The 107,930-nt window shown below is 38.4% G+C and overlaps 18 protein-coding genes across 18 annotated transcripts; 1 reads left to right on the top strand and 17 right to left on the bottom strand.

Annotated features, from left to right (window-relative positions):
- Positions 1-520: 520 nt before the first annotated feature.
- Positions 521-2,065, bottom strand: LOC134005819 (uncharacterized). Its single transcript, XM_062444827.1, has 5 exons — positions 2,008-2,065; positions 1,170-1,880; positions 917-1,039; positions 778-821; positions 521-637 (listed from the first exon to the last, which is right to left on the bottom strand). Exons 1-5 carry the CDS (start codon positions 2,063-2,065, stop codon positions 521-523), a joined length of 1,053 nt encoding a protein of 350 aa, XP_062300811.1.
- A 3,227-nt stretch (positions 2,066-5,292) lies between these two features.
- LOC134005820 (uncharacterized) lies at positions 5,293-6,772 on the bottom strand. The gene is made up of 4 exons (XM_062444828.1): positions 6,715-6,772; positions 5,914-6,624; positions 5,663-5,793; positions 5,293-5,412 (listed from the first exon to the last, which is right to left on the bottom strand). The coding sequence occupies exons 1-4, from the start codon at positions 6,770-6,772 to the stop codon at positions 5,293-5,295; spliced, it is 1,020 nt and encodes a 339-aa protein (XP_062300812.1).
- Positions 6,773-10,151: 3,379 nt separating this feature from the next.
- On the bottom strand, positions 10,152-11,670 carry LOC134005837 (uncharacterized). Its single transcript, XM_062444843.1, has 5 exons — positions 11,616-11,670; positions 10,776-11,486; positions 10,536-10,655; positions 10,410-10,453; positions 10,152-10,268 (listed from the first exon to the last, which is right to left on the bottom strand). The coding sequence occupies exons 1-5, from the start codon at positions 11,668-11,670 to the stop codon at positions 10,152-10,154; spliced, it is 1,047 nt and encodes a 348-aa protein (XP_062300827.1).
- A 4,603-nt stretch (positions 11,671-16,273) lies between these two features.
- LOC134005821 (uncharacterized) lies at positions 16,274-17,957 on the bottom strand. Its single transcript, XM_062444829.1, has 5 exons — positions 17,749-17,957; positions 16,861-17,571; positions 16,620-16,739; positions 16,495-16,538; positions 16,274-16,390 (listed from the first exon to the last, which is right to left on the bottom strand). The coding sequence occupies exons 1-5, from the start codon at positions 17,801-17,803 to the stop codon at positions 16,274-16,276; spliced, it is 1,047 nt and encodes a 348-aa protein (XP_062300813.1). The 5' UTR covers positions 17,804-17,957.
- A 4,486-nt stretch (positions 17,958-22,443) lies between these two features.
- Positions 22,444-23,915, bottom strand: LOC134005791 (uncharacterized). Its single transcript, XM_062444786.1, has 5 exons — positions 23,861-23,915; positions 23,032-23,742; positions 22,824-22,943; positions 22,701-22,744; positions 22,444-22,560 (listed from the first exon to the last, which is right to left on the bottom strand). The coding sequence occupies exons 1-5, from the start codon at positions 23,913-23,915 to the stop codon at positions 22,444-22,446; spliced, it is 1,047 nt and encodes a 348-aa protein (XP_062300770.1).
- Positions 23,916-27,363: 3,448 nt separating this feature from the next.
- Positions 27,364-28,908, bottom strand: LOC134005864 (uncharacterized). The gene is made up of 5 exons (XM_062444885.1): positions 28,854-28,908; positions 28,007-28,717; positions 27,756-27,878; positions 27,610-27,653; positions 27,364-27,480 (listed from the first exon to the last, which is right to left on the bottom strand). The coding sequence occupies exons 1-5, from the start codon at positions 28,906-28,908 to the stop codon at positions 27,364-27,366; spliced, it is 1,050 nt and encodes a 349-aa protein (XP_062300869.1).
- A 3,731-nt stretch (positions 28,909-32,639) lies between these two features.
- On the bottom strand, positions 32,640-33,812 carry LOC134006243 (uncharacterized). The gene is made up of 3 exons (XM_062445331.1): positions 33,755-33,812; positions 32,947-33,657; positions 32,640-32,818 (listed from the first exon to the last, which is right to left on the bottom strand). Exons 1-3 carry the CDS (start codon positions 33,810-33,812, stop codon positions 32,640-32,642), a joined length of 948 nt encoding a protein of 315 aa, XP_062301315.1.
- Positions 33,813-38,339: 4,527 nt separating this feature from the next.
- Positions 38,340-39,872, bottom strand: LOC134006081 (uncharacterized). The gene is made up of 5 exons (XM_062445144.1): positions 39,818-39,872; positions 38,978-39,688; positions 38,730-38,849; positions 38,592-38,635; positions 38,340-38,456 (listed from the first exon to the last, which is right to left on the bottom strand). Exons 1-5 carry the CDS (start codon positions 39,870-39,872, stop codon positions 38,340-38,342), a joined length of 1,047 nt encoding a protein of 348 aa, XP_062301128.1.
- A 4,656-nt stretch (positions 39,873-44,528) lies between these two features.
- Positions 44,529-46,008, bottom strand: LOC134006080 (uncharacterized). The gene is made up of 5 exons (XM_062445143.1): positions 45,954-46,008; positions 45,114-45,824; positions 44,860-44,985; positions 44,739-44,779; positions 44,529-44,645 (listed from the first exon to the last, which is right to left on the bottom strand). Exons 1-5 carry the CDS (start codon positions 46,006-46,008, stop codon positions 44,529-44,531), a joined length of 1,050 nt encoding a protein of 349 aa, XP_062301127.1.
- A 3,443-nt stretch (positions 46,009-49,451) lies between these two features.
- On the bottom strand, positions 49,452-51,038 carry LOC134005849 (uncharacterized). The gene is made up of 4 exons (XM_062444855.1): positions 50,981-51,038; positions 50,117-50,827; positions 49,849-49,988; positions 49,452-49,609 (listed from the first exon to the last, which is right to left on the bottom strand). Exons 1-4 carry the CDS (start codon positions 51,036-51,038, stop codon positions 49,490-49,492), a joined length of 1,029 nt encoding a protein of 342 aa, XP_062300839.1. The 3' UTR covers positions 49,452-49,489.
- Positions 51,039-55,243: 4,205 nt separating this feature from the next.
- LOC134006242 (uncharacterized) lies at positions 55,244-56,745 on the bottom strand. Its single transcript, XM_062445330.1, has 5 exons — positions 56,688-56,745; positions 55,838-56,548; positions 55,589-55,714; positions 55,467-55,507; positions 55,244-55,366 (listed from the first exon to the last, which is right to left on the bottom strand). Exons 1-5 carry the CDS (start codon positions 56,743-56,745, stop codon positions 55,244-55,246), a joined length of 1,059 nt encoding a protein of 352 aa, XP_062301314.1.
- A 2,956-nt stretch (positions 56,746-59,701) lies between these two features.
- Positions 59,702-61,674, bottom strand: LOC134006077 (uncharacterized). The gene is made up of 5 exons (XM_062445139.1): positions 61,620-61,674; positions 60,831-61,526; positions 60,608-60,736; positions 60,486-60,526; positions 59,702-60,010 (listed from the first exon to the last, which is right to left on the bottom strand). The coding sequence occupies exons 1-5, from the start codon at positions 61,672-61,674 to the stop codon at positions 59,894-59,896; spliced, it is 1,038 nt and encodes a 345-aa protein (XP_062301123.1). The 3' UTR covers positions 59,702-59,893.
- Positions 61,675-64,575: 2,901 nt separating this feature from the next.
- On the bottom strand, positions 64,576-66,386 carry LOC134006241 (M1-specific T cell receptor beta chain-like). The gene is made up of 5 exons (XM_062445329.1): positions 66,332-66,386; positions 65,523-66,215; positions 65,306-65,428; positions 64,844-64,881; positions 64,576-64,695 (listed from the first exon to the last, which is right to left on the bottom strand). Exons 1-5 carry the CDS (start codon positions 66,384-66,386, stop codon positions 64,576-64,578), a joined length of 1,029 nt encoding a protein of 342 aa, XP_062301313.1.
- A 1,720-nt stretch (positions 66,387-68,106) lies between these two features.
- On the bottom strand, positions 68,107-70,053 carry LOC134005770 (uncharacterized). Its single transcript, XM_062444760.1, has 5 exons — positions 69,995-70,053; positions 69,153-69,851; positions 68,909-69,034; positions 68,623-68,666; positions 68,107-68,223 (listed from the first exon to the last, which is right to left on the bottom strand). Exons 1-5 carry the CDS (start codon positions 70,047-70,049, stop codon positions 68,107-68,109), a joined length of 1,041 nt encoding a protein of 346 aa, XP_062300744.1. The 5' UTR covers positions 70,050-70,053.
- Positions 70,054-74,316: 4,263 nt separating this feature from the next.
- On the bottom strand, positions 74,317-76,465 carry LOC134005895 (uncharacterized). The gene is made up of 5 exons (XM_062444923.1): positions 76,401-76,465; positions 75,616-76,314; positions 75,372-75,497; positions 74,912-74,955; positions 74,317-74,498 (listed from the first exon to the last, which is right to left on the bottom strand). Exons 1-5 carry the CDS (start codon positions 76,453-76,455, stop codon positions 74,382-74,384), a joined length of 1,041 nt encoding a protein of 346 aa, XP_062300907.1. The 5' UTR covers positions 76,456-76,465; the 3' UTR covers positions 74,317-74,381.
- Positions 76,466-78,520: 2,055 nt separating this feature from the next.
- Positions 78,521-80,289, bottom strand: LOC134006040 (uncharacterized). The gene is made up of 5 exons (XM_062445105.1): positions 80,235-80,289; positions 79,410-80,105; positions 79,165-79,290; positions 78,861-78,904; positions 78,521-78,640 (listed from the first exon to the last, which is right to left on the bottom strand). The coding sequence occupies exons 1-5, from the start codon at positions 80,287-80,289 to the stop codon at positions 78,521-78,523; spliced, it is 1,041 nt and encodes a 346-aa protein (XP_062301089.1).
- Positions 80,290-81,874: 1,585 nt separating this feature from the next.
- Positions 81,875-83,318, bottom strand: LOC134006218 (uncharacterized). The gene is made up of 5 exons (XM_062445307.1): positions 83,276-83,318; positions 82,465-83,166; positions 82,218-82,349; positions 82,095-82,138; positions 81,875-82,000 (listed from the first exon to the last, which is right to left on the bottom strand). The coding sequence occupies exons 1-5, from the start codon at positions 83,316-83,318 to the stop codon at positions 81,875-81,877; spliced, it is 1,047 nt and encodes a 348-aa protein (XP_062301291.1).
- A 20,584-nt stretch (positions 83,319-103,902) lies between these two features.
- On the top strand, positions 103,903-105,048 carry LOC134006240 (prostaglandin D2 receptor 2-like). Its single transcript, XM_062445328.1, has one exon. The coding sequence runs from the start codon at positions 103,903-103,905 to the stop codon at positions 105,046-105,048; it is 1,146 nt and encodes a 381-aa protein (XP_062301312.1).
- The last annotated feature ends 2,882 nt before the right edge of the window (positions 105,049-107,930 follow it).

The raw sequence follows: 107,930 nt of genomic DNA, 5'->3' as shown, positions 1-107,930 counted from the left end.
CCAGCAGCACTTGTATGATGAAGCTGCAGTAAATGTGACATGGGACTGTACTCACACCCACACATAATATCTAAATGTCAAAGTTTCTCATGATCGATTATTATTTATTATTTCATTATTTATGATAAAAAAAATCTATGTATAAAAGTACTTATATAGATAAAACCATTACATGTAAAATATTCAGGTGGAAGTCAAAGCCATGAGTCAGTTGTTTAGCATCAATTAAACAGATTTTATACAGTAGACTTAGTTTGATCTAAAGGGGATTTATTCAAATGTACAGTTTTTTTTGTACTAAACTTCTGTGGAATTTTTCTTAAAACCACAAAGATAAAAGTCACACAGAGGTGTTTTTTCTAAATGTGCACATGAACTAACCTCACCTTAAAAATAGATTTTCTTCTTTGACTGCAGACCACAAGGTGTTTATCTCAAGTACAACTTCTAAAACTACATTGAAAAACAAAAAGAAAGACAAAATCTTACTTAATAAGCATAAATGTAACATGTAATTCTACTACTTTACACTGGAGTACACACATTCATTGTTGGAGTTGTTCTTCACTCTTCTTGATCTGTTGGGCAGCTTCACACTTAAAGCAGCATAATGCAGGTTGTCTGCATCGTGGTGACCCTGCTAACAAAATATGTAAAAGTTGATAATAATATGGGTCCTGACAAACATCAAAATATTGTCCAAAAACTCCCCAATATCAACTGGTTATATAAAAACTGTCATGAAATATTAATTCCACTGTTAAAAGTAAGTTTTACCTCGCCATTTGTCACAGAAGGAGCTGAAAATGTAGCTTGAGACTCTGGTTGTGAAAAGAGAAAAATCAATTTTATTCAATATCCATAATCAAAGAATAGAAACTTAGATATTACAGTTATAACAAATATAAACAGTTACCTGCAGTTTGAAAGCTGTTTCTTTTCATCTTGTACATTGAGAAAGCCAGTAAAACACTGAGGATGGTGGTGAACGCCAAAGCTCCACTCAAGAAATACACCAAGACAAGAGAGTCTACCTCATCTGCAGAAGGTCAGATTTAATGAGATATTACACAACTCTAAGATTTACCTCTATTTTGAAGTTAAGTTCACTTAGTTCACTTATTCATGTCTTTATCAGATGTAAAACCGTCTGGTAGAAAGTTACTTACTGCAAACATCCAGCTTGGTCCCGTCTCCAAACCGTATGTGTCCACATGAGGCAACAGCACAGTAGTAGGTCCCAGCATGAGAAAGATTCAGACTCTTCATCGGGAAGTTGTAGACACAGGTGTGTGTTTGTGTGTTGGTTTTCCTCTCACACTGATCATTCCTGCCTCCATGTGTGTAAATGAGTCCTGGATGAGATTCTTCAGAGTTTTTGAACCAGTAAACACTGTGTTTTCCATCATCACAGGTCCCAGTGTGTACTGTACAGTTCAGAGTCACAGAACCTCCTGACTGGATGCTCTCAGATGCCGACTGATGCACCAAAGCTTGGATGTTCAAACCTGAGCCCTTTACATTAAGAGTAATGACCTCCAAAAAGTGTAAAATGTTTAAATAAGAACTAACACAGTAGTAAGTAGCTGAGTCTGAAATCTGCAAATCTGTGATTGTCAAGTGATTTTTACCGTTTCCAGTGTCCAGTGTTAAGCGTGGATTGTTCTTGAATTCATTATAAAAAGTGTAATTTTTTTCAAACTCATAGAAGGTGGAGATGAGCCTTGGTTTCTGTCCCAGATTTTGCTTATACCAGTAAAGCTTTCCCACAATATCACGTTCATCAGAACATCGCAGAGATACGTTGTCACCAACATTAATTGATATAAAACCACTGTCGTGTTGAACAGATGAGGAAGATTTCAGAGCAGTTGTCTGAGCTGAAGTGAAATGAAAAATAAAGCAATTTGTTAACTTCATATGATAGAATTAATTCATTTCCATTTGTATGAGGAGTAACCACACACTCTTAAAGATATACGTTTTAGTCACAAAATCACAACTCACCTGTTTTGCCCAAAAACAGACATGAGAGATAAAGAACAAACACTGGAGATGTCATCATGTTCAACTTGCTGTGGGAAATGAGAACAGCACTGATCTTTTCCTCACTCTTTAGAGACCAGACTGCATTTGATTGGCCAACCTGAAGTCATACTGTATATGGGTTTGCCCTTGATGTTTTTGCGACAAAGGTTTCAAAAGCTGTAGAACATGCGTGGTGCAGTGTACACAGTCTGTGAAACTTAAATTTGTTGTGCGCTTTAGTTAAAAAATATTATGTTTTGATTGACAAAAATGTTCATATGAACTTACATTTTATACCAAGATGAAACAAAAAGATGAAAAATAACGGTTAAGACAAATCATGGTGTTTATTTTATAGGCCTGGGACAATATATTAATCTCCCAATTCAATACTATCATGACACTTGGGTGCAGATTTGATTGAGAATCAATTCTCTATTAAATGAACAGAAAAGAGGGCACTATAGTAGACTTTGTGCCAAACCAGTCAATGGTGTCCTTAGTCCACTGAAATACAATATGACATATAACTGGTAATTAAGATAAATGGTTCAAAGTATTTTTATTTTAAAACATCTATAGCATTATTTAATGAATTCATTCAGTTGTAAGCATTTTACAGTCTCATCCTGCCTGCATTAGAATAACAAACTGAGCAGGAGGACTGTTAGCTCCAGGGAAAGATATCGATGCACAGCACGCTCAAAATTAATTCAAGATTCAAAATTCAAAAAAAGGCTGTGAGTGAAAGACAAACACAATACGAACATTTAGTTAAATACCAAGCTTTGATTATTAGTGAGTTAATGTTCTGAACATCTTGACCTTGTTGTGACAGTGTGCGACCCACTTTAACTCTGCTACCTGACATCTGAGCTTCAATTACAATCTACAGTCAGCAGCGCTCGTGTGTGTGTGTGTGTGTGTGTGTGTGTGTGTGTGTGTGTATGTGTGTGTGTGTGTGTGCGCTGTGTGAGAATCTCCCTGGGTGTAAGGTAGCAGGGAAAATGTGGAATGGAGTTTCATTGATTTGGGCTTTTTCTCAATGAGCAAGCAGAATAGATTTGATAATGAAGCACTGACACAGCGCTCTGAAAACAGCGCTGAGTGGATAGACTGATGTACGGATTATTGACATGGTAAAAGGACAGAAAAATTGACACGGACAGAATACGCAGAGAATGAGTTTTTTCCATCCGTGTTAATATTTTTGGAATGGAATATTTTGGTTTTACCAACCGTGTTGACTTTGTTGCAAACTCTGCCATATAGCATTTTTCTGGTAATATTCAGATAGTTTTGCTGTTACTCAACAATATTTTTCTTAACCTCTTCCACTAGAACCGCCGATTCCATGGGATCAGATTGCATTTTGCGCTTGCAGGCTTTCTGCTTGTCCAAACTCTCCGTGGCGGAGACCATTAAGACATGCAAAACCCTCATTTAAATACTGCTGTCTTCACCCTGCTGCACATTTTGTCATTTACGCAGTTATTCTTAACCAGCAAAATGCACTCGAACCAAACATGCAATCTTTTGGACTGCACTCGAAATTTAGCACTCTTTATTTGGGATCTAAGTAAATCAGGCCCTTTTTATGCATTATAGTGACCTCTCAGTCCACTATAATGCAGGATACAGATTCAAGCGATATCCTTGTGAGAGTGCAAACATCCTTACATCCGGCTAAAAACCACAAATTGTTTTTCTTTTTCCTTCTACGGTATGTATTATCATAGTAAAAAAAGTGCTAAAATGTGTAACTACTGTATTTAATGAAAGCTTTTCCCCTGTTACACCTGCTCTACTTTTATTGCATGATGCAAGCAGTTCTGTAGTAGGACAAAGCAACCGCTGTCCTCTGTCAGCACTTAACTGGATGTGTTCAGTCACAGATGTAGCTCAGTATACAGTCAATGCAGTAATGTGCAGTGGGTCAGAGTTATACACATAAAGCACCAATGTTAACCCCGTTAAATGCAGTTTTGCAAGAGTCCTTGTCTATAAAGCTCTAAAACAATGCTGACAAGTACAAAGCTAGCGTGAGTCATAGGAGTTATAGTGACAACATTTACAGGAAATATAATCAAAAACTAACACCTCTCTTTATTTTCAGTTGTAACTTTTTAAACAGTGGCTACAAAAAATACTCTTGTATCAGAAAGTAAATCTACTACCTGTTGTCTTGACCCTGTCCCCAGTAAAACATTATTTTAAAGTTTTAACTGTGTTTTTAGCTGCATCAGAGATATACAAAACACATTAACACATAACCCTAACCCTGTCAGAGCACAGAAACAGCTCTCATTGAAGTTGTCAGTAACATCAGAATTAACGCTGGTGACAATCTTGTGGATTGCCTTGAGAACTGGGCTGGGCTTTCTGGAACTGTCTTGAAGTGATGCTGATTTTATCTCTCAGGAATAAAACATTGTATCACTATTGTAGACCATGTATCAGGAGTATATGATTTGCCCTTCCTTGTTGCTCAGGGAAGCTGTCTTGGTCTTTTCCTTTTATTCACTGTACATGCTTCCTCTAGCATCTAACATCCGAAAATGTAGACTGAATTTGACAGTTATGCAGATGACATGCAGGTGTACATTTCACTCGAGCCTAATAATGACATTGCCCTGAGCTTCCTGACTGTTTGGATGGAATCAGTTAAAAATTAGATGAGTAATAACTTCTTAAAACTAAATGAAGATAAAAAATGAAATACTATTAATTGATCCCCAAGTTAAGAGAAATTAAGTTTCTTGCAAATGTCAGAATCTGGCTCCCAAGAGTAAATCAGAGTTAAACGTTCCATAATCAACGTGTATTATTTATTATTTGATCATTAATAACATAACATGTATGTATAGAAGCACTTACAATCTAAGACAAAGCCAGTAAATCACTTGTGTAGCATCAATTAATCTTGGCTTATACAATGCAAATGCTAGTTTGATCTAAAATGTATTAAAATGCCTTAAAAATTGTCTCAGTATATGAAATACAGTGTTTTTCATGCTATGAGAAAATCTACTTAAAACCACAAATATAAAAAACAAAACAAAGAGATGTTGTTAAATGTACTCATTAACTAATTTCACCTAAAACGAGATCTATCATTCAACTGTAGAACAAAAAAAAATATATGAAAAGATATGTATTTCAAGATCAAATCTACATTATACATACAATATATGTTATATACTGTGAAAATCAAAAAGAAAAAAGTGTTTTAATTAAGAAGCATAAATGTAACATGTAATTCTACTACTTTACACTGGAGTACACACATTCATTGTTGGAGTTGTTCTTCGCTCTTCTTGATCTGTTGGGCAGCTTCACACTTAAAGCGGCATATTGCATGTTGTCTGTGTCTTGGTGACCCTGCTAACAACATATGTAAAAGTTAATATGGATCTTGACAAATATCAAAACAATATTCAAAAAACTCCCCAATAATGAAGAGTTGCGTAATAAAATGTTTAAATATTAATTCAACCATTGAAAATAAGTTTTACCTCGTCAATTGTTGCACACGGATCTGAAAATGTTGCTTCAGATGCTATTGTGAAAACAGAGAAAACAATTTTTTCAAAATTCATATTAATTGAATATATAGCAGTTATAATAGATATACATATTTACCTGTAGATTGAAAGCTGGTTCTTTTCATCTTGTACATTGAGAAAGCCAGTAAAACACTGAGGATGGTGGTGAACGCCAAAGCTCCACTCAAGAAATACAACAAGACAAGAGAGTCTACCTCATCTGCAGAGAGTCAGATTTAATGAGATATTTCACAACTCTCTTGTCCCTTTTTTATATTAAGTTCAATTAGCAAGTAATCATGTCTTTATTAAATGAAATATCTGGTAGAAAGTTACTTACTGCAGACATCCAGCTTGGTCCCATTTCCAAACAGTATGTGTCCACATGAGGCGACAGCACAGTAGTAGGTCCCAGCATGAGAAAGATTCAGACTCTTCATCGGCAAGTTGTAAACACAGGTGTGTGTTTGTGTGTTGGTGTTCCTCTTACACTGATCATTCCTTCCTCCATGTGTGTAAATGAGTCCTGAATGAGATTCTTCAGAGTTTTTGAACCAGTAAACACTGTGTTCTCCATCATCACAGGTCCCAGTGTGTACTGTACAGTTCAGAGTCACAGAGCCTCCTGGCTGGATGCTCTCAGATGCCGACTGATGCACCAAAGCTTGGATGTTCAAACCTGAACTCTTTACACTGACTATAGCTAGGTTTGCTATTTCTAATGTCAATGAATTACCAACTGCACAGTAGTAAGTAGCTGAGTCTGAAATCTGCAAATTTGTGATCGTCAAGTGATTTTTACTCTTTCCGGTGTCCAGTGTGAAACGTGGATTGTTCTTGAATTCATGATGAAAAGTGTATTTTATTTCATACTCATAGAAGGTGGAGATGAGCCTGGGTTTCTGTCCCAGAGTTTGCTTATACCAGTCAAATCTCACTGCAAAATCACCTTTATAGTAACATTGCAAAGTTACACTGTCACCAACATTAGCTGATATAAAACCACTGTCTTGATGAACAGATGAGGAGAATTCCAGATCAGTCACCTGGGCTGAAGTGAAATAAGAGACAAAGCAAATGTATAGTTAATTGAATGTGATAGAATTCAGCGTAATCAATAAATATATGAATAGCAACTCACCCATTGTCTCCACGAACAGACATGTGAGATAGAGAACAAGCACTGGAGATTTCATCATGTTGAACTTGCCGTGTGAAATGAGAACAACACTGATCGTTTCTTCACTCTTCAGAAACAAGACTGCATTTGATTGGCCAACCTGAATTCATATGTGTGTCCTACTTACTACATGACCACATGTTATCTATGTATTGAGTAAGCATAACACTGTTCCTGAACATATATGTTTCCTTTTTGTGTTTGTTCGATGCTTTGAACATCATAGTGAATTCCATTCACCTACATTTCACTGAACTGACAGTAGAAGTCTTTTCCTTTGGAACTGCAGGCTTTTCATCATTCAGAGTGGTTATAATATGTTTTTCTTGATGAGGACACCGTTATATCTTACTAAAAACCACAAATAGTTTTTCTTTTTCTTTCGACATACATTGATTAGCCAAAACTAACTAACCCACTAACAGGTCAAGTGAATAACAGTAATTATTTTGTCATAATCTATTTTTACCTGAAATTTAAATTTTCTGTTTTCATTATAAGTTTTCGTTCACATTTTCATTTTTTAATCATGAATATACAGGACAAGCATATAGATTATAAATGTATTTATTCATGGAGAGGAAAGATTAACACTGACTGTGTCATTTTTCATGTCACCACCACACGAAGCAGATACATTTCCCCCCCACCCCCTCAGTGACAGTGGAGACCACTAAAACTCAGTTGACATTGTGCCTGGGAATGGAAATATGAACAATGCGATGTTACTAAATTATACAGTAATGATTAAAATATGCACAAAAAACTTAAAAGACTAACTTGTTGAGCAACTCTGGCCTTTTAACCCACCTCAACACTCGCTCCATCACTTCCCAGCCCAACAACCAGAGCCACAGCTACACCACGACCTGAAAACACATTTTATTTTTGCTGTGATGTATTCTTCAGTGTCAGAGTGTATTACATGATTTCCAATGAACACAGCTTCAGGCTCCCCTCTCTGCTTAATTGTCAGGTATCTGATCAGCATTTTCTCAACTGTGATATTAGTAGTTTCATCTACTATTACCGCGATGTATCTGCTGTTGGCAATGCGGTCATCTACAGTGCTGGTTATTGTCATTGCTATCACCTCTTCCATCTGACTGACAGTGTTGTGGTGGGTGCACAGTATATGTGTGCACTGTTCAGGTTTGGACACCCTGCAGACTGTAAGAGGTTTATTCGGTTAGAATATAGGTGACTGGGGTGTTTGTATTTGCCTTATGCAACACAACCTTAAGCTGTGTTTTTGATGCCTTGTTATAGGCGGCCTGTGGTTTTTTCCACCTGCTTTACCATTGCCATGCTTTGGTTGACCACCTGTGAAGCTTCAATGTAGCTGTGTGTTCATTCAGTGCTGATTTCTGCATCATCATGCACCTCAGACGAATCTGATACTCAGATGTCACAGAACAGTTTGCCACCTGACTTCCTTGCTGCCACTTGCTTGCCTCTAACATTAGCTGCCACTGGCTGACAAACAACATCAGCCGTTTGTCCTTCATCCTCCACCACATCAGTCCTTCTTTTTTCATCTCTTTTATCAACAAAATCACAACTATTTGGCAATTGAATAAACTTTTGACACGTAGCTTTCGTGAAATTTTCGAAATTGTATGTAGCAATGTCGAAACCAATCTATACAAAAAGTTCATGCATGTGAAACCAATGATAAAACAATGGTAGATTATAGCTAATTAATACACCCACTCAACACCAACTGTGGACAGGGGTGTGAATCACTTAGAGATACAATATATCCCATCAGTGTAAAGGCCTTTTAGTTTTTTTCCATTATTGCTAAAAAAAAATTCTGCCAATGAGGGAAAATATTCAGTTATTGCAACCTCTGGTGGGAAGTGAAGAGGAGTCCATCTGGTCAGATCCCTCAGAAGTTCTACTGTGCATCACAATTTGCTGTGTATGGTGCTGCATAGCCGCAGACCAGTCAGAGTTCCCACACTGACCCCTGTCCACTGCTGAAAGCAACTACAATGGGCATGTGAGCATTAGAATCAATCAATCAATCAATCAATCTTTATTTGTATAGCGCCAAATCACAACAAAGTTATCTCAAGGCACTTTACACATAGAGCAGGTTCTAAACCGTACTCTTCAGGTTTTAATTATAAAGAGACCCAACATTCCCACATGAGCAAGCATTTAGCGACAATGGCAAGAAAAAACTCCCTTTTAACAGGAAGAAACCTCAGGCAGAACCAGGCTCAAAGTGGGCGGCCATCTGCCTCGACCGGTTGGGGTAGAGGGGAGAGAGAGGAAGAATAGGAGAGAGAGAGAGTAGCACATTGAAAATAAACATTGAAGCTAGAAGGTCCGGGACTGGAATCTGTCATCCGGACGTCTACAGGCCCAGATTGCCTGTGAGATGAGAAAGCACAGACAACTCCGGGGAAGAAGTGTAGGTTACTGAATGCATTAATAGCACATGAATGTTATTGGATATAGATGGATGGATAGAGAGAGAGAGAGGAGGAGAGAGGAGCTCAGTGCATCATGGAGGTAGGAGTCCCCCGGCAGTCTAAGCCTATAGCAGCATAAACTAGGAGCTTGCTAACTATAAGCTTTATCAAAAAGGAAAGTTTTAAGCCTACTCTTAAAAGTAGAGAGGGTGTCTGCCCTCCGGACCGAATCTGGGAGATGGTTCCACAGGAGAGGAGCCTGAAAACTGAAGGCTCTGCCTCCCATTCTACTTTTAGAGATACTAGGTACCACAAGTAGGCCTGCGTTCTGGGAGCGCAGTGTTCTGGTAGGTACATAAGGTACTATAAGCTCTTTAAGGTATGATGGAGCCTGACCAGTAAGAGCTTTAAAAGTTAGAGAGATAGAGAGTTAGAACTGAACCATGGAGCAATGGAAGAAGGAGGCCTGGTCTGATGAATCACATTTTATTTTACATCATGTACATAATACTACAAGGTAATGAACTCACACCCACACATAATATCTCAAGGTCAAAGTGTTACATAATAAACATATATTATTTATTACTTGATCATGAATTATATAAAATGTACGCATGAAAGCACTTATATCGTTACAACATATTATAGGTAAAATATTAACTTGCAAGACAAAGCCAAGAGTCACTTGTGTAGCATCAATTAATTGAGCGGATTAGATTTATTCACATATATTAAAAATTGTCTCAGCATGTTAAATACATGTTTTTTGTACAATAATAAAATTCTGCTAAAGACCACAAAGACAAAAGCAACAAAGAGATGTTTGTTAAATGTGCACATGAACTAAACACCATGTAAAAAGAGATCTTATATTATAATTGCAGACCATAACGATATAGAAAAGATATTTATCTCAAGATCAAAACTACATTATGCTTTGAAAATAAAAAATAAATGTAACATGTCATTCTACTACTTTACACTAGAGTACACACATTCATTGTTGGAGTTGTTCTTCACTCTTCTTGTTCTGTTGGGCAGCTTCACACTTAAAGCAGCATAATGCAGGTTGTCTGCGTCTTGGTGACCCTGCTAACAAAATATGCAAAAAGTTGATAATAGTATGGATCTTGACAAACATCAAAATAATGTCCAAAAACTCCCCAATAATCAACAGTTGTGCAAAAAATGTATTTAAATATTAATTCAACCATTAAAAGTAAGTTTTACCTCGCCATTTGTCACAGAGAGAGCAGAAAGTGTTGCTTCAGAGTCTGGTTGTGAAAACAGAGAAAGTTTTATTGTATTCAAAAATCCATGCTCAGTTATTATAAACCGTCGGATATAAACCGTTACCTGTAGATTGGCTGTTTCTCTTAATCTTGTACATTGAGAAAGCCAGTAAAACACTGAGGATGGTGGTGAACGCCAAAGCTCCACTCAAGAAATACACCAAGACAAGAGAGTCTACCTCATCTGTAGAGAGTCACATATGATGAGGTATTACACAACTCTCTTGTCCTTTTTTTATGTTAAGTTCAATTAGCAAGTAATCATGTCTTTATCAGATGAAATATCTGTTAGAAAGTTACTTACTGCAAACATCCAGCTTGGTCCCGTCTCCAAACAGTATCTGTCCACATGAGGCGACAGCACAGTAGTAGGTCCCAGCATGAGAAAGATTCAGACTCTTCATCGGCAAGTTGTAGACACAGGTTTGTGCTTGTATGTTGGTGTTCCTCTCACACTGATCATTCCTGCCTCCATGTGTGTAAATGAGTCCTGGATGAGATTCTTCAGAGTTTTTGAACCAGTAAACACTGTGTTCTCCATCATCACAGGTCCCAGTGTGTACTGTACAGTACAGAGTCACAGAGCCTCCTGGCTGGATGCTCTCAGATGCCGACTGATTCACGAAAGCTCGGATTTTCACACCTGAACCCTTTACATTGACAGTAGTGACCTCCAAAAATTCTAATGTTTTATAATAAGAATTAACACAGTAGTAAGTAGCTGAGTCTGAAATCTGCAAATGTGTGATCGCTAAGTGATTTTTACTGTTTCCAGTGTCCAGTGTGAAGCGCGGATTGTTCTTGAATTCATTATAAAAAGTGTTATTCTTGTCATACTCATAGAAGAAGGAGATGAGCATTGGTTTCTCTCCCAGAGTTTGCTTATACCAATAAAGTTTTCCAGCATCATCACCTTTAACAGAACATCGTAAAATTACACTGTCACCAACATTAGCTGATACAAAACCACTGTCTTGATGAACAGATGAGGAGAATTTCAGATCAGTCAGATGAGCTGAAATGAAATAAGAGACAAAGTAAATGTATAGTAAATAGAATGTGATAGAATTCAGTTTAATCAGTAAATATTTGAAAAGCAACTACTCCAGTAGATAAAAGTTAGAATCACCTAAATGGAACTCACCCATTCTCCCCACAAACAGGCATGTGAGATAGAGAACAAACACTGGAGATGTCATCGTGTTCAACTTGCTGTGTCAAATGAGAGCAGGACTGATCTTTTCTTCACTCTTTAGAGACAAGACTGCATTTGATTGGCCAGCCTGAAGTCATACTGCATGTTCTACTAAGGAAACATGAACCCATGTTATCTGCGATCTATGAATTTACAAATACGTTTTTTTTCTTGACTATATTCACATGATGACAGAAATATATATTTTTTTTAAACAAAAAAAACAACTAACAGGTATCTTGGCATTGAACTTAAAATCACAAAAAAATACATATCCAGCACAAACATGTAGGACAACACAGTTGACAGGTTTGAATATGTTTTAAACACTTGTTGAAGTAAACTAGAAACACAGCATGGTACAGATCAGCTGCTAAATGTAGTTGTTACTCGATGAGGACAACAGATGCATATGTTTACAGGATATCATTTTTATAAAACATACTAATAGTTATGTACTTTGTTTTAAATTATCTAACTGGATTGTCCCAAGTAAGCAGAACACTGTTTCTGAACAGAGATATTTCTGTTTTTTTCTAATGTGTTTTTTTGATGCTTTGAACTTCATAATCAATTCCATTAACCTCCATTTCACTTGACTCGCAGAAGAAGATTTTTCTTTTCCTTTGGAACTGCAGACTTTTCATCTTTCAGAGTTGATATAATAAGTTTGGCTTGATAAGGACACCCTTATAGTATATCCTACTAAAAAACACATTGTTTTTTAATTTCTCTTTCGACATACATTGATTACCCGGAACATTAAAACCACTAACAGGTTAAGTGAATAGAATTAATTATCTTGTTAAAATCGCACCTATCAAGCTTTGGGATATATTAGGCAGTGAACAGTCGGTTCTTAAAGTTGATGTTTCTGAAGCAGGAAAAATGAGCATGTGTAAGGATCTGAGTGACTTTGACTAGGGCCAAATTGTAATGGCCAGATATCTAGGACAAAGTATCTCTAAAACAGCAGGCCTTGTGGGGTCTTGTCAGCATGCAGTGGTCAGTACTTACCAAAAGTGGTCCAAAGAAGGACAACTGATGAACTGACAACAGGGTCATGGGCACCCAAGGCTTACTGATACATGTGGGAAGCAGTAGTTGCGTTAGATTTAATCATTGTCCGTCATTTTGACCGACATGGTTGTAAAAATTCTGTCATATTGTATTATTTCTCGTCATTTCAATTTTCATGTTTTAATGATAATTAAAGCTGCAAGCACTGATGACTGGGCCCTCGCTCCCCCGCCCTGAAGCAGCAAAATTTGACGTAACGCATCTTCAAGGTCTTGAGATGACACAGTGTGAATATGAAGTCGGTCTGATTAAATCTGTAGGAGGAATTCATTCAAGTATGTGGTGTGGAAATGGTATCAAACAGCGCAAAAATGGCAAATTTGATTCATAAATGGCCAACTTCCTGTTGGAGTGAGGGTATGAGTCCAAGAGACTTTTTTGTGCGTCTTTAGATGATACATGTATATACCAAATTTCATACATCTACGTCAATCTGGAGGGGGGGGCTCAATTTTCTGAATCTTCTATGGGGCGCAGTGGCGCCATTTGGCCAGCAGTTCCTGTTTAATGACGAATCATCAAAATTCCTCACATCGCCACGAAGCAACCAAACCAGTAATCAAAAAGATTTTGATAGCTTTTCATCTCCAATGTCTTAAGATGTTTCTGAGTGAAATTTAAGTCGGTCAGATTAAATCTCTAGGAGGATTTTGTTCAAATAAGATGCGTGGAAAATGCCAAAATCGCAAATACGATTCAAAATGGCCGACTTCCTGTTGGAGTTATGGTATGGGTCCAGAGACTTTTTTGTGCGTCTTTACATGACACATATGTGTACCAAATTTCGTTTGACTATGTCAATCTGAGTCAAGGAGCTCAATTTTTATTTTATTGTCTAGGGGGTGCTATTGTATCCAGTAGGTGGCGCTATGGAGCTGACACAGTATTGATGCATAGACATGTTCAGGGCAGGACCCTCTACATGCTTGACCAATTTTGTGTAGATCGGACGATGTCTGTAGGAGTTATAAGGACTTCCTGCTTTATGGCGAAGGATGGAATGGCGAAGGAAATTGTGGGTGCCGCCATGTCCAAACCGAATCCCTAATCAGAAAGTTTTTGATAACTTTTCATCTCCAATGTCTCAAGATATTTCTGAGTGAATTTGAAGTCGGAAGGATTAAACCTCAAGGACAAGTTTGTTAAAGTACGAGGCGTGGAAACCGCGAAAATCGCACATATTTGTCAAAATGGTCGACTTCCTGTTGGAGTGACGTCATGGGTCTCCCAGACTTTTTTATGCGTCCTGACATGTTACATATATATACTTAATTTTGTTCATGTACGTGAATCTTTCACATTTTTATATTCGTTAGGGGCCGCTATTGAGCCATTTTGGTGAATCATAAAATATAAAACATTTTTGCCGGGTCTGATATGTGTGTACATTTTCGTGAGTTTTGGGGGACGTTTAGGCTGTCAAAAATGCGTTTGTTTTGACAGACGAATAATAATAATCCCTACAGGTACAATAGGGCCTTCGCACTGTTTAGTGCTCGGGGCCTAATAAAATAAAACATTTAATAGCTTTTGTTTTTGTTCACATTTTCATTTTTAATCATGAATTCACTGGACAAGCATATATATTATACTTTTATTTATTCATGGAGATGAAAAATTGAAAGAGACACTGACTGTGTCACTTTTCATGTCAACACCACACGAAGCAGATGAATTACTTTTTTCCTCAGTGACAGTGGAGACCACTAAAACTCAGTTGACATTGTGCCTGGGAAGGGAAATGTGAACAATGCGATGTTACTAAATTATAAAGAAACTATTAAAATATGGATAAAACACTTGAGAAAATTAACTTATTGAGCAACTCTGGCCTTTTAACCCACCTTAACACTCGCTCCATCACTTCCAAGCCCAACAACCAGAGCCACAGCTACACCACGACCTGTAAAACACGTTTTATTTTTGCTGTGATGTATTATGCAGTCTCAGAGTGTATTACATGATTTCCAATTACTGTAACAGTTTCAGGCTCCCCTCTCTGCTCATGTGTCAGGCATGTGATCAGCATTTTCTCAACTGTGATATTAGTAGTTTAATTTACTATTACCCCGATGTATCTGCTGTTGGCAATGTGGCCATCTACACCGCTGGTTATTGTCATTGCTATCACCTCATTCTTCTGACTGACAGTGTTGTGGTGGGTGTACAGTATATGTGTGCACTGTTCAGGTTTTGACACCCTGCAGACTGTAAAAGGTTTATTAGGTTAGGATATAGGTGACTGGGGTGTATTTGCCATATGCAACACAACCTTAAGCTGTGTTTTTGATGCCTTGTTATAGGCACCGGTTTCTCCACCTGCTTTACCATTGCCATGCTTTGGTTGACCACCTGTGAAGCTTCAATGTAGCTGTGTGATCATTCAGTGCGGATTTCTGCATCATCATGCACCCTTACACAAATCTGTTAGCCTACTCAGATGTCACAGAACATTTTGCCATCTGACTCCCTTGCTGCATTAGCTGTTTGTCCTACATCCTCCACCACATCAGTCCTTATTTTTTCATCTCTTTTATCAACAAAATCACAACTATTTGGCCATTGAAGAAACTTTTGACACGTAGCTTTCGTGACATTTTTGAAAATGTATGTAGCACTGTCTAAACCAATCTAGGCAAAAAGGTCAGGCATGTGAAACCAAAGCCCACGCCCACTAACCACTAACTGTGGACAGGGGTGTGAATCACTTAAAGATACAACATATACCCTCAGTCTAAAGGTCTTTAGATTTTTCAATCACTGCTAAAAGAATTCTGAAAATGATGGAAAGTATTCGGTTAATGCAATCTCTGGTGGAAAGTGAAGACGAGCCCATCTGGTCAGATCCCTCAGAAGTACTGTTGCACAAAAAGTTCATTCTGTCTATGATAGAGAGGTTTCAGAACACACTGTGCATCACAATGTGCGGTGTATGGGGCTGCATAGCCCCAGACCAGTCAGAGTTCCCACACTGACCCCTGTCCACTGCTGAAAGCAACTACAATGGACATGTGTGCATCAGAGCTGAACACATAATACTACAAGGTACTGAACTCACACCCACACATAATATCTCAAGGTCAAAGTGTTACATAATAAACATATATTATTTATTACTTGATCATGAATTATATAAAATGTACGTATGAAAGCACTTATATCGTTACAAAATATTACATGTAAAATATTAAAGTCCAAGACAAAGCCAGGAGTCACTTGTGTAGCATCAATTAATTGAGCGGATTAGATTTATTCACATATATTAAAAATTGTCTCAGCATGTTAAATACATGTTTTTTGTACAATAATAAAATTCTGCTAAAGACCACAAAGACAAAAGCAACAAAGAGATGTTTGTTAAATGTGCACATGAACTAAACACCATGTAAAAAGAGATCTTATATTATAATTGCAGACCACAACGATATAGAAAAGATATTTATCTCAAGATCAAAACTACATTATGCTTTGAAAATAAAAAATAAAACAAATCTAACTTAAAAGCAGAAATTTAACATGTAATTCTACTACTTTACACTGGAGTACACACATTCATTGTTGGAGTTGTTCTTCACTCTTCTTGATCTGTTGGGCAGCTTCACACTTAAAGCAGCATAATGCAGGTTGTCTGTGTCTTGGTGACCCTGCTAACAAAATATGCAATAATATAATAATAAATTCACAATCATAAATAGTTGTACAAAAAATGTGTTTAGATATTAATTTAACCATTAAAAGTACGTTTTACCTCGCCATTTGTCACAGAGAGAGCTGAAAGTGTTGCTTCAGAGTCTGGTTGTGAAAACAAAGAAAGTTTTATTGCATTTAAAATCCATGCTCAGTGAATATAAACTGTCAGATATAAACCGTAACCTGTAGATTGGCTGTTTCTCTTCATCTTGTACATTGAGAAAGCCAGTAAAACACTGAGGATGGTGGTGAACGCCAAAGCTCCACTCAAGAAATACACCAAGACAAGAGAGTCTACCTCATCTGCAGAGAGTCACATATAATGAGGTATTACACAACCCTCAGATTTATCTCTATTTTGATTCAATTAGCCAATAGTTATGTCTTTATCAGCTGTAACAACGTCTGCTATAAAATTACTTACTGCCAACATCCAGCTTGATCCCGTTTCCAAACAGTATCTGTCCACATGAGGCGACAGCACAGTAGTAGGTCCCAGCATGAGAAAGATTCAGACTCTTCATCGGTAAGTTGTAGACACAGGTGTGTGTTTGTGTGTTGGTGTTCCTCTCACACTGATCATTCCTGCCTCCATGTGTGTAAATGAGTCCTGGATGAGATTCTTCAGAGTTTTTGAACCAGTAAACACTGTGTTCTCCATCATCACAGGTCCCAGTGTGTACTGTACAGTTCAGAGTCACAGAGCCTCCTGGCTGGATGCTCTCAGATGCCGACTGATGCACCAAAGTTTGGATGTTCAAACCTGAACCCTTTACACTGACAATTATTCCCTCCTTAAATTCTAAATTATATGTATAGCTACTTGCACAGTAGTAAGTAGCTGAGTCTGAAATACGTAAATCTGAGATCACCAAGTGATTTTTACCATTTTCAGTATCCAATGCAAAGCGTGAATTGTCCTTGAATTCATCATGAAAAGTGGTACTTTTTTTTAACTTATAGAAGTTGGAGATTTGCCTTAGTTTCTGTCCTAGAGTTTGTTTATACCAGTAAAGTGCTGCAACAAGATCACCTTCATAGAAACATTGCAAAGTTACGCTGTCACCAACATTAGCTGATATAAAACCACTGTCTTGATGAACAGATGAGGAGGATTTCAGATCAGTCAGATGAGCTGAAATGAAAGAATAGACAATGCAAATTTATAGTTAATTAATTGCAATATAACTCAGTCAGTCGCCTGAGCTTAAGTGAAATAAGAGACAAAGCAAATGTATAGTTATTAGGATCTGATAGAATTCTGTGTAGTCAGTAACAGATAAAAGTTTGGAATCACAAACATGCAACTCACCCATTTTCCCCACGAACAGACATGTGAGATAGAGAACAAGCACTGGAGATGTCATCGTGTTCAACTTGCCGTGTCAAATGAGAACAGCACTGATCTTTTCTTCACACTTAAGAGACAAGACTGCATTTGATTGGCCAGCCTGAAGTCATACTGCATGTTCAACTAAGGAAACGTGACCACATGTTATCAGTGATCTATAACTTTGCTTAGAAGTTTGTTTCTTGTCTATATTCACATGATTACAGAAATATTAAAAAAAAACAGCTCTCCATCTTGGCAGTATATTTAAAATTTTTTAAAAATTACATATCCAGTATATACGTGTCAGAGCACAGTGGACAGGTTTGAATATTTGTGAAATGCCTGTTGAAGGGCATTCGAAACACAGCATGGAGCAGATTTGTTGCTAAACTTAGTTGTAACTTCATGAGGACAACAGATACACATCTTTACTGTAAATAACAGTTATAGAACCCACATAGAAATAGCTATATGCCTCGTTTTAAATGATCTAACTAGATTATCCAATGTAAGCAGAAAAGTGTTTCTGAACAGAGATGTTTCTGTTTTTCTAATGTGTTTGTTTGATGCTTTAAACTTCATTATGAATTCCCTTCACCTGCATTTTACTAGACTGGCATATGACTTGTTTTCTTTTGGAACTACAGGCTTTTCATTTTTCAGAGTTGATATAATAAGTATATTTTTCTTTCGACATACATTGATTAACCAAAACATTAAAGACACAGTCAGGTGAAATGAATAATATCAATTATCTCATTCAACTCGCACCTATCAAGGTTTGGGATATATAAGGCAGTGAACAGTCAGTTCTTGGAGTTTAGGTGTTGGAAGCAGGAAAAATGGGCAATTATAAGGATCTGAGTGACTTTGATAAGGGCCACATTATGATGGCTAGATAACTGGGTCGGAGCATGGGTCTTGTCAATATGCAGTGGTCAGTACCTACCAAAAGTAGTTCAAGGGAGGACAACTGGTGAACTAACAAGGTCATGGCCACCCATAATTTTTGCTCTGAAGGCTGAACCTGCAATCTGCTGCCACACTGGAGACTGGAATTACCAGCACCACTTCAGCAAGTTTGGGAACATTTCTGCCGGGGAAGTGACCAGAAGTCATCAAGACTCTCTGAACATGAGATTCCCTGATCCTGCAAGCATTCCCTTCACTAGGAGGTAATCCTGCAGCATGTGTTCCTTCTTCTCTAGTGGCACAGCTGCACCCACCCATAGTGGTCACAGACATACTGCAAAGCATCCAGCCCATGCTCTTCAATGTGCTGTCAGCACCCAGGTAGCAAGATGCATTGAGTGTACTTTCGAGGTCAGTGTTGAGGTCCAAATGCTCCCAAGGTAATCTTATTCTAATCAATTTGGTTACCTCTGCAATGTACTCTGTGCACAAAACTTCTAATACCCTCACCTAACAGGCAGTCTCTCACAGTTTCCTCTTCCTCCAACTCCAATTCCAGAGCAACCCACTTGGCAGGTATACCCTAAACTTCCCTTTCCAGTGATAGCAGGGGCGGACTGGGACAAAAAATCGGCCCTGGCATTTTGGACCAGACCGGCCCACTACATTCGATAACGCACACCTTTTCGGTCTTTTGAATGTGTATACCAACTGTGCAACTCCAGAGGTGTTCTCAAGTAATTTTTTGCAAGTCCAAGTCAAGTTTCAAGTCTCTCGCCAACACTAAATCAAATTCAAATTCTGACCTTAGGGATGGGAATGTCAAGAACAAGCGAAAAACACACAGACAGACTAACTCCTTTCTAGATGTGGGAGATGTGTAACGTTACTCGTTTTCACATGGGTTAAGTTAATAGAAAAATCATGTTCTTTTACAACCATACTGTATTTAGTGTCAAATCGCTTTTGGAAAGTCCGCCATATTTTCGCCAGCCAACGTTGGCTAGTAACGTTAATAGTACCAACGTTTACCTAGCAGACAAAGCCGTAGCCAGGATTTTTCAAATACCGAGGTCAAAAAGAAAACCACAACTTATATATCAGGTTGTAGAAATCCATGATGTATTTATTTCGCTTTCTTGCTGTGCATTTCTCAGTCATGCTCACTCTTGTGGTGCAGTTCTTTCTTATCACTTCCAATTTTGCAACTTAAATCAACTCCTATTTCAGTATTCTACAACTTCCATGGTTGTATATTTAAAAATGATAACTGAAATATATTATTTTCTTTGTTTGTTCTTAAAATGTGGAATGGAGCACGGCCTGCTGGGAGAAAAGGGTTCGTCCAGTGAATGAACAGTTTGCAAAATCGGGTCATGTCCAATTCACAAATGTAGACAACATATTTCTGGCGATTTTCAAGTCGCAGTTCACATCTACTGTAGTGAATATTTTTTCTGGAAGGGTTAGAAACCAGTTAAATTGGAAACCAGTTGGGACATAACACTGGGGCCGGTGAAAAAATTCCCGGTGGACTTCAAGGCCTCACTCCGCTGCTGGCTTTATAGCCGACTACTTTCGTTTTGACATGGCAGCGGTATCTGCAAGTGCGTGTCACGTGACGGTCCGTTGATGCAAGGATAATTGTCTCCTCAGCAATTTTCACTTAACAACAAAACAAAACTTCATGAAAAAAATACAGAGGACATGACCTCGGTGTCCTCAATGGTAGCTACGGCCAAAACATAGTCGGTGGTTGTTTTAGGCTCAACATGTTGTTACCCTCCATTTCATTTTGCAGTTCATTTAATTGGTGTGTTAGAAGGGGGGATTTCTTGCTGTATGTGTATATTTTATTAATAGATGTGACCTGCATTTATTTCACATACAGCCTTGGAGGCATCACAGGCAGCCAGTGCTGGTCTATGCACACCTCAGTGAATGTTTATGAAGTAGGGACAGTTAGCTGTAAGTAAGCTAGTTGTTCTCAACTATAATAATAGTAGTTTCATCTACTATTACCCTGACATATCTACTTTTGGAGATGCGGTCATCTACAGTGCTGGTTATCGTCATTGCTATCACCTCCTTCATCTGACTGACAGTGTCATGATGTGTTCAGGTTTGAACACCCGGCAGACTGAAAGAGGTTTGTTAGATCAGGATATAGGTGACTGGGGTATTTGTGTTTGCCATATGTAACACAACCTTAAGCTTTGTTTTTAATGCATGCTATAAGTAGAGTTTCTCCACATGCTTTACCATTGCCATGTTTTGGTTGACCACCTGTGAAGCTGCAGTTTTTCTATGGCTACTTTTGTGATCATTCAGTGCTGATTTCTGCATCGTCAGGCACCTGCGGACACATCTGTTACTCAGATGTCAAAGAACTTTTTGCTACCTTCCCTCTCACTGAACCCAGGACTCCCTCCTTACTTCCTTGCTGCCACTTGCTTGCCCGTAACATTAGCTGCAGCTGGCTGATAAACATCATCAGTTATTTGTCCTTCATCCTCCACCACATCAGTCCTTCTTTTTTCACCTCTTTTATCAACAACATCACAACTATTTGGCCTTTTGAAGAAACTTTTGACACTCAGCTTTCTTGACATTTTTGCAATTCTGTGTAGCAATGACTAAAGCCACCTAGACAAAGAGATCCAGCAAGGGAGACCAAAACTGAGACAATACTAATTAATAGCTAATTAATATGCCCACTTACCACCAACTGGACAGGAGTGTGAATTACTTAAAGTTACAATGGATCACCCTCAGTGTAACAGCCTTTAGATTTTTCTGTCACTGCTAAAAAAAATTCAGTCAATGATGGAAAATATTCAGTTAACGCGACCTCTGATAGGAAATGACGACTAGCCCATCTGGTCAAATCCCTCATAAGAACTACTGTTGCACAAATTGCTGAAAAAGTTCATGCTGTCTATGATAGACAGGTGTCAAACTGAAACATGGAGCAATGGAAGAAAGAGGCCTGGTCTGATGATTCACATTTTATTTATTTGGACAGCTACGTCTGTGTGCATCATTTGTGATGCTCTGAGCATGGCATTCATGTGGATGTTACTTTAACTTGTACCACATGCCGAAACATTATTGCAGACCAAGTACACCCTGTCATGACAACAGTATTCCCTGATGGCAGTACTGTGTATATTTAAACTGACTTGATCACATGTTTTTTTCTGATTAACATGATAACACCAGCAGAGATTTTATGATGAAGCTGCAGTCAACGCTGCCAGGTACTGAACTCACACCGACTCATAATATCTCAAGGTCAAAGTGTACCATAATAAATATATATTATTAATTATTTGATCATTAATTATATAATATATATATAAACACTTATATGGTAACAAAACATTACATGTAAAATAATCAAGTCCATGACAAAGCCCATGAGTTACTTGTGCAGCATCAATTCATTTGGGTTAATGCAATACAAACACCAGTACAAATTAGATTTATTCAGATATATTAGAAATTCTTTGAGTACATTAAATACATGATTTTTGGTGCTATGAAAAATTCTGCTTAAAACCACAAAGACAAAAGCAACAAAGAGACATTTGCTAAATGAGCACATTAACTAATCGTGAGATTAGTAAAAGAGATCTTATCATTTGACTGCAGAACACAAGAAAGCTATAAAAAGATGCTTTTACTCAAGATCAACATTATACTTTGAAAATCCAAATGAAAGAATCTTTTAAAAAAGTAGAAATGTAACATGTAATTCTACTACTTTACACTGGAGTACACACATTCATTGTTGGAGTTGTTCTTCGCTCTTCTTGTTCTGTTGGGCAGCTTCACACTTAAAGCAGCATAATGCAGGTTGTCTGTGTCTTGTTGACCCTGCTAACAAAATATGTAAAAGTTGATAATAATATGGATCTTGACAAACATCAAGACAATGTCCAAAATATACCTGATAATAACTAGTTGAGTAAAAAATGTATTTAAATATTAATTCAACCATTAAAATTACATTTTACCTCGCCATTTGTCGCAGAGGGAGCTGAAAATGTTGCTTGAGACTCTGGTTGTGAAAACAGAGAAAGTAATTTTATTTAAAATCCATATTCAGTGAATACAAGCTGTCAGATATAAAAAGTTACCTGTAGATTGGCTTTTTCTCTTCATCTTGTACATTGAGAAAGCCAGTAAAACACTGAGGATGATGGTGAACGCCAAAGCTCCACTCAAGAAATACACCAAGACAAGAGAGTCTACCTCATCTGTAGAGACAGATATAATGAGATACAACACAGCTCTCTAATTTGTCTCTTTTTTGAAGTTAAATCTGTCTGGTAAAAAATTACTTACTGGCAACGTCCAACTTGGTCCCGTCTCCAAACAGTATCTGTCCACATGAGGCGACAGCACAGTAGTAGGTCCCAGTATGAGAAAGATTCAGACTCTTCATCGGCAAGTTGTAGACACAGGTGTGTGTTTGTGTGTTGTTGTTCATCTCACACTGATCACTTCTGCCTCCATGTGTGTAAATGAGTCCTGGATGAGATTCTTCAGAGTTTTTGAACCAGTAAACACTGTGTTCTCCATCATCACAGGTCCCAGTGTGTACTGTACAGTTCAGAGTCACAGAGCCTTCTGGCTGGATGCTCTCAGATGCCGACTGATGGACCAAAGCTTGGATATTCAAACCTGAACCCTTTACACTGACAATCATTCCCTCCTCAAATTCTAAATTATATGTATAGCTACTTGCGCAGTAGTAAGTACCTGAGTCTGAAATGCGTAAATCTGAGATCACCAAGTGATTTTTACCATTTTCAGTATCCAATGCAAAGCGTGAATTGTCGTTGAATTCATCATGAAAAGTGCCACTTTTTTCATACTTATAAAAGGTTGAGATTAGCTTTAGTTTCTGTCCTAGAGTTTGTTTATACCAGTAAAGTCTTGCAACAAGATCTCCTTCATAGAAACATTGCAGAGTTGTCTCTTCACCAACATTAACTGATATAAAACCACTGTCTTGATGAACAGATGAGGAGGATTTCGGGTCAGTTGCCTGAGCTAAAGTGAAATAAGAGACAAAGCAGATAGAATCTGATAGAATTCTGTGTAATCAGTAAATATTTGAAAAGCAACTACTCTAACAGATAATAGTTGGAATCACAAACATGCAACTCACCCATTTTCCCCATGAACAGACATGTGAGATAGAGAACAAGCACTTGAGATGTCATCGTGTTCAACTTGCTGTGTCAAATGAGAACAGGACTGATATTTTTTTCACACTTAAAAGACAAGACTGCATTTGATTGGCCAGCCTGAAGTCATACTGCACATTATACTAAGGAAACATGACCACATGTTGTCTGTGATCTATAACTTTGCCTAGAAGTTTGTTTCTTGACTATATTCACATGATTACAGAAATATTAAAAAAAACAAAAGTTCACCATCTTGGCATTAAATTTAAAATCACCAAAAAATTAATATGCAGTACAACTATGTAGGTGAACGTAGTGGACAGGTTTGAATATTTGTTAAACACTTGTTGAAGTACATTCAAAACACAGCATGGTACAGATGAGGACAACAGATACAAACAGTTATAGAACCCACATAGAAATAACTATATGCCTTGTTTTAAATGATCTAACTATGGATTGACCTGAGTAAACAGAACACTGTTTCTGAACAGGGGTGTTTCTGTTTTTCTAATGTGTTTGTTTAATGCTTTTAACAGCATAATCATTTCCATTCACTTCCAATTTACTGAAGAATTAGAATTCATGTAATTGGTTTGGCTTGATTAGGACACCCTTATGTCCTGCTAAAAAAGTTATTTTTATTTTTCTTCGACACATAGATTAACCAAAACATTAAAAACACAGACAGGTGAAGTGAATAACTTGAATTATCTTGTTAAAATGGCAACTAACAAGGGTTAGGATATATTAGGCAGTGAACAGTCAGTTCTTGAAGTTGAAGCAGAAAAATTGGGCAAATGTAAGGATCTGAGTAACTTTGACAAGGGCCAAATTATGATGGCTAGATAGGCAGTGACAGTGGAGGCCACTAAAATTCTGCGGCCATTGTGCCTGAACAGGGAAATATGAATAAAGTAATATTACAAAAATGAACTGAATGAAACTATACTGACTTTCTGTAGCGGAGCCTGAACTCAAACCTTCCTCCTGGTCTGCATGGATGTAAACTGGGTGCTCACTGGGTGCGTAATCAAACTAATTGAGACTGCTGCAGAGTCAATTTTCACCAGATTTTGCGTCTGCCTCAGACAGATGACTTGTCATGACTGCCTGCCACACTGGAGACTGGAATTACCGTTACCACTTCAGGTAAAGTTTTGAAGTCAGGGAACATTTCTTCCAGGGAAGTGATCAGAAGTCTGCAGGACTCTCTGAACATGGGATTTCCTGATCCTGCAACCACTCACTTAACTGGGAGGTAATCCTGCAGCATGTGTTCTTTTTCACCAGTGGCATAGCTGCACCATTCTGTGACCTGTAGTGGTCACATTCGCGCTCTTAAGCATCCAGCCCATAGCTCCTCAATGCACTGTCATGACACAGATAGGGAGATGCATTGAGTACACCGTCGAGGTCAGCCATAAGACCCACATGCTCTGAAGGGAATTATTTTCTGATAGATTTGGTTACCTCCGTGATGTACTCTGTGCTGTCCTCAAAACTGAAAATCTCTGCATGTGTGCCTGCATAAGCACAATGCCACAGTACTTGCTGTCTTGTAAAACCTCATTGAATTTAGTTTCTGTTTCACCTGGCTCATTCATCAAGTCCTCTAGGCTAGCAAGGTTCATATTCATGACAGGTTGGATGTAGGAGATGTCATCTTCCTCTTTTTGGAACTGGAAGTTCACGCAATTCACTACGGCCAAGACTTCATTGAAAGGCAGGGTTAAGGCAGGGAATGTGTATGTTTGGAGGTGCCTTCTAATACCCTTAGCTTGCCCTTAGCTACCAGGCAGTCTCTTGCAGCTTCCTCTGCCTCCAACTCCAACACCATAGCAACCCTGTTGTCACGTATGTCCTTAACTTCCCTCTCCAGTGACAGCCAACAAGTAGCCGGTGGTCGTTTTAGGTTCAACAGGTTGTGTTCCTCCATTTCGTTTTGGAGTTAATTTAATGTGTGTGTTAGAAGGGGGGAATTCTTGGTGTATGCATATATTTTATTAATCGTGGTGACACATGCACTTATTTCATTAACAGCCTTGGAGGCATCGCGGGCAGCAAGTGCAGTTCTGTGCACACCACAGTGAATTTTTATCATTCTGATTCAACTGTTTTACAACTCCGACCTTTTAACCCATCATCACACTTCATCACTTCCCAGCCCAACTACCAGAGCCACAGCTACACCACAGCCTGATAACACATCATTTATTTTTACTGTGATGTATTCTGCAGTGTCAGAGTGTATTACATGATTTCCAATGAACACACTTTCAGGTTCCCCTCTCTGCTCATGTGTCAGGTACTGTATGTGATCAGCATGTTCTCAACTGTGATATTAGTAGTTTCATCTACTATTACCCTGATGTATCTGCTGTTGGTGATGCTGTCATCCACAGTGCTGGTTATGGTCATTATTATCGCCTCCTTCATCTGACTGTCGTGGTGGGTGTACACGTGTGCAGTGTTAAGGTTTGGACACCAAGCATACTGAAAGAGGTTTATTAGGTTAGGATATAGGTGACTGGGGTGTTTGTATTTGCCTTATGCAACACAACTTTAAGTTTTGTTTTTGATACCTTGTTATAGGAAGCCTGTGATTACTCCACATGCTTTACCATTGCCATGCTTTGATTGACCACCTTTGAAGCTTCGATGTGGCTATGGCTGCTTTTGTGATCATTCAGTGCTGATTTCTGATTCGTCACGCACTCTCAGACAAATCTGTTACTCATATTAGCTTTTCTGCAGATGTCACATTTTTTCGCCTAGAACATGTTGCCACCTTTCCTCCATCACATTTTCTTTTACACCATGTGGACAGCCAGGTGTGTGTGCATGTTGTGATGCTCTGAGCATGACATTCATGTGGATTTTACTTTGACATGTACCACATGTTTAATATATTTAATTATGGTTTATTATTGCAGACCAAGTACACCCTAGCATCACAACAGTATTCCCTGATGGCAGTACTGCACTTAACTTGGTGGACATGTTTTTTTTTTCTGATTTACATGAATGTAATGCTATAAGGTACTGAACTAACACCCACACTTAATATCTGAAGGTCAAAGTGTTCAATAATAGACATATATCAAGTATTATTTGATCATTAATGAGATAAAATGTATGTTAAAACTAAATATTACATGTAAAAAAAATCAAGTTCAAGACAAAGCCAATGATACTATACATGAACTAGTTCAAATTAAATGTATTCACATATATTAAAATGTGTGTCTTTATACATGTTTTATACAAAACCACAAAGACAAAAGCAACAAAGCAACATTTGATAACTGCACATTAACTAACCTTATCTAAAAAGAGATCTTATTTCTGGACTGTATACTACAAAGAAGATATACACAGATCTTTATCTCAAGTACAACTTCTAAAACTACATTATACTTTGAAATCAAAAAGGAAAAAAAATCGTACTTAAAAAGCATAAATGTAACATGTAATTCTACTACTTTACACTGGAGTACACACATTCATTGTTGGAGTTGTTCTTCGCTCTTCTTGATCTGTTGGGCAGCTTCACACTTAAAGCAGCATAATGCAGGTTGTCTGCGTCTCGGTGACCCTGCTAACAAAATATGTAAAAGTTGATAACAATATAGACATCAATATAATGTCCAAAAAACTCCAATAAAAGATGGTTGTGTAAAAACATGATTTAAATACTAATTCAACCCTTAAAATTAAGTTTTACCTCGTTATTTATCTCAGAGGGAGCTGAACATGTTGCTTGAGACTCTGGTTGTGAAAACAGAGGTAGTCATTTTTTCAAAATTCATCTTCATTGAATAGAAACTTATTATATAACATATACAATTTACAGCAGATATAAACATTTACCTGTAGAATGGAAGCTGTTTCTCTTCATTTTGTACAGTGAGAAAGCCAGTAAAACACTGAGGATGGTGCTGAACGCCAAAGCTCCACTCAAGAAATACACCAAGACAAGAGAGTTTACCTCATCTGCAGAGAGTCACATATAATGAGATATTACACAACTCTTAGATTTATCTCTATTTTGATGTTAAGTTCAATCAGGGAGTAATCATGTCTTTATCAGATGAAACAACCTCTGACAGAAAGTTACTTACTGCCAACTTCCAACTGGGTCCCGTTTCCAAACAGTATGTGTCCACATGAGGCGACAACACAGTAGTAGGTTCCAGCATGAGAAAGATTCAGACTCTTCATCGGCAAGTTGTAGACACAGGTGTTTGTTTGTGTGTCAGTGTTCCTCTTACACTGATCATTCCTGCCTCCATGTGTGTAAATGAGTCCTGGATGAGATTCTTCAGAGTTTTTGAACCAGTAAACACTGTGTTCTCCATCATCACAGGTCCCAGTGTGTACTGTACAGTTCAGAGTCACAGAGCCTCCTGGCTGGATGCTCTCAGATGCCGATTGATTGACCAAAGCTTGGATGTTCACACCTGAACCCTTTACATTGAGAGTAATGACCTCCAAAAATACTAAAGTTTTGAAATAAGAACTAACACAGTAGTAAGTAGCTGAGTCTGAAATCTGCAAATGTGTGATTGTCAAGTGATTTTTACTGTTTCCAGAGTCCAGTGTGAAGCGTGAATTGTTCTTGAATTCATTATAAAAAGTGCAATTTATGTCATACTTATAGAAGAAGGAGATGAGCATTGGTTTCTGTCCCAGAGTTTGCTTATACCAGTAAAGCTCTGCCACAATATTACGTGTGTCAGAACATTGCAAAGTTACTCTGCCACCAACATTAGCTGATATAAAACCACTGTCTTGATGAACAGATGAGGAGGATTTCAGATCAGTCAGCTGAGCTAAAGTGAAATGAGAGACGATGTATAGTTAAAATGTATAGTTAATTGAAAGAGAAACAATTCAGGGTAGTCAGTACATTCTTGAAAAGCAACTACTCTCACAGATAAAAGTTAGAATCACAAATATGCAACTCACCCATTTTCCACACGAACAGACATATGAGATAGAGAACAAACACTGGAGATGTCATCGTGTTCAACTTGCTGTGTGAAATGAAAACAGCACTGATCTTTTCTTCACACTTAAGAGACAAGACTGCATTTGATTGGCCAGCCTGAAGTCATACTACATGTTCTACTAAGGAAACATGACCACATGTTATCTGCGATCCATGACTTTGCTTATGAGTTTTTTTCTTGACTATATTCACATAATGACAGAAATATTTTAAAAAAGTAACAGCTCCCCATCTTGGCAGTATATTTAAAACACACACAGTTTTTTTTGTGTTTTTTTTTCTTTGGAGCTGCAGGCTGTGCATCTTTCAGAGTTGATATAATACGTTTGGCTTAATAAAGCTACTGACAGGTGAAATGAATAACTTTGATTATATTGTTAAAGTCACAACTATCAAGGGATGGGATATATTAGGTAGCAATTGAACAGTGAGTTCTTGAAGTTGATGTGTTGTAAGCAGGAAAAAATGGGCAATATAAGGATCTGAACTTTGACAAGGGCCAAATTGTGATGGCTATATAATTGGGTCAAGATATCCCCAAAACAGCAGATCTTGTGGGTCTTCTTTGAATGCAGGGATCAGTACCTATCAAAAGTGGTCGAATGACAGACAACTGGTGAACTGACAACAGGGTCATGAGCACCCAAGGCTCACTGATATGCGTGGGAAGCAGTTGTTGCGTCTGCTGGTTGTTTTAGGCTCAACAGGTTGAGTTCCTTCATTTCAATTGTACGTAGCAATGACTAAAGCCACCTAAACAAAGAGGTCATTCATGTGAGACCAAAGATGAGACAATACTGGATTATAGCTAATTAAAACGCCCACTCACCAACAACCTGACAGATGTGTGAATCACATAAAGTTAAAAGAGATCACCCTCAGTTTAATCTGTTAAAATCACAGATGTCTTTTAGATATTTCCATCACTGCTAAAACAATTCAGTCAATGACCTACGGTGAGGCAGGTCCTTGTGACCACTCGTGACAATATTACTTTTACCCAAACAGTAACACTGAAAACTAAAAGAGCTTCAGATTGTTGGAAGACACCTTTATGTGACTAGGGTTGGGTACCTTTCACATTTGAACGAATACTGGTATCGGTACCTGGTGTTTGATATTGGTACTCCACGGTACTTCATTTTCGGTACTTTACTCTAAACCCAAAATTCTTACTTAAAAGTTTTTAGCCTATATATTTTGAACATCTTAAAAAAGTATGAAAATAGACTATGATTATCAAACACAATTATACACAGAACAATGTGTAGTGAAATGTTAGTGGTACCTGTCCAGCAAAGATAAAGATATATTTAACACAAACAAAAAAATGTAAACAAAAGAATAAAGATATAATAAATATAAAGGGTGCAAGAAAATGTGACAAAAATTAATAAAGTGTAAATATGAGATATTTATAAAGTAAATATATAAAACATGTGCAAAATATATATAAAATATATTGACTTGGTTCATTTAGCCTTTATTAACCATATTTTTCCTAAACATACTTATTAATGTGTTGCTGTTGTTAGCCATGTTTTCCCCCAATGCATCTGTGTAGTTTTAGCACTATTGTAGAGTTACAAATGGTGACACCATGACTGGGCTTAGTAGGTACAATGATGGTCATGAGATTTCTGGACTACCACCACTGGTGGCTACTTGAGAAATTGCACCCATAAGCACAGAATAAAAACACTGACACTTTGCTTTGTAGTCCCAGAACAACTATATTTTAGCCTGGGTATACCCATGCTCTTATTCCAGCGAGATTCTACTTCGCTCAGAAAGTTAGCATGGCCAGCAAGACAACATTTTCGCCTGAGATAGGGAACCAATCACAGAACGGGGAGGTGGGCTCAAGGCGATGTCGACCGTAGAGCGACTCTGTTTTACATCCAGCATGGCAGCCACAGAGGTGCAGCAACCGTTCGAAGTAGCAGTAGATTGTGTGCTAAATAAATTGGAAAGCAAGTTCACTTTGAAAATAGAAAACAAAAACTTGCGCTACATGATTTTCCCTTCATAAAAAGGATGTTGTCACGCTGCTCCCTACAGGCTCTGAATACGTCATCGTCTATCGTTGATATGATTGGCTGTAAGTTTGTCCAGTAGCGTACAGACGCATTTGATCGACATTCGTTGATCCCGCCTCAAATACGAGGAAATGACCGGCTCCTCGTCAGACCCTACCTCAACCTCACATGAGTTTGAAGGTCTGGTGTTAGCCAGGCTAACTATATCTGGATTGAACACACACATACATATCGTCTCATGGTTAAAGCCTTCCAAATGTAAATGTTTATTTGATCATTAACATAAAATGTACACATAATACAAAAACATCAACATGCCAAACTAATAAATCCAATGCAGATTAAACAAACAAGTCCAATACAATTTTGATCCTAAAAACCCACAAATACATTCTGCAGTATAGATCAAACCATTTACTGGTTAAGACACATAAATCATTATATTTAAAGAGTATGTAATAAAAATAAAACACAGTTTATTTGCAAGAAACAAAGTTATACAGATGAATATCACACTAATACTCCAATACTCCTAAAATTGCCAAAGCAAAACAAGATATCTAAGAAGCTATAAAGAAAACATATATCTTTCAAATTTACAACCAAATCCATGTTACACCTCCAAAGAGACACTACAATTTAATGTCTTCTACACAAAGTAAAAATGAAACATGTCCAGTTTAGGGCTGCAACAACGAATCGATAAAATCTATAAAAAACGATTATTAAAAGTGTTGGCAACGAATTTCATTATCGATTCGTTGTGTTGCGCGATTACTGCATTACTCGCCAAGTCGCAGAGCCGGTATCGGCAAAAGCGGCGATATCAATGATATAATGTCACTGTGTGGATCATTAACCTTGTTGCAGTGTGCTCCCTGGTTATAGTTAGTGAACTATCAGCTTCTACCTGCTCAGATCTCACAGTCAGCAGCAGGAGATGAGGAGAGCAGCACATAGTTTGTATGGTAGTCTAATGATGGTAAAAGTAAAACTGGTAATTACAAAAATAAACCACAATTTATACTGTAAATATATAGTTTCATTTTTTCGGGGTTGTGTGTGAAATCATTAAGAATAATATAAAACCAGTCTGTATCCCATCAAGATGAACTGGTTTAGACTTTATTCTTGGTTGACACTGCTGGAGGGTAATTTTGATTTATAAGTGTTCTCTATTTGTGTGACATAGGTTTTTTATTACCAATTTGTTATAGTTTGCGATAAGTAATATAACTGAACCGCCGTTATTTTGTTAAAGCTATCAGACATTAACATTTAGTTGTTTTGTTTAAATTATTATTTATAATTTAATATTACTTTAACAACTCAGGGACGTCCCAGCAGCAACATGTTGTTTGAGCACTTTTTTGCAATGTCAATTTGAAATAATGTTTTGTTTTTGAATGAAGGGGTGGAAATTAAAAAAATATTTTTTTATCCGATTCATCGATTATTATTATAATTGATTATCAAAATAATCGTTAGTTGCAGCCCTAGTCCATGTCTACTGCTTTACGCTGTAGTACACACATTCACTCCAGATTTGGTCCTTCTGTCTATATCAGTATATATATCAAGATATTATTCTAAAACAATGTCAAAAATCAATATATTAAAAAGGATTCACCTTTTCACCTGTGGAGAGAGTTGAATTTCTCGCTTGAGACTCTGATTGTAAAAAACAAAAAAATGTTATTACACTCAATAGCTGCAGTATGTTCGGTGAATACATGCTGTCAGATATAAACAGCTACCTGTTAATCGGCCACTGCTGCTTTTGTTCATCTTGTACATTGAGAAAGCCAGTAAAACACTGAGGATGGTGGTGAACACCAAAGCTCCACTCAAGAAATACACCAAGACAAGAGAGTCTACCTCATCTGTAGAGAGTCACATATAATGAGATATTACACAACTCTCAGATTTATCTCTATTTTGATGTTAAGTTCAATTAGCCAATAATTATGTCTTTATCAGATGTAACAACGTCTGCTATAAAATTACTTACTGCCAACATCCAGCTTGGTCCCGTTTCCAAACAGTATGTGTCCACATGAGGCGACAGCACAGTAGTAGGTCCCAGCATGAGAAAGATTCAGACTCTTCATCGGCAAGTTGTAGACACAGGTGTGTGTTTGTGTGTTGGTGTTCCTCTCACACTGATTAGTTCTGCCTCCATGTGTGTAAATGAGTCCTGCATGAGATTCTTCAGAGTTTTTGAACCAGTAAACACTGTGTTCTCCATCATCACAGGTCCCAGTGTGTACTGTACAGTTCAGAGTCACAGAGCCTCCTGGCTGGATGCTCTCAGATGCCGACTGATGCACCAAAGTTTGGATGTTCAAACCCGAACCCTTTACATTGACAATTATTCCCTCCTTAAATTCTAAATTATATGTATAGCTACTTGCACAGTAGTAAGTAGCTGAGTCTGAAATACGTAAATCTGAGATCACCAAGTGATTTTTACCATTTTCAGTATCCAATGCAAAGCGTGAATTGTCCTTGAATTCATCATGAAAAGTGGTACTTTTTTTTAACTTATAGAAGTTGGAGATTTGCCTTAGTTTCTGTCCTAGAGTTTGTTTATACCAGTAAAGTGCTGCAACAAGATCACCTTCATAGAAACATTGCAAAGTTACGCTGTCACCAACATTAGCTGATATAAAACCACTGTCTTGATGAACAGATGAGGAGGATTTCAGATCAGTCATCTGAGCTGAAGTGAAATGAGAGACAAAGTATAGTTAAATTTTATAGTTAATTTGAAGTGAGAGAATTCAGTGTAATCAGTAAATATTTGAAAAGAGACTCACCCATTTTCCCCACAAACAGACATGTGAGATAGAGAACAAACACTGGAGATGTCATCATGTTCAACTTGCCGTGTGAAATGAGAACAGCACTGATCATATCTTCACACTTAAGAGACAAGACCGCATCTGATTGGCCAACCTGAAGTCATACTATGTGTTGTACTAAGGAAACATGACCACATGTTAACTGCGATCTATAACTTCCCAGATAAGTTTGTTTATTGACTACATTCACATGATGACAGAACTGTTTTAAAAAAAACGTACCGCTCCCCATCTTGGCATTACATTTAAAATAACTAAAAATGACAGTACAGAACACAGTGGACAGGTCTGAATATGTCATAATCCTGTCGAAGTACCATAGAAACACAGAATGCTACAGATCCGTTGCTATATCTAGTTGTAACTCAATGAGGACAATAGCTATACACATTTATACTATAACTTTTGTAAAACCTACATACAAATAGATACATGTTTTGTTTTAAATGATCTAACTGTGGATTTTCCTGAGTAAGCAGAACACTGTTCATGAACAGAGATGTTTCTGTTTTTTTAAATGTGTGTGTTTGATGGTTTAAACATCATAATGAATTCCATTCACGTTCATTTTACTGGACTGCTAGTAGAAGTTGTTTGTTTTTCCTTTGGAACTGCAGACTTTTCATCTTTCAGAGTTGATATACTGTAATAAGTTTGGCTTGATAAGAACACCCTTATATCCTACTAAAAACACAAATTGTTTTTATTTGTCTTTCAACATACATCGATTATCCAAAACATAAAACCACTGACAAGTGAAGTGCATAACATTAATTATCTTGTTAAAGTGGCACCTAGCAAGGGTTGGGATAGGCAGTCAACAGTCAGTTCTTGAAGTGGATTTTTTGGAAGCAGGGTAAATGGGCACGTGTAAAGATCTGAGTGACTTTGACAAGGGCCAAATTATGATGGCTAGATAACTGTGTCAGAGCATCTCTCACAGCAGGTCATGTGGGGTCTTGTCAGTATGCTACGGTCAGTACCTACCAAAAGTGGTTCAAGGGAGGACAACTGGTGAACTAACAGGGTCATGGGCACCCATAATTTTGTTCTTGGTGCTGAACCTGCACTCTGCTACCACACTGGAGACTGGAATTACCAGAACCACTTCAGCCAGAGTTCTGAAGTTGGAGAACATTTTTCCCTGTGAAGTGATCAGAAGTCATCAAGACTCTCTAAACGTGGGATTTCCCGATCCTGCAAGCACTCACTTCACTGGGAGGTAAACCTGGAGCATGCACTCCTTCTGCACCAGTGGAGCAGCTGCATCCTTTGTGACCCATAGTGGTCACAGACGCACTGCAAAGCACCAAGCCCATACTCTTCAATGTGCTGTCAGCACCCAGGTAGCAAGATACATTGAATAACCTGTTGAGGTCAGCGATGAGGCCCATGTGCTCTGAAGGTAATATTTTTCTTATAGATTTGGTTACCTCCATGATGTCCTCTATGCACAAAACTTAAAAGCTCTGAGCATCTACCTGCATGAGTGTAATGCTACCTCAATTGCGGTCTTGTAAAACCTACGGTCAGTCTCTCACAACTTCCTCTTCCTCCAACTCCAATACCAGAGCAACCCAGTTGGCATTAGGGATGTCAGGATTAACGGGTTTTACGATTAACCGCAATTATAGATGACGTGGGAAGATAACCGCAAGAATTTCATAAATTACGGTATCTCGTGATGTTGGAGAAGCGGAAAATCTGTCGCGAGTTGCAACGCTAGTCACATCCTGTGTGTGTGTATGTGCGTGTGTGGCCTGTGGTCAAACTGTGTACTCAGCTTACCTGGAGTGTTACTCAATTATATCCACCAAACAAACGCACCAAGTCGGCAGTGCGGGACCATTACGGGTATTTAAAAAAACATCACCGGAAGGTTGTCGCTAAAGGCTCCAACGCGTCCAACATGTGTCAACATCTTCGGGATAATCATCCATCTTTGTGTCCCCAAATCAAGGTAAAAACTAAATTAGTGAAATTTACTAAACTGGCCCAAAACTGCGTAACTCCTCCAGAGCAATTAAAGTCACCTGAGTTCACAGAGAGTTCACAGAGACACACGGAGGATGTGGGGAGAGGAGGAGGAGGAGGGGCTCTCTCTCTCGGGTCCCCTCTCTCTACCTTTCCACTAAAAATGCTTTTTTGGCATGAACAATATTGCTAAAGCCAAATGCAATTGTATGAATAAATATTAATTTAACAGTTGAACATAGAGTACATCACCATCAGTGATAGGCTGTCCAGTTAGTTTTTAAACTGTAGGCCTAATGTTTGGCTACTTAAAAATAAGTTATAATGGTTTACATTTTAGTGTAATAGTTATTTAGCTATATTAAGATTAAGAAGGGTGGTTTTTCTAGGCTCAACAGTTTGTGTTCCTCCATTTTGTTTTGGAGTTCATTAAATAGGTGAGTTAGAATGGGGGAATTCGTGCTGTATGTGTGGATGTTATTAATACAGGTGACATATGCAGCCAGTGTCATTCTGTGCACACCACAGTGAATGTTTATGAAGTAGAGACAGTCATTCTGACGCAGCTGTTTTGCAACTCCGACCTTTTAACCCACCATCACACTCCATCACTTCCTAGCCCAACTACCAGAGCCACAGCTACAACACAGCCTGATAATACCTTTTATCTTTGCTTGATGCATTCTGCAGTGTCAGCTCCTCTCTCTGCTTAATTGTCAGGTATGTGAACAGCATTTTCTCAATTGTGATATTAGTAACTTCATCTACTATTACCCTGATGTATCTGCTGTTGGTGATGCTGTCACCCACATTGCTGGTTATGGTCATTACTATCGCCTCCTTCATCTGACTGACACTGTCGTGGTGGGTGTACTGTTAAGGTTTGGACACCCAGCAGACTGTAAGAGGTTTGTTAGATCAGGATATAGGTGACTGGGGTTTTTGTATTTGCCATATGCAACACAACCTTAAGCTGTGTTTGCCTCACTATAAGCAGAGTTTCTCCACATTCTTTACCATTGCCATGTTTTGTTTGCCCACCAGTGAAGCTGCAATGTGTCTATGGCTACTTTTATGACTATTCAGTGCTGATTTCTGCGTTGTCAGGCACCCTCAGACACATCTGTTACATTAACTGTCACAGAACTTTTGCCAACTTCCCTCCCGCTGAACCCAGAACTCCCTCCTGACTTCCTTGCTGCCACTTGCTTGCCCATAACATTAGCTGCAACTGGCTGATAAACAGCATTTGTTGTTTGTCCTTCATTTTCCACCTCATCAGTCCTTCTTTTTTCACCTCTTATATCAACGACATCACAACTATTTGGCCATTTGAAGAAACTTTTGACACTCAGCTTTCTTGACATTTTTGCATTGTATGAAGCAATGACTAAAGCCACCTAGACAAAGAAGTCATTCATTTGAAACCAAAGACGAGACAAAACTAGTTGACAACTAATTAATATGCCCACTCACCACCAACTGGACAGGGGTGTGAATCACTTAAAGCTGCAACAGGTCACCCTCAGTGTAAAGGCCTTTAGATTATTCCATCACTGCTAAATAAATTCAGTCAATGACGGAAATGTTTCGGTTAATGCAACCTCTGGTGGTAGGTGAAGACTAGCCCGTCTGGTCAGATCCCTCAGAAGAGCTACTGTTACACAATATGCTTAAAAAGTTAATGCGGACTATGACAGACAGGTTTCGGAACACACTGTGCATCACAGTTCGTTGCACATGGGGCTGCATAGCCACAGACCAGTCAGAACTGAACCATGGAGCAATGGAAGAAGGAGGCCTGGTCTGATGAATCACATTTTATTTTACATCATGTGGACAGTCATTTGTGATGCACTGAGCATGACATTCATGTGGATATTACTTTGACATGTACCTCATGCCTAAACATTATTGCAGGTCAAGTACACCCTGTCATGACAACAGTCACGATGCCCTGATGGCAGTACTGTCAATATTGCACCTGATTTGGTCACATGCGCTTTCTGATTAACATGATAACACCAGCAGAGCTCGTATGATGAAGCTGCAGTTAATGCTGCCAGCTACTGAACTCACACCCACACATATAATCACAAGGTCAAAGTGTTCCATAATAAACATATCTAATTTATTATTTGATCATTAATGATATAAAATGTATGTTAAAAAAGCCCACTTATATAGTTACAAAATATTACATGTAAAATAATCAAGTCCAAGACAAAGCCCATGAGTCACTTGTGTGCATCAATTCATTTGAGTCGATACAATACATGTACTGGTTCAAATTAAATGTATTCACATATATTAAAAATTGTTTCAGTATATTAAATACATTTTTTTTGCAATATAAGAAGAAATTCTACGATAAGAAACGACAAAGACAAAAGCAACACAGAGACATTTGCTAAATGTGCACATGAACTAACCTAATCTTTTGACTGCAGAACACAACATAGATATAAAAAGATGTTTATCTCAAGATCAACTTCTAAATATTAATTTTGTTTTGAAAATCAAAACAAATCTTTCTTAAAAACCAGAAATGCAACATTTCATTCTACTACTTTACACTGGAGTACACACATTCATCCTTGGAGTTGTTCTTCGCTCTTCTTGTTCTGTTGGGCAGCTTCACACTTAAAGCAGCATAATGCAGGTTGTCTGCATCTTGGTGACCCTGCTAACAACATATGTAAAAGTTGATAATAATATGGATCCTGACAAACATGAAACAATCAGTTGGGAAAGTCCTCAATAATACAGTCTTCAATATTTATTTTAATACTAATTCAACTATTAAAATCAGTTTTACCTCGCCATTTGTCACAGAGGGAGTTGAACATGTTGCTTGAGACTCTGGTTGTGAAAACAGAGAAAGTAATTTTATTCAAAATCCATATTCATTGAATGGAAACTTATATATAACAGGTGTAAAATATATAAATATTACCTTTAGTTTGGCCTTTTCTCTTCATCTTGTACATTGAGAAAGCCAGTAAAACACTGAGGATGGTGGTGAACGCCAAAGCTCCACTCAAGAAATACACCAAGACAAGAGAGTCTACCTCATCTGTAGAGAGTCATATTTAATGAGATATTACACAACTCTCAGATTTATCTATATTTGGATGTTAAATTCAATTAGACAGTAATCATGTCTTTATCAGATGAAACAATATCTGGTAGAAATTTACTTACCACCAACATCCAGCTTGGTCCCGTCTCCAAACCGTATGTGTCCACATGAGGCGACAGCACAGTAGTAGGTCCCAGCATGAGAAAGATTCAGACTCTTCATCGGCAACTTATAGACACAGGTGTGTGTTTGTGTGTTGGTGTTCCTCTTACACTGATCATTCCTGCCTCCATGTGTGTAAATGAGTCCTGGATGAGATTCTTCAGAGTATTTGAACCAGTAAACACTGTGTTCTCCATCATCACAGGTCCCAGTGTGTACTGTACAGTTCAGAGTCACAGAGCCTCCTGGCTGGATGCTCTCAGATACCGACTGATGCACCAAAGCTTGGATGTTTAAACCTGAAGTCTTTACATCAAGAGTAGTGACCTCCAGAAATGTTAAGGTGTTAAAATAACAACTAACACAGTAGTAAGTAGCTGAGTCGGAAATGTACACATTTTTAATTGTCAAGTGATTTTTACCATGTCCAGTGTCCAGTGTGAAGCGCAGATTGTTCTTGAATTCATTATAAAAAGTCTCATTTTTCCCAAACTCATAGAAAGTGGAGATGAGCATTGGTTTCTGTCCCAGAGTTTGCTTATACCAGTAAAGCTTCCCAGCATCATCACGTTTGTCAGAACATTGCAGAATTATGTTGTCACCAACATTAGCTGATATAAAACCACTGTCTTGATGAACAGATGAGGAGAATTTCAGATCAGTCACCTGAGCTGAAATTAAGTAAGAGACAAAGCAAATGTATAGTTAAATGAATGTGATAGAATTCAATGTTATCAGTAAATATTTGAAAAGCAACCACTCTCTCAGATAAAAGTTGGAATCACAAACATGCAACTCACCCATTTTCCCCAAGAACAGACATGTGAGATAGAGAACAAACACTGGAGATGTCATCGTGTTCAACTTGCTGTGTGAAATGAGAAGAGCACTGAAATTTTCTTCACTCTTCAGAGACAAGACTGCATTTGATTGGCCAGCCTGAAGTCATACTGCATGTTCAACTAAGGAAACATGACCACATGTTAACTGCGATCTATAACTTTCCATACTTGCATAGCACGTCTGTTTCTTGACTATATTCACATCTAAAATCTAACTGCTCCCCATCTTGGCATTACATTAAAGATCACAACAAATTCAATATCCGGTACAAACGTGGCAGAACACAGTGGGCAGGTTTGAATATGTTTTAAACACTTGTTGCAGTACACTAGAAACACAGCATGGTACAGATTAGTTGTTAGATGTAGTTCAAAATTCATGAGGACAACAGATACACATTTTACAGTATAACACTTTCAAAAACCCAAATACAAATAGCTACAAACTATATTTTAAATGATCTAACTATATTGTCCCATGTAAGCACTACTATTTAACAGATGTTTCTGTTTTTCTAATGTGTTTGTTTGATGCTTTGAGTGTCTCAGTGAATTCTATTCACCTCCATTTTACTGGACTGCTAAAAGAAGTTATTCTTTTCCTTTCAGAGTTGATATAATAAGTTTGGCATAATAAGGAAACCCTTATATCCTACTAAAAAACACAAGTTGTTTTTCTTTTTCTTTTGATGTTGATGTATTGGAAGCAAGAAAAATGGGCCAGTGTAAGGATCTGAGTATCTTTGATAAGGGCCAAATTATGATGGCTAGATGACTGGGCAGTGGAGGCCACTAAAACTCCATTGTGCCTGAACAGGGAAATATGAACAATGTAATATCACAAAATTATACAATTATGATAAAAAAAATTATCTGAAATTATCCTGACTTTCTGTAGCATAGCATGAACTCAAACCTTCCTTCTGTTCTGCATGGATGTAAACTGGGTGCTCACTTGTGCGTCATCAAACTAATTAAGGCAGACTGCAGAGGCAATTTTCACCAGTCTTTGCTTCGGACAGAGGACTTCTCATGACCGTTTTAATTTTGTTCTGAAGGCTGAACCTGCACTCTGCTGCCAAACTGGGGACTGGAATTAGCAGTGGTACAGCTGCACCCTCTGTGACCACTGCAAAGCATCCAGCTCATCGTTCCTCAATGCGCTATCAGCACCCGGATAATGAGATGCATTGAGAATGCTGTTGAGGTCAGCGATGAGGCCCACATGCTCAGAAGAGAATCTTTTTCTGATAGATTTGGTTAGCTCTTCTGTGATGTACTCTATGCACAACTGAAAAGGTCTTCATGCTTGCGTGCATGAGCGTAATGCCACAGTAGTTGCTGTATTGTAAAACCTCAACCTGGCCCTTTCATCATGTACTCAAGACTAGCAAGATTCATGTTAATGGCAAGTTGGATTGAACATGAGGTTCATGTGGTTCACCACCACCATGACATCAGTCAGCAGGTGAGTTAAGGCAGGGAATGAGTATGTTTGGAGGTGCTTTCTAGTACTCTTAGCTACCAGGCAGTGTCTGGCAGCTTCCTCTTCCTCCAACACCAACACCAGAGCAACCCCGTTGGCATATATGCCTTTAACTTCTGGCTTCAGTGACAGCCAGCATGTAGCCAGTGGTTGTTTTAGGGTCAACAGGTAATGTTCCTCCATTTCACTTTGGAGTTCTTTTATTTGGTGTGTTAAGTCTTTCAAAATAAAACAACCCGTGCAGCCTCCTGATCGTATTTCAGCAACAAACACGATTAAAACAGACAGATAAAGACACTATTTATCTACGTAGCCTACTGGCACATGGTATAAACACAAAAATCAAAGAAAATTACCAAATCAACTAAATTTTAGCAAGTTGACAAAATCAGGCCGTTTAGTTGTGCTGCTACTACAGTAATTACGGTAGCCTAAAGGCACTCATTCAGATTTGATTGGGCTGCCGCAATTACTGTATTAACAGTGCAACTTCATTTTAAAAGCCAGATATCTCTCCCAGAGCATGCTCCACTCTGCTGCGGTGACGCGCCTGGTGTGAGTTGACACAGGGCAGAGGACGGAGCAAAACCGTGGCGCAGCCGTTTTCGCGCCACTAATGGACCCGGTCGAAATCTCAGGTTAGACTGGGGGAATTCTTGGTGTATGTGTGTATGTTATTAATAGTGGTGACATATGCACTTATTTCACACACAGCCTTGGAGGCATCACAGGCAGCCAGTGTTGTTCTGTCCACAGTCATTCTAATGCGGCTGTTGTGCTGGCCTTTTAAGCCACCATCACATTCTCTTCATCACTTCCCAGCGCAACTGCCAGAGCCGTAGCTACACCACGACCTGATAACACATCTATTATTTTTACTGAGATGCTTTCTGCAGTGTCAGAGGGTATTACATGATTTCCAATGAACACAGTCTCAAGCTCCCCTCTCTGCTCATGTGTCAGGTATGTGATCAGCATTTCCTCAACTGTGATATTAGAAGTTTCATCTACTATTACCCCGATGTATCTGCTGTCGGTGATGAAGTCATTCATAGTGCTGGTTATGGTCATTGCTATCCCCTCCTTCATCTGACTGAAAGTGTTGTGATGGGTGGCAGTTGGGCTCTAACTTGGGATCATATGAAGTCAGTGCAGAGGTCTCACTCCCCACGTACTTCTGTGTGGTGCATTTCAGCGTGAGAAATGCCATGTGTGGCGTGAGACCGTGAGAACTGGCCTAAATGCGTGAGTCCCATGGCCATTGCGTGAGACTTGATATACCCCTGATATATATATATATATATATATATATATATATATATATATATATATGTAATGTATTAATGCTTTGGTTGACTATCATGAAGCTTCTATGCATCTATGGCTACTTTTGTGATCATTCACTTCTCATTTCTGCATCGACATGCGCTCTCTGTTACTCATGTTAGCTTTACTGCAGATGTCGCAAAACATTTTGCCACCTTCCCTCCCACTGAACTCAGGACTCCCTCCTGACTTCCTTGCTGCCACTTGCTTGCCTGTAACATTGTTTTGTCTGTTGTTTGTCCTTCATCCTCCACCACATGGCTTCCCTTTTTTTCAACATGATGACAACTATTTGGTCATTTGAAGAAACTTTAAACACTCAGCTTTCGTGACATTTTTGCAATGGTACGTAGCAATGACTAAAGCCACATAGACAAAGAGATCATGCAAGTGAGACAAAAGATGAGACAATAGTAGATAATAGAATAGAATACAATAGAAATACTGTCATGTCCTGCATGAAAATTGTCTTTGGTCTCACTGGTAAGAATAGTATATAAAACACATAGAGTACATAAATTAAACACATTCATTCCATTACACATAGACATATGTCCGCAAGATGGACACAGCACATCTCATGTACCCCCTCCTTCCTAGCCCCCACACATATCAGGTATAAAGCAGAAAGCACCAATTCCTGCCCATTTTTAGTCCTCTTGGCTACACCTCCCTTTAATAGCTAATGAATATGCCCACATGCCCCCAACCAGACAGGTGGTGTGAATTACTTAAAGTTACAATAGATTACCCTCACTTTAGTCTGTCAAAATCACAGATGGCTTTTAGACCTTTCCTTCACTGCTAAAAAAATTCAGTCAATGATCTACTGGAAGGCAGGTATTCACACACACACTCTTGCCAATATTAGTTTAACCCAAAAACTTAAAAGAGCTTCAGATCATTGGAAGAAACCTTCTTGTGACACTTTACTTTGTAGTCCCAGAACAAATGACTATATCTGGTCATGAGCTTTGGGTAGTGACCGAAAGAACGAGATCGCGGGTACAAGCGGCCAAAATGAGCTTCCTCCGTAGGGTGGCTGGGCTCTCCCTTAGAGATAGGGTGAGAAGCTCGGTCATCCGGGAGGAGCTCGGAGTAGACCCGCTGCTCCTCCGCGTTGAGAAGAGCCAGTTGAGGTGGCTCGGGCATCTAGTTAGGATGGGCACATCCCACCGGTAGGAGACCCCGGGGAAGACCCAGGACACGCTGGAGAGACTATGTCTCTCGGCTGGCCTGGGAACGCCTCGGGATCCCCCGGGAAGAGCTGGACGAAGTGGCTGGGGAGAGGGAAGTCTGGGTTTCCCTGCTAAGGCTGCTGCCCCCGCGACCCAACCCCGGATAAGCGGAAGAAGATGGATGGATGGATGGATGGATTGAACACACACCCACACTCACATATTGTCTCATGGTTAAAGTTTTCCAAATTTAAATGTGTATTTGATCATTAACACAAAATGTACACATAATACAAAAACAGATACATGCCAAATTAATAAATCAAATGCAGATTAAACAAAAAAGTCCAATACAATCTTGATCCTGAAAACCCACAAATACATTTTACAGTATAGATTAAACCATTTACTGGCTAAAACACAACAATCATTATATTCAGAGATTATGTAAAGAAGTAACACACTGTTTATCTGCAAGAAAAAAGTTGTACAGATATTCTGCTTCAGTTCACAGGGAGAAAAACAAAAAAAAAGCAATACTCAAAAAATACTAAAATTACCAAAGCGTTGCAAGACATTTAAGTAGCTATTAAAAAAAACATATTTCTTTCAAATTCCTCCAAAGCGAGACTACAATATAATGTCTTCTGCACACATTTCAAATGAAACATGTCCAGTTCTACTGCTTTACACTGTAGTACACACATTCACTCCAGATTTGGTCCTTCTGTCTTCGTCTGTTGGTCAGGTTCTCACTTGAAGCGCAATGATACAGGTTGTCTGTGTCGTTGTAACCCTGGTAACAACATACATATCAGTACATTACGATATTATTCTAAAACAATGTCAATTGTCAAATGTCAATATCAATATATTAAAAAGGATTCACCTTTGCACCTGTAGAGGGAGTGGAATTTCTCGCTTGAGACTCTGATTGTGAAACACAAAATTTTTTATTACACTCAAAAGCCATGTTCGGTGAATACATGATGTCAGATATACACAGTTACCTGTAAATCGGCCACTGTTGCTCTTGTTCATCTTGTACATTGAGAAAGCCAGTAAAACACTGAGGATGGTGGTGAACACCAAAGCTCCACTCAAGAAATACACCAAGACAAGAGAGTCTACCTCATCTACAGAGAGTCACATATAATGAGATATTATACAACTGTCAGATTTATCTCTATTTTGAAGTTGAGTTAAATTAGAGAGTAATCATGTCTTTATCGGATGAAACAATATCTGGTAGAAAGTTACTTACCACCAACATCCAGCTTGGTCCCGTCTCCAAACCGTATGTGTCCACATGAGGCGACAGCACAGTAGTAGGTCCCAGCATGAGAAAGATTCAGACTCTTCATCGGCAACTTATAGACACAGGTTTGTGTTTGTGTGTTGGTGTTCCTCTTACACTGATCATTCCTGCCTCCATGTGTGTAAATGAGTCCTGGATGAGATTCTTCAGAGTTTTTGAACCAGTAAACACTGTGTTCTCCATCATCACAGGTCCCAGTGTGTACTGTACAGTTCAGAGTCACAGAACCTCCTGGCTGGATGCTCTCAGATACCGACTGATGCACCAAAGCTTGGATGTTTAAACCTGAAGTCTTTACATCAAGAGTAGTGACCTCCAAATATTTTAAGGTGTTAAAATAACAACTAACACAGTAGTAAGTAGCTGAGTCTGAAATGTTCACATTTTTAATCGTCAAGTGATTTTTACCATGTCCAGTGTCCAGTGTGAAGCGCAGATTGTTCTTGAATTCTTTATAAAAAGTGTCATTTTTCTCAAACTGATAGAAAGTGGAGATGAGCCTCGGTTTCTGTCCCAGACTTTGCTTATACCAGTAAAGCTTCCCAGCATCATCACGTTTGTCAGAACATTGCAGAATTATGTTGTCACCAACATTAGCTGATATAAAACCACTGTCTTGATGAACAGATGAGGATAATTTCAGATCAGTCACCTGAGCTGAAATGAAATAAGAGACAAAGCAAATGTGTAGTTAAATGAATGTGATAGAATTCAATGTTATTAGTAAATATTTGAAAAGCAACTACTCTAACAGATAAAAGTTGGAATCACAAATATGCAACTCACCCATTTTCCCCACAAACAGACATGTGAGATAGAGAACAAACACTGGAGATGTCATCGTGTTCAACTTGCTGTGTCAAATGAGAACAGTACTGATATTTTCTTCACACTTCAGAGACAAGACTGCATTTGATTGGCCAGCCTGAAGTCATACTACATGTTCAACTAAGGAAACATGACCACATGTTAACTGCGATCTATAACTTTCCATACTTGCATAGCAAGTTTGTTTCTTGACTTTATTCACATGACGACATAAATATTAAAAATCTAACTGCTCCCCATCTTGGCATTACATTAAAAATAACAAAAAATTAAATATCCAGTACAAACGTGGCAGAACACAGTTTACAGGTTTGAATATGTTTGTTGCAGAAACACAGCATAGTACAGATTAGTTGCTAGATGTAGTTCAAAATTCATACAGATACACCTTTTACTGTATATAACTTTCAAAAATCCACATACAAATAGCTACAAGCTGTATTTTAAATGATATAACTAGATTGTCCCATGTACGCACTGTTATTTAACAGATGTTTCTGTTTTTCTAATGTGTGTGTTTGATGCTTTGAGTGTTACAGTGAATTCTATTCACCTCCATTTTACTGGACTGGTAAAATAAGTTATTCTTTTCTTCTTTTTGACCTGCAGGCTTTTTATCTTTCAGAGTTGATATAATAAGTTTGACTTGATAAGGAAACCCTTATATCCTACAAAAAAATACAACTTCTTTATCTTTTTCTCTTGACATACATTGATTAGCCAGAACATAAAATCACTGACAAGTGAAGTGAGTAACATTCATTATCTCATTAAAATGGCACCTATCAAGGGTTGGGATATATTAGGCAGTGAACAGTCAGTTCTTGAAGTTGATGTATTGGAAGCAGGAAAAATGGGCCAGTGTAAGGATCTGAGTGACTTTGATAAGGGCCAGTGGCTAGATAACTGGGCAGTGGAGGCCAATAAAACTCTGCGGCCATTGTGCCTGAACAGGAAAATATGAACAGCGTAATATTAGATAATTATACAATCATGATTAAAATATGAACAAACCACTTTAAAAAATAACTGAATTAAACTATACTGACTTTCTGTAGCCTTGCCTGAGCTCAAACTTTCCTCCTGGTCTGCATGGATGTAAACTGGGTGCTCACTTGTGCATCATCAAACTAATTTGAGAGAGACTGGAAAAGGCAGACTGCTGCAGAGACAATTTTCTCCAGTCTTTGCTTCGGACAAGGGAGACAAGGGTGAACCTGCACTCTGCTGCCACACTGGAGACTGGAATTACCAGCACCACTTCCGCCAAAGTTTTGATGTCAGAAAACATTTCTCCCGGTGTAGTGACCAGACTTTTGCAAGACTGTTTGAATGTGGGATTTCCTGATCCTGCAACCACTCACTTCACTGGGAGGTAATCCTGTAGCATGCGCTTTTTCTGCACCAGTGGTACAGCTGCACCCTCTGTGACCTGTAGTGGTCACAGACACACTGGAAAAACATCCAGCTCATAGCTCTTCAATCAGCACCCGGATAGTAAGATGCATTGAGAATGCTGTCGAGGTCAGCGATGAGGCCCACATGCTCAGAAGGAAATCTTTTTCTGATAGATTTGGTTAGCTCTGTGATGTACTCTGTGCACAAAACTGAAAAGCTCTGTGCATCTGACTGCATTAGTGTCATGCCACAGTACTTGATGTCTTGTAAAACTTAATTGAATTTTGTCTCTACCTCACCTAGCCCATTCATCAAGTCTTCTAGGCTAGCAAGGGGTCATGTTCTCAACAGATTGGATGGTGGAAAGGTTATCATCTTATTTTGGAACATGAGGTTCACGTGGTTACCATGGCCAAGACATCAGTCAGCAGGTGAGTTAATGCAGTGAATGTGTATGTTTGGAGGTACTTTCTAATACCGCCAGCTAACAGGCAGCGTCTTGCAGTTTCCTCTTCCTCCAACGCCAACACCAGAGCAACCAAGTTGCCCAACCAAGTTATCACTTCCTCCATCTGACTGACAGTGTTGTGGTGGGTGTACATGTATGCAGTGTTCAGGTTTTGACACCTGGCAGACTGTAAGAGGTTTCTTAGGTTAGGATATTGGTGTTTGCGTTTGCCATATGTAACACAACCTCAAGATGTGTTTTTTAAACCTCATCATAGGCAGCCTTGCGATTTCTCCACATGCTTTACCATCGCTATGCTTTGGTTGAACACCTGTGAAGGTTTAATGTGCCTATGGCTACTTTTGTGATGATTCAGTGCTGATTTCTGCATCGTCGTGCACCCTCGGACAAGATGCTGCAGAACATTTTGCCACCTTCCCTCCCACTGAACCCAGGACTATGTCCTGACTTCCTTACTGCCACTTGCTTGCTTGTAACATTAGCTTCCGCTGGCTGATAAACTTTATCAGTTGTTTGTCCTTCATCCTCCACCACAGTCCCTCTTTTTTCACCTGTTTTATCAACATCACAACTATTTGGTCATTTGAAGGAATGAAACTCACCACTAACTGGACAGGGTTGTGAATTACTTAAAGTTACAATAGTGTAACTTAGTGTAACAGCTTTTGAATTTTTTCGTCACTGCTGAAAAAATTCAGTCAGTGATGGAAAAATATACCTCTGGTGGGAAGGGAAGACTAGCCCATCTGGTCCAATCCCTCAGAGAAGCTACTGTCACACAAATTGCTCAGGTTCATGTCGGCTATGATAGACAGATGTCAGAACACACAGTGAATAACAGCTTGCGGCATATGGGGCTGCATAGCCACAGACTAGTCAAGATGGCACTTACTGACCTGTCCACTGCTGAAAGCACCTACAATGGGCATGTGAGCATCAGAACTGAACCATGGAGCAATGGAAGAAGGACGCCTGGTCTGATTAATAAGTTTTATTTTACAGCATGTGGACAGCCAGGTGTGTGTGTGCATTGTTTTTGATGCACCTAGCATGGCAGTCATGTGGATGCTACTTTAACATGTACCACATGCCTAAACATTATTGCAGACCAAGTACATCCTGTCATGACAACAGTATTTCCTGATGGCAGTACTGTGAATATTGTACCTGACTTGGTCACATGCTTTGTTCTGATTAACACGATAACACCAGCAGAGATCATATGATGAAGTTAATGCTGCCAGGTACTGAACTCACACCCACACATAATATCTCAAGATCAAAGTTTTCCTTAATAAACATATATTATTTATAATTTGATCATTAATGATATAAAATGTATGTATAAAAACACTTATGTAGTTACAAAATATTACATGTAAAATAATCAAGTCCAAGACAAAACCCACCATTTGTGTGCATCAATTCATTTGAGGTGATACAATATATGTACTAGTTAAAATTAAATGTATTCACATATATTAGAAATTATATTAAAAGTGCACATGAACTAACCTCACGTAAAGAGATCATATATTTTTACTTCAGAACACAACGAAAAGAAATAAAGATTTTTATCTCAAGATCAACTTTTACTTAAAAAGCAGAAATGTAACATGTAATTCTACTACTTTACACTGGAGTACACACATTCATTGTTGGAGTTGTTCTTCACTCTTCTTGATCTGTTGGGCAGCTTCACACTTAAAGCAGCATAATGCAGGTTGTCTGCATCTTGGTGACCCTGCTAACAAAATATGTAAAAGTTGATAATAATATGGATTCTGACAAACATCAAAACAATGTCCAAAAACTCCTAAATAATAGATGGTTGTGTAAAAGATTTATTTAAATACTAATTCAACCATTAAAATTAAGTTTTACCTCGCCATTTATCTCCAAGGGAGCTGAACATGTTGCTTGAGACCCTGGTTGTGAAACAGAAAAATGAATTATTTTCAAAATCCATGTCCAGTGAATACAAGCTGTCAGATATAAACTGTTACCTGTGGATTGGCCATTTCTCTTTGTCTTGTACATTGAGAAAGCCAGTAAAACACTGAGGATGGTGGTGAACGCCAAAGCTCCACTCAAGAAATACACCAAGACAAGAGAGTCTACCTCATCTGCAGAGAGTCACATATAATGAGATATTACAATGCTTTCACATTTATCTTTATCTTGAGGTTAAGTTCAATCAGCGAGTAATCATGTATTTATCAGATGAAACAACGTCTGTTAGAAAGTTACTTACTGCAAACGTCCAGCTTGGTCCCGTCTCCAAACCGTATGTGCCCACATGAGGCGACAGCACAGTAGTAGGTCCCAGCATGAGAAAGATTCAGACTCTTCATCGGCAAGTTGTAGACACAGGTGTGTGTTTGTGTGTTGATGTTCCTCTTACACTGATCATTCCTGCCTCCATGTGTGTAAATGAGTCCTAGATGAGATTCTTCAGAGTTTTTGAACCAGTAAACACTGTGTTCTCCATCATCACAGGTCCCAGTGTGTACTGTACAGTTCAGAGTCACAGAGCCTCCTGGCTGGATGCTCTCAGATGCCGACTGATGGACCAAAGCTTGGATGTTCAAACCTGAACCCTTTACATTGACAATAATGTTCTCTGAAAATATTAACTTGTATAAATAGTATCTAACACAGTAGTAAGTAGCTGAGTCTGAAATCTGCAAAACAGAGATTGTCAAGTGATTATTTCCATTTTCAGTCTCCAGTGTGAAGCGTCGATTGTTCTTGAATTCATCATAAAATGTGCTATTTGTGTCAAAAGTATTCAAAGTGGAGATGAGCCTTGGTTTCTGTGCCAGCGTTTGCTTATACCAGTAAACCCTTGTTGCAGCATAATCTTCACGGGAACATAGTAAAGTTACACTATCGCCAACATTAGCTGATATAAAACCACTGTCTTCACCAGCAGATGAGGTGAATTTCAAAGCAGTTGTCTGAGCTGAAATGAAATGAGACATTAAGCATTTTTTTGTGAACTTACTTTGGTAGAAGTCAGTGTAATCAGTAAATTCAAGATATTACAATAATTTGTACGAGAAGTAATAATTACATTATTAAATATGAAAGTTGGAGGCATAATAACAAAACTCACCCATTTCGTCCAAAAAAAGACATGTGAGATAGAGAGCAAACACTAGAGATGTCATCATGTTCAACTTGCTGTGTGAAATGAAAACAGGACTGATCTTTTCTTCACTCTTCAGAAACAAGACTGCATTTGATTGGCCAGCCTGGAGTCATACTGTACTGCGTGTCCTACTAAGGAAACATGACCACATGTTAAGTGCGAACTATAATGTGAAGTTTGTTACTTGACTGTATTCACATGATGATATAAACATGTAAAATCCTCCCCATCATGGCATTTAATTTAAAATGACTAGAAATTAAATATTCAGCACAAACATGTGACAGAACACAATGTACAGGCTTGAATCTTTGTTAAATAAGTGTTAAGTAGTACTGTTTTTCCCATTAATGTGTCTTGGCTCTGCTGATCCTCTTACATCATTCCAAATTAACATGATTTTTTGTATGAATTACTTAAAATATTTGAGTATGACCAAAAGTAAACACAGACACTAGCTAGCTGTTGCAGCATTATGGTAAACTGCATAGGGAAGTACTTCTGCAGGAGCTTGCTGGCTAACTGAAACACCCTACATATTCATCCAAACACGTCAGTTTGTGTACATGTATGAAGCTGACTTTCACCGCGGTTAGACTGTAAAAAAAATGTGGAAAAACTAAATCCAAGGACATTTGCATGAACTATTATGGGGACAGTTATGAGTCGTTTCACTTTCATTGGCCAACTGTAGCCAGCGCTTTCCTAGTCTGCAACCACTCAAAGAACTCTACAAAACATGCCAACCTGGCCCAGAGAGGACATAAAACAGGAAAAACAAAGAATATAAGCAGAAAGGCACTAGGGTCATCAAGAAAGTGAAGAAGAATGTACAAGAATGTACATGAAATTCGATAAAAAACCATTTAGTTCATTTTTGCATATCAGTGTCCACGCTTATCAAATAATTTGTAAAATACTAAACATATAGTATGTTATCAATCCTATATCGCTATAATTAAAATTTTGTAGAATGTCTGACACACAGTGGTTAGTGGTTAGTGAGCAGTTTCTCTCATGGCTCCCCAGGTCTTGGGGCTTGTTTTTGGCACCAACTCTCAAGCTCTCTGTATGCTATGCCTACTTTCTGATGGTAGCTGCAGCCTCACTGTCACTCCCTCTCTCTCTCTCTCTCTCTCTCTCTCTCTCTCTCTCTCTCTCTCTCTCTCTCTCTCTCTCTCTCTCTCTCTCTCTCTCTCTCTCTCTCTCTCTCTCTCTCTCTCTCTCTCTCTCTCTCTCTCTCTCTCCCTCCCTCTCCCTCTCTCTCTCTCTTGACTGCACACTCACTATGCTTTGAGCATTAAAGGTGCTACGCTACCAAGAGTTTCACAGGCTGATGCACATTTTGGAACAACGTTGCAGAGTCTCCCAAAAGCTTCCAAATGAATGAATATTTGGTGATACTTTTGGTGTAAAACAATATATATATGTAGATTCGACCTTGCAGGGGTTCTCATTGTCCTGGTAGCCTGCCAGGCCCGTACAATTATAAGGGAGACACTGCAGTGTGTTTTTTATTTTGTTTTGTTTTTTTGCAACTTGGAAACTTGCAAGCATGAACCATTTTATTTCATCTACTATGTCACTATCTCTCCAGCATGAACAGACACTGAGCCATCCATAGCCATAGATGTAAACAAACCAGTGTGCAAGTGGTCCTGGATGTCGCTCCCTATTACTATTGGTGCGTTTGAGTGTTTTAGTACATTCAAGTATGGACTTCTAAATGTATTGAGTATTTTGAGTTTTCTGGTACCAGGTGTACCAGTGGTATAGTGATTTCTCAGGCCAGTATAATGCAGGTCACTCTAACCAGTGTGTGTGTGTGTCAAATGGCAGTAAATACATTTGTTTCATTATCCTCCGAAAAATATTATGTATGCTAAATACAGCTGGTACTTTATTACATCAGTGATAATTGTGTTGATGTTACATGTGTGTGATTTTCACAGTTAATAAAGGAAATACAGACTCAAATTAACAAATTAAGGAGAGACCTGGAGAAAATACAGTCCTTGACTCTAGTATATGAACAGGCAGCCAGTCTGTACAGTGTCAGTGGCATCAGTATAGTTGAGTCTATTATACTTGTTGGGTTTTTTTGTAACCTGGGAGGAAAATGTGTCACTGGTTACCTTCACTACTATACTCTATACTCACGTGAGTATGTATGCAGTGAGTGCTGCTGTGCACTCAGATGAAGCAGAATATACAGTCGTAGTAGCATGGTGCGTGTTGCATCAGTGTTACTCACACAAAGCACCAATACAGTATATACCCTGATATATGTTGTTTTGCGTGAGGCCTTGTGTCCCTGAATCCCTATGATGACGCTGGTGAGTGCAAAGTTAGTATGTCTCATTGAGTCACAATGACAATGACATTTATGGGAAATACACTCAAACACAAACACTTCTCTGGATTTTCAATAGTAACTAATCAAACAGTGGCTACATGCTAGATGAACAGTAGGACATAGTACACAGTGGGAAACGACAACACAATGATAATCTGGTTGTTTAATAGCAACTGACTTAGTAACAAATCTACTAGATCTGGATTTCAAATGAAGTCACTGAGTGAAACAGGGGTCATTACATTTCCATTCTTCATATATTACACCTGACTTGGACATTTGTAAATTCGAGTATTGAAGATTAGTATAAAAATCGTCCTGTGACAATGTAAGTGATGGGGTCCAAAATCCAGAGTCTTCCTTCTGAACACAAATGTAGTTAAAAGTTTATCTGAAGCGAATATGAAGCTTCAGCCGTCCAAATTAGTCACATCAAGTGGATATCTTACAATAAACTTTTAAATGCATTTTTGCACAAAATGACTGTCTGGACACACTGTGGATTTTGGCTCCCATCACTTAAATTGAAAGTGCATTAGAAGGGGATCTTCTGTAGCCACGATGAACAGGAAGAGTGATTACAGTGAGGAAAAGTATCTTTCACTGTTCATATGGGCACCGGACTGTTGTTTTAGTACAGACTTGAGAAAGTATGAACCTTTCCTTTAAACTACAGCGGGAGATTCAGATTAGACAATACATCCTTGGCCTTATTATTTTCTGTGGTCTCTTGTGTTAATGCTGAGACCTTTCGTACTATAGACACACAGTACATCATGCACTAAAACTACTACTGTTCTTACTACTGGACCTAATGGTGTGCACCTTTGTGACTATTCATGTAGTTCATGTATGTAGGTCAGCAAAGGAGAGAGCAAATTATGCACACACAAAAAAAGACTACTTCTATTTTATTTTAAATGCCTTTTCTGGCATAGAAGACTAGAGGATTACAGGAGAGAGAGAGGGGGGGGTGTGACATGCAGAAAGGTCCGCCGGCTGGGACTCGAATCGGGGTCCGCTGCGTATATGGCATGCGCTCTTAACCACTCGACTACCTGCGCGCTTAGACTACTTCTATTGGACATGGACATGACTGATATAATATTTCAGCAACAGATTATCTTCCTCAGATAAAAATTAAGAATTGAACAAACCTTTATTTGATATACGATTATGAAACTTCATGCAATTATCTGCCAACCGGATAAATGAGCCATCTATGAGTAGACATTTTCACCAAGATTAGAGAGATTTGGCCACTATTATAACCGTCTTCATTTGATTGATTACACCTGGATGTGGTGAGCGAACACCATGTAAAATAGAGGAAGTGAGAAAAAAAAGTGTTTCTGTATTTTTTTTCTTTTTTCCTTTACTTACTTTCTTACCCTCGCTACTCAAGTAATTTATTTAGTAGAAATGTCATAAGATTAGCACTCTATCTTGTCTCCATCTGTGATCAAATGCAATTTATTTATTCATCTTTTAATTACGGCCATATCCCCCATTTCTAGCTGAAGTGGCCAGATCGCTCGTACTGTGCTGAGGTCAGGCTTTCTGTGATACAACTGGGGACAGCAGCCATTCATGCATAATGAAGCCAGAGGTATTGAATACTCACACACACCTATACTGTCTTACTGTCAAAGTAAGGTTTATTTTCTGCATTGATTACACCAAACTCACAAACATTATTTGGCTAAAAACTGACCAAAAAAAAGACAAAGACAAAAATATATATTTCCATTGTGATCCTCCAACAAGACATAACCAATAAAAAGAGTAGAGGGTCTGTGGCTGCATTACACTGAAGCACTAATAAAATATAATTTTACTAATAAAGTACAAATGAAGCATCGACATTTACGCTAATTGTACTGCTTTACGCTGGAGTACACACATTCACTCAAGGTTTGGTCCTGTCTTCTTCGTCTGTTTGCCCCGTTTACACTTAAAGCAGCATAATGGAGGTTGTCTGCATCTGGGTAACCCTGGTGACAACATATATAAAGGTATATCACAATGGGGTACTGTAACAAGAAAATTCATTGTTTGTACTATTAAAAGTTCAGCTAAAGAGATAATATTCACCTCTGCATTTGTGGAGGGAGCTGAAAATCTTGCTTGACACTCTGGTTGTGAAACAGAAAAGGTTATTTTACTCCAAAGCCAATTTCAGTGAATTCAAACTGTCAATTAACAGTATCAATTACCTGTACATTGGCAGTTGTTTGTTTTGCCTATCTTAAATGCCAAGATTGCGAGTATAACACACAGGATGATGGTGACTGCCAACGCTCCAGTCAAGAAATACACCAAGACAAAATAGACCACATCATCTGCAAATCAAGACATTAGGAGAAATTGTACTTTTCTACTTTTTGAAATGTTCACTTTTGTCTTCTGTCTTCATGTAAAAATGTGTTTACTGTCACTATTATCAGATGAAAAGAGGTACTTACGCTCAACGTCCAGCTTGGTCCCATTTCCAAACAGTATCTGTCCACATGAGGCAACAGCACAGTAGTAGGTCACAGCATGAGAAAGATTCAGACTCTTCATTGGCAAATTGTAGACACAGGTGTTTGTCTGTGTGCTGGTGTTCCTCTCACACTGATCATTCCTGCCTCCATGTGTGTAAATGAGTCCTGGATGAGATTCTTCAGAGTTTCTAAACCAGTAAACACTGTATTCTCCATCGTCACAGGTCCCAGCGTGTACAGACACACATTTCAGAGTCACAGAGTCTCCTGGCTGGATGCTCTCAGACATCGACTGATGAACCCAAGTTTGGGTGTTCAAACCTGAACCCTTTACATTGACAATAGTTCCCTTTGCAAATTCTAACACCAATGAATAACCACTTGCGCAGTAGTAAGTAGCTGAGTCGGAAATTTGTAAATCTGAGATCATTAAATGATTCCTACCGATGTTAGTTTCTAACGTGAAGCGTGGATCGTTCTTGAATTCATCATAAAAAGATCCATTTTTATCAAACTTAGAGGTGATAGAGATGGACCTTGGCTTCTGTCCCAGTGTTTGCTTATACCAATAATACCTGGCAGCATCACTGCTAAAGAAACATTTCAAACTCAGGTTTTCACCAACAGTAGCTGATATAAAGCCACTCTCCTGACGGACAGTTGTGGACTGCATCAAATTAGCCATCTGAGCTGAAGTGAAATTAGAGACAAAGCAAATACACAATTAATTTAATGTGACATAAATGAAATCATAATCAGAAAAATACAAGTTCTTCCATTAGGACTGACTACATGAAAACAAAACTGCTTTTATAAAAACGCAACTCACCTATTTTTCCCATGAACAAACATGTCAGACAGAAAGCAAACGCTGGAGATGTCACCATGTTGAAATTGTTGTGTTGAATGAACAGGACCGCTATACATTCTCCACTCTTTAGAGACAAGATTGTGTTTGATTGGCCAACCAGGAAACACAGATCATCACATGCTCACTTCCACCTATGGTGTGATATTTTGTTCCTTAAGAAGTAAACACATGGGGAGAAGTGTCTGTAGCACACAGACTCCTCACAGTGCTTTTACCTCTGCTTTTCTCAATAGAATGATCATCACCATGTAATTTGTGGTACATAGATATTTTAGGTTTATAAGAACATAAATACTCCTAATTCCTATCATTTTAAGCAGTTTATCCATGGTTGAGAACTGTTTGACCATTCCCAAGATACACAAAAAAGGCTTTGCATTCTCTGGATGACTTTTTCCTGTAAATTCTAGCAAAGATCAGTTTTTTCTGTTCCTCAGTGATAAGGCTTCATATTCTTTTGTGCCTTTTGATGTCTTGTGTTAGAAATGCACATGATGCCGAAAGCATCGGAAAACTACATTTTAAAACTTAACTGTAATGTATTTTGCACTCACAATGTGATGCATATTCATAACCAACCACAGACCTCAGAAATAGCATTTTTCACTGGGATTCAGCTTTATCTTTTCTTCCTTTTATGGAAAACAGTAATAACTGTCACATTTGATTGTATTGCGTGTCAAAACGACAACCAGTATTATTATTATATCATATTATGTTCCTTGTTGTAGTTTTTGTCATAACTAGAATTATAAAAAGTTTCAGTATTAGACATTGTACTATAATCAAATAAGACCTCCACTGTTTTTGGATGTTTAAATGGTCTTTATCTTGATGAGTATCAATTCAAAAGTGCATACACCTCTACATCCTGCTGAAAACCACAAACGCAGCTGCAATGAACAATATAGAATGCAAAAAAGCATGACGGTCAAGGTTGACAGGTCTCAGTGTAGTGACTGCCTCATATCTGTGTTCACACCAGGAACAAAACTAAAATGATACTAAACTAGGGTAACTAAATTTATCATATTCTTTTATAAAAGAATGACGCTTTGTTCTTTGTTATTCCAATAACATGCTTAGACAACTTGGACCTGATGAGTTAGCTATTTTCATAAAATTGCCTTGTGTGTTTTGTCAGGAAAAGTGATGATTTTATGGAAATCCTCTTGTTTGCTGCATTTTAGACTAGAGTCAGTTTATTACTGTATGTTAAGTCCAGCAATACTAAAGGCTGTCTTATTAGCATCATGTTAGCTGGCAGCCTAGTCAACCGCACCATGAAGAGTCAGATGGTTGAAGATGGGTGAAGAGTCCACCAGTTTTAATTTAATTAGTATTTTCAATTTTAAAAAATCTGAAAATTAAAAAAGAAACACAAACAAATACACACACACACACACACACACACACACACACACACACACACACACACACACACACACACACACACACACACACACACACACACACACACACACACACACACACACACACACACACAAATATCCCCAAAAAAAGTTTTTACACTTGGCTGAGGTGGAAGACTCAATCCCATAGGCAGTAAACAAAGAATGGTTATAGCTACTGTGACATCACCAATTGGTTTGTAGACTTGCATTCTGAAGCCTTGAGTTTGGCATTTTGACCTTCGCCATCTTTGTTTTTTGGAACCAGAAATGAGAAGTGACCATATTTGGATGAGGTTGTGGAGCTGGGGTGGAGGTCCAAATGCTCCAACTACAGCACTTCACACATTGCTGTGGTAGCAACTTGCCGATCACAAGGCAGGCTTGTCAATTTTACTCTCAATGGGACCATAATTTACAAAATGAATATCATACTGTATTGAAGAAGACCATAAACTCATTAAACTGTTTAATGAGGTAATAAATCAAGTGAGAAGTAGGGTTTTCATCTCATAGACTTCTATACAATGTGACTCCTTCATGGAGCCAGTGGAGTCACCCCCTGCTCCCCACTTGTAATAAATCAGGTTTAAGGCACTTCTGCATTGGCTTCACTTTTCAGATTCGGAGCTTGCCACTTGATCAAGGACCAGGAAAACGGTTACATACACAAGATAGAGTGTGTAAATAAGCAGCTTTAATGTTAGGTTTTTATTAGATTAAAAGATTAAGAGTTTTCCCTAATGTATTCCACTTTTTGTTTGGAATGCTCAATTCCTGCCCACTGCAGTCCTTGTCACTGTTACTTGTGTTGGTTTCAACAGGGTGAGGACAGTCATGTGCATCTTTTGATAAACATTGGTTTTCAGCTGCTTCTTTTGACCTGTCATTAAGGAGTTGGTGCACAGACAATGACACAATCCCTCACTGGCTTCCCACCTGCAAAAATACCTAAAGATGAACTAAAGTAGAGGTACTGCTACCCGTATTGAGTCCATATGTCGGAATCAGTCTCTACATTACAGAGGTTGCCTGATGCATTCTGATCTTACCATGCTCAGTGGCATCTTGGTAACCACACAGTATTACCACATTGGTTATGTGGTAACCTTCCTGCCATTTTAGCTTTCTGGCATGGCAGTGCAATATTTAAAGATGATATTTATGGTTTTTATACTGTACAGACACAAACTTCTCAATGTCAAAGTGTAACATGATTGTAATAAATTATTAGCTCATTAATGGAACCAAAAACACAAACACAGTACTGAATTTAGCACAGCATTTTATTTACATTGTGGCCCTCCGCTTGTGAACTTGGTATCTTATACATTCTGGTTTGATTATTAAAAAAAAATGTATGATCTACTAAACAGTCTAAGGATTATAAATGCATAATGTATTTGCTTTGGAAGAAAACAAAGTAAGACTGGGAATACATCCTGTTTGAAATCACAGAGACACAAAAAAGAAACCAGAGAGTCCTCAATATACATATAACTCCTAGCAAAGTTACAGAGGTTGGTAAAATTAAGTGGTGTGTCATGTTTTCTGATACAAAATGATAACAAAATGTGGCCGTATACCCGTGTACCACTTGAAAACCCAAAGAGTCACACATTAGAAGTATTTGAAATCATGTAGACCAAACTGTTCATATTTTAAGAAGATCTAAATTACTTCTTAAAGAAGATGTTAACAAAATGACATCTTACACAAAATCAGATTACAATTGAAACCTGTACAGTTCTACTACCTCACACTGGAGTACACACATTGACTCGTGGTGTCGTCCCGCTGTCTTTTAGGTCGGTTGACCTTGTGTTCCCGTAAAGCAGCGTAATGGAGGTTGTCTGCATCTTGATAACCCTGGTAAAGTAAAATAGTATTGAATGACAAAACAGTACATGACACAAATTATTCTGAATTTACCTAATTGTCTCATGGTAATTCAAAAGTAATGTTAATTTTTTTGTCAACTATTTCTTTATTTAGTCTATTTCTCATTTCACGTTCTCTCTCACATACACACACACAAATATTTGCATTTGGATATTTGGATTTAGGGGGAAAACAGTCTATAGTATTCTGTTTCCTCTTTTTTGTCAATGAAAATAAAGAGTGATTTTAGTAAAGTTTTTATTTTTAAAATACATTTTAGACTCATCTTTTTTCGTCAACTATATCACACATTGATATAGTCGCAGTTAGTATTTAGTAACATTAGAACCTCATTGTCTCACCTTAATAATGTAAAAAAGGTCATTAACAAACATATTTCATCATAGTTTTGGTTAACAATATTAACTGTACCCAGCAGTTTGTTGAAAAAGGTCATATTCACCTCTGCATTTGATGGAGTGGAGGCTGCAATCCTTTCAGACTCTGTTGTGAAACAAAGAAAAAGCTTTTTAGCTTTAAAGCCATAATCACTGAAGACAAGCTGTCAATAACAGTACTAGTTACCTCTACACTGGCAGCTGTTTTTCTTGTTCATCATGCACACTGAGAAAGTCAATACAAGAACCAGGATGGTGGTGAACGCCAAAGCTCCACTCAAGATATTCACAAGAGAGTCATAAGAGCCCACCTTATCTGTACAGAGACATATTGCAACACAGAACCCATTAGTTTTCATTAAGAGTTCAATTGGGGAGTAATCATAATAACTGGACAAAATGATACTCACCCCTTGATTTGGTCCTGTCTCCAAACAATATCTCTCCACATGAGGCGACAGCACAGTCCATCCCAGCATGAGAAGAATTCAGACTTGGCAAGTTGTAGACACAGGTGTCTGTTTGTATGCTGGTGTTCCTCTTACACTGATCATTCCTGCCTCCATGTGTGTAAATTAGTCCTGGATGAGATTCTTCAGAGTTTTCGAACCAGTAAACACTGTGTTCTCCATCATCACAGGTCCCAGTGTGTAATGCACAGTCCAGAGCCCCAGAGCCTCCCTGCTGGTTTTTCTCAGATGCCAAATGATGGACTAAAGCTTGGATGTTCGAATCTGAGCCTTGTACGATGAGAGTAGTGCCCTCCGCAAATTCAAACTTGAATGAATGGCAACTGATGCAGTAATAAGTACCAGAGTCTGAAATACGTAATTTCGAGATTGTCAGGTGGTTCTTACCCTGATTAGTTTCCAATGTGAATCGTGGATCATTTTTGAACTCATCACTAAAAGTGCCTTTTTTATCATGTTTATAGAAGGTTGAGATGAGCCGTGGTTTCTGTCCCAGAGTTTGCTTATACCAGTAAAACATAGCTGCAACATCACCTTTATAGAAACATCTCAAAGTCACATTGGCACCAACATTAGCTGATAAAAATCCACTCTCTTGGTGTATAGATAAGGACAATTTAAGATTATTTGTGAGAGCTAAAAAGGAAAGAGACAGAGAACACTGCAATTAATACAATGATAAAAGTTAACTGTAATGATTGCAAGAAAATGCAAAATTGCAAAACTTACCTTTCCTCCCCAAGAACAGACACGTCAGATATAAAGCAAACTTCAGAGATGTCATCGTGATCAAAATATCTTGTTGAATGTAGAGGACCTCTATATGTTCTCTACTCTTATAGAGAGGACGATGTTTGATTGGCTAACAAGAAATGACACTGCATGTCCTATTTTGGAAACACTGAACACAGGTTCAGCGCCTCCTCCATTGTCAGATTGTTGGTTCTCCAGACAAGACACATGGAGAGAGATACCAGAACCGCAATAAAGGAATAAATAATAACTTGCTGAAAAAGTACAGTGGAATCCATTTATTTTCAAGTAGAGTTCACTAGTCTCTCACCTTCATTGGCCGGCATGAGCAGCAGTGAAAGTGTGAAAAGGTGTTTAGAGAAGACTTTGAGAGACAAACACAATAACAAAGACAAAGAAGCAGGATGTACAATCACACATCTCCTCTCAGGTAGAATTGAGTACAGAAAACTGAAATGTGGTGGATTTAAAGACTTAGTAGTTGAAATATTTGAAGAAGTACCAATTGCTCTTATGGTCCTGTATGATTGATAACTACACTGACCCCTGCAAACACATCTTAACACTGCTGAGCTAGACACAAGTGCAAACATTGAACCCCAAATTACACTGTGTGAGGTATGATGATTTATATTATGTATCGAAAAAGGATTGTGTGACAGTATAATTTTTTTTCTGTAAAAGTAGCTCCACTTTTTTTTTGTTTTGGGAATGATTAGAATTTGTGGAGTTCAGTATATTATCTGCCAATCCACCATCACTCCCCCTTGTAATATACAACATATTACTTCAATGTAAAATTTAAACCTGACTAAAACAAATCACCTGTTTTATGAGTAGTAACATTTCTCACACTGTATTCAACATTTATTCAACAGTGTGTTTTTTGAAAGTTATCACTGTCTGTCAAAAGGTCAATCTTCAGTGTGGGACTTTGGCTCAGGAGGGAGAGCAGGTTGTCCATTATTCGGAATTAGCGGTTCAATTCCCGTGTCCTCCAGTCCACATGTCGATGTGTCCTTGGGCAAGATATTTCACCCCAAATTGCTCCCGATATCTGGACCAATTGTGTATGAATGTGTATGTGAATGTTAACTTCCCCTTGATGAGGCGTTTGGCGCCCTGCGTGGCAGCCCCTCCCATCAGTGTATGAATGTTTATGTATGGGTGAATGTAACTTGTAGTGTAAAAGCGCTTTGAGCGGCCACTAGACTAGAAAAGCGATATAAGTACAAACCATTTACAGTCCATCTTCCTGTAATATGCTACCACTTAAGTTTCCACCAATGGAAAACCATTCACTAGTTTGCTAGACACCAACTTCACAACCAGAGTGATAAAGGTGAATGCTGAGAATTTGCTAGATTTAAAGACGCGACTTACACTAATGTTAGTTAGTTAGAAGATGGCATTACTGGATCTTAATAAGGTTTCAGTGACTGTCTAATAATACACAGTGATGTCTTTACTTTTATTTGATTGATCTGGTTTGATTGATTCTTGTTAAATGAAAAAATAAAATAGCATTTGCAATTGCCTACAATGGCCCCCATCCAGTAGTTGTACCTTCTTTGGTGAGGTGTTTCACATTAAAGGGCTATTAAAGGGACAATTAGCTGATTTTCAATCATATTCCGTTTATCCGTCACAGGTGTGGCATGTCTATAATATCCATAGTTGTCACCCACATTGTCTGCCGTGTGGACTGAGAGTTTTCATTAGGTGTTGTTGCCCAAGGCAGCTCATGTAGTGCCAGTGTGTGGGACAACATTTGGCTTGAAGCTTTGCTTAAAGAAAGAAAGACTCATTGCTGACAGGAAGAAGAAGGCGTTGTGATGCTTTAACCAAGCCCAGCAGTGGCTTTTACATATGATGACATCATTCTCTCAGCTGCTTTTTCCACACATACATACAGTGGCCATTGTTCAGTTGATGCAACAGTACATGTGATGGCAGAAATATGGGCTTTCTCTAGAAGGACATAATAAGAAGCTTATGTTAACTGCAAAGTCTTAAGAGCTTTTGATAAAACAGTTACACAGCACTCTAAATGATATTGACAAAAACCAAGAGCATATACAGTATATTAATGTAGAGCTGTTAGGTGTACATGTCTAGCTACTAGTTTATCATTTATAGTATTAATTTCAAATCGTGTCTCAGCTTATGGTTGCTGATTTGTTAATATAATCTACAAAAGTAGTTGGGCATTATAGTTAGACCGTGTGGCTGCTTTGCATGAAAACACTGAAGACTTCCTGTTTGAAACTACTAAGACAAAGAGACCAGAGTATATAGAGAGTGAACGTCTTGACTGCCGACCACACGCTAGAAGAAGAAAAAAAAGATCCACTAGTCTCTGGGTTTGTGATGTACAATAAACATATTTGACATGACACTTGGGTAAGACTGTTTATCTATAATACTAAGGGTAAACTCTCACCAACTGACAGACAAATGGGAAAATACATGTTGGTAGGTGTTGTTGCCATCTTGCTATGAGAAAACCCAACGTGCTGTTTCTGAGCCTGCAACTGTACGTGGAATGAGTCACATCCGCATCTGACAAGCTTGAATTTTGACTTTCTGACTTTGTCCCTCTGGCCAATAACATTTCAGCACAGGATATGTGAGAAAGCTAACTACCGTAGTGTGGCAGAGTTCTGCTTTTGAATGAGCATGAAACCGCAGATGTGGACCGGATAACGTTCAAGTTCACTGTCTCAGACGTTCCGCTTTCACTAACTTATTCTCACTCACTGTCTTTCTCTTACTCACTTTTAAAAGAAACCTTCAGCTTCAAAAATGACCAAATGTTTATTTGCATGTCAAGTCAGGGGAAAGACAGACAGAGAGGTATCATATCCGAAAAATACATTATAGATTGACAGGCAAACTGAGAGAGCCATTTCTTCTGTGAGTGAAGTCAGGTTCACTGCTTTACTGTGGAGTACACACATTCAGTCTGGGTATTGTCCCTCTGTCTTATTGACCTGCCGACGTTGTTCTCTCTGAATGCAGCGTAATGGAGTTCATCTGCATCTGTGTAACTCTGAAAATAAAGTATAAAACAGTTAATCGCCACAATAGTATACATCCTGTGTCTTATTGTGTATTACTTTAGGGTGATTGTACTGAATTGTGTCCATTCCCTGTACAGTATTGTTGTGGTAGTAGTGCAACTCTTTAAGAACACCCACCTCTGGATCTGGAGTCGAGGCTGCTGGCGATCTTTCTTCTAGTTGTGAAAAAGAAAGAACAAATGTCTTCAAAATTCAGTAAGCTGGTGGCGTTGGGAAGACAAATTTAAAGATTTTCAAGCCTTTGGATTTTATTATTGATATACTTAACGGGAAATGAACCGTTGCACAGTGTGACATATTGTAGAGATAAATAAATACAGATCTAAACTAAAACTATTTCTTACACTGGCACCAATTAACAGCCTCTTTAGTTAATATTCTTAGCTGGTTCAGTTTTCCAGGAATTGATTCATTGAAACATACTGATGAAGTTGATAAACCATGAAAATATATTCCTACGGTACGTAGAAGTAAACACCATTGGTTGACTTGTTATTCAGCTTCCAATAGCTGTGCCTCCAATATTTAGTACATGAATACAATGAAACTATCAAAAGTAATAAATAACAGTTGGCCCACCTTTACACTGGCAGCAGTTTCTGTTCATTGTATATGCTGCATATGCCAGGAGAACAATCAGGATGGTGGTGAGTCCCAAAGCTCCAATCAAGAAGTATACCAAGACAAATGAGTCCACTTCATCTACTGATTTAGCTGATAGGAGACATTACAGTTTTAGGAATATTGAGTAGCTAGAAATTATAACCACATATGAAACAACCGGAAAGTTACTTACAGCCAACGTCCAATTTGGTCCTTTTCCCAAACAGTATCTGTCCACATGAGACGACAGCACATTCAGTCCCAGCATGAGAAAGATTGAGACTCTTCATCGGCAAGTTGTAGACACAGGTGTGTGTTTGAATGTTGGTGTTCCTCTCACACTGATCATTCCTGCCTTCACGTGTGTAAATGAGTCCTGAATGAGATTCTTCAGAGTTTTTGAACCAGTAAACACTGTGTTCTCCATCATCACAGGTCCCATTGTGTACCACACAGTTCACAGAGCCTTTCGGCTGGATGCTCTCAGACGCCAACTGATGGACTAAAGCTTGGATGTTCAAACCTGAACCCTTTACACTTACAATAATTTCCTCCTCAAATTCTAAATTAAATGAATAGCTGCTTGCACAGTAATAAGTCGCTGAGTCTGAAATATGTAAATTAGAGATTGTCAAGTGATTGTTACCATCTTTTGTGTCCAGTGTGAAACGATAATTGTTGAATTCATCATGAAAGGTGCCACTTTTATGTTTATACAAGGTAGATACAAGCCTTGGTTCCTGCCCTAGAATTTGCTTGTACCAGTAAAACATCACTGCTTCACCTTCAGAGAAACACTGCAAAGTCACGCTTTGACCAACATTAGCTGAATAAAAAGTATTTTGTTGATGCACATACTTTGGTGATTCCAGATTACTCATCTGGGCTGAAAAGAAAAGAGATCCAGAAAGTGCACATTTAATTCCGTGATAAAAGTAAATCATAGTGATTGTGCAAATAAATTTGAATTATATCAAAAACACTTAAAAATAAACAACTTACCTGAAGTCCCCCCAAAAAAACAAGTCAGGTACAAAGCAATCGTTAGAGTTGTCATCGTGTTCAAGATGCTGCGTTGAAAGGATTGAATCTCAGTATGTTCTCTACTCTTCAGAGAGAGGACTCTATTTGATTGGCTAGTGAGAAGTAACACCTAATGTCCACATGTGGAAACAGTGAACACATTTAAAGTGCTGCCTTGAATGCAATGCATTAAGAAAGACCTGTGAGATCAAACAAGGCTTTGGAGAGACGTTCCCCTCATCTGATTTCTGCTCTTTTATTCCATACATGCAGTCAGGCTCTGTAATGTCCGGTTGGTGTGAATGTGTGGAGTGGCTCTTAGAAAATTCACTCATCATACTTTGGTACTTGCACTGTGTTCTGTAATTGATTAGTTTATACTTAAATATATAATTTGGATACTTTAAGATTATGTAACATTTCAAATATATCCTGAATACCACATGATATCTTCAGTCTTATTTATTAAAAATCAATGAATATTTGTGATCACCACACGATCACCCACAAATCAGTTGCAGCTATTAAAGGAGCATTTGTCAGATTTGCAACCCTTTGTCAGTGCCAAAGGTTGGTGTGTTTGTGTACCCTAACATTATGTTCATATTATGTCAACAAAGTTCATGTATTATGATCAGTGTTGTTTGTTCTTGTGGTTATTGGTAACAGTAGTTTGTTATGTTTACTGCTTTACCTCCATGGCCACAGTTTGATTGTTATGAGAGTGAATGTAATACCTGTGTGTTTGCACAACTCACGCAGGTACAAACACCTGATGTACAGAGTAACTCGTTGTCATTTTATTGGTTTTTGGCTTTTGAACCCTGTTTCAGCTCTCTAATATGACACAATCTGAAAAGTGGTACCAGAGCATCTAATTGTTACAACTCAATGTAGTAGTTTGATTGCTAAAATCAATGTCTTCTGATCTGCTTGGAATAGTCTGGGCATTAGAGTTATAATGTGGGCGGCTGTGCATGAAAACACTGCAGACTTCCTGCTTGAACCCACAAAGACAAAGAAAGCAGAGGGTCCTACTGAAGTTCATGAAGAACAGAGTCTATTGAGAGTAAATCTTTCGACTGCCGACCACACACAGGCTAAAAAAAGAACCTCACATCTCTGGGTTTGTGATGTGCAATCTGTACATTTACTGTAAACAACTTGTGAGGAATAACAGGCAGTGTTGAAAGTTGTTGAAATATATATTTTGCAGCCCTGCTGTTAGAGGGCCGGATCTGGTGTTTTTGAGTGTACTGCCATGCCTGGAATGAGCCTCATCTGTACTGGACATGCAGGATGTTTGCAAAAACAAGCTCAGTGTTTCCTTCTAACTGTTTCTCTCATATGATGAGGGCTTTTCTTTGCAAAATGATGTGACATCATGCCTTTAGCAGTGCAGCACTTAGAGATGGAAACAAACAGCATGGGACTGACATTGCTTTATTCATTTCCCAGGCTTGCAAACTCTCTCTCTCTCTCTCTCTCTCTCTCTCTCTCTCTCTCTCTTATGTCTGACCCCACAAGTACCACAAAGATGTGCTGTTTGTGGTCATGTGTTTGTACATTGTTAACTGTAGGTACAGTGAGAGTGGAAATATAACACCTTTGACAAAACAGATCACCTCAAACAAGCCCTCAACTGTAACTGAAAGAAAGCCTTTATTTAGTTACATTATATTAAGTTCATAGGGTTAAAATTTAAAACTTCCACTCCGACAAACACAAAGTAAAAATAAAACATGTCCAGTCTACTATCTCACACTGGAGTACACACATTCAGTCCTGGTGTCATCCCTCTGTCTTCGTGGTTTGCTGACCTTGCTTTCCTTTAAAGCAGCATAATGGAGGTTATCTGCGTCTTGGTAGCCCTGGTAGAAAAATATATAAAACAGCCAATTAACACATTCGTTTATCTCTCATTATCAGTGCAGAAAAGCACGTAAGGCAGTGTACAGCAACGTCTGTACACTGTCATGCAAATCAATATAAACTTCCTGAAAAGAAAACTTCCTTTATGAAGCTTATAATGCAAATCAGTACAAAAGCACCAAATGCATTCTTCCACATTTACCATTGGAGTCCGTCTTACAATCTGCAATCAACCTTCACAAAGGTATGTAGCATTTACCACACCATTTTCAATTGGTTAACACATGTTGCTCTTTCTGTATTGTATTTTATATCCCCTGTGCTCTGTTTTCATTCAGTTTAACATGTTACATGAACATTGGAGCACTGAAAAACACAACACTTTAACATATACATACTTCTGCATTTGGAGCCGAGGCAGCTGATGATCTTGCGTGCGAGTCTTCTCATGAAAAAAACAGAAAACAAAATCATTTTTCAAAACTCTTTTTAACATAGTTTGATCATTTAAACTAAAAGTAATGAACCCATTCTTCTGATTTATCTATCACTAACATTTAACAAGCAGGAAACTGTAGGACGAAGCAGCACTTAAAGATAAAGGAAGATTTGAGTTTCCGTATTAAATTTACATCCATTTATTTAGCATATCATTTTTATTTCAGGAAATGCAGTTTAGCCTACCTGTGCATTGGCAGCTCTTTGTCTTCAACATTGTATATACTGTGTAAGCCAGGGAAACAACCAGGATGGTGGTGAACACCAAAGCTCCGCTCAAGATATACACCAAGACAAGAGAGTCTTCCTCATCTGCAGATACAAACATAAGGAGGTATCACAGAGTTTTCTTTCCTTCTTTATCATTTTATGATTATAAAGTACCTGACTATTTAACAAACGTGGCCACCTTTGCTATGAAGTTACTCACGCTTAAACTCCAATGTGGTCCCATTTCCAAACAGTATCTGTCCACATGAGGCGACAGCACAGTAGTAGGTCCCAGTATGAGAAAGATTCAGACTCTTCATCAGCAAATTGTAGACACAGGTGTTTGTATGTGTGCTGGTGTTCGTTTCACACTGATAATTTCCGCCTCCATGTGTGTAAATGAGTCCTGGATGAGATTCTTCAGAGTTTTTGAACCAGTAAACACTGTGTTCTCCTTCATCACAGGTCCCAGTGTGTACTGTACAGTTCAGAGTCACAGAGCCTCCTGGCTGGATGCTCGCAGATGCCGACTGATGCACCAAAGCTTGGATGTTCACATCTGAATGCTTTACATTTAAAATAATACTCTCTAAATATTCAAACACATATGAATAGCCACCTACGCAGTAGTAAGTAGCTGAATCTGAACTTTGCACATTTGAGATATTCAAGTGATATATACCAGAGCTAGTTTCCAGTGCTAAGCGTGGATCGTTCTTGAATTCATCCTGAAAGTTGCCAATTTTGTTAAGCTTATAGAATTTAGACATCAGTTTTGGCTTCTGTCCCAGAGTTTGTTTAAACCAGTAAAACATCACTGTAGCACCATCTTCATAGAAACATTCCAAAGTCACTTCTGTACCAACATCAGCTGATACAAAGCGTAAAGATGATGATGGCTTCAGAGCTGTAATGTGAGCTGAAGAGAAATTGGAGACCAAGCACATACAAAGTTAACTTTACTCCATAACACAGAGCATATTGAACACTAACATAATGTAAAACAGAATAAGTAAAAATATTCATATATAAAGGAAACAAGACATAAAAGAAGCTACTTACCCATTCTTCCCAAGAGCAGACATGTCACATACAAAGCAAAAATTGGAGAAGTCATTTTCTTGTAATCACCGAGATCATTGGAGAGAATCTCTGCACGTCCTCTACCTTTCAGAAACAAGGCTCTGTGTGATTGACCAATCAGGAAAGACTGCTGAAATAACATTGATCGCAAGTTCAGTGCCCCCTACAGTGTTAATATATGGTTTAGAAAAGGACTGGTTCCAAGAGGGCAGAGTAGTTCATTCAGTTTTTACAGTGGTTTATATATCAGCTAAATTATGTTATGTTACAAAAGCAGTAATGGAAAGGTTGAAAATCAGATTTAAAATTGACCTTTGACCTTTTGCTTATAATATTCTTTCATATGGACATTTATAGTATAGATGAAGTTATACTTATTTGTGATGTACTATAAGAAATGTAATACATAAAAAATCATTGAAAATGCCAATGTTTGGTTGTGTGAACAGTAAAACGGCGTATTCTGTGTATTAGTAATGGGACAGTGTGCCTTGCTATAGTGTTCTGCTGTAACTCTCACTTGAGACTATAAGATGGTGTGAGATTATGTTATCAGTGCCAAAGGTTGGTGTGTTGGTGTACTATAACATTATGTTTATGTTCATTATGTCAACAAAGTAAATACAGTGTTGTTTCTTGTGGTTATTAGTAACAGTAGTTTCGTTATGTGGGGATGTTTATTGCTTTACCTGCTCCTACCCAAGCACACATGGCACAGTCATGGCCACCGTTTGATTGTTATGAGAGTGAATGTAATACTTGTGTGTTTGCAAAGCTCTGGCAGGTACAAATACCTGATGTACAAAGTTAGTAGTTACCATTTCATTGGTTTTGGACTTTTAAATCCTGTTTTAGCTCCCTAATATGACACAATATGAAAAGTGGTACCAGAGCATCTAATTGTTACAACTCAATGTAGTAGTTTGATTGCTAAAATCATGTCTTCTGATCTGCTTGAAATAGTCAGGGAATTAGAGTTATACTGTGGGCGGCTGTGCATGAAAACACTGTAAACTTCCTGCTTGGAACCACAAAGACAAAGAAAGCAGAGAGTCCTACTGAAGTTCATGAAGACCAGAGTTTATTGAGAGTGAATCTTTCGACTACCAACCACAGACAGGCTAAAAAAAGAACCTCACATCTCTGGGTTTGTGATGTGCAATCTGCACATTTACTGTAAACAACTTGTGGCCAACAACAGGCAGTGTCAGTGTCAGATTTTACTCAGAATATACACGTTGAAAAGGCATTGTTGCCACCCTGCTGTTAGAGAGCTGGCTCTGGTGTTTCTGAGCGTACTACTACACCTGGAAGGAGCTCCTTTGTGGCAGACATGCAGGATGTTTGCAAAAACAAGCTCAGTGTTTCCTTCTGACTCTGAAATAGTGTTTTCATCACACAATGATGGTTTTTCTATGAGATATCATGCCTTTAGAAGTGCAGCACTCATAAATTGAAAAAGACAGCACAGCACAGGACTGACATCGCTTTAATATTCATTCCGGGCTTGCAAACTCATTCACTCTCTCTCTCTCTCTCTCTCTCTCTCTCTCTCTCTCTCTCTCTCTCTCTCTCTCTCTCTCTCTCTCTCTCTCTCTCTCTCTCTCTCTCTCTCTCTCTCTCTCTCTCTCTCTCTCTCTCTCCCCCCCTCTCTCTCTCTCTCCCCCCTCTCTCTCTCTCTCTCTCTCGTCTCTGACCCCACAAACACTGGAGATGTGTTGTGTGTGGTTGTGTGTTTGTACATTGTTAACTGCAGGTATAGTGAAAATGAAAATATAGCACCTTTGACAAAACAGTAACTGAAAAAAAGCCTTTATTTAGTTACATTATATTCAGTTCATTCAGTGGAAATCTATAACTTCTACTTCTACAGACACAAAGCACAAATGAAACATGTCCAGCTCTACTGTCTCACACTGAAATACACACATTCAGTCCAGGTGTCATCCCTCTGTCTTCTTGATCTGACCTTGCTCTCCCGTAAAGTAGCATAATGGATGTTATCTGCGTCTTGGTAGCCCTGGTAGACAAAAATATAAAACAACTAATTACCTTATTAGTGTATGACTCATTATTGATACAGACACACATTGGAGAAAAAGCATCAGCAACCTCTATACTCTGTCATGCAAATATATACACTTCCTAAATAATGAACTTCCTTTGTGAAGCTTAAATCCAAATCAGTACAACTACAACAACACAATTATTCAATCAATCACATCATTACCATTCCGGACCATTTCACAATCTACAGTCAACCTTCACAAAGGTATGTAGCGTTTACCATAGTATTTTTAGTCCGTCAACAAATGATGCTCTTTTTGTATTGTATTTCATATCCCCTGGGCTTGGTTTTCATTTTGTAAAATATGCTACAATGACATTAGAGCACTGAAAAACACAACACTTTAACATATACATACCTCTCCATTTGGAGCCGAGGCAGCTGATGATCTTGATTGTGAATCTTGTCATGAAAAGAACAAAAGAAGCCTGTTTTAAACTCACATCATTTTTTTGACTAGGAATTTGAAGCCAAAACTTGAAATAAAAATATATATTGTGAATTGCCATTTGTTGTGCATGTTCTTCAGTGTACAAATGAGCATGTTAAAACATAAATCTTTGCTATGTCCAAATGACTGCCCTTCAATATCAAATATATGTTACTCACCCTACCAAATATAAGAAATTGCAGTTTAGCCTACCTGTGCAATGGCAGCTGTTTGTCTTCAACATTGTATATACTGTGTAAGCCAAGAAGACAACCAGGATGATGGTGAATGCCAAAGCTCCACTCAAGATATACACCAAGACAAGATTTCTCATCTGCAGATACAAAGATTAAGAGATATTGCAAAGTTGTTTTGTTTGTGCATTATGTTTGATTGTAAAGTACCTCCACTATTTAACAAATATGGCCACCTATGCTACGCAGTTACTCACGCTTAAACTCCAATGTGGTCCCCTTTCCAAACACTATCTGTCCACATGAGGCGACAGCACAGTAGTAGGTCCCAGTAAACACTGTGTTCTCCATCATCACAGGTCCAAGTGTGTACTGTACAGTTCAGAGTAGGGATGGGCATTCGAAGACATTTCGGCAACTTTGGAAACTCTTATGGCAGTTAAACTGGATGTTCAATGGTTAAACTTAAAGATATGCGGTGCTCTAAAGCAGCAGAGCCTGCAGATGCGAGCCGGCGCTCTTAAACACAATCGACCCTCTTTTGTTCCAAAATTTAAAAAAACTAAAAGCAATCATATTAACAATGAATTACTTAACAAAGCCTTATAAAAAATAACTAGTAACTCACATTCAGGCTACGTTGGTGATGGACGCCTAACAGTAAATAAAGTAACTTCAGCACCAGCCTACTGATTTTTGTTGATAAAGATAAGCATGTTAACATAACTGACCTAACTTGGCCAGCCTGGGGAACCTTATTCCATTCACTTTCCACCAGTCTGTAGGGGTGCAATCCAGGGGTGGGGGAGTCTCCCTCAGAAAGTTCTGAAGTTCTGTTTCGATGCCAGTCTTGCATTGAGTTGAGTATTGCTCCCCAAGGAGTAGTGCCATAACAGAGACCTGGGTGGCCGCAGCTCCAGTGTTTGTGCTCCCCTACCCAAGCACACATGGCACAATCATGGCCACCATTTGATTGTTATGAGAGTGAATGTAAGGCCTGTGTGTTTGCACAGCTCTGGCAGGTATAAATACCAGATGTACAGAGTTACTAGTTACCATTTCCTTGGTTTTGGACTTTTAAACCCTGTTTTAGCTCCCTAATCTGACACAATATGAAACATGTACCAGAGCTTCTAATCGTTACAATTTAATATATTAGTTTGATTGCTATAATCATGTCTTCTGATCTGCTTGAAATAGAAATGGAATTAGACTTATACTGTCGGCGGCTATGCATGAAAACACTGCAGACTTCCTGTTTAAAACCACAAAGATAAAGAAAGCAGAGGGTCCAATACGTTCATGAAGACCACAGTGTATTGAAAGCAAATCTTTCGACTGCAGACCACACACAGTCTAAAACCAGATCCTTACATTTCTGGGTTTGTAATGTACAATCTTCACATTTATGTAAACAACTAGTGATGAACAACCGGCAGTGTCAGTGGCAGATTGTACTCAGAATATACATGTTGAAAGGTATTGTTGGAGCCCTGCAGGTATAGTGACAGTGGAAATATAGCACCTTTGACACGACAGATCACATCAAACAACCCCTCAACTGTAACTGAAAGAAAGCCTTTATTTAGTTACATTATATTCAGTTCATTCAGATGAGATCTATAACTTCTACTTCTACAGACACAAAGTAAAAAGGGAGCATAACCAGCTCTACTATCTCACACTAGAGTACACACATTCAGTCCAGGTGTCATCCCTCTGTCTTTTTGATCTGCTGACTTTGCTCTCCCGTAAAGCAGCATAATGGAGGTTATCTGCGTCTTGGTAGCCCTGGTAGAAAAATATATAAAACAGCTAATTACCGTATTAGTGTATGACTATGACTCATTATTGATACAGATGAGCATTGACGAAAAAGCATCAGCAACCTCTGTACTCTGTCATGCAAATCAATAAACACTTCCTGAAAAAATAACTTCCTTTATGAAGTTTATAATCCAAATCAGTACAACAACAACACCAAAATCATTCAATCAATCATAATTACCATTCCAGACCATTTTACAATGTACAATCAACCTTAACAAGGGTATGTAGCGTTTACCATACTATTTTTAATTGGTTAACAAATGTTGCTCTTTTTGTATTGTATTTCATATCCCCTGGGCTTGGTTTTCATTTTGTAAAATATGCTACAATGACATTAGAGCACTGAAAAACACAACACTTTAACATATACATACCTCTCCATTTGGAGCCGAGGCAGCTGATGATCTTGCTTGCGAGTCTTCTCATGAAAAGTACAAAAGAAGCCTGTTTCAGAACTCGTTTTAAACTTAGTTTTATCGTTAAAGTAATGACCACATTCTTCTGATTTATCTATCACTGAAATTTGACAAACAGGAAACAGAAGGAAGGAAGGAAGGAAGTAGTGCTTAAGATATAAAGCCAGATTTAAACTCACATCAATTTTTTAAACTAGGAATTTGAAGCCTAAATGCACATTTAATGCAACAATGATGACGTTTCCAGCTGAAACATGAAATAAAAATATATAGTATATTCCCATGGTATGTGCATGTTCTTCAATGTACAAATGAGCATGTTAAAATATGAATCTTTGCTAAGTCCACATTACTGCCCTTCAATATCATGTATATTTTTCTCACTCTACCAATTACAAGGAATTGCAGTTTAGCCTACCTGTGCATTGGCAGCTCTTTGTCTTCAACATTTTATATACTGTGTAAGCCAAGAAGACAACCAGGATGGTGGTGAACACCAAAGCTCCGCTCAAGATATACACCAAGACAAGAGAGTCTTCCTCATCTGCACATACAAACATAAGGAGATATCACAGAGTTTCCCTTCTTTCTTCATCACATTTGATTATAAAGTACCTGCACTATTTAACAAATGTGGCCACCTTTGCTACAAAGTTACTTACGCTTTGGCTCCAACGTGGTCCCGTTTCCAAACAGTATCTGTCCACATGAGGCGACAGCACAGTAGTAGGTCCCAGTATGAGAAAGATTCAGACTCTTCATCGGTAAGTTGTAGACACATGTTTTTGTATGTGTGTAGGTGTTCCTCTCACACTGATAATTCCCACCTCCATGTGTGTAAATGAGTCCTGGATGAGATTCTTCAGAGTTTTTGAACCAGTACACACTGTGTTCTCCATCATCACAGGTCCCAGTGTGTACTGTACAGTTCAGAGTCACAGAGCCTCCTGGCTGGATGCTCTCAGATGCCGACTGATGGACTTTAGCTCTGATGTTCAAACCTGAACCCTTTACACTCACAATAATACTCTCTAAAAAATCATACACGTATGAATAACCACTTATGCAGTAGTAAGTAGCTGAGTCTGAATTTTTTGCACCTGAAATTTTCAAGTGATTTTTACCAAGGCTAGTTTCCAGTGTTAAGTGTGTATCATTCTTAAATTCACCCTGAAGATTGCCATTTTTGTCATGCTTATAGAATTTAGACATCAGCTTTGGTTGTAGTCCCAGAGTTTGTTTATACCAGTAAAACATCACTGCAGCATTATCTTCAAAGAAACATTCCAAAGTCACATTTTCACCACCATTAGCTGATACAAAGTGTGAAGATGATGATGGCTTCATAGCTGTAGTGTGAGCTGAAAGGAAAATGCAGATCAATGGAGACAAAAAAATTAAAAATATTTACATATAAAGGAAACAAAACATAAAAGATATGGCTTACCCGTTCTCCCCAAGAGCAGGCATGTCACATACAAAGCAAAAATTGGAGAAGTCATTTTCTTGTAATCACCGAGATCATTGGAGAGAATCTCTGCACATCCTCTACTTTTCAGAAACAAGGCTGTGTGTGATCGACCAATCAGGAAAGACTCTGTTTAAGTAACATTGATCGCATGTTCAGTGCCCCCTACAGTGTTAATGTATGGTTTAAAGAAGGACTTGATCCAAGAGGACAGAGTTGTTTTTTGATCTGCTCTATAGATGAAGGAGACTTCTTACTTTTAGCCTAGTTCGTGCAGTCTCAACATAAGACTAAGACAACGCAAAACTAGTTGTGACTGGAATGTGAAGAGCAGGGACAAGATAGACAACTGACCATAAACACCCTTCCTCTTGCTCCCTGTTTGGTATTAGCAGACCTGCTGTTTCTTACTGATATCATAGAGCACGCATATAATGTGTCAAATTTAAACTTAATCCCTATCAGAGCGTTTTTATTTATTGGTTAGAATCTGTTATGTTACAAAAGACACATTTTAGCAATAATGGATAATATTTAAAATTGACCTTTGACCTCCTGTTTATAATATTCTTCCATATAGTCATTCATAGTGATTATATAGATAAGGTAGTACTTATTTGTGATGGTTTGTATCAATAATGTACTTTAAGACATGTAGGCTACTTTAGTTGTATGAACAGGAGGAAAGCAAACAGGGCTTTGGTGAAATGTTTCCCTTATCTAATTTCTGCTCTTTTACTCCATTCATGTAGTCAGCATCTGTAAGATCCAGTTGCTATGAATACGTGGGGTGGCTCTTAGAAAACCGTCTGTGTATGAGTAATGGAGTAATGAGTAATGCTGAAGTGTTCTGCTTTGAGTTTCACTTTAAACTGTGAGATGGTGTGGGATTATGTTGCCAGTGCCAAAGGTTGGTGTGTTGGTGTACTATAACATTATATTCATGTTCATTATGTCAACAAAGTAAATACAGTGTTGTCTCCTGTGGTTATTGGTAACAGTAGTTTGTTATGTGGGGATGTTCATTGCTTTACCTGCTCCTACCCAAGCACACATGGCACAGTCATGGCCACTGTTTGATTGTTATGAGAGTGAATGTAATACCTGTATGTTTGCACAGCCTTAGCAGATACAAACACCTGATGTAACAAGTCATTAGTTACCATTTCATTGGTTTTGGACTTTTGAACCCTGTTTTAGCTCCCTAATATGAAACAATATGAAAAGTGATAACAGAGCATCTAATCGTTACAACTCAATGTAGTAGTTTGATTGCTATAATCATGTCTTGTGATTTGCTTGAAACAGTGGGGGCATTAAAGTTATACTGTGGGCGGCTGTGCATGAAAACACAGCAGATTTCCTGCCTGAAACCACAAAGACAAAGAAAGCAGAGGGTCCTACTGTAGTTCATGAAGACCAGAGTCTATTGAGAGCGAATCCTTCAACTGCCGACCACACACAGGCTAAAAAAAGAACATCTCTGGGTTTGTGATGTGTTATCTGTACATTTACTGTGAACAACTTAAAAAAGACCAACAGGCAGTGTCAGTGGCAGATTGTACTCAGAATATACATATTGAAGGGTATTGTTGCCACCCTGCTGTTAGAGGGCTGGCTCTGGTGTTTCTGAGCATACTAGTACACCTGGAATGAGCCTCATCTGTACTGGACATGCAGGATGTTTGCAAAAACAAGCTAAATGTTTCCCTCCTACTCCTAGTGCTTCTGTCACATGATGATTACCTTATGCATTTAGAAATGCAGCAATTTAAAACTGAAAAGACAGCCCAGGACTGACTTTGCTTTAATACTCATTTTCCGGGCTTGCAAACTCTCTCTCTCTCAAGTCTCTGACCCCACAAACACCACAGAGATGTGTTTATGTGTGGTCATGTCTTTGCACATTGTTAACTACAGGTATATAGTGAGATTGGAAATATAGCGCCTTCAACAAAACAGATCATGTGAAAGAAACCCTCAACTTTAACTCTAAGAAAAAAAAGTGTTTATTTGGTTACATTATATTCAGTTCATAGGGGTAAAATCCTTAACTTCTACTCCTATAGACACAAAGTACAATTGAAACATGTCCAGCTCTACTGTCTCACACTGGAGTACACACATTCAGTCCTGGTGTCATCCCTCTGTCTTCTTGATCTTCTGACCTTGCTCTCCTTTAAAGCAGCATAATGGAGGTTATCTGCATCTTGGTTGCCCTGGTAAAAAGAACATAAACAGTTAACTACCATATTAATGTATGTCTTACTATTGATAGAGACAAGCATTGACGAAAAAGTATCTCTGTCATGCAAGGTGCACTGTCATGCAAATCAATATACACTTCCTGAAAAAATAACTTCCTTAGTAATAACTTCCCAAAATTCTGTAAAATGACAATGACATTAGAGCCTTGAAAACATTATAACATATACATACCTCTGCATTCGAAGCCAAAGCAAATGATGATCTTGGTTGTGAGTCTTCTCATGAAAAAAACAACAAAACAAAACATATTTTTTAAATATAGCTTGATTATGTAAACTAAAAGTAATGACCCCATTCTTCTAAATTATCTATCATTGATATCTGACCAGGAGCAGGAAACTGCAGGGCAAATCAGCGCTTAAACATAAAGCCAGATTTAAACTCACTCGCCGAAATGCCCATTTAATGCATCAATGATGATGTTTCCAGCTGAAACATAAAATGAAAAATACACAGGATTTGCATTTTATCCTACCTGTGCATTTGCAGCTCTTTGTCTTCAACATTTTACATACTGTGTACGCCAGGAAAACAACCAGGATGATGGTGAACACCAAAGCTCCGCTCAAGATATACACCAAGACAAGAGAGTCTTCCTCATCTGCACATACAAACATAAGGAGATATCTACTGAGTTTTCTTTCTTTCTTCCTCATATTTGATATAAAGTAACTCCACTATTTAATAAATGTGGCCACCTTTGCCAGCAGAGTAACTTACGCCCAAACCCCAACGAGATCCTTTTTCCAAACACTATCTGTCCACATGAGGCAACAGCACAGTAGTAGGTTCCAGCATGAGAAAGATTCAGACTCTTCATCGGCAAATTGTAGACACAGGTGTTTATATGTGTGTTGGTGTTCCTCTCACACTGATCATTTCCGCCTCCTTGTTTGTAAATGAGTCCTGGATGAGATTCTTCAGAGTATTTGAACCAGTAAACACTGTGTTCTCCATCATCACAGGTCCCAGTGTGTACTGTACAGTTCAGAGTCACAGAGCCTGGCTGGATGCTCTCAAAAGCGGACTGATGGACCAAAGCTTGAATGTTTATACCTGAACCCTTTACATTGACAATGATACTCTCCAAAAAATCAGACACATATGAATACCCTCCTATGCAGTAGTAAGTAGCTGAGTCTGTAATTTGCACACCTGAGATCTTCAAGTGATTTTTACCACGGCTGGTTTCTAGTTCTAAGCGTTGATCGCTCAAAAATTCACCCTGAAGACTGCCATTTTTGTCACGTTTATAGAATTTAGACATCAGCTTTGGCTGCAGTCCCAGAGTTTGTTTATACCAGTAAAACATCACTGCATCAGTGTCTTCATAGAAACATTCCAAATTCACGTCTGTACCAACATTAACTGATACAAAGAGTGAAAATGATGATGGCTTCAGATCTGCAATATGCGCTGAAGAGGAAGTGGAGATCAAGCACATGCACAGTTAGGAGAGCATATTGTAACATACATTAATGTGTGGCAAAGCAATTAAAAAATATTGATATATAGACTAAACTAAACTTAAAAGATGTGGCTTACCCATTCTCCCCAAGAGCAGACATGTCACATACAAAGCAAAAATTGGAGACGTCATTTTCTTGTAACCACTGTGATCATTAGAGAGAAACTCTGCACGTCCTCTACTTTTCAGAAACAATGTTGTGTGTGATCGCCCAATCAGAAAAGACTGTTTAAGTAACTTTGATCACATGTTCAGTGCCCCCTATAGTGGTAATGTATGGTTTCGAAAGGACTGGTGTCAGGAGGGCAGAGTTGTTTGTTCAGTTTGTTGTTGATCAGACTGTGAAACCTAGTTTGTGTAGTCTTAACATAAGACTGTACAAAAGTGGTTGTGGCTGGAATATGAAGAAGTGGGGCACAACCATAAACACTGGCAAATCTGACCATAAACACCCCTCTTCTTGACCCTACTTCTTGTTTGGTATTAGCAGACCTGGTATAAGCAGACCTGCTGTTTCTTCTGTTTCTAAGACACATTTTGATGTAATAATGTAGAGGTTGACCCTGAACTCCTTATAGTAGCCTTATTATATTGTTATTTCTTATGGACATTTATAGTAGGATTTAGATGACTATTTATTATTTGTGTTGTGCTGTATTTGTAATGTCAGCACATTACAAATGAAGTATATTATAAATGATTGAAAATGCCTAGTGTTTGGTTGTGTGAACAGTAAGAAAGTTGATCCCCTTCATTATGCATATTATGTCTCTAATGCTGACAGCAGCAGAAAAATATTTCATTACATATCTTTAAATACTGTGATAATTTATGGTAGCCATTGCTTCCCCTTTACTACAGTTTCTAATGTAAGACGCAGTGAAGGAGAAGTTCTTAAACCACTTTGTTACACAACACTCGAAGTGTTCCTGTATTTTTTTGTTTAATGTGACTTTACCCAATACTTCAGCTCGTTTACCCCGAAAATAAAGTGCAACGTATTGACCTGCATAAAATTTCACCTTCCTCAAAAAAGTTGCAAAACAGTAGTTTACTGGAAAGTATAGTTTTGGGTCAAGTCTGGGCATGAGTTTAGGGAACTAAAATAGTGGAACTGTGTGATGATTATAGATGATTGTAACATTTTGGTTGTTATTTGTAGAAAGATATAGCAGGCTGAAAGCTTCACCAAGAGCAGTTTTGTGCCAATACATCTCAGCTGTTAGATCAGAAGGTATGTAAAAATCCTTTCTATCATTTGTTTTCTGCAACTAGGACACAATGCTTGTTTCACAGTCCTGTGAGATCGAGGGCTCACCGAGATGTAAGACGCTGTGGCCTGAAGGCTACAGGCCGGTCTATGTAAAGCTAGGACTTGTGTTTCCATCAATGGAAACTTATTCTCTGTACTTCACACCACCTTCACCACAGGAGTGAAAAGTGAGAGCTGTCTACATAAAAGGTGCAAACTCTGCTGATGTTTCTAAGTAGAAGAAGGTATTAATAGATCATAGGGGATTTTCATGAGACTGCTTTGTCTTAATCTATATCCATATTGTTTTTTACGAAAAGGTTTCTCCATGTGACACTTTCAGAATGTGTTTTATCCATAAAAACAGCAAACACACTGTGCTTAAATGTTTTTATTTTCTTTATTTCCACATTATTTTACATTGCACATTTAGTCCTGTGAATTGCTAACATGCAAAGTTCAACTTCACACTTTTCTGCTCTTTACTCTTGAGTATACACAAACGCTCTCCACGTTGTCCTCTTGACGGTGTTGTTCACTGTTCTTCTTTAGGCTCAGAGCAGCATAATGGACGTTGTCTGCATCTTGGCTCTGATAATCAGATAAGATCAACAATGGGTAAAAATATGATGGTTGATTCTATAAGAGTGAATTTGACTTTTTGTTATACATTCATTTCACCTACCACATTGTCAGAGGCTGGAGAACATGTCAGATGAGAAACATTTCCTGCAATATGAGAATATAGGAGTGATTAAGCCAGGTCAACACGGCAACAGCTTGAAAACCTTGATTCTTAAAATCTTACCTTTGCAGACAGAGCAGAGTTTTTTTTTCAACTTGTGCACAATGAAAACCAAGACAAGGAACACGATAATGAAAACTGCCAATGTCATGCTCAGAAAGTACACCAGGAGAAGGGAGACTTTAGTTGAGTTTCCTAACATGCAGTCAGGAGAAGAAATATATCAAATCCTACTTTACAGTCAACTCAATAGTTCATTTATGACTTTTTCAAAATGGAAAAAAAACAATCATCAGCTGCCACCACATACCCGCGATCTTGATTTCTGTTCCATTTCCAAAAACGATCTCTCCATAGGAGGCCACAGCACAGTAGTAGATCCCAGTGTTAGAGGAGTTCACAGACTTTATGGAGAAGTATAAATTGCATCTTTTTTTGACAGACTCTTCCTTGGAGATATTTGTGCATTGTCCTGCTCTGGGATACATGACGGCAGGCTGAGACGCACCATGTCTGAACCAGTAGAAGCTCTGCACCCCTGCATATTGTTCGGTGTATACTGTGCAGCTCAAATTTGCAGTGTCTCCTGACCGAAGTGGTTCTAATGGTGGTTGATGGACAACAGCCTGGATGTTGGAAAATGATGTTTTGACGTGAAGGAAGACTCCTTGTCCAAATTCAATTGCATTGAATTCTAAAATCCCACAGTAATATGTCGCTGTGTCCAGTAGATTAATGGCTGTGATTCTGAGATGATTGGTACCATCTCCACTTTTTGCAAGAACTTGAAACCTCTCTTTAAACTCTTTGTTCATCTCTGATTCTGTCTGGTGCTTCATCCGCGATGATATGAGCTGAGGTTTGCCTCCCAGAGTTTGTTGGTACCAGAAGATAAAAGTTACAGAGTCTTCCTGACAGATGCATTGCAAAGTTACATTTTCCCCAACTTGAGCTGTTGTGACACCATTATCCTGAGTTATAGCTGAGGACTTGTGAACAGCTGTCACCTGACCTGCATGAACAAACAAAATATATCAGTTACAATTTTTAAAAACCACAAAATTCCTTAAACTTATATTCCTATAAGAAGAAACAGTGAGAAAAATGTGTAAAATACTCACATAAATGATTGAGAAATACGAGCAGAATGCAAATAGGTATCATCTCTGAAGCTCTGCAGTCTGTAATCTGTGTGTTGACGAACACACCCAACTCTTATAGGAGACGAAGGCTGTTTGTGATTGGCTAAGCTGACTAGTTTGGTTTAGAGTTAGACTTGCGATTCGTTCTTTTCCAGAAGATCAGTCTAATCAGGTGACCAGAGGTGCAATTGGTGTTGATCGAATCTGTTTTGTTATATTCTTGTTGCTGTAAACTGGAGGACGGCAGGTGTGACAATGAAAAAGAAAGTCTCACAAGTCCATTTTTGAACGGGGGAATAGAGATTGGATTTCTCACAGTATGTCCATTCAGAAAAACATACTGTACTCTCCAGTCTTTAATTAATTAATTATAGGAATACTGTGTGATAAGAGTGGCTGTGGTGATGGGGATGGGCATGTTTGAATGGTTAAGTGGGTTGAAAGGAAGTGTGAGGGCGGAAGGCAGAAAGAAATCAGTTCAAGTAATGTAACCATGTAAACACTTTAAAGTTAATGTTGATAGCTTAAGGTTAATCACATATGTCATTTCCAGTCTGTAATGTAATACAGTCAATAAATAGTTTAGTCCAGTGGTTCTCAACCTAGGGGTCAACCAGATAAATACAAAGGGTTGTGAGATGATAGAAAGAAGAAAAAACGGTTTTTAGTTTTCTCTAATCTTTGATTTTTAGACATCTGACATTGGCTTTTGCCATACATGGGTACATGGTGAGAACATGGGGGAAAGTTCTCAATCAAATGCATGGGCGGAATCACCAAGCAGTGCTGTCTGCTTAAGTCTATGCATTAATACTACCACTGGAGGATGCAAAAGCATTTCTCTACTATTTGTGACTAATAAACAAGATTACAGCCAACTGCTAATGTAAGCATGCTACCACAATGACGAAGCCAACAGATGAGCCTGATGGAAATGTTATTAATTTTGAACCAGACAAATTAAAATGTTGTCCCTTTAAGGTCAGAAGATCACCAGAGTTAGTATAATTCATCTTGAGGAGAATGTGAATAGCCCAGTTTCCACTAAGGAAGTTCCTGGTAAAATTTTGGAGGCAGGATCTTGCTCTTTGTGTCTCCATAGCAGAGTAAGACCCAGATAGGACCCACCGTGACATCACAGAGGCGACTCGAAAACATAACAAAGAAAACCACAACAAGAGGTAAACATCCATCCATCGAATAATTCTGGAGACATTTTCCCTCAAAACCACAAACCCAAAAAAATGTTAACGTCATGGTGGCACTAGAGGAAGAGACATTTGGCTTCATCTTCAGGTGACTATGAATGTTTGTACAACATTTCATGGCAATCCAAAGACCAAAGAGGTGGACCAACTGAGCTGTCATTGAGCCTTTCATGGTCTTGTCAAAGTCTGGCTCTGGGTGGTCTTTTATTGTTATTCTCCTCCGATCCAGGAGACTCTCGGCCTTTTCTCTTTATACTCAGACTGGACTGAGTTGGAGTATGCTGTTTTGAGTTGTATCTTTAAAGACTTCTGGCATGATATCATTTAAGTAAAGCCTTTATTAGTTAAACTATCTTTGTGTCTTTCTGGGTTTTTGGTTTTCTGTGTTTTTACTCATGTGTCCCCAGCCTATTTATCCCTCCACACCTGCCCTACATTCAACTTCATTAGCCCCAGCCTTTTTCCCCAGTCTTTTCCCCAGCCTATCCGCTTATTTTCCTTTCTCCTGTTTGATCTCCTCATTCCCCTCACTTGACTTTCTCTGCCTATCTCCCCACCTCATTTCCTTGTTTGTTCAGTTAGTATTTTAGTCCTGCTTTCAGTTCAGTTTTTGTTAGATCCTATTTTTCTCTGCTCTGCATTGCTGAGCTTTGCTCTCAACTGCCAGCTTTATTTTTGCCTGCACAAGCCTTAAAGCATGAAGTTAGGCCTCACTCAGCCTGCTGTCTCCTACATTTGAGTCCACCTGCTCTGTTCCACCTAACAGAGCCACACTGCTGGCATGATTAAAGACATGACTATACTCATAATGACTGAGTTGTTGTTATGGAGAGTGAACAGATAACTTTTATTTTGCTAATAACACAACTATGTGAGATAGTGGATTTTACTCCTTAAAACAGGAGGTAAAGAGTTTTGTCTTGCCTACTACAAATCAGACATATTTTCTAACCATTTCCTAAAAAATATTTCAGTGTTTTAGGCTGACAAATGCCTTTACAGCTGTTGGTTTTGTTCAATCATTAATTAATGAAAATGTGATTGATTGTTGTCAGAATTAAATTTTTTGCATGGTAATTCATTTGGAAGGAAGGGTTGTTTTCAAGAAGATGGCCATGTATAGTGGTGCATTCAAGTGCAGGCTTTGACAAAAAGGAGGTGGTAAAGTTGAAGTAGCACATGACCTAAAATATAGAAACAAACAGGTACCGCCCCTTAAAAGTGTCTCTGCTACAGAGGGGTGAATTTATGGACTAAAGGTACTTGAGTTTAACACGTGGTTAAAAGTTTCCACTGCTCGTCTACACTCGTGTGTCTGTACTGTATAATTGTCTAGGATCTGGAGTTTCTGTTGGCATGAGAAATCTGGTTTGGTTGATATTTGTATCTGTTCTTACAGTTTAGGTACAATTTTGTATTTTTTGTCTAATTTGCTCAACCTCGCCCTGAAAGATGTGACTGTGTGCATTGTCAACTGATGCAGAGGGACCTTTGCTAAGAAGAAGCAGGCTGCTGCATGTGACTCAAATATGTTTTTTGATCTTTGCGGTCTGTATGTACATGCTTGAACAAAGCTGTGGTGAAAGCTTTAAGGCTGTTTACTCAGTAGATACGAGACATGATTGACCGACACTCTTCTCACTTGAACCCATACTTCCTGAGAAGTGACAGTGGGACGGCCTACTCTTCACTGTTTCTCAAATGAGTCAAAGTTAAACTGAAACATTCTAACATCTAAAAATGAAGAAATCTAATTTGTTACCACATTTCTTAAGAATAACCAAACAAGGAAGAAATGTATCATTCAAAGAACCGGTCACTGTGGTTTCAGTATGAATCTGTCAAGCACAACTCTGGACTGTGTTATCTCTTCAATGTTATTTTGTGCTAAGTGTTCAATACTGACATGTGTATGTGTTGCAATTCCCAAAAAAGGGTGTTTGGAGGAACCTTTTTACTTTGGTTTGGAACGTTGGTTTGATTTCCCTCGGTTGATGCTCTTTAAATAATAAAAGAGGTCTTCCTTTATACGAAAAAGATGTCTTTGATGAAAATAGCATCTCATTATTTCAGGAACCTGCAGAGTCTCTTTGCTCCACAAGACCACACAGAGCTGCTGCATGCATAGTTGCAACCTTCACACGTTTAGATGATGTGAAAGCCACAGTGTCATCTTGAGCTGCTTTTGCAAAATGACTTAAAATGCAACCCGTAAAAAACTTGGGCATATCCTTAAATTCTTATAAATATGTCAAATGCATTTCATTCCACATCAACAATGCAATGCCATGCATGCATTGTTTACATGTCTGTGTACTTTGTACGTATGTTATTGCTGGCAACTGTTGATCACTGGACTAGTATGAAACTGACAGGATGTGATGTGCACTGCGTACTCTCGTATGTGTATATACGGTCTTGTGTAGATGCACAATACAAACTAAATAAGGTCCCACTGCTCAAAACTCCACAGGATAGCTTTTAGTTTGGTGGTGCTGGATTGGTTGCTAATTTTAAAGAGCAATTTAGAACAAAACACTATCCAGTAATAGCTTGTGTGTGTGTGTGTGTGTGTGTGTGTGTGTGTGTGTGTGTGTGTGTGTGTGTGTGTGTGTGTGTGCGTGCGTGCGTGCGTGCGTGCGTGCGTGCGTGCGTGCGTGCGTGCGTGTTTTGTACTTTACCTTTCCACATCGAAACCATGAATGAATATTCCTAATCACAGAAGTGTAAGCCATTATATACAATTTTGATAGAAGCTATTTTGAGGTGATGCCTTTGTTCAGAGATATTTTTAAAAGCCACTCTCTATTGAAGTCCTATAACTTCATCATGCTTTAAGTAAGAGACTTTATTTGAACTTCACATTGGCCACCAAAACATAAAAAAAAATTTTAATCAACTCTTGGAAACCAGTTGCATATTTTGGGGATGTCACATTTGAAATGTTATGCTGTTAATGGGAGGTGGTGCAGCCAGAGAAACATTGAAGCTGTTGTGGTTTTTGACACCAGGAATGATCTTTTACATCTCATCTCACCATTTTTAGGATTCAGTCACAAATTACAAGTCACACGGTACTTTGTTAACGGCCTCATGTTGACAAGATAAGTTGGATTTTCTTCATTTGTTTGCTGTAGTTAAGTTGTTTCTCTGGACGTTGAAAATAGGTCAGAAAGTGTTACTGTCACGGTTAGCTGACTAAACGACCACTAGCTCATGCAGCCAATGTTTCTTGTGGCAGAATTTTTTTCCACTGTACTGTTGGCATTAAGAAGTGAATTTAGGTCAGTTAGAAGCACATATACTTCCTCTGTACTTCTGCATTGTTAAACACAAAAGTCAAACAGCTTTTTTCGTGGCTTGTGTTGCAATCAGGAGCATTGAACTATTGGTATCGTCATAGTAGTGTAAGTTGGAAAGTTGCTTTGTTTGTGTTTGCATTATTATTTCTTTTATCATTTATCCAGATATATATTTCAAAAACAGGAACATCTTTGAACAAAAAAAACTGTGGTTACAGACAAGAGAAAAGCAAAGACAGGCCTCCAGTGACTATGTCACATAGCTCCTCCTCCTCCTTCTTTTATAACAGGTGCAACAGCTTTAAGTTAGCAGTGTCACTGATATGGATGAATTTTTATCATTGGTGTTTAATATGTATAATGTTAAAAGTGTGACTTTGTGTATTGACTTTTAACCCAAAAGACATTAAAGTGTAGAGTTATACATCAGAAGTGCAGTGAGAGAACAGAGGCGTTGTAGTCAAGCAACTGGAACAAACAAACAGCATCACAAATAAAAACCACACAGACATCCTGTTATGATGGGAGGGGGCAGGGGTAGAGGAGGGTGTGAAAAACCACTTGTGTAGCACTCAGTGTGAGAGCTTGACCAGAGCGAGAATTTACAAGCAATGATTTTTCTTCTCATCAGCCGATCGTCTGTCAGCGCTCAAAAACACCTCACTGTCTTAATGTGTTAGAGAGATAAAGGGTAGGCTTTGAGTTTGAGCAAACCATACACATAATTGATCATGAGTTTTTGTGTGGCACTACTTTCTATTTTTAAGCATCAAAAGCATGATCTCATGTTAGTCCCTATGAAGTTAGTACGTTTTGGCATTTCCATTTGTGTATCAATCCATTCACTGCATCCACTGGACTTGAACATTATGAACTAAGGATAGAGTAAAGTTTTTTCACGTCACTTGACCACAATGCAGACACATCCCTCCGTGGGCGGATTGCTAAGGTGCATTATGAGCAAACAGGACATGGCGTACAAGGGTCTGTCTTTGAAACGTTCCAATACAGTTTTTTAGCCTCTCTACAATTTTATCTGTCTGGTGGTCACAGCGATATGTGTGTCATGTGATCAGATAAGCCAAATGTGTTGATTATATATATATATATATATATATATATATATATATATATATATATATATATATATATATATATATATATATATATATATATACTGTATATATATTTTAAAACATCATGATGTAGCATGAACTGACATCCTGTATAGTGACATATGCATGTGGACCGCTGCCCCCTACTGACAGAGAGCTTAACTGCACATAACTACTGACACTGAATTAATTCACAGCCAACAAGTACAGTAGAAGATGCACAGTAAAGCCACACAAATTGTAACGTATACAATGTATTAATTGTAAATGTTCTTTTTTAGAGGAAACAAGAGCACATAGAACTTGAACATCCTGTTCTCTCCACTTTTCTAGTTTAATGGGGTATTCAGTAAAGGGTTCAGAGACAACACCTACTTTCATTGGAAAAAGGTCTGCACGTAACACAGTAGTGCAGATTTGTGGCTGTCAGTGATTGTGCAAAAGGAAATGAGAAGCTCTGATTTGACCTCTTATATTGACATTTAGTAGGTTTCTTTCTCATTACATAAGGAAGAATTTTCCATATAGTCCGAACAAAACCTGCTTTCTTGTGCCAAGATTTGGCACTTTGACTCCTCTGGCACCGCTGTTTATTTTGTAGACTGACTGGCAGGTGGGTTCATCTGCCGGTGGCTTTTCAGCTTGATAACAAATGGAGGACTGGTTTAATTACTGCACTAGCTGCTTGATCATAACTGAAGAAATTGGTTCTGGCCAAACTGTGCAAAAACTTCAAAACTATCAAAAACTATCAAAAACAGGCTGAGGCAAAGTTGAAAGTAAATTGTCAGGAGGCCCTTCGACTCTTCTGAGTTAATTGATTATTTGCTGCTTGGCACACTACTGAAGTTGGATTTTCCTCATTTGTTTGCTGTGGTCAAGTTGTTTCTCATAACTGTTGAAAATACTGTAGGTCAGAAAACTGTTACTGTCATAGTTAGCTGGCAGTCATTGTTTCTTGTGGCCGACTTTATTTCCACTGCGCTGTTTGCATTAAGACATAAATTCAGGTAAATTAGAGGCAAATATACCTCCTCTGTACTTCTACACTTAAACACAAAGATCAAATACCTTTTTTGTGGCTTGTGTTGCAATCAGGAGTATTTAACTACTCTATTTTAACTATTCATACTGTCAGTGCAAGTTGGAAAGTTGCTCTGTTTGTGTTTGAATTATTATTCTTTAATATGTTTCTCTTAACATTTACCCAGATATATATTTCAAAAACAGGAACATCTTTGAACAACAAAACCAAAAAACACACGTGGTTACAGACTAGAAAGAAAGACAAGACATGCCTCCAGTGACTGTGTCACATAGCTCCTCCTCCTTCTTCTTTTATGACAGGTTCAACAGCTTCAAGTTAGCAGTGTCACTGATGTGGATGGATTTTTACCATGGCTGTTTCATTTATATGAAGTTAAAAGTGTGACTGTGTGTATTGACTTTTAACCCAAAAGACATGAAAGTGTAAGGCTATATATCATAAGTGCAGCAGCGACATAACAGAGGCATTGTAGTGAAGCAAATGGAACAAACAAAGAAGAAACATCACAGCATGACAAATAAAAACCACACGGACATTCTGTTATGAGGGGAGGGGGCAGGGGGAGAGGAGGGGGCGAAAAACCACTTGTGCAGAACTCAGTGTTAGAGCTTGACTAGAGCGGGAATTCAAAAGAAAGAAAAAAAATTCTCATCAGTCGGTCGGATGTCAGCGTTCGAAAACACCTCACTGTCTTAATGTGTTAGAGAGAGAAAGGGCAGACTTTTGAGTTTGAACAAAACACCATATACATATTTGATCATGAGTTTTTGTCACTACTTTTTAACTTTTAAGCATCAAAAGAATGATCTCATTTTAGTCCCTATGAATTTGGTTAGTAGGCTTGGGCATTTCATTTGTGTATCAATCCCTTCACTGCATCCACTGGACTGGAGCATTCTGAACTAAGGGTAGGGTCAAGATTTTTGCTACGGTGCGTTATGAGCATACAGGACACACCTTACAAAGGTCTGTCTTTGAAATGTTCCAATACAGTTTTTCAACCTCTCTCTGTGGTGCATTCACCTAAAAAAAAACACGTCTTTCCAATTTTAGCTGTCTAGTGGTCACAGCAATATGTGTGTCATGTGATCAGATAAGCCAACTGTGGTGATTATAGTTTTTTGTTTTTTTTAAAGCATCATGATATAACATGAACTGAAGTCCAGTGTAGTGACATATGCAGGTGGACCGCTGACCCCTACTGACAGAGAGCTTAACTGCTCATAACTACTGACACTGAATTCATTCACAGCCAACAAGTACAGCAGAAGATGCACAGTAAAGTCACACAAACCCGTTGTAGTTTATTCAGTGCATTCATTGTCAATGTTCTTCTTTAGAGGAAACAAGAGCACATACAACTAGGATATAGGGTATAGGGTATATAGGGTATTCAGTAAAGGGTTCGGAGACAACACCACTTTCTGCGGAAAAAGGTCTGCACGTAACACAGTAGTGCAGATTTGTGGTTGTCAGCGATTGTGCAAAAGGAAATGAGAAGCTCTGATTTGACTTTTTTAATTAACATTTAGTAGGTTTCTTTCTCATTACATAAGGAAGAATATATACATGGAGTCCAAAAACTAAACCTGCTTACTTGTGCTAAGATTCTGTATCTCTATTGTGCATTTAATGATGCTTCTCGTGACTGATCTCCTTTATTTAAACACATTTAAAGTGGTATCATCTCTGAAGCTCTGCAGTCTGTATTCTGTGTGTTGACGAACACACCCAACTCTTATAGGAGACGAAGGTTGTTTGTGATTGGTTAAGCTGACTGATTTGATTTACAGTCGGACTTGCGACGTGCTCTTTCCCAATAGATCAGGTGACCAGAGGTGCAACTGGTGTGGATCGAGTCTCTTGCTGTACACTGTAGAACAGTGTTAATTGATTATTTGCTTGGCACTCTATTGAAGTTGGATTTTTTTCATTTGTTTGCTGTAGTCAAGTTGTTTCTCATAACTGTTGAAAATAGGTCAGAAACTGTTACTGTCACCACTACCTTAGGCAGTCAGTGTGTCTTGTGGTAGACTTAATTTCCACTGCAGTGATCGCATTAAGATGTGAATTCAGGTCAGTTAGAAGTACATATATACTTCCTCTGTATTTCTGCAATGTTAAACACAAACATCAAATACCTTTTTTGTGGCTTGTGTTGCAATCAGGAGCATTGAACTATTAGTATCATCATAGTAGTGTAAGTTGGAAAGTTGCTTTGTTTGTGTTTGCATTATTATTCTTTAATATGTTTATTTTATCATTTATCCAGATATATATTTCAAAAACAGGAACATCTTTGAACAAAAAAAAATGGTGGTTACAGACAAGAGAGTGACCGTGTAGCAGAGCTCCTCCCCCTCCTCCTTCTTCTTTTATAACAGGTGCAACAGCTTTAAGTTAGAGGTGTAACTAATATGGATGGATTTGTATCATTGCTGTTTCATTTGTGTGATGTTAAAAGTGTGACTTTGTGTATTGACTTTTGACCCAAAAGACATGAAAGTAAAACTATACATCAGAAGTGCAGTGAGAGAACAGAGGCGTTGTAGTCAAGCAACTGGAACAAACAAGAAACATCACAGCATCACAAATAAAAACCACATAGACATCCTGTTACAAGGGGAAGGGGTAGGGGCACAGGAGGGGGTGAAAAAACCTCTTGCATAGAACTGTGAGAGCTTGACCAGAACAGAAATTCACAAGCAATCTTTTTTTCTCTCATCAGTCAATCAGCTGTCAGCGTTCAAAAACACCTCACTGTCTTAATGTTTGTGAGAGAGAAAGGGTAGACTTTTGAGTTTGAACAAAACACCCACCAAACTATACAAATATGTGATCATGAGGTATTTTTTTTGTCTGAGTGTGGCACTGAAGTTTGTAAGTTTTGGCATTTCATTTGTGTATCAGTCCATTCACTGCATCCACAAGACCGGAGCATTCTGAACGAAGGGTAGTGTCAAGTTTTTTACGTCAGTTGACCACAATGCAGACACATCCCTGTGTGGGTGGATGGCTACATTGCATTATGAGCAAACAGGACACGCCTTACAAGGGTCTGTCTTTGAAATGTTCAAATTTAGTTCCTAAGCCTCTCTCTGTGGTGCATTCACCTAAAAAGAACATGTCTTTCCAATTTTAGCTGTCTGGTGGTCACAGCGGCATGTGTCATGTGATCAGATAAACCAAAAGTGTTGATTATAGTTATATTTAAAAAAGCGTCATGATGTAGCATGAATTGACGTCCTGTATAGTGACATATGGAGGTGGACTGCTGCCCCCTACTGACAGAGAGCTCAACTGCCCAAACTGCTGACAGTGTTTTAATCTACAGCAAACGTGTACAGTAGAAGACATTACAGTAAACTCATAAAAACCTATTGTGACTGTTATAGTGCATTAATTGTAAATGTTCTTCTTTTTTTCTTTTCTTTTTTTTTTTTTTTTTAGATATTGTGTATTTCTTTATCATTGTATTTTTCTATGAACCCCCACGAGCTGTGTCTTTAATAAAGATTGAAGTTAATTGAACGGGACAAATTATTGTGCTCAACAAAAAAAAACATTTAAACTATAAATTGGTCATGTGAGAAATAGAAAAATAAGTCAATGATTTAAAATATATATTTCATTCTATCTGTGGTTCTTTGCTTTTATCACCAATTGGAGAAAAAATCAAGTGTTGAGATTCTGTATCTCTATTGTGCATTTAATGATATTTCTCTTGACTGATCTCTTTTATTTAAGCACATTTAAAGTGGTATCATCTCTGAAGCTCTGCAGTCTGTATTCTTTGTGTTGATGAACACACCCAACTCATTAAAGGAGAAAAAGGTTGTTTGTGATTGGTTAAGCTGACTGGTTTGATTTAGAGCCAGATTTGCAATGTGTTCCTTTCCAATAGATCAGGTGACCAGAGGTGCAATTGGTGTTTATCAAGTCTCTGGCTGTACACTAGAGGACAGTGTAGAGCAGTGTACATTGAAGTCCATTTTTGAATGGGGGAATAGAGTTTGAGTTACACGCAATATGCTCTGTGCTTTAAGGTGATTTATTTCCATTTGTAAAAACATGCTGTATTCTTCATATATGATTATGAAATCAATTACTATGATGATAGTTATTATTAAATTAGTCTCAAGAAGCACCCTGGTGGTCGAGTGGTTAGAGTGCATGCCACGCAAAGGCAGCATCCCTGGTTCAAATCTGGCCATGGACTATGCTGCAGGTCATTCCCCTCTCTCCCTGTTTCCTGTTGCCATCTATGCCAGTTACTGACTAAAATAAAGGCAGAAAAAGCTCAAAAATAAATCGTAAAAAAAATTTGTCTCAAATCAGAAGCCATGACTTCTTGATTTAATAGGTCTCCATCTTGTGCTCAGACAACGACTGGGTCAAATTTAAGAAATGTATCAAGTACAACTTCTGGTTAAATGCAATGGTAACTGATAGAAAACAATGTAAAATTAATTAATTGTTATTCGAATGGACACACTAATGAATCGAAGATGGTGGAAGATGATAGGTCTATTAGTAATCTAGAGCCTACGGTTACGGACTGTCAAACTAATGGTGAGATACACTCTAAATGAATTTAAGGCCTCAGTTTGACACCAACCCAGTCATAAGCAGATGATAGAAGTTGTCTGAGCCTATTTTGTTAGGCGCCTGGGAGAACATAGCTGGAACCCAAGCAGCTGTCAGTCCAGTAGGAAACCTGTGCGGCGCTCCTTGAGTGGGTTTTTCCCGAAGGTATTGCAGGTTACCTGGGTGACAGGCTCTGGAGAAGTCTTGTGATGGCTCAGCTTCTGGAAAGTCTGCCTGCAGACTTTGACTCCCACGACACCACTGTTTATTTTGTAGGCTGACTAGCAGATGGCTTCATCTGCCAGTGGCTCTTCAGGTTGATAACAAATGAAGGAATGGTCCAATTACTGTACTAGCTGCTTGATCATTTCTGAAGAAATTGGCGTTGGCTAAACAGTGCAAAAACTTTAAAAGTTGTCAAAGAGGCTGAGCAAAAGTTGAAAAGAAATTGTTAGGAGGCCCTTCGGCTCTTTTGAGTTAATTGATTACTGGCCTAGCTCCAAAACTGCAGACTGTGCATGTAGGAAAGCACCATTTAGAATAAAACACTATCACATAATTGTTTTGGGTTTGTGTGTGTGTGTGTGTGTGTGTGTGTGTGTGTGTGTGTGTGTGTGTGTGTGTGTGTGTGTGTGTGTGTGTGTGTGTGTGTGTGTGTGTGTGTGTGTGTGTGTGTGTGTGTGTGTGTGTGTGTGTGTGTGTGTGTGTTTTTTCGTACTTGCCCATTCAACATCCAAACTGCAGTTGACAACTCCTTATCACAGAAGTGTATGCCATTATATACAATTTTGATAGAAGCTGTTTTGAGGTAGAGTCTTTCATCCATATTTTAAAAAGCCACTCCCTATTGAAGTTGGATTTTCTTCATGTGTGTTCCGTAGTTAAGTTGTTTCTCATAGCTGTTAAATAGGTCAGAAACTGTTACTGTCACAGTTACCTGGCTACCAGACCACCATCTTGGGCAGTCAGTGTTTCTTGTGGCAGACTTTTTTTCACTGCACTGTTTGCACTAAGACATGAATTCAGGTCAGTTAGAAGCAAATATACTTCCTCTGTACTTCTGGATTGTTAAACACAAAGATCAAATACCTTTTTTGTGGCTAGTGTTGCAATCAGGAGCATTGAACTATTGTCATAGCAGTGCAAGTTGGAAAGTTGCTTTGTTCGTGTTTGCATTATTATTCTTTAATATGTTTCTTTTAACATTTATCCAGATATATATTTCAAAAACAGGAACTTCTTTGAACAAAAAAAACCTGTGGTTATAGACAAGAGAGAAAGCAAAGACAGGCCTCCAGTGACTGTGTAGCAGAGCTCCTCCTTCCCCTTTCTTTAATACCAGTGTCACAGCGTCAAGCTAGCAGTATCACCAATGTGGATGGATTTTTTACCATCGCTGTTTAATTTGTATGTTAAAAGTGTGACTGTGTATTGACTTTTGACCCAAAAGACATGGAAGTGTAAAACTATACATCAGAAGTGCAGCAGTGAGAGATCAGAGGTGTTGTGGTGAAGCAACTGGAACAAACAAGAAACATCACAGTATCACAAATAAAAACCACATAGACATCCTGCTACGAGGGGAGGGGGCAGGGGGAGAGGAGGGTGCAAAAAACCACTTGCGTAGAACCCAATGTGAGAGCTTGACCAGGGCGGGAATTCACAAGGAACTTTTTTCTCAACAGCCGATCGACTGCCAACGCGCGAAAACAGTTTACTGTTCACTGAGAGGAAGGCCAAAGGTTGAAAGTTTGAACAAAACACCCATGGAACCATACACATATGTGATCATCAGTTTTTTTTATCTCAGTGTGGCACTACTTTTTATTTTTAAGCATTAAAAGCATGATCTCATTTTAGTTCTTATGAAGTTAGTAAGTTTTGGCATTTCATCCACAGGAGCATTCTGAACAAAGGGTACAGTCAAGTTTTTTATGTCAGTCGACCACAATGCAGACACATCCCTCCGTGGGTGGATGGCTACATTGCACAACAGGACACGCCTTACAAGGGTCTGTCTTTGAAATGTTCAAATGCAGTTCTTCAGCCTCTCTCTGTGGTGCATTCACCTAAAAAAAAACACGTCTTTCCAATTTTAGCTGTCTAGTGGTCACAGCAGTATGTGTGTAATGTGATCAGATAAGCCAAATGTGTTGATTATAGTTCATTTAAAAAAAGCATCATACATCCTGTATAGTGACATATGCAGGTGGACTGCTGCCCCCTACTGACAGAGAGCTTAACTGCACATAATTGCTGACACTGAATACATTCACAGCCAACAAGTACAGCAGAAGATGCACAGTAAACTCATACAAATCTATTGTAGCTTGTATAGTGCAATGTTGTTTTTTAGGTATTGTGTATTTCTTAATCATTGTATATTTCTATGGACCCCCATGAGCTGTGTCTTTAATAAAGATTTTTAAGTTAATCGAATTGGATCAACAAGAAAAACACATTTAAACTATAAATTGGTCGTATGAGGAATAGAAAAATATTTAAATTATTTAAAAAATATATTTCATCATATCTGTGATCCTTTGCTTTAATAGCAAACATCACTGATCCACTGAATTAAGTTTAACATATAGAAACCACTGCATTTATGACATTTTCATGAGATATTTATTCTTCAGTAGATCCAGAAAAAAACCTTTTTTTGAATTCTAGTTTTGATATTTTTTATTAAAGAATAAACATTCAATGGTGCAATTAAGCATATATATGTATATTTTAAGAAGAGCAAAAGCATTGAAACCACAAAAGTTGATCTCATGAAGGATAGTAATACAGTAAAAATTGTAATTACATGAGGCAGTGGTAGCGGCAGTAGTGGAGGCTTTCAAAGATTTGATTTTAATTAAACAGCAAACATCAGTCCTGTACTGAAACTCTCAGTCCAGCATAAATTGTCTGCTCCTCTGTGCTCCTCCGTCTCCTGCTCTTGCACTGTCTCTTTTTGAAGTCCAAGGGTGCGTATTGCAGATCATCAGACTCCTCATTCTGTTGGAAATAAGAAAACTAAATTAAAAATTTCAAAACTTATTGCAGAAATATGCAGAAAGTATAAAAGGATATGTCTGGGTGACTTTAAAAGCCAACCTGTGTGTCGGCAGTGTATTCTTGGACACTTTGCCGGGGGTGCAGACCTTGAAAAAAAAAGATTTTAGAGTTATTACTTTTCTGCTATCTGTGGTATTGTTAAATAAAAAAAAAATTTGACAAAAAAAAAACAGAATTTATAGTTATTACTTTTCCAATTAGCTGTCATCATTTTTTTGTTCTTTGATGGTTCAATGAAATGAGTTCACAGTGGAAAGACATGGTGATGTTAAATGAAAACATATGAATTTTTAATGTTAGCACCTCAAACTATATTTCATTCACCTCCATTGTATTGAAATTAGCCTTTTGTCTCTAATAAATATTGGATATTTGTACCTCTAGAATGAATGTGTTCTCTCCTGGCCATTTTGCAGAGGACACAATTTAAGATGATGTTAAATATGACAGACACAAGAAGAGCTGCAACCAGGCCATACACCAAGACAGGCAAAGAGCCTCGCTGCTCCACTGTGGAAATATAAAAAGAATAGAGTAAAAAAACAAAGAACAAAAAGACGAACTATGAATGATACACCCTTTCTAATGAGGCAGGCATATTTTGTTATATTTTTTAAATAAAAAAGTAAAGGCTGTAGTCTGAATGTTAAACTAAAAACTAAAAAGAATATTTGTTGCTCACCTCCAACATCCAGTCTTGCTCCTTTCCCAAACAGTATCTCTCCGCATGAAGCCACAGCACAATAGTACATCCCAGCATCCAACAGGCTCACGTTCCTTTTCGATAAACTGTACATACAGCTCTGTTCAGAAGACTCCAACTCAAAGCTCCTCACACACTGATTGCTGCTGTGTGTGTGGATGTACATGATTCCTAACTGGGAGTCCTTTTTGAACCAGTAAACATTGTGTTCTTCATCTCTCGTTCCAGTGTGCACTGTGCAGTTCAGAGTCACAGAGTCTCCTGGTTGCACGGACATCGGCTGCTGGTGGAAAGACAAGTGAATGGACTCTAAAAATAGAGAAATTTGATTTTAGACAGGGTCGTTAAGAAGAAAAAAGGGGCACGATATGATGAAAATTCATCTGATATGATGAAAAAATAGTCCAAAATGTAAAACAATAGGCATTATACCTTTGAAAAACAAAAATATTCTGTTGAGAAACTCGGTGTGTGTAATTGTAGTCTTTCCACAGAAGTACATAGCAGAATCCAAGCGCTGAACATTAGAAATATTCAGATGGTAAAAGTTTTCTCCTGTGTGAACCGAAAATCGTTTGTTATCTTTAAACTGGTTGTAGTATTTGTTGGAGTCAGGTAAACGATTGTAGAAAGAGGATATTATTTCAGGCTGCTCCCCTGCAACCTGTTTGAACCAGCACAGATACTTAACATCTGAGGAATAAAAACATGGCAAAGTGACATTGTCTTCAAGGTTAGCGTAGAGCAAAGCACCACCTGAAACACAGATGAAGATAAATTAAAGAATATCGATGGTTCATAAAATCTCAAAAATAAAATTCTCAGACCCATCATTCATTTTCAACATTAAAAAGATTGTACGCAAAGACTTACAGGCTCTAGAGAGAGGAAAGAAGAGCACATAGAACTTGAACATCCTTTTCTCTCCACTGTTCCAGTTGAATGGGGTTTTCAGTTAAGGGTTTAAAGACAACACCTACTTTCAGCGGAAAAAGGTCTGAACGTAACACAGGTGGTGCAGATTTGTGGCTGTCAGTGATTGCACAAAAGGAAATGGATGAACTGAAAGGACTTCATATATTGACATTTTTTCTGGGTTTTTTCTCAGTACGTAAAGTAGAATATTTCCATATAGTCCGAACAAAACCTTTTTATATAAAACCTGTTTTTTGTACAGCTACTATACATTTCCACTGACCTAGGTAACCACAAACAATCTTTCTAGGACATCCTCAGCCGTTTTTGGTTGAACTCTATTCAACTTTTTGTGGTTTAGATGTGCTTTAGCAGATGTATGAGGTTTGCCCATTTTTTTTTGTGCTAACATTCTGTGTCTCTATTGTGCATTCAAATTATGCTTGATGACTCATGACTGATCTTTATTCGATCTTTATTTGAACATTACACTGAATGGCCTGAGGGGGGCGTCAACAACTGCATTAACTTCTTTCGATGAGATGTTAATTGTCTTGAGGAGAGCAGCCAGCCCTGCAGAGTGATGTTAAAGTGGTCTGCCTAGGTGTCACTGTAAACCCACAACTGAACATAATTTAACCTGAAGGTTGTATTTGCTTTGCGCTGACACATCACATTTACATCCTCAGATTGGGTAAAAGACAAACATGAGCCCACATTTCTTGGCTTTTTCTTTTTCTTGACAGTGATGTTTGGCACTGATTCAAGAGACTGATTTGTGCACAACTTTTCATGTTTCGTCATGTGACAGTCTAACATGTGACAGTCTAACATGTTCTTGTGTTTGGTAACTTCTGCTTTTAATCTTCAAAATGATGCCTATGGGTGAATGCAATGTGTGAAAACACATTCACCCTATTTGCATAGAGCAAGGAAACACATTCATTTTTTGCACTTAAAGACACAAAGCAAAAAGTTGCTGAGTTATATTAGAAGGCTAAATGTATCAACAGCCGTCTGGACGGATCAAATCAGTCAAAGTCACAAACTGGTTGCAATGGTTTAAAACTATTGCAATAGATCATTGGAATTTCACAAATTTTAGTTTCTAGGTTGTTCCTTTTTCTTTTGAGAGATTATCTATAGTTAAAGGTCAATAGGTCAAGTCAGACTCAGAGCATGACAAGTAAAACTGTATGGATCCCCTGGAAGCAATAATTATTGCCAGTGTCAGTGTGTTTTATATGCGTAAAACAATTTCCTTATATTCCAAAACCAAAACCTCAGTGGGGGGGGTCCAATTGGACTATAAACATTTATTGTTTATAGTCCAAGGCTCTACAGTCTCAGGTGGATGAAGGTCAATTTTAATAGAGTGAATTCAGGGGAAAGTTTAATGTCATGAGTACTTTCCACATAAGAACCATTGGAATCAACTTGAAAATGTAACAGTTGTGGATGGGTACAGTAGGACCCAAATGCAGCACAAAACCAGGGAGCAGTTTCAAATGATCTTTAATATATAGTCTGCATGGTAACTGTACAGTTGTATGACAGAATGTGTAGGGGGACAGGCAGGGCTCCGGGTCACCGAAGACAGAGTTGGCAGCAGGTAAGGCAATGCCAGTAGCGCTTACGGAGATGAGGTAGGACCAGGAGGAAGTCCCTGGGCTGTCCTGATGGGATCGAAGCCGGAGGACACCACACAGCCACAGGCAGACAGGAACAGGCGATAATTGAGGTCAGGGACAGAAGGCTGGTGCATTCACCGGGATAGACACAAGGTCAAATGCAAGCCGGGTCAAAACCAGGGAATCAGTCCATGAAATAGTGCTGGAAGGTATGGCATAATGCAAATGACGATCTGGCAAGGAGTGAATGCACAACAGGAGTATATATACTGGCTAGATTATAGACGAGGTGCAGCTGAGAGTCCAGGTGACTACAGATGGGTTGCAGCTGAGTGCCCAGGTGAACAGAGTTATGAGGTGGGTGTGGCTGATTAGCAGGAGTGGAGCAGGGCTGTGGTGAATGGAAATTTACCAGCATCAGGAGGGTAACAGAGCAGACTGAGACAGAAAATCTAGAAGAATCTAGTAAACCATCCGGGAACTTCTCGCATACTCTAAATCGCATACTACGCAGTTGAAACACACTACATACTTCAAATGACGTCAGAGTTAGTACGAGTAGTAGGAAAGTATGCAATTTCGAACACAGCCATACTGTCTGTCTCCTTTAGATGGTGATGGTATTTTGTCATTTTGATAATGGAGGTGCAACATTGCTATGGCAATCAAGGTCAAAGGATATGACTGTTTGATTCCCTAAACCCACAGATGGGTGGCTGTGTTTCCTTGTTTGTATAATAACAATAACAAATTAACAATAACACATAGGCAAACTCCACATACTGTAGATACATTGAGTATGACCATTTATGGGCATAGAGTATTTGTGACACTATCTGTGAAGACTTAAAGACTACAGAGGACAGTTTCCTCAGAATCATGGTGGCATCATGCATCAGACAGGTGTATTGTTAATACCATTGACAAACTTATTCTCCATAACAGGAAGCTCATATAAACAGAACCCTATTGTATTATTGGGCTACCAACTTGATAGGCAAGGCCAGACCACCTTCTGACTTATTTTTGATTACTTACTCTATGACTTTTAAGGTCCTAAATGACCAGTAATTTAATCAAGGCCAATTTCTTAACAGAATGCTTAGCAAAAAATATAATTTTGGGTCATGGTTGGGCTTGGGCAGGGAGGAGGGCCTCCCTTAAATGACTTTTTTCAGGTTGGGATGTCTGGCAATCATCCAAGCCAAGTGTGATAAACCCCACTAAAATTAAACTTGACAGAAACACATTGCCTATCATACACTGTATGCTGTGTTGTCCTGATGGTATGCTGTAATGCTGTTATAATAGCATACTCAGTTTAGTATGATCTGTTTTGTCAGCAACCTTTGATGATCATAAATGAATCATGTAATTGGGTTTGATAGTGGTATAGTCAAAGGTCACCAGATTCAATTTAACTATGATAGAACATATAATAAACAGACCTCTTATGAGAAACTAGTATAGTGAAAATAAGTCAAACAGGAAAATGAACCATCGTGTAATAGTAACATTTTCACGTTCTACAAATTGCAACCCTTATTTTCTGAGAATTTCTTTTCAGGTACCAGAAAAATAACAGACTTTGTTTATATCTAACACATCTGTTAGAGATCCTTTCAAAGTAACTGGTTTAACACTTCATCTCATGAGAAGACTTGGTTCCTTTTGAGGTTTATAACTTCCTATAGCTGACTTCTACACCAATGAGCTTCGTGCTAGTTATGTGTCATATGTCATTGTAACATAGAGCCCTCATTAGACTTGCAGAAGACAGACGAACAGGTGAGTCTTTTTTTTGCACAGGGATTGCTTGCATGTTTGCGTAAAGAGGTTAGTACAAGGGGTTAAAACAGAGGCTATCTATGTCAGAGTCCTTATCTTGCTCTGAAACCATTTAATCCACGAGGGTCATTTCTTCACTCAGTATAATTGAAAAGAGGAAATATGTTGACATGATTATTTGATCTGATAAGATAACAATGCCAGACTTATTAATTTCTTCTTTTTTTTTTGCGTTGGGATTTTTTTTTTTTTCACTGAATCCTCATTGTTGGGTTTTCATCCTAACCTTTTGGATATTTGCATTTAAATGATGCAACTAGTTGATTTCCAGTTACGGATTTCCCTCATTTAACAGAACAAGCCTAAATAACTTTCTTCTTAAATTCCCTATTGCGGCAATTATGTGAGTTTTTGAGTTGGCCTCTACAGCATGTGTGCAACTCATTATCAGGTAGAGATATTTTTGATTCATGTTTTGATACATGCCCAATAAGACAAGCTTACAATTATACAAGCGTGCCAGTAAAGAATTGCAGACAGGATGTGGGGTGTGTAGGCGATAAAACTGATAAGACTGTCAGTGTCAGCTCAAAAGTGGTAAACAAAATGACAAATTCCTCTTTCAGAGATAATGTACAGCTCAAGAGTAGAGCTCCTTGAAAAAGACACAAATGTGAGTCATGAAACTTATAAAAGAGTTATAAAAATAATTTATATTTACCAAAGTTTATTGAGACCAATAACTGCTGGTCACTTAATTTGTGATTGTTATACAGCATCATTTTACTATGGTACATTACAGTGTTTTCAATCCTGACAACACAAAAGTTTTTGTAATGCAATACATCAATAAATGGTTTATTCACTGCCACTTATAAACAGCTTTATACACTTAATTTTAAAAGGGAGCACACAAGGTTCAACCAAACACTCATAGAGCATTTGAATGTTGAAGCTGAGTCAGCTGAGAAACAACACCTCCATGTTCCTCTCACCTCTGCTGTTTTTCTTGTCCTCTTTTTGTTTTATGCAATGGTGTTTCAGTTTCAGCATTAGGATAACCACAAACACTTTAATGCCATGAACAACTTCAAACTGTTGTTGTAATGAATTGAAACTGTTATCAAAATTGTAAATGGCCATTTAAGTTAAACATACTCTAATCTCTTTTGTAGATCTCAGCAGTGTGAAGCAAAAGGCTCCATTAAAGGACATCAGCTCAGAAGGATCTTTTCTCTCCAAGATGGCCTCCTCTCATAAAATTGTCTACTGTCCTCTTATCCAGAGGTTCATAGATTTCACCCCTAATGCAACCAATCAAACAACTGCACTGAGTTCCATGAATGTTTTTGCCATTTCCCTTCATGGCTTGTTCTCTTCCGTTGGTATCCTGGAAAACCTGCTCATCATCGGAATAGTGGGCTTTCATGTCCGCCGCTCTGTCATCAGCATCTGGATCCTTAATCTTGCAGCCTCTGACTTGCTGGCTACTGCCTCCCTGCCATTCTTCACCCTCTACATGGCCAATGGTAACACCTGGAAGTTGGGCGCAACCTTCTGCCGCATCAATTCCTCCATTTTTTTTCTCAACATGTTTGTCAGTGGCTTCCTGCTGGCGGCCATCTCTATGGATCGCTGCCTTGTTGTGTTGAAACCTGTCTGGGCTCGACACTACAGGAACATCCAAAAAACAGGGAGGGTGTGTGGTGTCATTTGGGCTTTGGCTGTGCTCTGCACTATCCCCTTCTACATATACCGTGACACCATTCAGCTACCCAATGGCAAGATCATGTGTTACTATCACTATGCTCAACTCCTCCCAAGTGGGTCCTTTGACCTGGGATCTTTATGTAAGCAACGCGAGAAGGGCTTGGCCTTCATGAAGCTCTTCCTAGCCTTCCTGATCCCTCTCTTAATCATCATCCTCAGCTACATTGCTGTGAATGCCAGTTTGGCGCGCAGAGGCTGCCGACGCCCTTTTCGTTTTGTTCGACTAGTGGTGTCTGTGGTGGTGAGCTTTGTACTCTGCTGGGCTCCATTCCACGTGTTCAGTGTTATGGAGGTGGTTGCCCCAAAAGGACATCCTGCACAGAAATTAGCAGCCAAAGCCCTCCCAATTTCAGCAACTATCGGCTTCCTCAACAGCGTCCTCAACCCCATTCTGTATGTGTTCAGCTGCCCTGACCTTTGCAAAAAGATAAGACAATCTTTAGGCGCGGTGATGGAGAGTGTTCTGGCTGAGGATCTGACCGAGTTTGCCCGGCGTCACAGCACCGCACGCTCCATCAACAACTCTGAGATTGTGTTAAAGCAGAGGAATTCCATTCAAACCACATCCATTAAAACAGAGGAGCAAGAGCAGGAGGAAGATATCGTGATTCACAACTAGTGAAGATAATTGTATTTACTAACTGTGAAGAGAACCACCCTTTTTTGTTTTTTAAATCAAGCCTGTGCAAGAGACGGGCCCGTTTTTCTTCTCTCATCATATTTTAGCCAGATGTTGCTCTGTTTTCTGATCTGCTCGTGTTTGAATTTGCATCTGATGTTTGCTTCAGTTTGTCATGATAACTTCAGGATATGTTGACACAGCAACCTCTATAATGATGCGCAATATACTTGTAGTTAAGATGCTGTCATCAGTATACCTCTTGAGACATAATGGTTAGCTATCACTTCTGAAACTGAAAAACACACCTTCTATCACACACACATACATCCAAATGAGATACGAAACAGAAATTCTTGTCACATTATCATTGGCTTACTCACCATATGGAAATTATTTATGAGCAGTTGTATGTATTTATATAATAGCAATCATTTTTGTATTGTGTTGACATAAAGAGACAGAGGTGTCGAATGTAGAATTGAGAATATTGAGTCTGTCAACTCACCAATGAACCAGCAGGTGTCACTGTAAACCCAGAACTGAACATAATTAAACCTGAGGGCTGTATTTGCTTTGTGATGACACATCATATTTACATCCTCAGATTGGGAAAAACACAAACATGAGTCCACATTTTCCACATGTTCCTTTTTTTCATTTTTGAGAGATTATCATCTATAGATAAAGGTTAATAGGTCAAGTAAGACTCAGAGCATGACAAGTAAACCTATATGGATCACCTGAAAGAAATTACTATTATTGCCAGTGTCAGTGTGTTTTATGTGCATGAAACAGAATTTAGTCAGTTGTGCAATTTCCTTATATTCGTTTGGTTTTAATTAAACAGCAATAATCAGTCTCAGTCTGAACCTCTCAGTCCAGCATAATTTGTTTCCTCCTCTGTGCTCCTCCGTCTCCTGCTCTTACACTTGCTCTTTTTGAAGTCCAGGGGTGCATTCTGCAGATCATCAGACTCCTTATTCTGTTGGAAATAAGAAAACTAAATAATTATCAAGGGATTAAAAACGTATTGGAGAAATATGCAGAAAGTATATAAGGATATGTCTGGTTGACTTTATAAACCAACCTGTGTGTCGGCAGTGTATTCTGGGACACTTTGCTGGGGGTGCAGACCTTGAAAAAAAATATTTTAGAGTTATTACTTTCCTGTTATTTGTTGTATTTTTAATAAAAAATAATATTTTTTAAAGAAAATCAGAATCTATAATTATTACTTTTCCAATTATCTGTCATCATCATTAAAGGGTTCAGTGTTGGTTCACTTATCTTTGATGTTTCAATGAAATGAGTTCACAGTGAAAAGACATGGTAATGTTAAATGAAAAATTGTGAATTTTTACTGTCAAAACAAACATTGAACCAATAAGTATTGTGTTCTTCATCACTCGTTCCTGTATGCACTGTGCAGTTCAGTTCAGTGACTGGACTCTAAAAAATAGAGAAATTTGGTTTTAGACAGGGTCATGAAAAGGAAAAAAAGGGCAAAATCTAATGGAAATTCATGTGACGTGATGAAGAAAAAGTCCAAAATGTAAGACAATAGACAATGAATCTTTGACAATCAAAAATATTCCTTTGTGAAACTCAGTGAAAGTAATCCTGGTCTCTACAGAAGTACAGTTTGTGGCTGTCAGTGATTGTACAAAAGGAAATGGATGAACTGAAAGGACTTCATATATTGACATTTTGTAGGGTTTTTCTCATTATGTAAAGTAGAATATTTCCATATAGTCCGAACAAAACCTTGTTTTTTGGATGGCTGCTAAAATTTTCCACTGACCTAGGTAACCTAAAACAATCTTTCTAGGATATCCTCAGCCGTTTTTGGTTGAACTCTTGATAATGAGAGTTTCTGTGATGATGGTTGATCGGCAAAGATGAATCAAATCAGGAATTCTGTAAGAATGCATGGGTTAATTCGAGCTCGGATCATCATAAACAGCAAACACAGCATTCAAGAAGACAGGGTATGATGATGATTCACAGTGGTCGAGGGACAGGTCTATATAGTGGTGCTAGCATGTTAAGTATTTCCCCAAGGGGTATTTTGAAGAGAATGCTACACCTGTTTCTGGGGCCCAGCCAGATCCTTTTCCTAAAATCTGCAATACTGCTGATGCACTAGACTTCCCGTCTCATAGCCCAGCAAACATGAGCTGACTATGTAAAATTACATACAACAACTCTCTTCGACTTTTTAAAGTTTAGATGTGTTTTAGCAGATATACAGTATGAAAGATATATTGTCAGGCTTTCTGGTGCTAACATTTTGTGTATCTATTGTGCATTCAAATTATGCTTCTCATGACTGATATGCTTTATTTGAACACTGATTGGCTTGAGAGGGGCGCCAACAACTGCATCATCTTCATTGGATGAGTTGTGTATTGTCTTGAGGCCAGCAGTTAGCCCTACAGAGTGATGTGAAAGTCTGCCTACAATATGTTGGTTTATCTCACAATTATTTTATCAAACTTACTAAAATATCAACAACCATGTTATTTCTCAAACTCTTAACTTGTTTAACTTCAACATTAATTAGCTGCAAAATGATTGCACTTCCTCTGTTAATTTATCTCATCCTCTAATCAAACAGTAGCCTTATCCTGTGGCCAAATTAATAATCCAAGCTATACGACACTTAGGTCAACAACAGCATATATATCGAGGACTTGATGGCATTGTGTTCTTAGAATGAAATTTCATAGGAGAGTTTTCTTACATTGTTGTACTCGGGATCCCGAGATACCTAAGTCGGGATAATGACTTAGTTAACTCAGGATCCCAAGATAAGTACAGATTTTTTCCCCCTGATCTCCGTGTCCCCTCAGGTGCTCCGTAGTGTCGTCAATGTTCTT

Source organism: Scomber scombrus, chromosome 23 (genome assembly GCF_963691925.1).
Source record: "Scomber scombrus chromosome 23, fScoSco1.1, whole genome shotgun sequence".
Lineage (NCBI taxonomy): Eukaryota > Metazoa > Chordata > Actinopteri > Scombriformes > Scombridae > Scomber > Scomber scombrus.
The sequence above is the reverse complement of the archived record's forward strand: the minus strand, read 5'-3'. Positions and strand labels throughout refer to the sequence as shown.

Excerpts from the sequence above, each read along its gene's own strand:
- LOC134005819 (XM_062444827.1), bottom strand. The coding sequence starts at position 2,065 with ATGATGACATCTCCAGTGTTTGTTCTTTATCTCTCATGTCTGTTTTTG. Across the intron at positions 1,881-2,007 it reads TCTGTTTTTGGGCAAAACAG|CTCAGACAACTGCTCTGAAA; the intron begins GTGAGTTGTGAT and ends ATTTCACTTCAG. Across the intron at positions 638-777 it reads CTTCTGTGACAAATGGCGAG|GGTCACCACGATGCAGACAA; the intron begins GTAAAACTTACT and ends TTTTGTTAGCAG.
- LOC134005820 (XM_062444828.1), bottom strand. The coding sequence starts at position 6,772 with ATGATGAAATCTCCAGTGCTTGTTCTCTATCTCACATGTCTGTTCGTG. Across the intron at positions 6,625-6,714 it reads TCTGTTCGTGGAGACAATGG|CCCAGGTGACTGATCTGGAA; the intron begins GTGAGTTGCTAT and ends ATTTCACTTCAG. Across the intron at positions 5,413-5,662 it reads TTCAATCTACAGGTAAATAT|CAGGGTCACCAAGACACAGA; the intron begins GTATATCTATTA and ends ATATGTTGTTAG.
- LOC134005837 (XM_062444843.1), bottom strand. The coding sequence starts at position 11,670 with ATGACATCTCCAGTGTTTGTTCTCTATCTCACATGCCTGTTTGTGGGG. Across the intron at positions 10,656-10,775 it reads GACCAAGCTGGATGTTTGCA|ATGAGGTAGACTCTCTTGTC; the intron begins GTAAGTAACTTT and ends GACTCTCTACAG. Across the intron at positions 10,454-10,535 it reads GAGAAACAGCCAATCTACAG|ACTCTGAAGCAACACTTTCT; the intron begins GTAACGGTTTAT and ends TTTCACAACCAG.
- LOC134005821 (XM_062444829.1), bottom strand. The coding sequence starts at position 17,803 with ATGACATCTCCAGTGCTTGTTCTCTATCTCACATGTCTGTTCGTGGGG. Across the intron at positions 17,572-17,748 it reads TCTGTTCGTGGGGAAAATGG|CTCATCTGACTGATCTGAAA; the intron begins GTGAGTTGCATG and ends CTTTCATTTCAG. Across the intron at positions 16,740-16,860 it reads GATCAAGCTGGATGTTGGCA|ATGAGGTAGACTCTCTTGTC; the intron begins GTAAGTAATTTT and ends GACTCTCTGCAG.
- LOC134005791 (XM_062444786.1), bottom strand. The coding sequence starts at position 23,915 with ATGACATCTCAAGTGCTTGTTCTCTATCTCACATGTCTGTTCATGGGG. Across the intron at positions 23,743-23,860 it reads TCTGTTCATGGGGAAAATGG|CTCAGGCAACTGACCCGAAA; the intron begins GTGAGTTGCATG and ends ATTTCACTTTAG. Across the intron at positions 22,745-22,823 it reads GAGAAAAAGCCAATCTACAG|AGTCTCAAGCAACATTTTCA; the intron begins GTAACTTTTTAT and ends TTTCACAACCAG.
- LOC134005864 (XM_062444885.1), bottom strand. The coding sequence starts at position 28,908 with ATGACATCTCCAGTGTTTGTTCTCTATCTCATATGTCTGTTCGTGTGG. Across the intron at positions 27,879-28,006 it reads GACCCAGTTGGAAGTTGGCA|ATGAGGTAAACTCTCTTGTC; the intron begins GTAAGTAACTTT and ends GACTCTCTGCAG. Across the intron at positions 27,654-27,755 it reads AAACAGCTTCCATTCTACAG|AGTCTCAAGCAACATGTTCA; the intron begins GTAAATGTTTAT and ends TTTCACAACCAG.
- LOC134006243 (XM_062445331.1), bottom strand. The coding sequence starts at position 33,812 with ATGATGACATCTCCAGTGTTTGTTCTCTATCTCACATGTCTGTTTGTG. Across the intron at positions 33,658-33,754 it reads TCTGTTTGTGGGGAAAATGG|CTCAGATGACTGATCTGAAA; the intron begins GTGAGTCTCTTT and ends ATTTCACTTCAG. Across the intron at positions 32,819-32,946 it reads GACCAAGCTGGATGTTGGCA|ATGAGGTAGACTCTCTTGTC; the intron begins GTAAGTAATTTT and ends GACTCTCTACAG.
- LOC134006081 (XM_062445144.1), bottom strand. The coding sequence starts at position 39,872 with ATGACATCTCCAGTGTTTGTTCTCTATCTCACATGTCTGTTCTTGGGG. Across the intron at positions 39,689-39,817 it reads TCTGTTCTTGGGGAAAATGG|CTCAGGTGACTGATCTGAAA; the intron begins GTGAGTTGCATG and ends ACTTAATTTCAG. Across the intron at positions 38,850-38,977 it reads GACCAAGCTGGATGTTGGTG|ATGAGGTAGACTCTCTTGTC; the intron begins GTAAGTAAATTT and ends GACTCTCTACAG.
- LOC134006080 (XM_062445143.1), bottom strand. The coding sequence starts at position 46,008 with ATGACATCTCCAGTGTTTGTTCTCTATCTCACATGTCTGTTTGTGGGG. Across the intron at positions 44,986-45,113 it reads GACCAAGCTGGATGTTGGTG|ATGAGGTAGACTCTCTTGTC; the intron begins GTAAGTAACTTT and ends GACTCTCTGTAG. Across the intron at positions 44,780-44,859 it reads CAACAGTGGCCGATTTACAG|AGTCTCAAGCGAGAAATTCC; the intron begins GTAACTGTGTAT and ends TTTCACAATCAG.
- LOC134005849 (XM_062444855.1), bottom strand. The coding sequence starts at position 51,038 with ATGATGACATCTCTAGTGTTTGCTCTCTATCTCACATGTCTTTTTTTG. Across the intron at positions 50,828-50,980 it reads TCTTTTTTTGGACGAAATGG|CTCAGACAACTGCTTTGAAA; the intron begins GTGAGTTTTGTT and ends ATTTCATTTCAG. Across the intron at positions 49,610-49,848 it reads GTAACAGTTTATATCTGACA|CAGGGTCACCAAGATGCAGA; the intron begins GCTTGTATTCAC and ends ATATTTTGTTAG.
- LOC134006242 (XM_062445330.1), bottom strand. The coding sequence starts at position 56,745 with ATGGTGACATCTCCAGCGTTTGCTTTCTGTCTGACATGTTTGTTCATG. Across the intron at positions 55,715-55,837 it reads GACCAAGCTGGACGTTGAGC|ATGATGTGGTCTATTTTGTC; the intron begins GTAAGTACCTCT and ends CTTGATTTGCAG. Across the intron at positions 55,367-55,466 it reads CTCCCTCCACAAATGCAGAG|GGTTACCCAGATGCAGACAA; the intron begins GTGAATATTATC and ends TGTTGTCACCAG.
- LOC134006077 (XM_062445139.1), bottom strand. The coding sequence starts at position 61,674 with ATGACATCTCTGAAGTTTGCTTTATATCTGACGTGTCTGTTCTTGGGG. Across the intron at positions 61,527-61,619 it reads TCTGTTCTTGGGGAGGAAAG|CTCTCACAAATAATCTTAAA; the intron begins GTAAGTTTTGCA and ends TTTCCTTTTTAG. Across the intron at positions 60,011-60,485 it reads CCACTCCATCAAATGCAGAG|GGTTATCAAGATGCAGACAA; the intron begins GTGAATATGACC and ends TTACTTTACCAG.
- LOC134006241 (XM_062445329.1), bottom strand. The coding sequence starts at position 66,386 with ATGACAACTCTAACGATTGCTTTGTACCTGACTTGTTTTTTTGGGGGG. Across the intron at positions 66,216-66,331 it reads TTTTTTTGGGGGGACTTCAG|CCCAGATGAGTAATCTGGAA; the intron begins GTAAGTTGTTTA and ends TTTTCTTTTCAG. Across the intron at positions 64,882-65,305 it reads AAACTGCTGCCAGTGTAAAG|AAGAAAGATCGCCAGCAGCC; the intron begins GTGGGCCAACTG and ends TTTCACAACTAG.
- LOC134005770 (XM_062444760.1), bottom strand. The coding sequence starts at position 70,049 with ATGACTTCTCCAATTTTTGCTTTGTATGTGACATGTCTGCTCTTGGGA. Across the intron at positions 69,852-69,994 it reads TCTGCTCTTGGGAAGAATGG|CTCACATTACAGCTCTGAAG; the intron begins GTAAGTAGCTTC and ends ATTTCTCTTCAG. Across the intron at positions 68,667-68,908 it reads AAAGAGCTGCCAATGCACAG|ACTCGCACGCAAGATCATCA; the intron begins GTAGGCTAAACT and ends TTTCATGAGAAG.
- LOC134005895 (XM_062444923.1), bottom strand. The coding sequence starts at position 76,455 with ATGACTTCTCCAATTTTTGCTTTGTATGTGACATGCCTGCTCTTGGGG. Across the intron at positions 76,315-76,400 it reads CCTGCTCTTGGGGAGAACGG|CTCACACTACAGCTATGAAG; the intron begins GTAAGCCATATC and ends TTTTCCTTTCAG. Across the intron at positions 75,498-75,615 it reads GACCACGTTGGAGCCAAAGC|ATGAGGAAGACTCTCTTGTC; the intron begins GTAAGTAACTTT and ends TTGTATGTGCAG.
- LOC134006040 (XM_062445105.1), bottom strand. The coding sequence starts at position 80,289 with ATGACGTCTCCAATTTTTGCTTTGTATGTGACATGTCTGCTCTTGGGG. Across the intron at positions 80,106-80,234 it reads TCTGCTCTTGGGGAGAATGG|CGCATATTGCAGATCTGAAG; the intron begins GTAAGCCACATC and ends CTTCCTCTTCAG. Across the intron at positions 78,641-78,860 it reads CTTTGGCTTCGAATGCAGAG|GGCAACCAAGATGCAGATAA; the intron begins GTATGTATATGT and ends TCTTTTTACCAG.
- LOC134006218 (XM_062445307.1), bottom strand. The coding sequence starts at position 83,318 with ATGATACCTATTTGCATTCTGCTCGTATTTCTCAATCATTTAT. Across the intron at positions 83,167-83,275 it reads CGTATTTCTCAATCATTTAT|GTCAGGTGACAGCTGTTCAC; the intron begins GTGAGTATTTTA and ends TTGTTCATGCAG. Across the intron at positions 82,139-82,217 it reads ACTCTGCTCTGTCTGCAAAG|GAAATGTTTCTCATCTGACA; the intron begins GTAAGATTTTAA and ends CTCATATTGCAG.
- LOC134006240 (XM_062445328.1), top strand. The coding sequence starts at position 103,903 with ATGGCCTCCTCTCATAAAATTGTCTACTGTCCTCTTATCCAGAGGTTC.